This window comes from Spinacia oleracea, chromosome 2, assembly GCF_020520425.1.
Source record: "Spinacia oleracea cultivar Varoflay chromosome 2, BTI_SOV_V1, whole genome shotgun sequence".
Taxonomy (NCBI): domain Eukaryota; kingdom Viridiplantae; phylum Streptophyta; class Magnoliopsida; order Caryophyllales; family Amaranthaceae; genus Spinacia; species Spinacia oleracea.
This window is the reverse complement of record NC_079488.1, coordinates 30,673,857-30,793,201: the sequence shown is the minus strand read 5'-3', so window position 1 is coordinate 30,793,201 and position 119,345 is coordinate 30,673,857. Positions and strand designations below refer to the sequence as shown.

At 37.5% G+C, this 119,345-nt stretch overlaps 2 protein-coding genes and 1 pseudogene across 5 annotated transcripts; 1 reads left to right on the top strand and 2 right to left on the bottom strand.

Annotated features, from left to right (window-relative positions):
- The first annotated feature begins 32,379 nt into the window (after positions 1–32,379).
- Positions 32,380–42,762, top strand: LOC110805905 (gamma-glutamyl peptidase 3). The gene is made up of 3 exons (XM_022011524.2): positions 32,380–32,897; positions 41,770–42,108; positions 42,356–42,762. Exons 1-3 carry the CDS (start codon positions 32,556–32,558, stop codon positions 42,494–42,496), a joined length of 822 nt encoding a protein of 273 aa, XP_021867216.1. The 5' UTR covers positions 32,380–32,555; the 3' UTR covers positions 42,497–42,762.
- Positions 42,763–52,188: 9,426 nt separating this feature from the next.
- On the bottom strand, positions 52,189–80,095 carry LOC110805906 (mediator of RNA polymerase II transcription subunit 13). 4 transcript variants are annotated; one of them, XM_022011526.2, is made up of 23 exons: positions 79,929–80,095; positions 78,210–78,369; positions 78,045–78,121; positions 77,843–77,964; positions 77,679–77,765; positions 77,414–77,501; positions 77,219–77,302; positions 76,723–76,800; positions 76,532–76,611; positions 74,732–74,828; positions 74,277–74,600; positions 73,725–73,784; positions 73,203–73,449; positions 69,711–69,929; positions 67,534–68,898; positions 66,931–67,198; positions 63,959–64,091; positions 63,525–63,612; positions 63,304–63,382; positions 61,437–61,732; positions 59,440–60,523; positions 58,245–58,601; positions 52,189–53,272 (listed from the first exon to the last, which is right to left on the bottom strand). In XM_022011526.2, exons 2-23 carry the CDS (start codon positions 78,231–78,233, stop codon positions 52,677–52,679), a joined length of 5,853 nt encoding a protein of 1,950 aa, XP_021867218.1. In that variant the 5' UTR covers positions 78,234–78,369; positions 79,929–80,095; the 3' UTR covers positions 52,189–52,676. The 4 variants fall into 4 exon arrangements, with proteins under 4 accessions (XP_021867218.1, XP_021867217.1, XP_021867219.1 ...); XM_022011525.2 differs by having other exon boundaries at positions 78,210–78,314; XM_022011527.2 differs by having other exon boundaries at positions 63,959–64,088; positions 78,210–78,314.
- Positions 80,096–91,100: 11,005 nt separating this feature from the next.
- LOC110802234 (uncharacterized) lies at positions 91,101–92,675 on the bottom strand (annotated as a pseudogene).
- Between the last annotated feature and the right edge of the window lie 26,670 nt (positions 92,676–119,345).

The window sequence follows — 119,345 nt, the reverse complement described above, 5'->3', positions numbered from 1 at the left end:
ATCTACACCACTACCGCAGCTGCCAATCATGAGAGGCCGGCGGATAACAGGCCGTCATTGTCCCTGCGTCCCCCGAACGTCTGGACCAGGCAGACAGGTGAGGACGTCAGGAGGCAGCCACCATCAAATCAGACCCTATCTTACCTACCACGCCGACTGCCACAGCGGTTGGTCGGCGAAACGTCTCGAGGACGTGAGCAGCCACATGCAGAACAGGTACCTGATTCCGAATCTGAACTTTCTGATACCGGGTCGACTCCCGTCATGCCGGATAGACCTCTCCCTCACCCAACCTACACGCACTTGAGACAGACGCGTCCAGGGGCCACTCGTCCTACTCTACAGACTCGCCGTCGTGAGTCTTCTCGGCGGGAACCGTACTCAAGGTACCAGGATCCTGTGTATCACATTCAGGAGGGAGTGTCCAACATGGCACTAGGACATTCCACCCCTTTTGCAGATAACATCATGAGAGCACCAAGGGAACCCAAAGTTAAGCCGCCCAACATTGATGCCCATGATGGGACTACAGATCCAGACATGCATCTCTTAGTTTACCGGCATCACATGTACGTTCAAGGAACAACTGACTCAACTTGGTGCAAGTATTTTCCAGGTACACTCAAAGGAGTGGCATCTAAGTGGTTTGAGAGGCTTCTAGCTGGAACCATTCGCTCTTTTTTAGAGCTCGAGTTATTGTTTTCTACCCGGTTCATGGCCCACAAGGAAGAAAAGAAGACGAGCATGCATTTGAGTAGAATTCAACAGGGGAAAGACGAGTCTCTGAGGAGCTATGTGAAGAGATTCAATTTAGAGGCCGGGCAAATTCCAGATTTGCCGGATGGTGTTGCATTTGATAACTTCATTAGAGGGCTTAAGAAGGGCTCATTCAAGTTTGATCTGGTAAAGAAAAGCGCCCGAACCATGGCAGAAGTGCTAGATGAGGTTGAGGCCTTCATCCACGCAACAGAAATTTGCAGCGTCCCCAAAGATCCTAGAGGAAGTGATACCGCTGAGCCGGCAGCGAAAAAGGAAAAATTTGAGAAGAAGAGCCGGCCTAACGGGACGTGGGATATTGCAAAGGAGTCAGACAGGGTTCCCGGGGCGGCAGGCCAGAAGAGGTCCAGAACTTATGACCGGGAGCGATTTGAGTATAAAACTGACATGTACACAATTCTGATGGACGTTGGGTCCAAATATGAGATTGACCGACCATTTCCCATGAAGTCGCCACCAGAAAGCAGGGACCCCAAGCTGTATTGTCATTTTCATAGTGACATTGAACATGACACCAAAGAATGTAAGAGCCTAAAAAGGGCACTGGATGGCCTAGCCGCTAAGGGATTGCTAAAGAGTTATATCAGCAGAAACACGGGAGGTTCTGGAAAACCGTTCTACAAAAAGAACAAATCACCTCCCTCGGAAGAGGATGGGAACCGTACTGACCCAGAGTTTGTGGCCGTCATATCCGGAGGGTTGGCCGCTGGTGGTCCAACCATGAGGGGTCAGAAAGATTATGCCAAGCGGCTGGGGCAAGTGATGCTGTCAGGCAAGGCCACAGCCGACCCATTTCCGAAAGTAGAAATCGGCGAGGCCGACCGTGGGAAAATAGCCACCCCGCATGACGATCCGTTGGTAATTGAGTTGAAGGTCGCCAATCTGAGGGTTAGGCGTATCTTGCTTGACACAGGAAGCTCGTCAGATATAATTAGTCTAGAGTGCTTGAACCGGCTGCAACATGATTCCACAAAGATAGAGAAAATTCATTATACCATTATAGGCTTCGGAGGTAGTATCATCCATCCAGTCGGCATCATTTCTCTCCCTCTGCGGATGGGAAATAAAAAGGAATCTCGTCAAATGGACGTCCGTTTTCTCATTGTGAAAGATCTGACGGCATATAACATTATCTTGGGGCGTCCTACCTTGAACAGGGCAAAGGCCGTCATTGTGACTCACTTGATGCTCCTTAAGTTTGTTTGTGATGATGGGAGCGTCAGCACCATACATGGCAACCAGCAACAGGCTAGAGACTGCTATTTAACCACCTTGAGTCCGGATGCATGGGGGCCAGGTGAAGAGAAAGACACGTTTGGAAACAAACGAAAGTGTGGCGGCACACAATCCAAATCCCTGAAAGAGACACTAACTATCTCAGCGGCGCATATGGAAGAAAGACGACCGGAGCCTGTTGGGGTTCATTACAATGTGGTATTAAATATAGACAAACCAGAAAGAATAGTCCCCATCGGAATTCCCCCTGACGACCCGCTGGCGGCAGAGTTGGTCCACCTACTGAGAGAATTTGAAGATATCTTTGCTTTCAAAGTTGAAGAAATGCCGGGTATTGATCCTGCTGTGGCCGTCCATAAGCTGAATGTGGACCCAAATTTTAAACCGGTTCGTCAGAAGAAAAGGAACCATGGGGAAGACAGAAATCAGGCGGCAGCGGCGGAAATACAGAAGTTGATGGATGCAGGGTTTGTTCGGCCTAGTCAGTACCCCGACTGGGTTGCTAATGTGGTCCTTGTCAAGAAACCGAACGGCACCTGGAGGATGTGTGTTGATTACACCAACCTCAATAAGGCATGTCCAAAAGACAGTTTACCATTGCCAAAGATTGACCGGCTTGTCGACTCTACGGCGGGGCTTGCCATGATGAGCTTCATGGATGCATACTCAGGGTTTCATCAAATTCCCCTGTGGCCTGACGACCAGGAAAAGACGTCGTTTATTACTGAACAAGGTATATATTGCTACAAGGTAATGCCGTTTGGTTTAAAGAATGCGCCGGCCACCTTTCAGCGACTCATTAACACTGTGTTCACCAAGAAGCTCGGCAGAAACATTGAGGCTTACATTGATGATATGATTGTGAAAAGTAAGCAGCGAACGACACATATAGCTGATCTGAGGGAGACACTCGAAACTATTCGGGCTTACAACATGAGACTGAATCCCAAGAAGTGTGTGTTTGGGGTAACGTCGGGAAAATTCTTAGGTTTCTTGATTGATGAAAGAGGAATCGAAGCCAACCCGGACAAGATCCAGGCAGTGATTGATATGAGCTCACCAAAGACAGTAAAAGAAGTCCAGCGGCTCACAGGTTGTCTGGCTGCCCTGGGCAGATTCCTTTCCAGAGCCGGAGACAAGTGTCACTACTTTTTTAGAGCAGTCAGGAAAAAGGCTAAGTTTGAATGGTCGGATGAAGCAGAGGCGGCACTGGTAAAATTAAAAGATCATTTGCACACCCTACCTCGTCTTGTTAGCCCCTTGCAGGGAGAGACTTTATACATGTATCTTGCCGTATCTGAACACTCGCTGAGTGCCGTCCTACTGACAGAGAGGGAGGGAATACAGATGCCAGTGTACTTTGTCCATCATGTCCTTCAAAATGCTGAAATTAGATACCCTACAGTGGAGAAGTTTGGTTTAGCCTTGTTCATGGCCAGCAAAAAACTTCGTCCTTATTTCTTAGCCCACAGGATAGTGGTCTACACAGATCAATCGCTTAAAATGCCCTTTGTAGACGCCTACTTTTGTCCCCATTCCCGAAAGGGAAGGTTCGATGATGAGAACATAAATCTCCACTTGGCAACGCATCTCCTATAAAATAACGGATCTCAATCACCCTTTCATTTCAGCCAAAACTGCTATTTATATAAACCTGCTAAGAATAGTAACTGCAGTAAAAGGTAGTTGTTAAAAGTGGCAAAATCATAAAAGATAGAAACCTGTCAGAATTAGGTGTTGCACTCCAACATAAATCCTAAAAGAGATAGAATTTGCATTCTTGGTATAAATCGAAAATAAGAGTTACGTATTAATTAAATTCCTGACGAACCTAGAGTTCGTAATGGGCCCAGACGCATTCCGTCATAAGTTAAAACGCACTAAAAGACTCAGATAAATCTCAAAAGCTCTGCGTTCTAAGAGTCCAAATCTGACAAAGAACTCGGCCCAGATCCCATTTTCAACGCCTTGATCTGGGCGCCGAAATCTTCGGCGCCCAGCCCTAGGCGCTGAAAATGCCTGGGGCCGTTTTATCTCCGGAATTTTTTTGGATTCGTATCTTAAAAATCTATCTTTCACACACTCTTTTCCTATAAATACAGCCTAAAACCGACGTGAAAACAGATAATTCCATAATCTGAGTATTGACTCTAGCCTTAAGCCTAAGCCTCACGCTGCGAAATTGATCCAGCGTTCTGTCGCAATCGACCCAAAAGTCGAACAGAACGCATCCTGCCCCTTGCAGCTTGATGAATTAAGCCTAAATACTGGAACATTGCTTAGAAACCCGAGATTCGTTAAATAAAAGGAGAAATAGCAAAGCCAAGTGGTTAGTTTTCTGAGAACCACAACGCACCTCTCAAGGGTGTGTTGTAATGTGTCCCTCATATGATTTAATCGCTTTCATCACCCTTTTATAAAATTGTCAAACTATTAAATTGATTGATCTATCACGCCTAATAAGATAATACCTTGGACAATTGAATTACCATGCTAGGTACCTTAAATCAATCTAAATAAGATAATCACGATCGATTCAGTATTATGTGTTGCATATTGCTAAAATCAATTCAGAATAGTTTAATAGTTTAACGCATGTCCCTTCAATTATTTATGCTGAGCTAGTAAGGATAACCTGCCTCTGGAGTATTATCGATGAGCACTCCTCTCGGTAACTACAGTCTCCCGAACTCTCAATCTCTGCCCTGCGGGTGTACGTTGAGCGATCCCCACACCAGGGATCACAAGGGAACCTATGGCCGTCGTGGTCGAATATAATGGCACTCCCTTTATGTCACGATAACCGGGTTTTGTCAGTTTTTCTCATTGTCGTTAAAAACTGAATGGCGACTCCTATATTACTAGTCAATTGGGTGTAAACTCATAGGAAATCCAATTACACTTGATCTGACAACGTCACGCCCACGAGGGACGAGGTCACGCATTAGCCTTGTGCTTTTTCGACCCCCTCATAGTGGCGACTCCACTAGGGATGTTAATGAAATACTCGTGCTCGTAGGTAATCAAAATAGCCGAAGGGTGAAACGATCCTACCCCGCGTTTATTTCCCTATCAAGTTGGGACAACCTGAAAATCAGCATATTAATGTGAACGGACAGAACCGCATAACGCATCTTGGCTCCCTTGGCATGTTTCATCTCGGGAGTTGGGAATGAGGATACCCATCGCCACCCGGGGGGTGCATACGCTTCGAATGTTGTCCACTCGATACTTTCGCTAGTAGTACACCTATCCCAAACCCAATCGCTCGCCCACTAGGTCCCTCTCATTGGTGCATGTTAGGTTATGATACATATGAATAAACATAAATCATGCAGAAAAACCATAAGGCCAGGAAACATATTATTCACACATAATCATTTAGCATAATTCAGATGCAGACACTTTGTAGCGTGCCCTCCCTAGCTGCGCCCGAACCGAACAAGAACAAGTCTTTAGGACTCCAAGTGTCGTCCCTCCGTAGATAGTCCACAGCACGTCCGGGTCCGCCTTAAGCTTCACCAACTAGAATCGCCCTTAAGGTTACTAGGATTTTCGGCTAATATGGGTTGCAATTGTTTATCTGATTTTTGCTTGAAAATCTTACCTTTTGAATACTTCAAAATCTCGATATAAACTGTGAACCCAGGCCACATATTTATAGGGGTATGGAAAGAGAATTGGAATCCTACTAGGATACGAATTAATTAAATTAGAATCCTAGTAGAACTCTTATTTAATTAATTTATCTTTTAGGATTAGGAATTTAATCATATATCGAATCCTGATAGCTTTAGGATTCATATAGCACGCACACGAGCATCGCACGAGCACCGCACACTCGCGCAGGCCTTGCGGCCCACGCTGAGCGCACAGCGCCTCGGCCCATGCTTGTTGCCTGTGTCCGCGCGCGCGCCCAAGGCCTTGGCTGGGCCTGGCCTTGCGCTGGGCCTAGTCGAGGCTTGGCGTGTGTTGGTGATGCGTGTGGCTTGCTGGGCGATGGCCTCGCTTCGTGCTGGGCTTTCGTCTAGCGAGCCTCGTCCGATGCTAATTCGTACGATACGCTTCCGATTAAATTCCCGATTCCGGAATTCATTTCCGATACGAACAATATTTAATATTTCCGATTCCGGAATTAATTTCCGTTTCGAACAAATATTTAATATTTCCGTTTCCGGAATTATTTTCCGATTCCGATAAGATTTCCGATTCTGACAATATTTCCGTTTCCGGCAATATTTCCGATTCCGGCAGTATTTCCATTTCCGATAATATTTTCCGATACGTACCATGTTTCCGTTTCCGGAAACATCTACGACTTGGATAATATTTATATTTCCGATACGATCAATATTTCCGTTTCCGGCAATATCATCGTTTCCGGAGTATTCATTTCTTGCTTGTGACGATCTCAGCTCCCACTGAAACCAAGATCCTTCGATTCCGAATATCCATAGATGGAGTATTTAATTCCATTAAATACTTGATCCATTTACGTACTATTTGTGTGACCCTACAAGTTCAGTCAAGAGTAAGCTGTGGATTAATATAATTAATTCCACTTGAACTGAAGCGGCCTCTAGCTAGGCATTCAGCTCACTTGATCTCACTGAATTATTAACTTGTCAATTAATACTGAACCGCATTTATTAGACTTAATATTATATGCATACTTGGACCAAGGGCACTATTTCCTTCAGTCTCCCACTTGTCCTTAGGGACAAGTGTGCATCTCCTAATTCCTTTGTCGCTCGATGCTTGCTCTTGAACATAAGGTAAAAGTTGTCATCCTTATTATGTCCAGAGGTGTTTCTCGGTTTCAGAGTTCAACTGATCAAATAAACAGATAATCATAGCCTATGATTCATCCGAGCACGGCCATGCATTTTACAGTTTCTAGCTCTCCGAGTGGCCTTGTACAACTTTTAAGCATCTCATCCCGATTTATGGGAGGACAATCCCAATCTTGTGATCTTGAGATTAGACTTCGTTTGATAGGTGATTACCTGAGCGTTGCCTTTATAGCCTCCTTTACGGTGCGACGGTTGGTCAACGTCAAAGTAACCAGTTCTCAAACAAGTAATCTCAAATCACTCAGGTATTGAGGATTTAGTGTCTAATAATTTTAATGAAATTTACTTATGACAGATTTTCATCTCTTACAGTAAAGTTTCTGTTAGGTTATGATACATATGACAATTCATAAATCATGCGGAAAAACCATTAAGCCAGGAATACATATTATTTACACATAATCATTTAGCATAGTTTAGATGCATACTCTTTGTTGCGTGCCTTCCCTAGCTGCGCCCGAACCGAACAAGAACAAGTCTTTAGGACTCCAAGTGTCGTCCCTCCGTAGATAGTCCACAGCACGTCCGGATCCGCCTTAAGATTGACCAACTAGAATCGCCCTTAAGGTACTATTATTTTCGGCACTTTATAGGCAATTGTGTAATTGAATTTTGCTCTCAAAAACTCACTTTGAATACTTGAATGCTCGATGTAAATATGTGACCCTAGGCACTTATTTATAGAGTTTATGGAAAGGAATTATAATCCTATTAGAATACAAATCTATTTAATTATAATCCTACTAGGACTCTAATTAAACAAACTTTATCTATTAGGATTAGATTTAATCATATTACGAATCCCGGTAGCCTTAGGATTCGAGTAGCACACGAGTGGCGCACAAGCACCGCACACCCGCACGCAGGCCTTGCAGCCCACGCCGAGCGCACAGCGCAATGCCCACTGTCGCAGCCTTGTCCGCGCGCGCGCCCAAGCTTCGGCTGGGCCTGTTCGTATGCTTGGCGTGTGGTTGTTGCGCTTGGCTTGCTGGGCGATGGCCCGGCTTCGTGCTGGGCCTTCGTCTGGCAGGCCTCGTCCGATGCTAATTCGTACGATACGCTTCCGATTAAATTCTCTATTCCGGAATTCATTTCCGATACGAACAATATTTAATATTTCCGATTCCGGATTTAATTTTCGTTTCGAACAAATATTTAATATTTCCGTTTGCGGAATTATTTTTCGATTTCGATAATATTTCCAATTCTGACAATATTTCCGTTTCCGGTAATATTTCCGATTCCGGCAATATTTCCATTTCCAATAATATTTTCCGATACGTACCATGTTTCCGTTTCCGGCAACATCTACGACTTGGATAATATTTATATTTCCGATACGATCCATATTTTCGTTTCCGGCAATATCATCGTTTCCGGAGTATTCATTTCTTGCCTGTGACGATCTCAGCTCCCACTGAAACCAAGATCCGTCGTTTCCGAATATCCATAGATGGAGTATTTAATGCCATTAAATACTTGATCCGTTTACGTACTATTTGTGTGACCCTACGGGTTCAGTCAAGAGTAAGCTGTGGATTTAATATCATTAATTCCACTTGAACTGAAGCGGCCTCTAGCTAGGCATTCAGCTCACTTGATCTCACTGAATTATTAACTTGTTAATTAATACTGAACCGCATTTATTAGACTTAACATTGAATGCATACTTGGACCAAGGGCATTATTTCCTTCAGTCTCCCACTTGTACTTAGGGACAAGTGTGCATTTCCTAATTCCTTTGTCGCTCGATGCTTGCTCTTGAACATAAGGTAAGAGTTGTCATCCTTATTATGTCCAGAGGTGTTTCTCGGTTTCAGAGTTCAACTGATCAAATAAACAGATAATCATAGCCTATGATTCATCCGAGCACGGCCATGCATTTCACAGTTTCTAGCTCTCCGAGTGGCCTTGTACAACTTTTAAGCATCTCATCCCGATTTATGGGAGGACAATCCCAATCTTGCGATCTTGAGATTAGACTTCGTTTGATAGGTGATTACCTGAGCGTTGCCTTTATAGCCTCCTTTTACGGTGCGACGGTTGGTCAACGTCAAAGCAACCAGTTCTCAAACAAGTAATCTCAAATCACTCAGGTATTGAGGATTTAGTGTCTAATAATTTTAATGAAATTTACTTATGACAGATTTTCATCTCTTACAGTAAAGTTTCATAGGTCTTGTCCGATACTAGTCTTCCCAAAGTAAGTATCTATGCAAATGATTATGACATTGCCATGTCCACATAGTTCAAGAAACAGAACTACTAGTCATCTTGCATTCTAGTCGTCTAACGTTTTCTATGCGTCCAATTTTATAGAAAACTCCGACTAGGGACCATTTTCAACCTTTGACATTCAAGTTCACTTGATAGACATTTCTTAGTCACAGGACTGGTCCTGACAGTCTATCTTGAATATATCGTCAAATTGAAGGGACTCATCATTTAATAAACCACAAATTAAATGGAAAAATGAATTCTTTTCATTTATTGTGAATGATTAACCAATAATGTTTTACAAAGATTTAAAATCTAAAACTTTAAAACATTAAACAGGGTCATCAAAGCCATTCTCCAATATGCTTGATTCCCATAGCTGCAGTGTGCGAGTTGTGCTTCGCCTGCGGCAGAGGTTTAGTCAATGGATCTGATATGTTGTCATCAGTTCCAATTTTGCTTATCTCGACTTCTTTTCTTTCAACGAACTTTCGTAGAAGGTGAAATCTACGAAGTACATGCTTGACTCTCTGGTGGTGTCTAGGCTCCTTTGCCTGTGCAATAGCTCCGTTATTATCACAATACATGGCTATTGGTCCTTTAATGGAGGGGACTACACCAAGTTCACCTATGAACTTCCTTAGCCATATAGCTTCCTTTGCTGCTTCATGTGCAGCAATGTACTCCGCTTCAGTTGTAGAATCCGCAATGGTGCTTTGCTTAACACTTTTCCAGCTTACTGTACCTTCGTTGAGGCAGAAGACAAACCCAGACTGTGATCTGAAATCATCTTTGTCGGTTTGGAAACTTGCGTCCGTATAGCCTTTAACAATTAATTCATCATCTCCACCATAGACCAGGAAGTCATCTTTGTGCCTTTTCAGGTACTTCAGAATATTCTTGGCAGAGTCCAATGCGCCTCTCCTGGGTCTGACTGGTATCTGCTCGTAGCACTGAGTGCGTACGCAACATCCGGGCGTGTACATATCATAGCATACATTATTGAACCAATCAATGATGCATATGGAATCCCATTCATTTGTCTACGCTCATCAAGTGTTTTTGGGCACTGATTCTTGCTTAGAGTCATTCCATGAGACATGGGTAGGTAGCCTCGCTTGGAGTCCGCCATCTTGAACCTATCAAGCACCTTATTGATATAAGTGCTTTGACTAAGTCCAATCATCCTTTTAGATCTATCTCTGTAAATCTTGATGCCCAATATGTACTGTGCTTCTCCTAGATCTTTCATCGAAAAACATTTCCCAAGCCAAATCTTGACAGAGTTCAACATAGGAATGTCATTTCCGATAAGTAATATGTCGTCGACATATAATACTAGGAAAGCAATTTTGCTCCCACTGACCTTCTTGTATACACAAGATTCGTCTGCGTTCTTGATGAAACCAAAGTCACTGACTGCTTCATCAAAACGTATATTCCAGCTCCTGGATGCCTGCTTCAATCCGTAGATTGATTTCTTTAGCTTGCCTACCTTTTTAGCATTCTTTGGATCCTCAAAACCCTCAGGCTGTGTCATAAACACAATTTCTGTTAAAACGCCGTTTAAGAAAGCGGTTTTGCATCCATCTGCCATATTTCGTAATCGTAATATGCAGCGATTGCTAACATTATCCAAATAGACTTTAGCATTGCAACTGGTGAAAAGGTTTCATCGTAATCCACACCGTGGACTTGCCTGTAACCTTTTGCAACCAATCTAGCTTTGAAAACTTCTAGTTTCCCATCCTTGTCCTTTTTCAGTTTGAAAACCCATTTGCTTCCAATGGCTTGGTAGCCATCTGGAAAATCGACCAAATCCCATACTTGGTTTTCAGACATGGAGTCTAATTCAGATTGCATGGCTTTATGCCATTGCTTGGAGCTAGGGCTCGTCATAGCTTGTTTGTAAGTCGCAGGTTCATCACTTTCAAGTAATAGAACATCATAGCTCTCGTTCGTCAAAATACCTAAGTACCTTTCCGGTTGAGATCTATATCTATGCGATCTACGCGGGGTTACATTTCTAGATTGACCATGATTCTCACCAGAAACTTCTAAAGATCTCTGAGTTTCATCCTGCATGTCATCTTGAGCATTCTCTAGAGTTTGTTGTTCGACTCGAATTTCTTCGAGGTCTACTTTTCTCCCACTTGTCATTTTGGAAATGTGATCCTTTTCCAAAAAGATACCATCTCGAGCAACAAACACCTTGTTCTCAGATGTATTGTAGAAGTAATACCCCTTTGTTTCCTATGGATAGCCCACAAGGATACATTTGTCAGATTTTGGATGAAGTTTGTCTGAAATTAATCGTTTGACGTATACTTCACATCCCCAAATCTTAAGAAAAGACACTTTTAGAGGCTTTCCAAACCATAACTCATATGGAGTCTTTTCAACAGCTTTAGACGGAGCTCTATTTATAGTGAGTGCGGCTGTATTTAGTGTATGTCCCGAAAATTCTATTGGAAGTTCGGCCTGACCCATCATTGATCTAACCATGTCTAGCAAGGTTTTGTTCCTCCGTTCCGACACACCGTTCCATTGTAGTGTTCCAGGAGGAGTCAATTCTGATAGAATTCCACATTCTTTCAGATGGTAATCAAATTCATAGCTCAGATATTCACCGCCTCTATCAGACCGCAGTGCCTTAATCTTCTTGCCTAATTGATTCTCTACTTCACTCTGAAATTCCTTGAATTTGTCAAAGGATTCAGACTTATGCTTCATTAGGTAGACATAACCATATCTACTGAAGTCATCAGTGAAAGTGATAAAGTAGCTGAAACCACCCCTAGCATTTGTACTCATTGGTCCACATACATCTGTATGGATTAAACCCAATAGTTCAGTTGCTCTTTCTCCAACTTTAGAGAAAGGTTGCTTCGTCATTTTGCCAAGTAAACATGATTCGCACTTACCATAATCCTCTAAGTCAAATGGTTCTAGAATTCCTTCCTTTTGAAGTCTTTCCATGCGTTTCAAGTTAATATGGCCTAATCGACAATGCCACAGATAGGTGAGATCTGAATCATCCTTTTTGGCCTTTTTGGTATTTATGTTATATACTTGTTTGTCGTGATCTAATAAATAAAGTCCATTGACTAATCTAGCAGATCCATAAAACATCTCTTTAAAATAAAACGAATAACTATTGTCTTTTATTAAAAAGGAAAATCCCTTAGCATCTAAGCAAGAAACAGAAATGATGTTTTTAGTAAGACTTGGAACATGGAAACACTCTTCCAGTTCCAAAACTAGCCTAGAGGGCAACGACAAATAATAAGTTCCTACAGCTAATGCAGCAATCCGTGCTCCATTTCCCACTCGTAGGTCGACTTCACCCTTGCTTAACTTTCTACTTCTTCTTAGTCCCTGTGAATTGGAACATAAGTGTGAGCCACAACCTGTATCTAATACCCAAAAAGTTGAATTAGCAAGTATACAGTCTATAACGAAAATACCTGAAGATGGAACGACTGTTCCGTTCTTCTGATCTTCCTTTAGCTTCAAGCAATCTCTCTTCCAATGCCCTTTCTTCTTGCAATAGAAGCATTCGGATTCAGAAGTGGGTTGAATGACCTTCCTCTTTTCAGACTTGGCGCCAGTTTGCTTAGTTGGGCTGGCTTTCTTGCCACCTTTCTTAGCATTCCTCTTCTTTCCAGATTTCTTGAACTTGCCCCCACGCACCATAAGCACATCTTGCTTATCACTTTTGAGCGTCTTTTCAGCGGTCTTCAGCATACCGTGAAGCTCAGTGAGCGTTTTGTCCAGACTATTCATAATGTAGTTCAGTTTCAACTGATCATACCCGTTATGAAGAGAATGGAGGATGGTGTCTACAACCATTTCCTGAGAGAATTGCTGATCCAGCCGACTCATATTCTCAATGAATCCAATCATTTTGAGAACATGTGGACTTACGGGCTCGCCTTTCTTAAGCTTGGTCTCAAGAATTTGCCTATGAGTCTCGAATCTTTCGACTCGAGCCTGATCTTGGAACATGTTCTTTAACTCACTGATGATCGTGAAAGCATCTGAGTTGATGGACGTTTTCTGTAGATCTGCACTCATGGTTGCAAGCATTAGACATTTCACATCCTTGTTGGCATCAATCCAACGATTGAGGGCTGCCTGAGTGACCCCTTCACCTGCGGCTTCGGGCATCGCCTCTTCCAGGACATACTCCTTTTCTTCCCGCATAAGAACTATTTGCAAGTTCCTTTGCCAGTCAAGGAAGTTTTTCCTGCTCAACTTCTCCTTTTCGAGAATTGATCGAATGTTGAATGAATTGTTGTTTGCCATAATTAAAACTACAATTGAAAAAGAATAAACAAATAAATAATCATTCACAATTTCTCTTAATAAACTTAAATTCTAGCATACATGCATAATTCAATGTTCATTAAGCATTTTATTTATGTGTTCCGGCAGGTGTGAATAAAATGATTCCAAGATCCTAAAACCCATTGAAGAATTAAGCACATTATGTTTTTAGACTTAATTCTAAAATCTTTTAGGTAAGCAAAAGCCTTTTGCTAATAGTCTAGAAACTACTCTTGGTTGATAGGTACGTCTAAGGACTTATTAGGTAAACCTATCGATTTTGCCACGACATAAAAGGACTCCTTACTTATATCGTTGAGTTTCACCAAAACTAACATGTACTCACAATTATTTGTGTACCTTACCCCTTTAGTATCGATAAGTAACACCTCGCTATGGCGGAAAACTATTACTAAGATCGATGTAAAGGATATCCAAGTAAGTGTTATTTTGGCATGGCACCTTTTAACTCAATTTTTAAGTTTGGAACTTAAGGCTCTTACTATGTTGGTTAGATTTTAAGTGAACTAAAATCCTTAATCATGCAACATAATTAAGCTTTGATCTCATGCATATTTAAGACATATTTAATAGCAATAAATAACTTAAAGCATGCATAAGATAACTGTGATCTAGTATGGCCCGATTTCATATTGAAGCTTCAACTTCAAAGTCCGTCTTGAAAATGGATTGGAAACCCCGTCTTGAATTTCACCGTGGGATGCGCCATTTTCTTCAAGTAGGATAAGCTATAATTAAACTAATTACAACTATTTGATGGTACGCAGACCATATTTGAATTGAAAAACAAATTTGGTGCTTTAGACCAATTACATTCAAATTAATGGTACGCAGACCATATTTTCTATCCTATTTGGGCCATACTAGTCACTTCATAACCTGCAAAACAGTACATAAACAATATATACCATTCATCCATTCATTATCATGAATGGCCCACATAATTGGTTAGTTAAAACACATTGTATGCATCACTTAAATATTTGCAGCAATTAATTAAGGGCACCAATAATCTACCAATTATTCAGTCCTTATTAATTCTAATCAAGCTGTTTAACCTAAAAGGATTTGTAGACCTAATCAAGAGTTTATGACTAAAATTTCTCCCACTTAAACCAATAAATTCATATGCTTTACTAATTTTAAACATAAAAATGTATTTCTAGTCTAACCGGAAACATACAAATTTAATTAAAATTTAAAGCTCATATTAATTTATAATTGAATCCACTTATTTAATTTATTTCAGTTGAATATAACGAATTTAAATTAATTCAAGGTTTAATTTTAGTAAAATAATTAGTATAAATTAAAATTTATAATAATTATAATAATCAAAATTAAATCCCGAGAAAACAATTTAAATTATTAATTTTAAAATTAATTAAAATAACTCGAACTGAAAATCTCAAATTAAAATTTAAAACGCGACAATCGTAACACGACGAGCACTTGGGCTTGCGCCCAAGCCCCGTCGAGTGTTCGTGTATTAATACGCAAGCAGGCCACACGCAACGCAGCAGTGCAGGCCACGCTGCGCGCGCCCGCTCGCTCGTCGCGCATGCTTGCCTCGCGTCTGCTTGCTTGCTGGGCGTGGCAGCTCGCGCTGTGGCGCAACACGCTCGCTGCCCACACGCGTCTGCACGAAGGCTTGCGCCTTGGCCCTTCGCCCTTACCCACTCGCCCATATGCGCACAGCACTCGACACAGGGCAGCGTGCTGCCTTGTGCTCGTGTGCCATGGCTCTTGCTCGTTGCGACGTATCGCATGGGCGACGAGCTCCCTTGCTCGTCGTCGCATGCCCGCACTATACAACACCCCTTAAGGGTAACACGTAGCGTCCATTGCTTTGTGCGTGCAAGTTTTATGAGCGAATTGCATAAAAATTAAAACTTTTATTTCCAAAATTAATGACAAATTAATAAAACATATTAATTTCATAATTTTAGGGGGAAAAATCGAAAATTTATTAATCAATTAATTTCCGATTAACATGGATTCAAATCTAGGGCATAAAAAATTAAAAATTTAACATAAATTAACAATTTTTATGGTGGATTTTAATCATTGGTACCTAATTAAATTATTAATTAATCATGAAAATCAAATCAATTCTAAATTATTCGAATTTCAACAAATTAATCATAATTACAAATTAGGTTGTATAATTAACAAGTCTAGGCATTCATAATTGTTAAACATATACAGTAGGTCAATCAAAAACTCAAGATTTATCAACAAGAATCGCAAATACTTAATTTAACATCTTAAATTTACAAACTTTTGCGTTCAAAAAACTAAAAACCTCCGAAAAGTCATAGTTAGGCTTCGAATTTGGGAATTCTGGGTTCGGCATTGACACAAAAATCACTCGATTTGGATGAGTAACGAAGAAACTGTCGAAAAACTGCGTACATATAATTAAATAAACGCAATTTGCAATTAATTACGAAAATTAATCACCCCTTTAATTCTTTGCAAATTTGTAAAATTTAACCATGTTCATGCAATTTAGATTATGAAAATAATAAGGGGCTCGTGATACCACTGTTAGGTTATGATACATATGAATAAACATAAATCATGCGGAAAAACCATAAAGCCAGGAAACATATTATTTACACATAATCATTTAGCATAATTCAGATGCATACACTTTGTAGCGTGCCCTCCCTAGCTGCGCCCGAACCGAACAAGAACAAGTCTTTAGGACACCAAGTGTCGTCCCTCCGTAGATAGTCCACAGCATGTCCGGATCCGCCTTAAGCTTGACCAACTAGAATCTCCCTTAAGGTTACTAGGAATTTCGGCTATTTGGGTTGCAAGTGTTTGGATGATTTTTGCTTGAAAATCTTGCCTTTTGAATACTCCAAATCTCGATGTAAATATGTGACCCTAGGCACCTATTTATAGAGTTTATGGAAAGGAATTACAATCCTACTAGGATATGGATTTATTAATTAGAATCCTATTAGAGCACTAAATAATAAATTTAATCTTTTAGGATTAGGATTTAATCAATGCACGAATTCCGATAGGATTAGGATTCGTTACGAACACGAGCGTCGCACGACCACGAGGGAAGCACGCACCGCGCAGGCCTTGCAGCCCACACGTATGAGCGCTGCCTCGCAGCCCACGGGCACGAGCACGCTCAGCGCGTGCGCCAGCAGCCTTTCTGGGCCTGGCCTTGCGCTGGGCCTGGCAAGGCTTGTGGCCTTCGTGTTGGGCGCTCGGCTTGCTGGGCGTGGGCCTGGCTTCGTGCTGGGCCTTCGTCTGGCAAGCCTCGTCCGATGCTAATTCGTACGATGCGCTTCCGATTAAATTCCCGATTCTGGAATTCATTTCCGATACGACCAATATTTAATATTTCCGATTCCGAATTAATTTCCATTTTCGAACAAATATTTAATATTTCCGTTTCCGGAATTATTTTCCGATTCCGATAATATTTCCGATTTTGACAATATTTCCGTTTCCCGCAATATTTCCGATTCCGCCAGTATTTCCATTTCCGATAATATTTTCCGATACGTACCATGTTTCTGTTTCCGGCAATATCTACGACTTGGATAATATCTATATTTCCGATACGATCCATATTTCCGTTTCCGGCAATATCATCGTTTCCGGAGTATTCATTTCTTGCTTGTGACGATCTCAGCTCCCACTGAAACCAAGATCCGTCGATTCCGAATATCCATAGATGGAGTATTTAATTCCATTAAATACTTGATCCGTTTACGTACTATTTGTGTGACCCTACGGGTTCAGTCAAGAGTAAGCTGTGGATATAATTAATTCCACTTGAACTGAAGCAGCCTCTAGCTAGGCATTCAGCTCACTTGATCTCACTGAATTATTAACTTGTTAATTAATACTGAACCGCATTTATTAGACTTAATATTATATGCATACTTGGACCAAGGGCACTATTTCCTTCACATTCAGGTTGCAACTAAATCCGAGCATCCCTCGAAAAAATTCGCTCTTACAAGAATGAATAAAAAGAAATTCTCAAAAGAAATCACAAGAACAAATGAAATAGGGACTTGCCCATCTCAATTGGGCAAGATCGCGGCACGTACCACGCAAGTCCCAAATCGAAAAGACGAATTCAGGTTCGCTCACCTCCAGCGGGCGGGGCGTCCACCCTTAGCAGACAGGGCTCGCCCACCTTCAGCGGGCGGGGTCTGCGCCATTAACCGCGCAGGTCCTCAGTTTTCGAAAATGAAAAGGAAATAAAATCTTCAAAAACAAAAACAGGCTCGCCATCTTCAGCTGGCGGGGTCTGCGTCACAAACCGCGTAGGTCCTTATTTTCAAAACATCAAAACAGATTCGTCCACTTCTATCAGACGGGGCGTCCACCCTCAGCGGACTGGCTCGCCCACCTTCAGCGGGCGGGTCTGCGCCACTAACCGCGCAGGTCCTTAGTCGCTGCAGCGATAACATTTCCTGGTTTCCCTTTTCCAAAAATCAAAGGATGGTTTCCCTTTTCCAAAAATCAAAGGATGGTTTCCCTTTTCCAAAAATCAAGGGATGGTTTCCCTTTTCCAAAAATCAAAGGATTGGTTTTCCTCTTTTCCAAAAAAGAGCGATGTGCTGGATTTTCCTTCGTTTTACGTCCTATAAAAACAAGGGGGTTTTTTCTCGTTTAGCTAACCCTGAAAATGAGAATCTTTAACACGTTTTTACCTCGTGATTAGGCTTGGCCAGACCTAGTTTCACTTTATAGCTTTGATTTCGAAAACATCTTTAGATACTTCCAATGACAAAGTGAGGGAGTTTCTATACTACCAGTTAACAAATTCCAATGACGCGTGAGGAATGTGTTAACACTTCAAGTGATGACCCTTAAGTCAAATGTTATCACTCGGGGGCTCGTGAGACCCTCGCAAAACAGGTCACATACACCATGGCTTGTATGACGCACTCCGTCTAGTACTTTAACCATCGTCTCATCTCGAGACTAGGTCAAAGTGGCGGCTAACTGTAGACGCCTACTTTTGTCCCCATTCCCGAAAGGGAAGGTTCGATGATGAGAACATAAATCTCCACTTGGCAACGCATCTCCTATAAAATAACGGATCTCAATCACCCTTTCATTTCAGCCAAAACTGCTATTTATAGAAACCTGCTAAGAATAGTAACTGCCGTAAAAGGTAGTTGTTAAAAGTGGAAAAATCATAAAAGATAGAAACCTGTTAGAATTAGGTGTTGCACTCCAACATAAATCCTAAAAGAGATAGAATTTGCATTCTTGGTATAAATCGAAATTAAGAGTTACGTATTATAAAAATTCCTGACGAACCTAGAGTTCGTAATGGGCCCAGACGCATTCCGTCATAAGTTAATACGCACTAAAAGACTCAGATAAATCTCAAAAGCTCCGCGTTCTAAGAGTCCAAATCTGACAAAGAACTCGGCCCAGATCCCATTTTCAACGCCTGGATCTGGGCGCCGAAATCTTCTGCGCCTAGCCCTAGGCGCTGAAAATGCCTGGGGCCGTTTTATCTCCGGATTCTTTTTGGATTCGTATCTTAAAAATATATCTTTCCACACACTCTTTTCCTATAAATACAACCTAAAACCGACGTGAAAACAGACAATTCCATAATCTGAGTATTGACTCTAGCCTTAAGCCTAAGCCTCACGCTGCGAAATTGATCCAGCGTTCTGTCGCAATCGACCCAAAAGTCGAACAGAACGCATCCTGCCTCTTGTAGCTTGATGAATTAAGCCTAAATACTGGAACATTGCTTAGAAACCCGAGATTCGTTAAATAAAAAGAGAAATAGCAAAGCCAAGTGTTAGTTTTCTGAGAACCACAACGCACCCTCAAGGGTGTGTTGTAATGTGTCCCTCATGTGATTTAATCGCTTTCATCACCCTTTTATAAAATTGTCAAACTATTAAATTGATTGATCTATCACGCCTAATAAGATAATACCTTGGACAATTGAATTATCATGCTAGGTACCTTAAATCAATCTAAATAAGATAATCACGATCGATTTAGTATTATGTGTTGCATATTGCTAAAATCAATTCAGAATAGTTTAATAGTTTAACGCATGTCCCTTCAATTATTTATGCTGAGCTAGTATGGATAACCTGCCTCTGGAGTATTATCGATGAGCACTCCTCTCGGTAGCTACAGTCCCCTGAACTCTCAATCTCTGCCCTGCGGGTGTACGTTGAGCGATCCCCACACCAGGGATCACAAGGGAACCTATGGCCGTCGTGGTCGAACATAATGGCACTCCCTTTATGTCACGATAACCGGGTTTTGTCAGTTTTTCTCATTGTCGTTAAAAACTGAATGGTGACTCCTATATTACTAGTCGATTGGGTGTAAACTCACAGGAAATCCAATTACACTTAATCTGACAACGTCACGCCCACGAGGGACGAGGTCACGCATTAGCCTCGTGCTTTTTCGACCCCCTCACACCCTTCACGAAGCTAGAAGCGTCAGGAGGAATGCTGAATTGGGCTATAGAGCTGAATGCCTTTGATATCACCTATGAGCCTAGGAAGGCCGTCAAGGGGCAAGCTTGTGCCGACTTTATTGTTGAAATGACGAGGCCTGACTTTGCCAAGAATACAAAGACAGTGTGGACATTGTACGTAGATGGCTCGTCCACACAGAATGGATGTGGAGCTGGGATAATCTGTCAATCACCAGAAGGGGATACTTTTGAGTATGCTATGCGGTTTAACTTTCAGGCCCTGCTTTGTGGCATTAAAATGTGTAAAGCGGCAGGCGCCGAAGAAATCTTAGCACTATCTGACTCTCAACTGATTGTGAGCCAAGTCAATGGAACCTACGAGGCAAGGGAACCGACGATGGTTAAGTATATGCAGGACGTCCACCAAGAAGTGGAGCCACTGAGAAGCTTTGAAGTAAGGCAAGTCCCTCGCTCAGAAAATAACCAAGCCGATGCCTTGTTAAAATTGGCCAGTTTTGCGTCTTGTGATACCCCTCGTCACGTGTTCTGGGAGGTAAAGGAACATAAAAGCATCGAGCAAATGGAGGTAGTAACTCTGGACAGGACCTCCACATGGATGGATGACATAATTAACTTCAAAATGAATGGAGTCTTTCCAGAAGACTCAAGGTAAGCGGCAAAACTTCAAAAGAAATGCTCTTGGTTTGAGATGTGGAACGACACTCTTTACAAAAAGGCCTACTCCCGCCCTTTGTTGAGATGTGTGACGCCGGAAAAGGGGCAAGAAATTCTAGAAGACCTTCACCAGGGACTGTGTAGCTCTCATATTGGGGGAAGGGCTTTGGCAGAAAAGGCACTTCGAACTGGCTATTATTGGTCGACTCTTAAGGATGATGCAATCTCATTAGTCAAGAAGTGTGACAAATGTCAGCGCTTTTCTCACCTAATACATCGACCGACTCGAGTTCTGACGCCCATCACGAGTCCAATTCCGTTTTCCAAGTGGGGAATGGATCTCCTAGGCCCGTTTACTGCATGCCGCTCCTGGAGGGAGGCGTTATGTCATTGTTGCTGTAGATTTCTTCACCAAGTGGGTGGAGGCAGAAGCACTCAAGAATATAAAAACCAGTGATGTACGAGCGTTCATTTGGAAGAATATCATGACTCGTTTTGGACAGTCTATCGTCTTTGATAATGGGCCTCAGTTCGAGACGCCTAAGCTGAAAGAATGGCTAGCGGACCATGGCATACACAGCTGTTTTGCCTCTGTTGGACGTCCCCAAGCCAATGGCCAGGTTGAGGCGTTCAACAAAATAATCTCTGAAGGGATGAAAAAGAAGCTTGACGAAGCCAAGGGTCTGTGGGCTGATGAGTTGCCAAACGTCTTATGGTCATTCCGCACCACGGCAAAGAAATCCACCGGTGAAACCCCCTTCTTACTAGCTTATGGTGCCGAGGCCGTCCTACCCATAGAGATGTGTGAGCCAACCTTGAGAGTCATGCTATACGATGAAAATGCTAACTGGGAAATGATGAAAGTGGCCTTGGATCTCTTGTCTGAGGTTAGAGGAAATGCCGCCTTGAGACAACAGTTGTACAAGATAAGAATTGCGAGGGAATACAACAAGAAAGTTTCTAACAGAGTGCTCAAAGTGGGAGATTTTGTCCTCCAAAAATGGAATCCACAGGTCGAGCCAATGAACAGGGTAAGCTGACGCCCACCTGGGAAGGACCTTATGAGATCTATGATGAAGTCAGGGATGGAACTTATCGCATTCAAGACATGCAAGGCCGACCTATTCTGCGCACTTGGAATGCTGACAACCTCAAGAAATATTTCTTTTAGATGTGTGATAGCTTTGTCTTACATAGAAGGATATGTTGCTTAAGGGGCGGCCTCTGATGGTCCTAATAGGGTAGTAATCACTTTTGTAACCGGCTAAATTCGCCATGCAAAGTTATAAATAATACTACTCTACTTGTTTCATATCATTTATTACTCGCACATCGAATACCAAAGTCTAATTGAATGACGGCCTGAGAAGTGGCCCAGATTAGCACCTATACATAACAAGCCTAATTGTTTGAGGCCTAAGAAGTGGCCTAGATTAGCACTAAGTTGTAGGCTGATCACCTATTCAACTCTCACCTCAGCGGCACAACATGCCGTAGGATAACCCATGTGCAAAAGCGGGGTTCCTACCTGCTAACCGCCTAGCGGCACACTAGCATACATAATAAGTCCCTAACTTACGTACAGCATAATTAGTTTCCTACGGCAAAATTAACCTTGAAACAAAGGTGATTTGCTCAAAAGCCTTGCGGCAAAAGTAACCTTGAAACAAAGGTGGTTTGCTCAAAAGCCCTGCGGAAAAAGTAACCTTGTAACAAAGGAGGTTTGCTCAAAAGCCCTGCGGCAAAAGTAACCTGGAAACAAAGGTGGTTTGCTCAAAAGCCCTGCGGCAAAAGTAACCTTGTAACAAAGGTGGTTTGCTCAAAAGCTCTGCGACAAAAATGACCTTTGAAAAAGATTGTTATGTACCCTCTATTTGGTCGTCCAGCCCATTTGACAAGCACATAAGTGCCGAGCGCACACTCAGGTACCCGCGGCAGAAATAACCATGGGGTAAAAGTTGTTTGCCCAAATGTGCGGCGGCATGAACATCCTTGGAACTTAGGGTTTTTCGTACAAATTCCTTGGTCGTCCACTCCAATTGACGAGCATGTCTAGCGGCAATCATACCTATTGATTGACTCGCGTCAATCAATATCGTAGTAGACACGCTCGTCAAAGATAATGACGACCACATAAGGCCGAGCGCATACTCGGGTGCCCGCGGCAGAAATAACCATGGGGTAAAAGTTGTTTGCCCAAATGTGCGGCGGCATGAACATCCTTGGAACTAAGGGTTGTTCGTACAAATTCCTTGGTCGTCCACTCCATTTGACGAGCATGTCTAGCGGCAATCATACCTATTGATTGACTTGCGTCAATCAATATCGTAGTAGACACGCTCGTCAAAGATTGTGACGACCACATAAGTGCCTGGTGTATACTTAACGGTAGGCGGCAACATCTCATAACATTCATACCGTGGTCGCCATCTTTATCTGACGGGCAGGATACACCTTTTGATAAGTGTCAGATAAGGTGACGACGATAACTATTGATTGGTAGCACCATGGTTAAGAAATAATCAACGTACAAAAAACAAATAGACACGAGATAAAAGAAACAACAGAAGTAGCCTACTTATAGAACAACGCCCATGGTAAGGCGTGCAAAAGTAGCCAAAAATTGTTGTGTGCTCAGCAGGCACAATAGTACAGACGCCAGCGGCGCCAAAACATAACAAAAGGAAATTGTTTTTGCCCTAAGGCATAAGAACACTAAAATTAAAATTGTTACATAGCAAAGGACAGCAAATCAGGGGGCAGCAGCGTCGTCCTCGTCATCAGAAGGCACAAACTCCGGGGGCGGCTGCCCAAGACGCTCAGCAGCCAACACAGCAGCACTGTGTTCTAAGCGCCGCTGGAACCACGCGAGGTCGTATTCCTCCATGTGATGTTCCCAGGCATGCTTAACGGCGTCCTTCGCCGCCTGCTCCCCTTGGTCGTAGGACTCAAGAAGACGCTCGCGTAGGGCACGAACTTGCGACCTGGCAGTCTCTAACTCTCCCTGAAGTTGCTCAGCATGGTCAGCTGCTTCCTTCACTTGAGGGTACTCCCGCAGCTGGTCCTGCAGCTTGCGTATTTCCGCCGCTGCCTTCTTGGCCACCTCGACCATCGCTACCATGTCCGTGTCCTGCGCCAGGATCTTCTTAAGCAGCTCGGCCTTATCAGATCTTAACGAAGCCACCTCCTTTGCCTGAAGATCTATGGTCGTCTGCATTTGCAAGCGGACCTCCTCAATCGACTTAAATGCATAATTACCATGATGGACGGACTCGGCCACTCGAGCTTTGAGTTCCTCGGCAGTGTTGGTTTTCCAATTTTTGCAGAACTCCATGCGGAAGAACAACTGCAAAAGGGTCTAAATGTTAGTAAATCCTCCAAAAAACAAAAAACAAACATTCACATACAAGTAATTTATGAAGATAGACTCACGTCAAGTAGGCTGGCTTGGATGGCACCAAATTGAGCGTCTGTCCGACGACCAGGAAGAGAAGCGACGTACTCCGCTGGGACGGCCTTAAAAACTTTGCGGCATATAGCCGCCCTATCCCTTTACGAGTAGTGAGGAGTAGCGGGTATATTCTCGTCCTCTGCCACAGCTGCTCCCTTCCCTTTGTCTTTAGCTATAGGAAAAACAATGGCCTTAGGATGACGCGGAGAGTAAGAAGAACTGCTAGATGAGGCTCGATACGTCTGTACGACGTTCGAATAAAACTTACCACCCGATGACCTAGCTCGGCGGGCCACCTCTGCAGGGATTTGAGAGCGGACATTGGCCGGAATTCCAGCTAGAGGGTCCTCCGGCTCGGCGTGGTTCCCACCAGACTTCGATTTGGACACCAAGTCCACAATCGAGGAGGGCTTATCTACGACCTGCTCATCATCAGCAAGGTGATCCCCCTCGGCGGCCTGCGACTCATCCTTCTTAACCAGACGCCGGGGTTTGGGCTTTGGCTTCTTGAAGGTGCTCGGGGTCTCTGAGTCGGCAGGCGCCGACCTCTTTTTCAGCTGGGAAAGATTCGTCCCCTTCGTCCTAGCCGCCGCCTTAGCCGCGTCCTTCGCTTGCTGACCAAGAACACAAAGGAAAGTCAGAAAATTGATCACAAGCCACTCACTAAGTTGTGGCTCGTCATTAAAAAAGGACGCTCGTCTAAAAAGTGACGAGGCGTACCTTAGCAATCACAAGCCACTCACTAAGTTGTGGCTCGTCATTAAAAAAGGACGCCCATCTAAAAAGTGACGAGGCGTACCTTAGCAATCACAAGCCACTCACTAAGTTGTGGCTCGTCATTAAAAAGGACGCCCGTCTATAAAGTGACGAGGCGTACCTTAGCAATCACAAGCCACTCACTAAGTTGTGGCTCGTCATTAAAAAGGACGCCCGTCTAAATAAGTGACGAGGCGTACCTTTGCAATCACAAGCCACTCACTAAGTTGTGGCTCGTCATTAAAAAGGATGCCCGTCTAAAAAGTGACGAGGCGTACCTTAGCAATCACAAGCCACTCACTAAGTTGTGGCTCGTCATTAAAAAGGACGCGCGTCTAAAAAGGTGACGAGGCGTACTTTAGCAATCACAAGCCACCTACAAGATAGTGGCTCGTCAGTAAAAGGACGCCCGTCTAAAATAAGTGACGAGGCGTACCTTTGCAATCACAAGCCACTCACTAAGTTGTGGCTCGTCATTAAAAAGGACACCCGTCTAAAAAGTGACGAGGCGTACCTTAGCAATCACAAGCCACTCACTAAGTTGTGGCTCGTCAATAAAAAGGGCGCCCGTCTAAAAAGGTGACGAGGCGTACTTTAGCAATCACAAGCCACTCATTAAGATAGTGGCTCGTCATTAAAAAGGACGCCCGTCCAAAATAAAGTGACGAGGCTTACCTTAGCAATCACAAGCCACTCACTAAGATGGTGGCTCGTCATTAAAAGGAACGCCCGTCTAAAAGGGTGACGAGGTGTACCTTAGCAATCACAAACCACTCACTAAGATGGTGGCTCGTCATTAAAAAGGACACCCGTCTAAAAAGGTGATGAGGCGTACCTTAGCAATCACAAGTCACTCATTAAAATAGTGGCTCGTCATTAAAAAGGACGCCCGTCCAAAATAAAGTGACGAGGCGTACCTTAGCAATCACTAGCCATTCACTAAATTGCGGCTCATCATTAAAAAAGACGCTCGTCACCAATTCTGGACGAGTAAAGTTTAATTCATAAAGGACGAAATAAAAATGATACTCACCTTCTCCTCCAACTCGGCCTTGGCCTTCTTCATCTTGGCCTCATAAATGTCGGCCATCCAGTCAGTCATGTCGCCCTTGCCAATATCCGTTGCGGACAGTTTGCTCATCCCTTCCTCTACAAACAAAAGGAACAATAGTTAGAAAAGGATTAGAACAAAGTGGAGCGGCACATAATCTGACGTACTACCTCAGGTCATAGAATATCCTAAGCCAACGGCAGCTAGAAATGCCTTATCCCGAAACTAGCTTATGTGCGGCAACCACTCGGCCGGCACATGGAAGGTCTTGTCAACCGTCAAGTGATGGGTGTTAGCCTTGAACAAGACCATTATATGATCCCACTCCTCGGCAGTAAGGGGGGGGGGAGAGGCTCGTCGCGTTCCATATAATTTTCCGTGCGACTCCAACGGCTCATCCTATTATACATCTCCTGGTCGTTAGTATAAAATACGACCCATCTCTTCCTCCACATGTGCCACTTGCTGAGCTTACCCACCACAGTCTGGTACATACCACGACTGCTCAGATTGAACCACCCCTCGGCGGCATTGGGGGAACGGGAGATGGAAACCAGATGCAAGAATGCGTTGAACGACGGCTCCACATTGTTCAACGCACATTTGGCGATACAGCCAAATATATCTGCCCAGGAGTTGGGGGTCAGTTGAGCCATCCCAATATTAAAACCATCCAGAACCTCCACAACGAAGGGATGTGGAGGGAACCTCATGCCAAGCTTAATGTCCGTGGCATAAACTGGGAACTCTCCCTCAGCGAGCAAGCTGACTGTCGAGTCCAAACCGGCCGACACGCGCATCTGATATCCTTCCCCCACGCAGAGGTCGTCTCTCATCTTGGCCCCATGCCTATCTAGCCACCTCATCCAGCCAATGTCTAGGTGAATCTCCGAAGGAAGAAGATGAGCTTCTTCCCGGCCTCTTGGCCTAATGAGCAATAGAGCAACCTCTTGCTCTTCGGCAACCGACGGCAATGGAGCTATGCTCGACTCCCCCACTACCTGGCTCGCTGTACCCCCTGACGAGCTTGCGGTTTGTTCTTCCTCAACTTCGACATATTCGTCGATCTCTTGAAAGAGATCGGCATATTCTACGTCAACTGCCGAGGCGGTGGAAGAATATCTCTCCCTAGGAGGCGTGGATGCTTCCTCTCGCAAACGCAGGCGAGTAGGATTTGCCGTCTGCTTGGTTCTAGCCATGCCTTCTTCATAGTGAATGAAGCACGGCTTAGGGGTGACCAACAATGAAGAAAAAGACGTGATTGGGCGTCCGCCCCGACAAAAGACGAGCGGCGTAAAGATCTCATTTAAATCTAATAAGTCCTTACCTAGTACTAAGGTGCCGGCTACTAACGAGGATAAAAATGATGAGGAGATGACAAAAACAGGAAAGAAAGGTGAAAACTAACCTTGAAAGATCCGAGAAGTATTCGGTGAAGAACAGGATGAGTTTCGCGAAGAACAAGTTGAATTTGATGAAGAACAAGTTGAGTCCCACGGTGGCCGGAAATCGCCTGCTGGTGGTGGAAATACGTCGGAAATCGCCTGCCTTGAGCTCTGTGAAAATGAAATGTAAAAAATGAAATTTACCCCTCCCCTATATATAGGGAAGGGCAAAATGGAGAAAAAGTGACACTTGTCATTATCTCAACACTTGTCCCAAATAGGTACCTGCAAATCCAAGGTCAAGAAGTGATATCCGAAAGATCGTTTCCAGAAATGCCCTTCTTGAGGGGCAAATGTTATGGGCAAAATTACCGTGACATCGTGTACCAATGAAGATGTGACACGTGGCACATATTACGCCCCGTAAGCAAAAACCATACGATGTCTATTCTGGAGTATAAGTATCAGTCTACGTACCTGCAAAGTATGTGTATTTGTATTTATGTACGTATATAAATGTATATTTTGTATTTATACCTAAGGAGCATACGTAGCAAATACTCTATGATGGGCACAAAGGCCCAAACAACCCACTTCTGCCTAAAAGGGCCAGGAAACTATAAGAGGGAAGGACATGTGTCCTCCTCTCATACCTCAGCCAATCATGTAAAAGGAATGTTAGGTTATTCCAACAGTAACCTAGTACTATATATAGCCCCATTTCCCTTGAAAAAGGGGTCACAATCAGAATACAATCAAGAACATTTTACTGCTCTGCCTTCTCTCTACTTTCTCTCTCTAACAATACTCTTGTTTTAACATTGGCTACCGGAAACCTCCAAATCTAGTCTCCCGGAAAAACCCCACAACAGTTGTAGTTAGGGACTAGCTTGAAATTTATAAAAGTTTCAAGCTAATAGCTAGACCATTGGAGTGAAAATAATAAATTAGTTTGGCCAAGCAACAATTAGCTTTCAAAATTGCCAAATAATTAATTGACAATTGGACAAGTGGAACTTATTGATAAAGTATTTTGTTTCTGTTGTAAGTTGTTTAAATCTTCTACTAACTTAAGCTTGCTAGCAAATGACGGCTTAAGTGATTGGAAGTATTTTAGCCAAAGGCTCAAACAACATGAAAATAGTGCCGAGCATATAACTAATATGAATACTTGGAATGAATTGAGGATAAGATTAGACAAAAATCAAACAATTGATAAACACGTGCAAGAAGAAATTATGAAAGAAAAAGAGTGTTGGATACAAGTTTTATATAGATTATTTTCTATTGTGAAATTTCTTGCTAAGAATAATCTTGCCTTTCGAGGATCCAATGAAAAATTATATCAAGATAGCAATGGCATTTATCTTGGATCAGTTGAAATGATTGCAGATTTTGATTTGGTAATGCAAGATCATTTGAGACGAATTCAAAACAATGAAATCCATCATCATTATCTTAGACACAAAATTCAAAATGAATTTATTTCTCTTTGGTCTCAAAGTGTTAGGAAGTCTATCATTCAGATTGTTAAAGAGGAAAAATATTTTTCTATTATTCTTGATTGCACTCCTGATGTGAGCCATCAAGAACAAATGACTCTTTTAATTTAATTCGTTGTGTGAATATGTCAAATAATAAAATAAAAATTGAGGAGTTCTTTGTGGGGTTTTTGAATGTTGATGATACATCTGGATTAGGACTTTTTAATGAATTTCTAGCTGTTTTAAAGACTCTTGATCTTAATGTTCATGATGTGAGAGGCCAAGGTTATGATAATGGTTCCAATATGAAAGGAAAGCACCAAGGTGTTCAAAAGAGATTTCTTGAAATTAATCCTAAAGCATTACACATGCCATGTGCTTGTCATAGTCTTAATCTTACTCCTGGTGATATGGCACTTTCTGGTACTAAGGCTATTTTATTTTTTAGAATCATTAATTTGTATTCATTGTTTTCGGGATCTACCAAGAGATGGCAAATTTTGCTTGATAATGTTCCTGATTTCAATGTCCCTAAATAATGTTGGTTTTGAAAGAATTATTTGACTCTTGTGGTAAGGATGCACTGGCAAAAAGTGAAGCGGAGAGCTTGATCAAGGCCCTAAAAAGTTTTGAATTTTTGCTTGGTATGGTCATTTGGTATGATATATTATTTGCTATTAATGTTGTTTGCAAAAAGTTGCAATCTAAGTCTATGTGCCTTGATGCTACCATTAAACAATTGAAAAATGTGTCTTCATATTTTAAAAAGTATCGAGAGGAAGACTTTACAAAAAGTTTGGATCTTGCTAAAAGTGTTGCAATTGAAATGAATGTTGAGCCTGACTTTCCAACAAAACGCCGTGTTATTAAAAAAAAGACATTTTGGATAGAACAATGAGGATGAAGAAGAAAATCAGTCAGCAGAAGAATCATTTAGAGTCAATTATTTTCTTGTTGTTGTTGATATGGCAATTACTTCTTTGAAAAACAGATTTGAGGAACTTAAGGTATTTGAAGGTATTTTCGGATTTTTATATGATTCAAAACAGTTAAATTCATGTGATGATAATGAATTGAGAGCATGATGTGTTAAATTTCACTCTACCTTTTCTTTTAACAATTTATCGGATGTTGATGTTGATGATCTTTTCTCTGAATTAAAAGTGTTGCAGTTCACTTTGCCGAATGAAACAATGTCTGCCATTGAAATTCTGAAATTTATTAATTCGGCAGATTGTTATCCAAATGCAGCAATTGCTTACCGAATATTATTGACAGTGCCTGTGACCGTTGCATCAGCCGAAAGAAGTTTGTCAAAACCGAAGTTAATAAAGACCTACTTGCGGTCAACAATGTCACAAGACAGTCTAAATGGATTGGCAACTTTATCAATTGAGAAGGATATGTTGGAATTGACGTGATCATAACTGATTTTGCATCCCAAAATGCTCGAAGAAATCGGTTTCTATGTTATGATAAGAGTTGAATGAGGGGGGAAATGTGTAATTGTCATTTTTTGGAATAATAGTTTGTAAAACTAAGTTTATTTATCATGTAGTATTATGTTGATTGCGAAAAAAAAATCGTCTTTTTTATTAAGGGGGCCCTTTTTTCCAACTTCGCCTAGGGCCCTTAAATTCTCAGGACCGGGCCTGCAAACTAGTTGTTAGCCATTGGAGCACAAATTAGCTAGACAATAAAATATCTTGAAATCTTATGTGGCATAACAAGATAATTGTCAAATTAGCTTACCATTGGAGATGCTCTAATAGAAACAACTACTCTGTTAGTCTCCCTATGGCCCAACATTTGGCCATGGGCAATTGGGCGGTATATATGTGGACATCATTTAAGAAATTTGACAGGAGCATAATATGACTATGACTGGACTGAGTCGCTAGTCTATACACTTGTTTTTAACCAATTAACAAAAAAAATATATTAAATTAGTAAGGGGACATGTTAGCATGGGCCTCATTTAGGAAAGAGATGCACAAATTCGGGTCGACACGCGCACCTTTTTCATACATGACTCGTTCAAGGCAAGACACGTTGGGGCACGAGAGTCTGTCACACAGGCGTATAAGGACGGACATGTGTCCAACTCTATTTACATATATTTCCACTCATGTTCTCTTTATCGTAATACATCCACGATCTTACGCACATTCACCATTTTAGTGCGTACTTGTTTCAAAATCATCATTGACAGATACTCCGATGCCCGGCCGATTGGCAGATTATATGCATACTATATTTATAATACATCCACGATCTTACGCGTATTCACCATTTTAGTGAGTATTAGTTTCGAAATCATAATTGACATATACTCCGATATCGGATTATATGCATACTACTCCATATTTTTATTAAATTAGCTAGGATACTCGATATCCTTTTGTCTAACAAAAAGAAAGGAATATGACACAGTATATTCTGTTAATTATGCATTTGAATTTGAAATGGCTACCCACCTTCATGGCAGACTATTGAGTTGTGCATCCAGCCCAATATCACAGGGCCCCCAACTTTTTTAGGGCCCCAAAATCTGAAAAACAAGATATATATAGAATGCAACACATGTTTATTCACTTAAATGAAGATAGTTGAGTTGGTAGGAGGAAGGAAGGTAAGTTTGTTTGGCAAGGGAGGTCAGAGGTTCGACGAATAGTACCCTAAAAAACGTCTTTTTAAAAAAAATCTAGAGTTTTTAGTTTTTACTCGTATGTTTATTATTTGTTATTGACTTTACCAAACTTGCTTTGATATTGTTTTGTTCGTATATTACTTTTTTTTTTTTAAAAATGCGTGCAAATGTTATACTAATAGCACAGAGCCCCTAAAATGTTTAAGACGGCCCTGCCCACCTTTTATAGTTGGGAGCGGACATGACACAATACAACTAGGGATGGCAATGGGTCCAAGACCCGACCCAGACCCGGTTGGACCCGGTCCATTTATAAGGGTTTGGGTCCATAAAAATTAGACCATGTGGATCTAGGGCGGATCTGGATCTTTGTTCAATGGGGCGGGTCTGGGTCTGGGTCCAAGAATTAAAGATCCAGATCCGATCCAGATCCGACCCACAGACCCATATATATAATTTTTTTTTAAAATTAGTAAAATTTAAATATGATTCAATCTTTACATGCTAAACTTTATTCAGTTCTTATGATGCTAAACTATTTAAATATTGTTTGACGTGACATATAAATAATAATATTAGAAAATTTAAATACTGATTGTATTACAAGGCTAATATGATTTTTTCCTAAACAAAATTAACGAATATTCCATATTTAGTGGTTTTATTAACGCAACATTACGTTTACATAAAAGGGCGAAAAAATTATGTAATATAAGAAAAATGAGGGACAAATTTTGTTGGAAAACAAATACGCTTAGACCCGTTTAGGACCCAGATCCGACCCTAGACCCATTAGACTAAGTGGATCTGAGTCTGGATCTGATTTTTTTAGACCCAACGGATCTGGGTCGGATCTGAATCCACCTCTTAAAAAGCGGGTCTGGGTCTGGATCCTATCGAACCCGGTCCAGATCCGACCCATTTGCCATTGCCATCCTTAAATACAACATGTCAATATATTAGGTTCGAAAAAAATTACAAAGTGGGGTCATCATTATAGCATAAAGATATGTGCTAGCTACATATAAAGGTAACTTCAATTCTCCCATATCTTATTCTTGGCACCAAAAATTTACACACACTTTCACTTCACTTATATTCCTCATCTCCATTCTTTCTTCAAACCTAGCTAGCCTTTTCATCATATTTATCCCAACTTAATCATCATTAGCTAATAACAACTAATCCTCTTAATTAATTAATCAATTCCCAAAAGATGGATAATGATGATGAGAACAATAAGATGATGATGATCACAAAAAGATATGCCCTTCTACTAGCAGCACATGACTCAGAATATGTGAAGAAGGTGTATGGAGGATACTTCAATGTATTCGTGGCGGCGTTCGGGGAAGAAGGAGAAGTGTGGGATTTGTATAGAGTTGTGGAGGGTGAATTTCCAGATATGAATGAGTTAGAGATGTATGATGGTTTTGTAGTTAGTGGAAGCCCTTTTGATGCTTATGGGGATGAGTATTGGATTCTTGAGCTTTGCCTTCTCTTGCAAACTCTTGATGCCATGCAAAAAAAACTTCTTGGTATTTGCTTTGGTCATCAGGTAATTTATTTCAATTCCTCTATATACCAAAGTTAAGTATATATTGTACTAGTTAATGTAAATTATCTTCGGTCATTGCGCATGCGCATGTGCATGCTGTGTTAGGATTCTCTCAATTTCTTTTCATAATACTTCGTACTACGTATTTGATAACTTGAGATGATAAACACCTAAGCTAGTAAACATATATAATTATAAAAAATCCCTGTATTTTCTCAATTCATGCATTCACAAGCGTTGATTAAGACATGAGCCATCTATTCCTTCTATGAAATGAAGAGGATCTTATCTTTGAATAATCAACTGCATATAATAATGTTCACAAATTATAAGGTACACCCGATTATATGTAGTTATGCATGCAATCGAGTTAAAAAAGCAAAGCATTCACAATCGTTGATTAAGATATGAACCATCTATTTTTTCTATGAAATGAAGAGGATCTTATCTCTGGGTAATCAATTGCATACTCTGACATGAATATAATAATATTAATTAATTAAAATGACGAATAAATTATAAACTATGAAGATATAACATGTTTGGAAAAGAATCATATTCATTTGGAGTAGTGTTGGCAGCGAGGAAGTATTTGCGCATATCAGATATGTATGGGCAAATACATATCAGAATAAAAGACAAAATAGGAAAAATGACAAAAAAGAAATTAAATGGTACTTTTTTAAGCAAAAATGGTACTTTTCTTTTACAGAATGGTACTTCTTTTTACAGAATGGTACTTTTTTAAACATGAATGGTACTTCCTTTTTTGTCTTTTAGCTATTTGTCTTTTAACTGATATGTGTGTTGCCACACATATCTGATATGCGAAAAATCAACCTCTGTTGGCCGCTGGTATCGAGTATATACTTCCATAGTGATTAACTAGCTAGTTGGTATAGTACGTATGACTCTGTTTGGTTTAAATAAATTTGACTTAAACTAACATAAAATGTTTTGTCTAAAAATAATTTACTTGTGTTAAATGATTTAAAAGACATTTTATTTTGGCCAAATCAACTTAGCTGGACTTACTTTATTTTTACTTTTTTTTATATATAAAATAAATCAAAATAAATTAGTTCTTATGTATTGACATACCTTTTATTTTGTGAAAGAATATATTGACTTACCTCTATACTCTAGTGCATAAATGTGATGGGGAAATAATATTTTTATAGGGGATGTGATGGAAAATATAATCGCACTATTATGTTATAAATGTATAATAGTGGAATATATTACGATACATAATTTGGAATATACACTACAAGAAATTGTACTATTAACGACGGGAAATCCCGTCGTAAAAGGCCAATAATCGTTGATTAACGATGGGATTTCCTGTCACGAACCCGTCATAAAAGGGGGCCGTCGTTAATAGAAATCCCGTCGTAAATCCGTCGTAAACCCGTCGTAAAAGACATTTGCGACGGTTATTCCCGTCATTGTTTGGTTGTTAGCCCCGTCGCAAAAGGCTTTTGCGACGGGATTTTTAACCCGTCGTAATTAGATTGTCGTTAAAGATACAAATTCTTGTAGTGATATATTATATTAATAATTATAATATAATAATTATCCATCTCTTAGGGAATATATTATGATACCATGCATGATCCTTTATTTAGAAAAATAACTTCATAGGAATATCTTACCATATATTGCTAGTCCCGACTCCCATTAACGTATCATATCTTGATATTCACTAGAGTCATCACTGCGATCTTTTTATTGTCCACTTAGTTCTAAACCTAAATATAGGTGCATGCTACATGTTTGAAAAGACAATAATTTTAAACGAGTATATAAAATATACGGATATTTTAGGAATTTTGTTAGGTGGGCGCCAAATTACTCGATCAGGAGTTTAATACAATAGATATATAGGGGCTTACTATTTACCGCCCCATATTACTCAAAACCGCCCTAATATTTTACCCATATACCCCCTTTATTTACCCCCTCATTTTAGCATTTACCATTATCCTTTACCTTTTCCCTTTTTACCGCCCACCCTAAACATAATGTGAAATAATTTTTACATGGCCGAGACTACCGGTGGAACATCAAATTCACAAGAGGACTTTTTTCGGAAAAAAATATTCAGAAACTTATGCATTTCTAGTTTGTACCATGGTACAGACTTATGAAGTTTAAGCCTGTACCATGGTACAGACTTATGAGTTTTGAGCTCCGACCATGGTATAGACTTATGTAGTTTAAGCTCGTACCATGGAAGGAGCTTAAACCTCATAAGTGTATACCATGGTCGGAGCTCAAAACTCATAAGTCTATACTATTTAATGTTTTGATTTGTTGTTGAATTTGATGTAATTTGTTTCGGAGAAAATATTAAGAGACTTATGCATCTTAAGCTTGTACCATGGTACAGACTTATGAATTTTAAGCTCGTACCATGGCAGGAGCTTAAAATGCATAAGTCTATGCCATGGTGTGAGCTTAAAATGCATAAGTCTATGCCATGGTGTGAGCTTAAAATGCATAAGTCTCTACCATGGTGTAAACTTAAAATGCATAAGTTTGTGGAATCAAAATTAAATTAGTATTTTTTTAATTTATTGATTAATGTACTTATTGACAAATAAAATTGCTTGGTTTAAATAATTTTTTTTATGGGTGTATGGTGGTGGTTTGGATGAAGATACTTTCTCTCTACAAAATAGATGGGGTAATTAATTTGGGAGAAAAGTTTCATTATATAAGGATATTAAAGTAAAATAGTGGGGCGGTTTTGAGTAATGTGGGGCGGCTTTTAGCGCTTTGACTCCGTTCTATTCGACTTATTTTGTTTGAACATATATTATTTAAATTTAACTGAACTTATCTGAACTTATTTTATCTGAACATATTTTATCTAAAATAAACTTATTTGTGTGTTAAAATGTGTAGAAAAATTACTTTTTCTGAACTTATATTTTCTGAACTTAAATGAACTTATTTGAACTTATTTTGTGTAAAATAAGTCAAAATACGTCGAACAAAATATAACCCTATAGAGATAAACACGATTTGTTGTGATCATTTTATTGAGTTAATAAAGCATACGGAGTACTACGTAAGAGTTTTTCTAACAAGGATTTTTGGACGGAACTAGTTTTTATCCCGTGCATCTACAAGGTTTCTTGATTTACAAATTTGTTTGTATACACTACAAGAATTTGTATCATTAACGACAATCTAATTACGAGGGGTTAAAAATTCCGTCGCAAAAGCTTTTTGCGACGGGGCTAACAACCAAACAAAGACGGGAACAGCCGTCGTAAATGTCTTTTTACGACGGATTAACGACGAGATTTTACATTAACGACGGCCCCCCTTTTATGACGGTTTCGCGACAGGAAATCCCATCATTAATCAAAGATTATTGACTTTTAGTGACGGGATTTCCCGTCGTTAATGGTACAATTTTTTATAGTGATAGTACGTACGTAGCAGTATGGAATAAGAGATAGATGATATGACAAATATAAGATTAAGTTGTTGTCGTATTGATACTAACACAAAGAATATATATAGTACACAGTATTCCAGTTTCCTATAAACTCTAGGTAAAGAATACTAATGCTTACTGTAAGCGTCTAACACTAGGAACCATAGTCCTAGTCTAATTCTAACAATATATCAATCGTAATCCTAGTATGCTACTAACTAGGATTCTATCTGAACATTCTATCTTAACATCCCCCCTCAAGTTGGAGCATGAAGATCACGAATGCCCATCTTGCTAAGAAAAAACTCGAATTGTGCTTTTCCTAATGCTTTGGTGAAAATATCTGCTAATTGCACCTTTGTTGACACATATGACGGACGAATAACTCCTTCCTTAATTGCATCTCGTATAAAGTGACAATCTGCTTCAATATGTTTTGTCCGTTCATGAAATACCGGATTCTGTGCAATATGAAGGGCAGACTGACTATCGCAAAACACATTCATGCCATGCTTATGTTCTATGCCCAAATCTCCGAGCAACTGTTTTAACCACTTTAATTCACAAGTAATTGCTGCCATAGAACGATATTCTGCTTCGGCTGACGATCGCGATACTGTATGTTGTTTCTTAGTTTTCCAGGATACAAGAGAAAAACCTAGCAAAACAAACCATCCGGTTAAGGATCGGCGAGTTAACGGGCAACTAGCCCAGTCCGAGTCACACCACCCCTCTAGCCGCAAGGAACTATCAGAACGCAACAGTATACCTTGGCCCGGACACTTTTTCAAGTATCGTACTACTCGTAATGCTGCTTCCCAATGCTCCTCTTTTGGTGCCTGCATGAATTGAGATATAATGTGTACAGAATATGCCAAATCTGGCCTGGTAACTGCCAAGTAAATTAGACGTCCCACTAGGCGCCTATATTTCTCCCCATCCTCCATTTCCTTACCTTCTGCGAGTGCTAATTTGTGATTCTGCTCCATCGGAAAATCTGACGGTTTAGCACCCAATAGTCCTGTTTCCGAAATAATGTCCAGTGCATACTTTCTTTGACACACATAAAAACCACTTTTGCTACGTGCAACCTCTAGGCCTAGAAAATATTTCAGATGACCCAAATCCTTCATTTTAAAACACTGACTCAAATATGCTTTAAAACTATTTAACGCAAAGACATTATTTCCAGCAATAATCATATCATCAACGTAGATTAAGACACTCAATTGAACTCCTCCCTTCGACATAGTGAATAGTGAGTAATCGGAGTAGGATTGCTTAAATCCATACTTTTTCAGAGCGGTAGACAACTTTTCAAACCAACACCGGGGTGCCTGTTTCAAGCCATATAGTGATTTTTTCATCCTGCAAACCAAGTCAGCGTTATTTTTATGAAAACCAGGAGGAATTTTCATATAAATTTCTTCTTCTAAGTCACCATGTAGAAAGGCATTGTGTACATCCATTTGATGTACTTCCCAATTTTTCACAGCTGCGACTGCTAAAAATGTCCGTACTGTCGACATTTTAGCAACCGGTGCGAAAGTCTCATTATAATCCGTACCTTCTACCTGATGATTGCCTAAGCAGACCAACCTTGCCTTATTCCGAATCAAGTTTCCATCCTCATCTCGCTTTTCCGTATACACCCACTTGCTTCCAAGTGCTTTCTTTCCCGGAGGTAATTTCTCTAGGACCCATGTCCCTTGCCCTTCAAGAGCATCAATTTCTGCTCCCATAGCTTCTCTCCATGATTTGTACTTCATTGCTTCTTTAAAGGATTTTGGAACCTTGCCCTCCGTAATTGCTGCAAGAAAGTGTCTGTGTTTTGCAGAAAACTGTTCGTAATTAACAAAATATGTTATAGGATAGGGAGTACTTGAGGTAGGTGATGCCGAGGGTGAATTCGGAGATGGACTTTTATTTTTCCGTATAGTGTGTGTCACAAATTCTCGGAGTTTCGATGACTGAAATTTCTGTCTCTTCCCCCTACCGAACTCCTCTTCCTTACTCAAGGCAGTCTGCCCAGTGTTACTGCAAGTCTGCACTTCGTCACTGCTGCGTGGGTTAAGAGCTGCTATGTTGCTCGTGCCCTGCACAGTCTGCTGCTGCCGCTGCAGCGCCTCGCTCGCCCTGTGGTGCGCCTCGTGCAGCGCATCAGGCATCGCCTCGTTACGCGCCTCAACATGCGCATCAACATGTGCCTCATTATGCGCCTCAACACTAGGCAGCGCATCGTCCAAGGGCTGCAGCGCCTCCTGCGCATCGTGCTGCGCCTCCTGCGCCTCGCCCCTTACTGCAGGGCTGCGAGCATCAACTACCCTAGTCATGCCTTCAGTGCTACTGCCCAGCAGTGCTACTGCATCATCAGAGTCATAAATCACCATTGTTTCATCAGAATATGCAGAAATATCTTTGGAGTTATTGTAAGGGAACACCTTTTCATGAAAACGAACATCTCGAGAGACAAAAAATTCCCGTGTGTCTAGATCAAACAATTGCCACCCTTTTTTCCCGAAAGGATATCCTATAAGAATGCACTTTCTACTACGAGAATCAAACTTATCTCCTCTACTTCGTTGATTATGGGCATAGCAAAGGCATCCAAAAACCCGGATTAAATCATATGACGGTACTTTCTTGAACAACATTTCGAATGGAGTTTTATTTTCAAGCAAAGGAGTAGGTGTCCGATTAATTAAATAACATGCTGCCAATACGCACTCCCCCCAAAATTTCTTAGGCAAATTTGCTTGAAAACGCAATGCCCGTGCCACATTTAAAAGATGTTGGTGCTTTCGTTCTACTCGACCATTCTGTTGAGGGGTTCCAACACATGACGATTCAAATAAAATGCCAGACTTGAGAAAATACCCTTGCAGACAATTAAATTCCGTCCCATTATCACTTCATACAATTTTAATGTCTTGATTGAATTGCCGTTTACTCATTGCAACAAAATTCATAAACGTAAACCCAACCTCAGTTTTATCTCGAAGCAAATAAATCCATGTTCCTCTAGAAAAATCATCTACAATAGTTAAAAAATATCTAGCCCCACAAGACGAACGTGTCTTGTAAGGTCCCCATAAATCTAAATGTATTAATTCTAATATTCTACTTGCTTTATTTGTACTAACAGGAAAACTATTTCTAGTATGCTTAGCACGAGGACAAATATCGCATACTTTATTATTTTTTCTGACTGCACTACTAACAGGAGGAAGAAGCTTCACTATTTTTTCCGACGGATGTCCCATTCGTTGATGCCACAACTCGATCACACATTCTGTCTCGACTGCACACACTTTTCCAAACGGAATGCCCCGAAAAAAATAAAGTCCATCTTCTCTAACACCCAGGCCAATCATCTTCCTCGTCGTCCGGTCCTGTATAACACATATTTTGTTAGTAAATTGAGCAACACAGTTTAATTCATCACTCAATTGCGTTACAGAAATTAAATTGCAATTTAAACGAGGTACAAATAACACATTGTCTAACTCTAAACCGCCTTCCAATTTTACCGAACCACTTTGATTTGCAATGGTTGTCTGACCATCCGGGAGTCCGATGGGACAATTCGGAATTGTCCGAATATTCTTCAACAGTGAAAGATCAGATGTGTAGTGATTTGACGCTCCTGTATCAACTATCCAAAGTAAGTTAGTATTATTCTTACCCTGTAATCTCGGTTTTGCCTTGGATGTCAGAATGTCCAGAATTTGTTGAACTTGTGTGGCTGAAACTCCTGCGAGGCCATCACCAAGCCCATTATTATTTGTGGATGTTGGCTGTACATTATGGGCTTGGACTTTATTTGCCCTGCCACTGCTGTTATTGTTTCTGTTCGCTCCTCCAGAAGGCATACCACTGCCATAATTGCTACCCCGTGCTCCGCGGCCAGTTCTACCGCCTCTGCTTCCCGACCTCCCGGAGCCGCGACCTCCCCTCCGTTCAGACGGCCACCACTCCGGAAAACCGATTAATTGGAAGCACCCTTCTTCTTCGTGCCCTAGACGATTGCAATGTGTACATAATTTTTCGGTGTTATCATCATCACGGTTTCTTGAACGAGTTTCAACCTTGAACGCTACCACTGGTGCACGTCCCTCCTGATTCTCCTCTGTACGTAAGTCTTCAGTATTACAGACATTCTGGTATGCCTCTTCTACACTAGGTAAGGGGGATTGGGCGAGCAACTGTGCTCGAATAGCTTCATACGGAGTATCCAAACCAATCAGAAAGTAATGTAAATAATCCTCAGCCCGGATTTGTGTAATCTGGCCAGCAATGTCACACTTGCACGCCCCACATGAACACTTAGGCACACGAGCATAGGCAATGAATTCCTTCCACAGAGTCGAGAGTCGCCCATAGTAGGTTGCTACTGGTTCGTTGGTTTGTTGTTTACAATTTCCAAGTTTTTTCTTTATTTGACAGATTCGAGTACCACTTACCACACAAAATCGTGTCTTTAAATAGAGCCACATAACACCGGCATCATCAAAGTCTCCTACCGTTGATCGTAGGGATTCCTCTAGGGTGTGAGAAATCCATGAGACTAGCATTGAGTGTATTGTAATCCAATCTGCAAGCCTGTCAAGGTCCGTAGGTTCTTTAATTGTACCTTCAACAAAACCGAATTTCCTCTTGGATATGAGGGCTCGACGAACGGAAGCAGCCCACTCATCGTAATTTTTTGATCCACGCAATTTAATTGGCGTGATAATGTTTCCGGGTGCATCACTTGAACCCAGATAATATGCCTTAGCGAGCTCATCTCCTGGCTTGGATTTCGGTTCTTCATCATCCGTGCCCATAGCGTACGTGTGTTTGTTTAATATTGCGGAAAAATTTTCTCTAACCTTGCTCTGATACCATGACAAATATAAGATTAAGTTGTTGTCGTATTGATACTAACACAAAGAATATATATAGTACACAGTATTCCAGTTTCCTATAAACTCTAGGTAAAGAATACTAATGCTTACTGTAAGCGTCTAACACTAGGAACCATAGTCCTAGTCTAATTCTAACAATATATCAATCGTAATCCTAGTATGCTACTAACTAGGATTCTATCTGAACATTCTATCTTAACATGATACAAAAATTTCACGAAATTTTCAAATTGAAACATCATAAGATCATGGATTATTGGAGCATGATGAAATTAAAATTAGAGTGTGAAACAAATTAAATTAATTGTATGGGAAATGGTATAGGATTATTACATCTAAGGGGAGAAGAGGAAATGATAGTAAAGCGAAAAATTAATGATGGATTTTACAAAAATAAATATAATAAAAAGTTGACGCATGGCGTCGTGGTATATAAAACTTTATGTTTTAAAATATTAGTATATATAAATTCTACAGTTGCATGCATTTTAACTTTGACGCTTTGAATTTTTAGGTGTTATGCAGAGCATTGGGAGGAAAGGTGGGAAGATCTCCCACAGGATGGGATATAGGATTAAGAGAAATAAAAATAGAAAACAAGGAATTTTTGAGCTCTCAACTTAATTTGGAGGATGATGACAAAGTTCCACAATCCCTAACAATAATTGAATGCCATCAAGATGAAGTATTGGAGGTTCCAATTGATGCAGAAGTTGTAGCATTTTCTGATAAGACAAAGGTGGAAATCTTTACTATTGGCAACCACATTTTGGGCACTCAAGGTCATCCTGAATACACCAAAGACATTCTTTACAACCTTATCGACCGTCTTCTTACCAATTGCTCTATAAAGGTAACAAAGATTTTATTTCGATCTATAGTGTACGTACGTAGTATGTAGTATTTCGTATTACTTATCTGTTATTTGTTTTTCATTTTGCTTCGGAAAAAGAAAGAAAAAAAAGTCCCACTGTGCCTAATAATAACTTCAAGTTTGGGCCATCGATTTGCAACTATTGACGCGAACTTGACACTGTAAGAAAAACGTACAAAACATATGTCATAATCTTATTCAAAATCTATGTTATATATGTATGCAGGAAGAATTTGCTGAAGCAACGAGGTCGAAAATAGACAAGAGTGAGCCTGATAGAGAATACTGGGAGAAGATTTGCAAAAACTTTCTCAAGGGAAGACATACAATTCGTATGGATTTATTCAACTTTGGTGATCTAATGTAACAATTGGTTACGTACGTACTGTACATTATAAACTAGCTAAACATGCACAAAGTTGCCCTTACTTGTAATACGTAGTACAAGTTATATGCTTATCCTTTTTAATGTTACTATTACGTTTGTACCATTTACGTAGTACGGAAACCAACACAAGTTGGTGGAGTTGGTGGGGAATTCACCTTGTTACTTGGTAGTCACAGAGTGGAGTCCATCAACTGTAGAAAACAAAAACATGTGTAGATGGGCTGACTAATATCAGAATTCAGTAAGATCCTTTCTTCTTATCTAGTAAAAACAAAGTAAAAAAATAATTATCCAGTATGGAGTAGTTGTTTACAATATCCGGCCAGCCGTGTGCTACTAAAACTTACTCGTATATTTAAGGATAATAGTTAAACAAATTAAAACTAATTAATTATGGAGTAGTATGGACTATGGAGAACTAATACCTAAAAACAATTTATGTTAGTACGTAGTATATCAATTCGTAGGATAAGTTTTGGGTAAGATCATTTCATATTCATAAGACTGCTAATATTAGTATGATATCACTTAATTATTAATTAACAAAAAGAATATAACTATTAACATAAAAATCATAATTGTTAATACAAAACATGTAACTATTAACATGTACAAAATCATAACTATTAACCTGCATGAAACTATAACTGTTGTGGGAAAAATTACCAGATCGACCACATGGTACAATCAGGATGCCACACGTGGCCCCTATTTTATACGTTGATCATCCTTTCTTACGTGTCATTCTCCATAAGAAAAGAAAATCAGACATTTGGCAGAGAATCCTGGCCATACACGTGGTCTCAGGTGGGAGCGGAATTTTGGCATGGTGTGATGTACATCACAGGGCATTTTGTGTACCATTCATTAAAAAAGAAAGTACCATTTCGTTAAACGGAGTACCATTACGATAAAAACATGTACCATTACGATTAAAACATGTACCATTGAAATTCAATTTATTTACAGAAATGCCCTGTAATGTGTTTCAAAACGACTTCCTCGGTCTCAGGTCCTATAAAACTAGGAAAGCTTGATTGGGGCATTCTACCAAACTTATCATTATACATATTGGCCCAAAACAAGCCCACTTGTGTGGCCAATGTCATTATACATATTGACACATGTCCTCTACTCAAAGCTTAGCCAATCATAATGGAGAGATTCTAGGGTATTGCTTGGAAAACCTAGTACTCCCTCCGTTCCTAAATACGTGTCCAGTTCTCATTTATAGCGTTCCCTTTTATGTGTCCACTTTCCATTTTTGGACATAAAAACTTTACCAATATACCCCTTAAGTTCTAAACAATTACACACAATACCTAACTCTCCTAATTATTTGTGCCGAAATTTTTTTAAAATAATGAAAAAAAAAAATTAAAAAAAGAGGAAAAGTCAGGTTTGGGGAATCAAACTCACCTTACTCCACTCTCTCTCCTTTTATTTTTTGTTTCATCTCCTCTCTCCCTCTCTCTCTCTCTCTCTCTCTCTCTCTTTCTCCTTCATTTCTCTGTTTCATCTTCATCTTCTTCATCTCGTCCCTCCCTGTTTCTTTCTTCCTCCATCTTCGGCCTTTTCTGATTTATCTCCCATCACCTCTTTCGTCTCCCTCTCTCTCCAATTTCACCCACAAAATTCTAGGTTTTGTTTTAAATGGTGAAATTTGACCATGAAAATTTCAGATCTGAAGTTTTCATGGTCAAATTTGACCTTTTAAAACTCGAATATGGCTTGGGATTACTAGGTATTTTGAAATTTTGAATTTTTTTTAGTTTATTTTGGTTTAATGACGATTTCTGGGTTTGTTGGTGATTTATTTTTATTTCTGGTTTTGTTGATGATTTTTTGTGATTTAATGGGTATTTTTTTTTCTGGGTTTCTGGAAGATCTAGGGTTTCTAGGTTATTTGGGTAACTTTTGTGATGTGAGTTTTCAAAAAAGTGTTTGCATGTGCGTTTTTTTGGGTTTTGATTGAGTTTTTGGGTTTTTCTAGGTTGAAGATCTTGATTCTTTGGTTGAGTTTCTGGGTTTCTGGGATTTTTTGGTTGAAGATCTGGAAGATCTAGGGTTTCTGGGTTATTTGGGTAACTTTTGTGATCTGAGTTTTCAAAAAAGTGTTTGCATGTGCGTTTTTTTGGGTTTTGATTGAGTTTCTGGGTTTTTCTGGGTTGAAGATCTTGATTCTTTGGTTGAGTTTCTGGGTTTTTTTGGGTTTTTTTTTACTCTCCTTGAGTTCGGGTTTAGTTCCAATTTTTTGTTGTTCGAATTTTTTGATTATTTTAGTTTAGTTCGATTTTTTTTTAAAATTAATCTTAGTTTTGTTCGATTTTTTGATGTTTTGTTTTGATAATTATGGGTTTGGTAATATTTCTGGGGTTGATAATTATTTTTGATTTTTGATTTCTCTTTTTTTTTTTGTACTTTTAACATTAAACAATTATCTACTTTTTCCTTTCCCCCAAAAAACCTTTCCCAATCATTACCTCTTACACACCATTCAATTTTATTAATTACCGTGCAAATGTCCAAAGTGGACACATATTTAGAAACGGAGGGAGTACTATATAAGGCTCCAAGTCCCAAGGGTCAGGGACATTCAATTACACAACAACCACCTAAATTATTCTCTCTACTTTCTCTCTCTAAATTCCCTTAGTTAGGTATCAGAGGGAATATTACGAAAGGAATATTCCGAAAGGAATATTCTTGTTTTGCAGGTCGGACAGAGGTCGTGCCGTGTTGGACCGGATACCTCCTCGACATCAGCTCATCGGAAAAACCCCACAACATTTGGCGCCATATGCGGGGAGGTACAGTAACATGGAAGATCAACGGCGCCATATGAGAATGAAGTTGAGCGTTCAGTTCGGGAAGAACGTCCGCCCCGGAAAAGGGAGATGCCGTCTGAAAATCAGCAGACGCCCGTCTAGAGGGTCACGACTGAGGCCGCCCGAACTTTCGCATCAGGACATACTCCTCGGCATCCCCCTGACGTGGAGGTGTCCAGTGAAGAAGATGAGCAAGCAAACCAACCACCATCTGGCGGTCATTTATACCCATTAGCGAGGTTAATGACAGTTTTGTTTTAGGGCAGTTAGTTTTATAGGTATAGGTGAGTTACTTTTATAGTTTTAAGCCAAATACTTTTATAGTTTTAGTCAAGATATTTCTATTGCTTTATACTTTCAGGGAATGTACTTTTATAGTTTTAGGCCAGCTATTTTAATAGTTCTATTTCAGATACTTCTATTGTTTATAGTTTCATGTAAGGTACTTTTATAGTTTGAGGGAGGTACTTTTATAGTTTTAGTCAAGGTACTTCTATAATTTAATAGTTTTAGGGAATGTACTTTTCATAGTTGTAGTCAAGATACTTTGGTCAAGGTACTTCCATAGTTTATTTTTCAGGAAATATACTTTTATAGTTTTAGGGGAGGTACTTTTATAACATTAAGGGATATACTTTTATAGTTTTTTGGTCAGGTATTTTTATACAATGAACCTCGAACATAAATTCAAGAAACTGCAATAAAGCAAGAAAAGTAACAACAAATACAATATATAAGTAACACCAGCATAAGAAGTCAAGTAACATCCGTCAATAACCTTCTCCAAAGTAGTTGTGCGCGAGGGAGTTGCGCAAGTATGTCACATCATCAAGTTGATGGTGTGACTGGTCCCACAGGAGACGTGTTGTCCGACTTAAGGGTATATTTTGTTTATATTATTTTCACTTATTTCAGGAAAAAGAAGTCCATGCAAGTTCATATAATATCAGATAAGATAAGGTCAAGAAAAACAAAGGTTACCCAAGTACAATTTATAACTAAAATAAGTTTTGATAAGTCCTTATAAGTTCAATACGTCCAGATAAGATAAGTTCAGGAAAAATAAGTGAAGATCGTGTGCATGAATAGTACACACCCTTATTTTTCTGAAATTATTTAATCTGGAAAGAAACTTATTTTGTTTTGAATAAATTCATTTGTGTGTGAAAATATATGGAATTTTTATTTTTATTTTTTCTGAACTTATTTTAACCAAAATTAACCGAAATAATCTGAATTTACTTATCTGAGCTTATTTTGTTTGAAATAAGTTAAAATATAATAAGTCGAACAGAACTGAACCTAAAAGTAATTAGGACTATTGTTCTGTTGTAGGTCATAAATTTTAATGCCACATCAGGCACTGATTTAATGTGTTATGTGCCATACATAAGACGAGCTATAACAAGATATGTTTCAATCGAGAATATTGATATTGTATTTCTCGAGGGAGAAATTTCAAAACAATCCCCTTGATTGACATACCAAGTGGCATTCTCGTACTTATAATGAAAAAATATACAATGTAAAAATTGGGATGTACAATGATAGTTCAGTAGGAACACTGACAAGAGGGGGGTGAATTGTTTCGAGGAACTTAGTAAGTTTCTTGCGGAATTTAAACGTTAAAGGAACAACGATCAATAAACAAGAAGAATGTGAAAACGAGGAACCTTCTTGACACTGATCAAGAAGGAAAACCTCAACCTCTTTTATATATTGCAATGCCTCGAATACAATACACTCAACAACTCGAGTTCCTCTTGAACACGAGTTACTCACAGCAATCCCCGTTGATTACTGTGCTGCTCTTTTCACACTCTCTCACTGACTTAACTCTAAGTCACTTTAAGGATCAGTCAACCCTTAAACCCAAAACTCAAGGATCACCTAATCCTTACACTCAACACTCAAGGATCACTCAATCCTTGCACCCCACAACTCAAGAATCACTCGATCCTTAACCCCACAATTACAACTCGAATTATGAAAACTCTAGTATTTAATAAAGCTTATGTATAATAAAGGAACTTTGAGGAACATGCTCTTTTGTAAACTGACTTATGTAAAAGCTCTTACGCTCTTTAGAAATATTGTGCGTTGTCAGTTCTGATTTGAGAAATGAAAACACTTCTCCTTTTATAGAGGAGCTTCCCTAGGTTAGTTTCCCATGTTCCCCTCAACTTCCACTAACAGTTACTCGGAGTAGTAACGTGCACGTAACTTGAGAGAAACAAGAAGACTTCTTCAAACCACGTTTAACACGTTCATTTAGAGAAAATAGTGGGAGCAGTTTAGGAACAAGTAAAACTTTTTTCTTGAAAAACAAGGAATTCTAAAAAAAGAATTAACGTTTATTTTATTAAAATCGTTTTATTTATTTTCCAAAGGTTTTTCTCCATAAAAATTTATTTTATTTACAAATAATATTTTCTCAAAAACATATTAAATACAAGTGTTCCTTTTGTTCCGTATTATGCATAAACAGTATTAAAATGCTTGCATAATATCTAAACATAAACTCATATGTTGTAGCTTTCATGTTGGCACCTCTTGAAGCTTCGCTCGAACGCTTCTTTCATTGTTCCTTCCCCGGAATTTCAAGGATCCTCATAATATATGAGGAACTCGCTTAGTAACTTGCTTAGGATCTTGCTGATGATCTTCGTTGAGGATCACCCGTTTGATGATCAACCGTCTGAGGATCACCCTGTTGAGGATTGAGGATCAACCGTCTGAGGATCAACCTCTCGAGGATCAACCATTGATAACGTTTGCAAACAGATTAATTTTTTAGGAGCTCCTTTGCTTGGTGTTTGTTCCACATGCTTAGTTTGTCCAACTAAGGCACTCCCTAACTTAGCATTGTCCATCAAAGGATCTTGGGTCCTACTATAACACACTTACACAATATTCAGGAAGTTTGCATTGTCATCATCAAAATTCAGGATCAACATACAATATATTTGATATTTTAATAAAATAAAAATAAAATAAAATAATTTTAATATAAAAAGAGATTGCATATTTAAATATGTAGATTGTATATATATTTTGACCATTTATTTACGAAAATACCCCTTTATACATTTCACTCGCCAATCATGGAGATTGATTGGGCGGAGCTCCTCTTGAGATATGGAATCGAACCCCTCTCCATGATTGGCGAAGCTCCTCTTGAGATATGGAATCATACCCCTAAACACATAAGTCGAGCTAGTACAAGATTAGTATCAATCGAGAATATTGTATCTCTTGAGGTATGGAATCGAACCCCTAAAAATATTGTAGAATCTTATTCCCATTGTCGGAATGTAGTTCTAGTCCAAGCAACATCCAAATGTTATATGTATAAGCACAATATATGGTGGTGAATACATTAGGGGTTTTTCCCTTCTAAATGAAGTGGAGAATGAATCTTATCCAAATGCGGATAACGTTTGTTAAAGTCCTCGTGCTCAATTAAATCACCAAGGTATTTTTTACGGAGTATTAAAAATGGAGCGATTTCCTTCAATATTGTTTAAAGAACGTTAAATTTCCAAAATGCGCCACTTTTTAACTTAATTTCCACCATCCCGTCCACGTCAGCATTAAAATCGGTCTTTTTTTTTTTAACGAAGCGGCACTAAACCGCTATCTCAGATTATAATCACTATTTAAAATGGTAAAAAAAAATAGCGGTTTATAATCACTATTTAAAATGGTAAAAAAAAATGAGCGTGTCATCAGATAGGGGTCGAACCCAGGACCTTATGCTTAGGAAAGAGACGCTCTATCCATTGAGCTACAGACACTAATGTTGATATGTTAAATTTGGTAATGTTTATAATTAATATTAAGAAATGGTAAAAAAGAAATAAGCGCGCTAGGTAGGGATTAAACCTACGACCTTCTACTTAGAAGTAGACTCTATCTACCACTGAGCTACAGACACAATTGATGTCACAAGAGGTTACTTTTAAGTTATATTTCTATTTAAACTGTAATTCATGTTAAAAATAATTTACAAAGCAAACCGCCATCTGAGATAGCGGTTTTGTTTTAAAGCAAAACGCTATCTCAGATAGCGGTTTATAACATTGAACCGCCATCTTTGCTTTAAAACGAAACCGCTATCTCATATGGCGGTTCAATGCTGAACCGAAAAAAAAAAATTACTTTTCTTTCTCCCTTGCTTACGTGGACGGTATGGTAGGAAATAACTTAAAAAGTAACGTATTTAGGGAATTATTGGATCTTTATGCAATATTAAAGGAAATTGCTCACTAAAAATGAAGTAGCTTTTGCTCCGATCCTATCAAAAAAAAAAAAAAAAAGTAGCTTTTGCTCAAATTTTTTGGTAGTATCTCGTATGAGATGTACTTTCACTAATTTACTACAGTTAGGCTGTTAGGGTATGAATTTAATTAATATATCAAAATATTCTCTTTATGTCAAGTGTCAATCGAAGTAATGTTATTAGTTGTAAATTCGAAATTTTTGATATTTTATGTTCCAAGATGAGTATCATTGCTTATATAAAAAGTGGAAAGACTTTCAACATTTTGCGTTAACTTTTGTTCCTATTTTGCCCTTTCACTCAATTGCTTATTACAATCTCAATCCAGTTATTTCTTTTTTTGTTCTTTTTTTTTTCTGAAAACAAACTTTTTTTGTTGATTTCATTTTTTTTATGGCTGTCAAGTGCTCTCCGTATTTTTTCAGGAGTGACATGTTGATCGTCACAAGTATTAATGAATCATAGTTGAAATTGATATAATAATGATGCAAGTGAGGTAGTTGAAAAATAAAGAAATATAAAAAGATAAGTGGGGTGTAAAAATTATTAAAAATGGAATTATTTATGATTTAAGTGGGGTTATAGAAAAATAAAAAATAATTGGGGAGTGAGTGTAAAAGTTACCAAAGATGGAATTGTGACTCCGAAAGAAGTATTGACCGGAAATAGTAATGGTGACTCCTAAAAAAACAGGGAGGGGTATGATAGATTCTGAGATATCGTAATGGTGTAATCTGTATTAGATAAGAGTTCATCCAAAAAAGTTCATGACGTTGTAACTAATTAAGTATCAATGTAATGTAGGGAATTTTTAAGATAATTCTGAGGCATTATTTCAACCATGTTGCCTAATTAGCAAATTTAAATGAATTTTTAATCTTGATTATTTAGACATATGCTAATATGCATGTAGTGACAAATTTAGAAATTTCATTCAAGAAAGTTGTCTAATGCATTATAACAAGGTTTTTTATGTTATAGCATGTTGGTAGTGAAATTTATAAATGTACGTACGTCGGTCCAACACGTGAATGGCACGTGCTTCTCACTAGTTCTTGTAAAAGATTGTGTGATAATTAGTAAAGCATATGAACATATGTTACGTCATTCATCTCCTACCAAGTGTCATTTGTACAATTAACATGGTTTGACGGGTAAAGTCAGACAATCTGATAGAAGACTATGGTTTCTCTTTAAAGTACATATCCCTTCGGCCCTCTTTTCTCGCTCTCAAACCCTAGCCTTATTTATTTTTTTGAAGGGTTTCGATTTTTACCGGTCGAAAGCCCCAATCTTTGTTTTTTTGTTGCTTTTCCGTATGTTTTGTTTGTTTGTTTTTAGGTTAACAATAACACTTACTCTTTTGCCGGGATCTTTTCTCACTCTAAAGACTGAATTTTTCTTCTCCTCCCTTTGAGGGAGTCTTTTTCTTGTTTTTTCTTTTGTCCAAGATCGCAGATCGAATGGGTTACCGTGAAGTTGGTTTATTGGTATAGAATTATGCGGGATCGCAAAAGTTATCAATTTGACAAATGCAATCAGATGAAAACCACCCTCGCGACTGGAACAAATCGTTAGATCGTCCCTCTGAAAAAGTTGTATATTCCAGTGATATATGCGAGAGATGTCCCACAATGCAAGATCTACTCAACGGTTGTAGTTTTGATGAAAGAAACCTTTATTTGATTCCATTTGTTATTTATTTGTTAGATTCAAATTTATTTTGTAGATGTCGTACGATTTTTTATTAATGAATTACTTTTAGTATATATAAAAAAAGTACATATCCTTTGTTTTAAATTAGTTTTTACACTTTTTATAATCATTCCAATTATTTAGGCAAGACTTCATTATTATTTTAAAACGTATCGCTTTTCGTTGCTAAAAAATTAGGATATTAAATACTCTTATTTTCAATAAATAAATTTCCTACTACTTTCACAGTTTCTTAAGTTCAGTAAAAAAAATATCAAGTCGTGTTAGAGCTTTGAAGAACCAAAGTCCATCTACTGCTAACAACTCTTTGTTTTACATGATTAATATTGGTTCCAGGAGAAGTTCGTCATGCCTCGTAGAAGACAGTTGGTATCCCAGCAAAAAGAAGTTTAATGGCCCTACCCCAGTGTTTTAAAGTGTAATTTTATTAGTGATAACTTAGTTTTTGTTTTAAGTTGAATTGTACGTTTAAGCATATGTCAAAAAAGAAACAAAAGAATACTATCAACTTGGGTATTATCCAATTTACTTTCAACAAATTAGGATATCATAGCCTTTTATCACATCTATTTTTCCAATAAATAACACTTCTATTTATTGAATTCAGTTTATTTTATAAGCTACTCCGTAGTATTTTATTGGATTTTTTTTGTCAACTAGTATCTTAATATCATGTAAGTTTTAAAATCAACGTCTTAATTCTATTTTCCATCGGGAAATGGATTTTCTCACCGAAAAATAGAGTTAAGGTGTTAATTTTAATAGTTCACCAGATCAACGTACAAGTAGAAAAAAGAATCCAACACGGTATTAACTCAAACTCGATTTTAAGCAGAAACATGATCGAAACACGAAAAAGAAGACCCCGTTCCATTGAAACAATCTTTGTCATTTGATTAGAATTGTGTCCTAAATTTCGTATACTCTTTATACACCTCCCTTTCCTACGGCTAGTTTTCTTTGATTAATATTCTACATGATTATCTGCCAATGGGGAAATTCAATATTATCCCCAGGAGATAAATATACATAGACTTTACATGTCGAAGGATAATACAGAAAATACTGATTAGTCGAACAAGCCCTTCTGAAGATACTAGATTCACATTTCTATGCTAACATCTAGAAGGTGATCAAAATTCGGGCCGAACCGGGCTGTCACACTAACATTCATGCCCCAAACCCCGTAAATTTGGTGCGGGCTTTCGAGCCAGAATGGGTTTTTGGGCCCACCTTAGACTTTGGTCTAAAAATGCATATTTGAGACTGCCCAAACCCACATTTCTTGGGGCCGGCCCGAATTTAATAGTCACTTTGTCAAGAATTATACTAGTTACCTTTCTGGCTGATGCGAGATTTCCTTCTCAGCAAAATACAGCAGCCTTCTGAGTCTCAATACCATGTCACAGTGAAAGGGTAACGCAGTACGTCTCTCCAAATATGCCGGGCTCACAGTCATCCATGACAAGGCATGTAGTTCAGCCATAACAGATTCGAGAATTGAATGAATCTCAACCTCATACTCGGCATCAGAAACCACACCCCTTCCTGCCTGCTTAGGAAGTGCTCTTCCCATTTTATCAGTAGAAACACCACAACCACCATAGAAATCAACAAGACTAACTGAAATAACTGAAGGCCATTCTCCTTTCAGATTATTGGCAACTTTCTTAAGAGATGGAACAGCTTTGGAAACAACAAAACCTGTTGAAAGTGGAATCGCGTAGCCTTTACTGTGAAGCAGATGAGCTAGAGGGGGAGATTCGGAGGTAAGACATGTTGGGAGTTGAAGTGGGGAAGGAGTGAGAAAATGCATGCTTGGAGAAGGGATCAAAATGTAAGATGCTGGTGTAGAACCGAGAGACCTAACAGGGGTAAATCCTTCAAGGTAATTCAATGAACCCGTGATGCCATTACCTTGACTGCTACCTGCAACAAGTATATTTATTTTTATTACTGTATAAAATAAAGCAAGGCCAAACAATTGCATCAGAAACAAAAAGTTCCGATGCGGTAACAAAGAAAACTGACAACCTTAATGTAAACTTGGGAACACTAGACTTGGCTGGGGCAGCATGAAAAGGAAATGAGATGGAAGTACAGAGTTAAGTTGTCCTATATAATTTCATTACATTTGCTAAGAAATGTTACAGAGTCTTTATACTAGAAATGACGTACGAATGCCACTATTATTTACATAAAAGATCATGAAAATGCTACTAGTCTTGCGTACAAATACAATTCCAATTCCAATTTTCCAGTACTTAAAGAGCAGGCGATGACAAACTCCTACTATTTTCTGAATAACTGGGACATCAATGCTACCTAGGCATGCCATGTCACAACCAAAATAAGAAATTACGGAGTACTAGATTTTTTTTAAAATAGAGAAAAAACTTTAGGATTAGAGAGAAAAAAAAAAGTTTGATTTTCAAACAACCACTTGAGATAATCAAGTAAAGCAATTACAACATTTGATACACAATTCAAAAATTATAAATTATGTACCATTAGAATGTTTTTCTTTTGAAGCATTTAGAATAAGATCTATTTTATAAATATATTTACTAGTACTAAGGTAAACTTAGTTTATTCATAAATTTGTAACTAGTTAATTCATCCATTCCTCCTAAATTTATAAGTATAACTAATAAAACTTCTATACGTTTCAAAATATTCAATATTTTCTTAAAATTGCTGTTTACTTATGGACAAGAGCACGACTCATACCTATATGAAAAAAATAATTTCCAGTTTCAGAGCTAAATGTCATCACTAATATTAGGTATAGGCCTGGTTATTGGACAGGGTTGTCCAATGGGTAGCAGGGTCGGGCCAATATTTAAAGGGTCATGACCCTTTATCTCATTAATGGACAGGGCGGATATAGGGTCTTTGTGTATAGGGCTTTTATAGGGTATTGTTTATAAGCCCAATAACTTAAAATAAAAATAAAGGGTCAACACATGGCAAGTAAAATACACGTTATTTTTCTACCAAAAAAAAATATACGTTATTTTTTCTTTCTCTCTCCTCCCCCATACCTAATCGTAAAAAACAAATCGATTGAAAGTTTTCAGTCAGGCTCATTCTCTCTCCTCATTCTCGTCGATCCACCGGCCGAATTACAATTTTTTGACGAAATCGATCGAAATCTTGTCGCATCTCCAATAATCGAACTCAGAATCACTCATTTTTAAGGTAAATCTCCCCCAAAATTGCATCATCCATATTCAATTGTTTTTTCCCCTTTTATGTATTTGACCTAGATTTTCTTGTTTCAATCTGTATTCAATGTTTCACTTTTTGTACAATCTCAAAATAAAATTCAATTTACTAAGTGGGATGTTGTTGATTGGTGTTTTTATTGTCGCTTTTGGATTTGGGCATGCTTCTTTGTTTACCTCAAAAAAAAAAAAAAAAAAGTGGCATAGCTTTATCTTCATAATTTTGAAATTTTAAGGTAGTTAGACCGATGGAGGTAATTGTTAAGAAAGATGGAAGTATCAAGTAAGGTAGAATAGAATAGAATAGAAGAAAGTAGTATTTATAATTATAGTTTTGTATTGCGGTTATTATGAAATTAAATCCTAAACCTGGATGGAATAATTAACTAAAAGAATTCTAGATTAAATGAACTCCAGCAATAAGGAAACTTAATTTGTTGTAGATAAAATTTGACTTATTCTACCAAGTAAAAACAAATCAAAAATAAAAATCGAATTTAGCAGTAGTTTCTGTTTAGATAAAATTTGACTTATTTGCTTTGACTTAATTTGGCATGAACCTTTTTTTTTCAGTTAAACTGTTTCCTATTCTAGCCTTGACAATTAGCTTTACTTTTTGTAGTTATGGAAAATGATACTGCTCCACGGGATGACGGATTTACAGAGTATGTAATTCCCGAACGTAAGAGGAAGAAACGATCCAAAGTGTGGAAAGAACTTGTTGAAGGAAAAAATGATCAAGGTGAGAGAATTGCTAAGTGTATGCATTGTGGTTCATTATTGTCTGCAAATCGTGATTATGGGACTTCTCACTTGAAGCGTCACCTAGATAGATGTGTAGAAAGACCTAATGAACTTAGAAATGATGATGATAGTGATGAAGAGTATGTGTTTGATATGAATGAGCTTCGAAAAGATATTCTAAGCTTCATTGTTGATGGAGCTCATTCATTCACAATAGTTGAAGAAAAAGGATTTAAACGAATGATGGCACGTTCTAATCCTAAGTATATACCATTTGGTCGTGCCACTGCTAAAAGAGATACATTGTCCTTGTATGTCTTAGAGAGGGACAGAATGAAGGATATGTTGTCTAAAGTTTCTGGTCGAATTTGTTCAACAACCGACAATTGGAAATCAAATCATACTAGACAACATTATATTTGTGTCACTGCTCACTTTGTTGATGATACTTGGAAACTCAATAAAAGAATTCTTAGGTTTAGGGCCTTAGCTCCTCCATATGATGGAATAAGTATTGCTAATGAGATAAGTATGTTTCTTAATCAATGGAAGTTGGATGATAAAATTCTTTCTATCACGGTTGATAATGCTACTTATAACGATGTGATGGTGTCCACCTTGAAGAAACGTCTAGTTCCTAAAGGAGGGTTACTAGATGGTGAGGCTTTGTTTCATGTTCGTTGTTGTGCACATATTATTAATCTTATTGTGCAAAAAGGTTTGTCTTGCATTAGTGAAATATTGGACAAAATTCGTGCATTGACAAAGATGGTCACTAAATCTTCTCATAGGGGTGATGAGTTCTATGATTGTGCGGAGAAGATTTTTCACTTAGATGGAAAAAGGAAATTAAACTTTGATATGCAAGTGCGTTGGAATTCTACTTATAAAATGCTTGGCACTGTCCTTTATTATAAAGATGTTTTTCTTCATTTGAGTTCGGATCATGCACCATTTAAGGCATATACTCCTTCAGAGGATGAGTGGGAAAAAGTTAGTGTATTCACAACTTTTTGGAGTTATTTTATGAAGTTACTTGTATGTTTTCGGGCGTGAAATATCCTACTGCTAACTTGTATTTCAAAGGTGCATGGATGGTGCATCGTCGTTTGTTTGAAGCGGGAAATGGTCCTCATGTGTTTTTAAAGGAGATGGTTCAACCAATGCTTATAAAATTTGACAAGTATTGGTCCGAATACAACTTGTACTTGTCTTGTGCAGCCATTCTTGATCCAAGGTATAAGGTCAAATTTGTTGAATATTGTTTTAGTAAGTTATTTGGTAGTGACGAGGCTTTAAGACGATTAAATTTGGTGTTAGCGACTATGAACTCCTTGTTTATGGATTACAAATTACAATATGCTAGTAGTTCACCTACAATAGTCTCTCCTTCTCCTGCCACTACTTTAGGAAGTAAGAACTACTTTGATGATTATGACCATTTTGTCGGCACTAGTACAAGGTCTCAAGTAGGAAAGTCACAACTTGAGATGTACTTAGATGAGGATGCTCTTGATCTCAACTCAGAATTGGATGTTCTAGAGTTTTGGCATCAAAGTTCTGTGAGATATCCCGTGGTTTCAAAGATGGCACGGGATTTGTTAACTATTCCTGTGAGTACCATAGCTTCGGAGTCCGCCTTTAGTTTTGGTGGAAAGACCGTTTCGGCATCTCGTAGTTCCTTGGAAGTCCAAAACAATTCAAGCTTTAATTTGTTTGCAAGATTGGCATCGTGGAGATTTTGTTGAAGATCAAGAGCAGTTTGATCTTGAGTTTGATGACGAGATAGTCAGAGGAGAAGAAGAAGATGATGATGCAGACCCCTTATTCTAGGTAATGATGTTTCTTAATTAGCTATGTTGCATTTGTTGGCTGTTTCTTCTTGTTGGTTAGGCAGGGTTTACAGGTACCATTTTAATCTGCTTGAACTCTGATATATGTGGGGTTTTATGATAATCAAAATATATGCAATTTGGAAATTCTATGTGTATAATTTCAAATCTAGTTGTCCAGGTTTGTTCTATTTGGGTCTTATTTTTCTGATTAATGCGGACTTGCAGAGAGGATTCTGATGAAGAAGCTACTGTATTGGAGACTTCAGCTAAGGAATTGAAATTTGATGTTGGTTGTTGAAGGCAATGAGGATCTGATATTGCACTCCCTCAGTCCCAAACTTTTAAGCAACATTTGATTTAAGATCATTTGTCGAGGAACGTAGCTAATGTACTTAAACTATCCTTCTCTGTTTGAATTTTTACATTTGCACCATACCAATGGAATTTTGGGGGAATTTGTTTCTGGACAAACTTAATCAGAATTGTGGCCTAATATTTTGGAAATTCAATCTTCATTTAATTGTTCACTTGATATTGTAGTTCTACTGCCTTATTTCTTGTTTCCTGATGAACTGGTTAAGTTAATGAAGTGGTTTTTGAACCAGGTTCCTGAATTGTACCAACACACACTTTTAATAAAGTGGTTTAAGTTGGCTGTACTCCTGAGTCCTGATAAGAAGGCCAGGGAGATGTAGCAGATTGCTGTACTCTTAAACTTGTTGATACGTGAATGTAAAACAGAATTAAGATATGTATAAACACTGAAAATAATCTACAAGTAGCAGTGAGATTCTTTCACAAAGTCCCAGGTTTTGAAGATCAATAATCATCAACATGAACGGTCAAATTCAAACTAGGGCTAATTCATTAACTTGTCCGACCCGCTATTGACCCTATTAGCTTTTGGCTATGACCCTGACCCGACCTGACTCTTATGACCCTGACCCTGACCCTGACCTGATTGTATTTTACTCCACCCCGCAAATGACCCGCCCCGACCCGCCCAATAACCAGGCCTAATTAGGTATAGTAGCCACCAAGTGTACTTAAAAAAAAATAAGCGTAAAGAAATGCCAAGAGACGATGACTACTTACCTGTAGAAACATCAGCTTGAGAGACAAGATGCAAAGAATGATCCACAGATACTGAAACAAAGGTAATGCTCTGAACCCACTGCAGGGATCCCCTTGAGCCATCAACAACTGCTGGCCCACCAATAAGCTGTTTTCTAATAGTAGTTTGTCCTAAGCCTCCTTTCATAAAGCCAGAGGATTTTGAGTGGAGATTATACAATGGATTGGGTGAAGAAGGTAAGCTTCTCTCAACTTCCTGCTGTTGCAGGGAAGCTCCGTTACTGCTTGTTGGTATACCGTCTGGACTAGTTCGGCGTAGTTGCAATGGCCATTTCTTTACTTCTGATCCACCAATTGAATAGAGTGCCTTTTGCCATTCTGTTCAGAAATAAATCAACTTAGGACACTGTCTGAACAATTAATAGTAGTCGTGACTTCAACATGCTGAAGGGAGGACATCAAGAATCCACAAGCTAAATGGTCCCTTCACATAAAAACTATTCTACATGAGAAGTTTTTAAAAAAAATTCGTGCATAGAACCGCAGAAGGGGAGATTGAAGCATAAATTTATCAACTGGAGTAATAGAATATCGCCCTTAAATTTGGACAATCGGACCAGTTTTACCCGGTACTCAAGTACTAGATTGGGTACAACCGTACAAGTACATAATTCTCTACCTAGTATTGTTAAATTAGGCCAAAATATTTTGATTGTGGTTTGCGAGGGAATTAGGTAGCTATTAATTGGACTATTCAGCTACATTTTAATTAACCCTTCTCCTCCAACCTCTAAACACCACGTGATAGTCTGATGCCCTGAAATAAGAGCTCAGAGATGGAAACTTTCAGAAACTGCAGAAGAGGCAACAAGCATATCTTTTCAAAATTTACCACCAGACTGCAGTTCATACTCTTCAATAACCCACAAAAAGGTCTTTTGATCACACATTAAAAGGCATAAATATAAAGCTAACATATTTGAGATCAATTTAATTGTTTCTTTTGATGGAAAGAGAACAATTCATTATTTTGCTTGGTCAATTTGGGCTGGTTTTTTCCCTTCTGCTTCCATCTCTAATTATCTATACTGAGGCAATAATGCCACAATCTGTAAGAAGTTAACATCACTTTCACGAGGCAGCTTATTTAGAAATGACCATATGACGAGAGTATCTGAAATGACTAAACTTTCGCAAAAGATAATGGTAAGTATACCTTGGCATTCTAGCTCGTAAAAGCACCCAATCCGTGTAATTACAAAATCTCTTGCTCTTGCCGCACCATTATCAGGAGCTGTACAGGCCTGCAGAAGTTGGCAACCTTGTTGAAGAACTTGGACAAAGAGGTTTTGCATGCCCTTTGTATCTTGTCTACTACTGATTCCACCAAAAGGGAACGTGTGATTGTCCAGCAGTTCTCCCCTTGAATCAGTCCATATGCACACTAGCCAACGCCAATCTTCAGTCCAGCCATAGCAGCAATGCAGGCTTGGGGGCGATTTTTGTAAGCCAGATCCATAGCCATCTCCTTCAGTTCCATCAAGTTGGGAGCTGGGTCCTGTATCCCCACATAGCGTTGAACTCTGCACAAATCCTCCACTGCTATCATCTGTACCCACACCACCAATGGGCATAGGGGATACCCCATTCTCCACAGAGCCCGGTTCAGACAAAATAAAAAGTGGTTCAAACATGTAATGAGCCTCCTCTTGAAAGAAAGAATCTCCACTTCGGTTTGGGTCACAACTTAGCCCCCCGGCCCTTGTAGTTTGCCATGAATTATCCCAGTTTCCAGCTCTCATACCAGGATCAAGCTCCCCTTCTCTTGATAAGGACGGACCTGAGAAACGAGAACCAACACAGTCTTTCCACATACCCGGAATCGGATTAGCCATGTTCACCAGCATGGATGAAGATCTACCAGAAAAGGTCGATGATTGGATGAATTCATTGGAGGAGCCTCGTGATATACGCCTAGCTTTGTTGTAAACAGTAAAAGCTATTTCCTTGAGCAACACAAGTTCATTAAGACTTGGACTAGTAACTCGGAAAATGGCATCTACGGGAACAATTTGCAGAACTATCCTCGGAATACTAAAGCCAGAAAGCGCGGGAATATTAGATATGGAAGCTTCATCAACACCAGCTGCGTGGCTTAATGCTTTCCCAACCTGACTGCACAACATAGCTCTCTTACCATTCTCCGATGAGAAAATTACTGAAGAAACAGCAACTGAAGATTCAAGAATGGTCTTAAGAACAGCATTCGGATCAGGAAACGGGCACACGACATAGATCACCTGCTCCAAGAAACAGCGTAGAATAATGTCAAGTGGCCTAGCACACTCAAAAGGCATAAATGTTAAGGGGGAAAAGAATATAGCAACTTGTTTTAGCATACAAGAGAGGTGATTAGCACTGATGTGTACATGTGTCGGCTTAATTAATGGTAAGGTTAGGTGTGGTAGAGTTATAATGCCCCACGGTCATGGTTAACAAAGAAGTCTAAGTATATTTTTGGTAACTTAAGAGATATACCGTATTAGATTAATAAGCATCTCAAAAGCATGGTATAAAATTAACAGAAATTATCTAGAGCACACATTTAGAAAGCGAGATCTGTTGTTGTATACATATTACAGTCAGAAATAGTCAGGATCAGAATGACCAAGTATGAACAATAGGCAGAGTCCTAGAAAGACTATATTTGAGCTATGTTACTCAGACTCGGGTACGAGTGTCGGATACGGGTACGTGTCCAAGTGTCCGACACGGCTAAATTGTGGAAATTTTCCTTAATTTTAGACCAAAATGAAGTGTCGGAGTGTCCATACCCATGTCCAAGTGTCGAGGATTCGACACGGGTACTTGAGGTAAAACGAAGAGTCCGAGTAACATAGTATTTGAGTAGGCAACGTTACATTTAGCACTATCAAAAATGCTGATAGAAAGATTGTTTCCAAAGAACCTGCAGAAAAACATTAATACATGTTTTTCCCAATGATATGAAGACAATTAGTGAACTAATTTTCCAATGAAAAAATAGCAGGTATGGACCACAGGGCACAGGCAGGAGGACCATACATAAGCCTTGGACAATTTAGAGGGACATCAAGTTGTTTTCTACACCGAGTCTTGGTATTATCAGAGCCTAATGGGTAATAGCCAGATATAAAACTACTTGACAATGTTGATCTAGAAAATATCACTTACAGTACAAGGACAACTATTTCCTTCTTTTGCATTTGCAGCCAAGCTCGACCCAAGTTGTAAGGTTTTCAGAACCTTTGCAAGAGAACTGAGATAGCTTGCAAGATCCCAACCACTTGATAAAGAATGATAAAAGTCACTTATTGATCCCATACCAGTAGCTGTTGTACTTTCTACCTTCATTGATCGAGGGACATCGAGGAGAATGAAACCAGAAGTTGGACACTTCCCTGAATCTACATCCATTTGATTTCCAACAGTGTGCGGTGAATGGCTCCCCAATTTGCACGTCTCGTAAACTAGACAGAAAAGATTAATGATAAAAGGAGCAATACAATCGTCAAGCTAAATGGCAGAAAAATCAAGAAATACAGAATTGATGTTAAACAGATGTAAAGGGTATCAATGGGTTTAGAGGCAAGCCAAGAGAAGAAATTGTCACACATGACCATACCTAATACGAAAAGAACAAAGAAAGAAAATTAAGGAAGCAGGATCTTCCATTGACGACAAAGTACTTTTATTCTCAGTAGACTATAATCAGGGCAAATGTTGGTGTTTAACTGTTAATGCAGGATGCACGGTAAGGCTACATGCATCCACCCATCCCCGGCCAAAGACACAAACCTTTCTATAGGTAATGTCAATATTAATATTAACAAATTAGGGATAACTGCCGCCTCTGCCGCCTTTGCCGACAAGAAAAATGATTTCCGCATTTTCTGTTGTTTGTTTTGTTAAGGGATGGAAAACAATTTCCCCAAGGTGGAAAACATTTTCCTTCGTACGGAAGAATTCAATAATCTCCTGTCTTTTTCTCTCCTCCCATATATCCTGTGTTACTTGAACACGGATGACGGAAACAGGTACGTGTCCAAGTGTCCGACTCGGCTATTTTGTCAAAAAGTTAATGATTTTGGTCCAAAATGAAGAATCCTGTCCATATGTCCGAGTGTCGAAGACCCGACTCGGGTACTTTAGATAAAATGAAGAGTTCAAGTAACATAGCATCTATCCATACCCTCTCCTTTCCATTTCTGTTCCTTTTTCTCTAATACTTTTCTTGTAATGAAACAAACAAAAGAAAACTATTTTACAGCTATGTTTTCATTGAAAATAGTTTTCCATGGAATATCATTTTCACTGAAAACGTATTCTGTTGAAACAAACGGATCCTAAGTTGTAATTATTGTCAACTTGAGAGGTAATCAAGCAAACAATACCTGTATATGACAAATGTTATGTACCTAAATAATAAAACAATGCCCTTGGTAATTTCTTCCTTTTCCCACCATTAAATCTCCTTATGCATGCCTCTTATGAAGCCAGCAACAGAATAGCCTACACCTTTCTTTCAGCAGATAGAATATCAGGTTATCAAAACATGGATCTACCACATAAAAATATTCTGGCACAGTAATTACATCATACTCCCTCCGTTTTCTTTTGATGTACCCATTTACTGTCTTGTTTCTAGAAGAAGTGAACGGGTGTAAGAAAAAGGAGGATAAAGTAAGAGAGATGTAAGAAAAAGGTGGGTGGTGTAAGGGAAAAGGTGGGTAAAGTAAGAAAAATGGAGTGAAAAAATGTGTAAATATTGTGGGGTAGAGTAAGATGGTAAAATGCATTTATAAAAATAGAATAAAGTAGAAATAGAATCAAATAAAAACACCTCAAAATGGAAAGTGGGTACATCATAATAAAACAGAGAGTACAATTATCATATTATAATCTTGATGACGAATATGCCAATCAACAATTATTTCTCAAACGAAAACTCAACACACACAACAAGCAAAGGCATGAGTCAAACATTTTTGAACCGCATAAGTTGGAATCAGAAGATGAGTTACCAATCAATTTCACTCACCACTTCCAAGTTCTTGAAAAAAATCAGCAGCCCCCGAAGTAAGGGGATTGACATTTGGACAGACAACATAATAAGACACCTGCAATCCAATAAGGACATCAAAAAAATCAGATATAGATCAAGATTCGACTTTATGAAATTGATTTCCATAAAAGAGTAACACTGTTCTAAATTCTGTATAATACGGGAATGCCAATTCCCATTCGACAAATCGAACTTACGTGTTTTTGAAAAGCATATGGCTCAAGTGGAACCTTCTCCCATAGTTGTAAAGTGCTTGCTGATGTCTTAAGCCAATCATCTTGGTACCTAAAACACATATTTCGTGTTAACCTAACAATGAAGATAACTGGACTATTTTGCCACCACATCTTGATCGGTCACTTTAGGAATCATGCCATGCAATAAACGCAAGAGATGTACGGCACATTGATACGGAGTATAAATCATCAAAACTCTTGGTAATTGTTTGTAAAATAGAGTACAGAAAAAAGTACTTACACAAGACAGTAAAATTTCACACTATCCTGTACGAACATATTCACGTCTACGCAATAATAGAAAGTTTAAGTCCTTAACCAAGAAAAACAGGGCACCGGGCAGGGGAGGGATATATGAATGGAATGAGAACAAGAGTGAGCAGTTGATTATATACCCAACAAGGATAGAAGAAGATGGAATCACAAACAAGGAAGGCCTCCTCTGCAATCCAGACTGTAGCTCTGACTCTGACATGCGGAGCTCATGGCTTAACCTTCTTTGACAAGCATCCTCCACTTTGCTTCCTTCTGGTGAATAAGAAAGAATTGCTAAGAATTATCCTCATAACATGAAGTATAACCATCCTTCAACAGCTTATATTATTTTTATCAATTAAATCTACAGCTTTAGCTTTGTTCAATTCACCTTACAAAAGTAAATTCAGAAAAAGTTCAGATAAGGCTCAATAAATCCAGATATGGCATTTTACAATTAAATAATATAGGTATGTTCAAATAAATTTAGACAAGGGAAAATAAGTTCAGATAAAAAAAAAGTTCAAATCAAAACATAAAGGTCTACCTGCAGCAAGCATTGAAGACATGATTTATTATGTACCTATAGAAATTGCTGTTAAATGAATATGAGATGACAACTTGTTAAAAATCGTAGTTCCCTCCTCGAATATTATCCATCCCAAATGATGTGCCAATGAATCATGTTGCACAAAGAAACTCGCTAAATAATAGAAATAGATAAACCCAAAGCAAAGCCAACAACATAACAACTGCCACTACCAAAACCTGATTGTTAGGTTAGAAAGTGCCTTGCCGCTACCCAAACCTGTTTGTTAAGTTAGCGGAGGCAACTGATAACAAGATATAAACACATGATTCTAGACCATTTTGCTAAGGAACATTTTGCTCCAAGCCCGAGAACCCACCCCCCCACCCACCACCTTCTCAAAAAACAGTCCAAAAACATGCCAATAAGGTGCATTCCGTTTCAGAAGCCCATGTGTTAAGATACTAAACAGCCGAGTGTGATTTATTAGGAATAATCTTAATATGGGTAGCCAACAAGAAAGTACCCCAAGATGCTCATGAGTGAAATCGTCAGTGTTACTCCTAGAAGAAGTTTCTAGCTTTCTGGTAACTGAACACAAGCAATCTCATGGCCAACCGTCACTTCAAGAAGTTTCTAGCTTTCTGGTAACCAAACAGAAGTTATAAAGTTATCTCATGGCACATCGTCACTCCTAAAAGAAGTTTCTAGCTTTCTGGTAACTGAACAAAAGCAATCTCATGGCAAACCGTCACTGCTAAAAGAAGTTTTGAGCTTTCTGGTAACTGAACAAAAGCAATCTCATGACCAACCGTCACTCCTAGAAGTAACATAAATATTAAAACTGGAAGAAAACAGAAAGCGAAATCCGCATCCAAAAACACAGATCCGCAAGTATTAATCAACATATTAAAAACGACTCTCTCAGTACAGTGTAAGGGCAACGTTTTGATGTAGCACGCTTATCAAGAGATAGGGTAAAAAGTAGTGTGAGCACAACCAACTGTTGCTAAAAAGAGGGTACGTTGCAGTAATTTTGAGGCGTTCAAAAATAGGAAAACGTTGCACATGTTTAAGGACCGAGGGAGAAATTTTACAGTAAAATTAATTTTGAAAAAGTTATAAACATTTTAGCAAAAATAAAGTTCAAATCTCTCCCTCACTTATTCAATTTCTTTACTGGCTTCCAACCACCAAGCATTAAAAATTTATATTAAAATAAATCCCCCAAGCTTTAGCTCTTCTAATTTACATCCCAATTCCACTCAATCATACAACAACAAAGCCTTTGTCCCAAAATGTAAGGAGCCATCCGCGAAATGTGAAGCAAGAAAAGTAAAAGGCTATGTTAAAGTGAAGGTGAGGGTAATGAGATACAAAAAATAGGAAAAAAGAAAACAAGGTCTGTTTAAAACAGACAAAGATGTTATAAGAAAAATGTCATATTTAGTCGTCAGCATATATTATCTCCCTCCACTCCAACCTATCTAACGTCATATTTTCCCTAATCCCCAATAAACTCATATCACTCTCATTCGTCCTCTTCCAAGTTTGCTTTGGTGTTCCCCTACCCTTCACAATTCCATTAGTGTGCCACTCTTCGAGCCTTCTAACCGGCACATCATTTGGTCTCCGTCTTACATGGTCAAACCATCTTAGTCGATTACCTCTCAACTTGTTCTCAATCGGTGTGAACCCTACTTTCTTCCTAATTACCTATTCCTCATTCCTCAACCGATCCTTTCTTGTATGGCCACACATACAACGCAATATATGCATCAACATTTCGTACCTTGTACAGTTGTAGGGTAGAATTTTTCCCTTCAGTCTATGTGCATGACAGGATCTCATAGAAACTCCGTAACACTCTTCCACTTCAACCAACCTGATTTAATTAATTAATTCTACAGGAAACATCTCCATCCAACTCCCCATCCTTTTGGATAATAGATCCTAGATAGCGGAAGAAATCTGAACGATGCATCAATTTATTAATCAAGTTTTCTGGTGAGTAAATTCAAGTTGATTACCGTTAGTTCTGTAGAATTTTGACAACACCTGTCAATCAAAATCGCAATAGACTTCATTCAGCGGCTAAAATTTCATTCTGAACAATTCATTTAAAGTTCGACTCTGGGAAATGGCGCTCAGAACATTTCACCTACTTTTGATGTTTTGGATGCCCAAAATGTTTCTTACAGCAGGCGGAAGCCTTAGGTAGTCACTAGTCAGGTCGTCTCGTAACCATTTTTGAATTTTGAAACATTCAGCGTTTCCAGAACAGAAAAACAGGGAGTTAATATTTCCATGCTTCATAGAGGAAAGGTTACCATAAATGCATGCAGGTAAATTTACAAACATTTCTACGACTGGAAGCTAAAAAATTTCTAGAAGTCCTTTCTACCCCCACGAAAATAAACTAGACAACTTCTTAAGGTTGATTTTTATTCTCAAATTAAATTAGCAGAAGAACAAGATTAGTAGTACTTTGATATTGGATACTAGAAGCTACAATTGCTGAGCAGGTTGACTGTCTAAGGGTTCACATCATACGAAGTAGTAAGGAATTATTAGGAACTATACCTCTCAAACCAGATGGCATACTAGCAGAGGACTGTGACGGGCTTACTGGGGACCCCATAGATATTACTGTAGTGTTAGATGAATCCCTATATTCGCTTAAAGTGGACTCAGCAGATAATGCTTCAATCATAGTTCCTGCATCTGCTGAATGAGATCGGCCTTTGCACCAATCTGTGACAAATAAAGGACCATCTGCGTTACAAAAAGCAGATTTCAATGCTGTTTTGACATCGGATTGCAGCAAACTTATCACTGATGATGCCTGAACCTGAAAGGTAAGGGGGTGCATGTATCAGCAGGTATAGATAAACATAAAAAATAAAAATAAAACATATTCTCTCTAGAAGTCTAAATACACATGAAACAAGGCCAAGGAGAGAAAATTCTTCATGTCATACTCCATTTCATTTTGACTATCTTACTGTTTTAGTCCACTTCAAATTGAATTTCCTACTAGTCTAATATCGCTATGAATTTAATGCACAGTCTCAAAAATTCCTATTATTATATAGTCTTTTATATCTTTAAACTATTGTTATTATGAATGTAAAATTCGAATGAAAAAGAGGGAGCATATGTCAAGCAGATATGATCAAAGCTTACATCAGCTGAAACAGGATCAAGCAGATCCACGCCAGCAATATCAAAGGAATGGCAAGACGCTAAAACGCCACCACAACCAGCATGAGCCATATGTGGCCCGCAACAAAATCCCCGCCTCCACTGCTCTTGTAAAGCAAGCCAGCTGTACGGCCCGTCAACAAATTCACCATCAAATGCAACATCGACAAAAGAGGCAGCTTGTTGGACAAGCAATGGCATGGCATCAAGAAAATCTTGAAGTGGCTGTCTTTTTCGATATGAAATCATAGTTTCCTCGCTAAAGTTGTGCTGAGATGAAGAAGGAAAAACCTCAATAGTAGGTGTATTAGCAGGCTTTGCAGGTTTTGATGTTCCAACAGAGCGCCAAACCCCCATGGGTGCATCAAACGGGCTATCCAGCATCCCCCCATCAAAATCACCAGCGATTCTAACTGGTATGGATTCCTTCTTCCTCAGTTCAGATTTACAAGGAAAATTTTCTAGTGTGCTGCTTGGATCACCAGGAAGTTGTCCCATCCCTATGTTCCCTATTGATCTTTTCCAGGCAGTAGAAGCAGGGTTACAAAATGACAATAATGTATGTCTTATCCTGCACAGAAAAGCCTGGAACATAAGGCACTCAAGTTCGACGGAAGGGACTGTTTGTTGAGATAGAAGGAGGTGCTTGGCACTTTTAGCAACTTCAGTTATCATATTTTGAACGGATTTAGCAGAACTAGCAGAGTTGAACCCAGAATACAGAGACAATGATGCCCCTTCAGATGAAATTACTTTATTGTTATGCTTAAAAGACTTCGTATCAATTGGAGTTTGACCTCTCTCTATCTGAGTGTAAAATTTTTGGAGAACAGAACCAATATTGTGTTTCCCAGGATGTATTCTAGAGTCAGCAGTCAAGCAAGTATTTTCTTCACATGCATTAGTGCCAGGGGATGAAGGTGGCGTTGCCCCATAAATATAATTACTCCCACTTGAATTCAAACTCTCAGCTTTCTGAGATTTTGGTTGATATGGACTTCTAAAGACAGTTGAGGAGAGCTCACTTGAAGGGGCCTCAACTGCTCCATATTCAGGGGCAACAGTCAACAATGCTTCAGCTTTTATTACATGGTCAACTTCACCACTTGAAACTGCTGGTACAAAGTTCACAAGACCAGACGAAGTACATTTAGTGGCATCTTGGTCAGTACTAATACACTCCTCCATGCCTGTTGCGGGTGAATGAAAACTTTCAAACATCTGGAAACCTGCAGGTAAAAGCATCGCATCCTGAATATCCATTAGGGTACCCGAGGGACTGCCACCCCCATCTCCACAATCTTGCCCAGAAAACACAAGTGTCTGAGACTCTGCAGTTCCTGGGGGCTTCCCAACAAAAATAGGTAAAGATGAGTTTCATTTTATACTGTAAGTATGTTTACAACAAATGTTTGAACAAATATCAAGACAAGTAACTTTTTTTTTCTGATAAAATAGATTGGTAAGTGTAACAGCAATATACATGGATGTTGGGTTAAATGAGAAGGATACAAAGGGTATTACATGCATGTTTTGTAATTAAGGGTCATTTTCTCTTAATTAGAGGTGCAAGTTTTAGAGGTAAAATGCAGTGTGTGTATTTAACCTTAACTTTTGTGTATTAAAAATAATAATTCATGTCGAGAAACAAAGTTTGCACATTCTATAAAAAAAATTATGCATATTTAGTTCAAAAGAGTTGCACATCAGTCCTTCTCACCTTCCTCCTTTATTTTATTATTGCAACATTTTATTTATTTCGGTCTAACACAAAACCTTGGCCATTAATGATGAATACTACCTTCATTCCTTGATGTTCTTTACGTTTTCCCCAAACCCTTGACCAATCTCTGATGATGTGGTCATAATGATTATAAAACGTTAATATTTTGAATATACACATTTAAACAATAGTATCCCACAATTTAATGTTTTCTTGAATATTAATGAAAATATGGTCGAAGTTGATGAACTTTGACTTCAAAAAAAGCAAATCAAAGTATTCTGGAAGGAGGTATCTAATTCCTCCAAACCAAGACACGAGTCCATTAAGGGAGTAACACTCATAAGCGGAGAATGGTCACAAAAAAATACCAGACATGAGAATAAGTCCACATATACTATTGATGAATGACAAAGTGCAGATTAGAAAAGAGTACCTCTCCAAATGGCAAGGCATCATTTTCAAAGAAGTCACCAAAATCACCAAACTCAGAGAGAAGTGCTTGTATATCCATGCCCCCACCTCTTTCATCATCATCCCACTCCCACTCAGATCCAATTTGATCGTTTGTAACTCCCGTGATGCCTGAATTGCTGTAATCTTGTGTAGGAGCATTTACCACACTATCTGCTCCAGTGCGAGATCGTTTTGAACCCTGTTCCGAAAGTCCATCCATCATTTGCATGAAAATACAAAAAGACGGTATAACTCGCCAATGGCGCCTATTGAAATCATTCAACAAGTTACATTATACGAAGTACATCTTACACTAACTTACTTTGTCTTTATTTTGTAAATATCCACTAAAAATTTGCTTCAGAAAATTGTGAAGAGCTTGTGAGATGCCAGATCAAATTAAGATAGAAATAAGGTTGAATGAGTGACCTTCAATAAGGGCTAATAATGCACTATAAGTCTCAGTAATAACTAATAAAGTAATAAGACGAGAACAAACATGACGCTGGCTCTGTTGTCAGTCTTGTCACAAAAGCATCACAATAACCATATAAAGTACACAGACGTAACTTCAACTAGCATGAAAATCTCATCTAAATACATTCTCAAAAAAAGGCACCCAAAATTATTTGAGCATAAGACCTCATAAAAAAAATGAACAGCTGCGAGCTATAACATAAATTTAAAAGGCATTAATATTGTCAGCCAAAACATGAGCGCATTCATCTGTTAAACACTATTGAGAAATAAAAGAGAATAGCAACAATCAGTACCTGACATTCTTAGTACACAGATCAAATAGTAATAGTAGTAAGTAGTAAGACTAGTACAAGAAGAGGAATAAGTGAAGGGAAACTAAGTGAGTATTACAGAAGTACAAATTAAGAAGCAGGGGAAGCACAACCAGTGTCTTGAAAAGCATAAAGCAATAGAGATTAGAGATCCTAGAGTTTTTAACATAAGGTAGAGCCCTAGAGGCGAAAGGGCACACTCCAACAAGGCAAGGCACTATATTTTACCATCACATCATTTGAAAAAGAATCAGAATAAACAAGAGACACACATTATATACATATATATAGGGGAAGGCTCTTGTGAGAACACCTCCCTTACGTGAGAAAACTTTCTTATGTGAGAACATACCCTATGTTCTACAAATAGGAGTTATGTTCTAAAATTTTCTTTCTTCTCAAAAGGACTCCATTAAAGCTCCAAACTAATATTCAACCAAGTTATTCACGAATTTAACTAAACTCTTCATTCAATTTTCTGAAATTCGACTTGTGTGTGTTGAACTCATTAGGTACAAATTTAACTTTGTTTCTCTCTCCTCAAAAGTACCTATTTTTCCTCCTCGAGTAGACTCCATTGAAGCTACAAGGTCAAGCTCAACGAAGTTCTTCACAAATTCAACAAAATTATTCATCAAATTTTCTGAAATTCGACTTAAGGATGAATATCAATTATGTTTCTCTTTCCTCAAGAAGATCCACTTTCTCTAGCAAGAATTCCCATTCTCTCTTTCTTCAAAAAAGCTCCAGAGACTTCAAGGTCAAATCATAGATTAAAAATGCGGTAACCGTCACGGTCGCGGGATCGGTCGCGGAGTCTCGGTAACGGAAATGATGCGTTAGTCGCGGACCGTGTCGCGTTTGTCGCGTAGGAATTTGAAATTTGAAAAAGAAGCTCCATGTCAGCCCCACTCACTACCTACCCTAGTCCCCCTCCCCTAAACCGTACGCGTGACATAATCAAATGAATTCCTTTGTCTACCTTCTCTCTCCTCTCTTGTTTTAGATCTGAAAATGAAGTTCTCTCTCTATTTCAGTGGAGTTTCTCCATTTCTTTCCTTTTTCCCTTTCTTTTTGTCGAAAACATGGGAAATTCGGCCGAAAACCGAGTAGATGTGAGGTTAATAACGTTTAATGCGGCAAAATTTGTTCGTCGGTTGAACCGGCCGAGATCTCGCCGTTTTTTAAAACACCTTTACAACTCGGGTATCTCGTATCGTCGGCCTCCAAAACCTAGTTAACTCCGGCGATGAAATTCTTTAAAAATAATTCAACAAAGTTCTTTGTAACGTAATTCCTAACAAATTTAACGAAATTCTTCATGAAGTTTTTTGAAATTCAACTTATTTAGGTTGAACTTCATGTTCTAAACATTCGTATTTCATGTTTTGAATTGTGACAACTCATGTTCTAAAATCTCGTACTTCATGTTCTAAACTGTGACTATTCATGTTCTGAAATCTCGCACTTCTTGTTCTAAACTGTGACAATTCATGTTCTAAAATTTATTGAGTATTTGTTCATCAAGTTATAATTTAGATTCTTCTTTATTTTTTATTCCCCAATTATGTGAAATTTGAAGACCCGTTTTTTCTACTCAAGAATACCCATTCTCTCTCCTCAAATAGAATTAATGAAGCTTTAAGCTCACATTCAACAAAGTTCTTTACATTCCCCCATTTTTTTCCTACTAAAAAACACTCATTCCCTTCCTCAAATAGAATCCATTAAAGTTTTAAGCTCAAACTCAACAAAGTTCTTTAAATTCAACTAATCTTATCAGCACATCATAAACATGATTGAATCAACTGCTCTAATGATGGTGAAAGAAGAGAGAGAAGGAGGAGGAGATAGAAACATGAATGAATGTCTGTTTCTTTGAATTAAGATGAAAAAGGTTCGTTCTATTTCAAATGTAGAAGATTATACTCACTCCGTCCCTTAATACTTGACTTGTTTTCCTTATCGGGTCGTCCCTTAATACTTGACCTGTTTCTAAAAATGGAAATATTTAACAATATTATACTATTTCTCACTCCCCCCTATTAACCCACCTACCCCCTACTCCATATAAAAAATAATAAAAAATTCAACCCATACTCTACCCCTTTACACATTTCCCACTAACTACATTAAAATAATACCCCACTATCTATTAAACTAATAAGTCAATTCAAGTCCCTTAAACTCTGTGCCGGCCAAACCGGGTCGAGTATTAAGGGACGGAGGAAGTATGCAATATTACAACGAACTTTTAATAAATTTGAAGATTAAAGACGAATTCAATTAGAAGAAATGCGGGAAATTTGGAGAGAGAAAATGGAGGAAGTGGAGTTGAAGTTTATGTATGGTTTCTTTCACGTTCTGGAAAAACATACGTGTTCTAAAAACATACGACATGTTCTAACAAAATATACATCATGTTCAAACAAACCTACATCATGTTCTAAACGGACATACAACATGTTCTACTTGTATAAGAAAAATCTGTTTATTTACAATTTTGCCATTAACTAACGCAGCTAATCACGCGGTTAGATCCATCCTATTCCAATAGCCTAGATTCATCCTTATATAAGGTAAATTAATGCAAAGAAATAGCCGAGATTGCTAAATGCATGTGACTGACTACAGAATCACCTTTGTCCAGATAAATCATAAGCAGGATGATAATGTCTGACCTGTTTCAGGCCATTTGTCTCCATGGGGACAGAAGATAGGCCTGACTGTCTACCAGTTAATGAATCAGCATCACCTTCAAGGTCACCGGACGTTGCCTTAGCTCTACAGTCACTATCACTTGAGCTGTTACTTATGCTGCTGATGCTACTATTATTGCTGTTGCTGCTACTGTTTAAACCATGCTGCAAGCTATTCCCGTCAGATTCATACCAAGAATCATCCAAGTCATCTGTCTCAGAACCACAACTGCAAGAAAAAGAAATATGGAGATGACAATAAGGAAAACCACTAGAACCCCAAATAAATTAAAAAAGACATGAAATCAATAGACCTTTTAAAAATGCCAAGCAGCACGCTATGCAAAAAGAGGTATATTAGGTAAATGGTCCCTCAAACTAGTAGCAAGCAGAGTTTAATAAAATATTCCTATGAAGCCAGTCAATGAAGCAATTGAAGTTCGGAACAAAAGGTTAAATGAAAAGGGAACAGTATGTCAGAACTTAAAGGTGGAAAATACTAACCAATTTGTTAAGAGAGTAGAACCAGCCAACGACAGCCCAGTCCAATTTGGTAGCCAAAACCTGCAGAAAATGAAGGAAAATCAATGGTGAACGAATGTGACTATCAAGAAACATAAACAAAGAGACAAGACAGATGTTTGCCCAAAGTTCCTCATAATCACTAAGCTTACGCAATCACACAATCCTTCTGGATAAACTCCACGTGATCTTATCCATCAAGCTAAAACTACAAAAAAAATCTTACTTTTCTATCTTCTTCATAATCTACTTAAGCACTCTTAGTTCTTTGAGAGAGAGAACACAGTGAAAGCAGGAACTATCTGTGATAACCACTCAGCAGTACAGGCACCATCAACACATACAATAGGCTACAATCAATCATGAAGTGAAAATCTTACTTTTCTATCTTCTTCATAATCTACTTAAGCACTCTTAGTTCTTTGAGAGAGAGAACACAGTGAAAGCAGGAACTATCTGTGATAACCACTCAGCAGTACAGGCACCATCAACACATACAATAGGCTACAATCAATCGTGAAGTGATCAATGTACCTTTTTAAAGAAGATCTTGCATAAGAGGTTTGTAAAACTGGAACAAGAACCGCCTCAGAGGGATAGATGAAAGTTTTTTCACAAAAAGAAGCATCGCCTGTTGATACTTTCTGGTTGCCTTTCACAGAAGAGGGAGATCCAGATGTTGGTTGATTGGACTTGTTGGTGTTTGAAGTATGCAGATTCACCTTATCACTTCCAGAAGTACTGCAGCCAAGGGTAACTTCTAAGTAGTAATTCTGCCCCCGCAACTTGCCACCAGATGTGTGAGCAACAGGATTTGGTAAACCAACTAATCCAGTTGAAGTTCTTGAAGTGCCAGGACTAGTCACATAAACCAAAGCAGAGCAGTGGCAAAGATAAAGGATTAAATTAATTAGGTCTCAAACCATGTAATACAAACATGAACAAGAGCTGTGAAACCATGAAGTAGAAGAATAAGACATGTAGTTTACCCGACAAACACCTGCTTCACGAGATCACTTGGACAGCACCCAGTAACCTTGCCACGCATTCCATGTGGTGAGACTATGACTGCCATATCAAAATGTTCTGATATCAGCACAAAACAATAGGTCAATCAAGATTTGAGGAAAAAATATATCAGAGCGGAGTGATGCGCCACACATTGCATGATGACAATACATACACATAAAACAGAAATAGCAATTTTACAAAAGAAACTCATTTGAAAAGATTAGATAGCTTGGAAGGACCGACTTTATTTTTTAGAGGACGATGAAAATCACACAATTAGGTACAATGGGAAAGAGTTGGGTTGGAGTACAATCAACAACCATTAAAATGACCAACAAAATGTCGTGTATCTGCAAGTGCCACCCAATCGCCTACTGCTCTATTTCCTTGACAAAATATGCCTAGGAATAAAAAATTGGAATCTACCAAGCTGCGTCAGCATAAATGCATACCATTACCTCATTACTTGTCAAACTTCTAGACTTGGGAGAACTGGTCAACAAATACCCTTCTTCAAACGGCTATTGAGTATTGACCATTTGACCCACAGTTTCTTAATCCCTAATTGAGAAGGAACTTGTGAATTTCTTCTGGATGCCACACAAACCACTGAGCTGTAAAATTTACTCTCAAAGAGAAGCTACTTGAAATGTTATATCGATGATAACATACAGGGGTAATTTACTGAACACAATAGAGCCCTACGTAACTTCGACACTCTTGTTGACGGAGGGTGTCGGGTGTTGGATCCTCCGATCCTTCGACACGACATGACACCCAAATATATAGTGGCCTGTGGCCTTGTATGAAATTTATTACATCGAGAGTGTTAAAGGAGCCGTGGATCCTCCAATCCCTTGTCGGACAAGACACCCAAATAAGAGTTTGAGCAACATAATAGAGCCCTTTAGGCACATTGGGAGCCCTCCAATTCTTAGGGAATCAAAAACTGTTCTTCAAAATGATGGTGAAAATCTGCATGTGGAGGCTGTAGAAATCACTAAAGAAGCTCCCTTCCAAGAGAAGACCACAAAAATAAGAGGACAGGCTCTAAGAGGGGATGTTTCAGATTGAAATTTCTATACCGTATAGGATCGAGTAACCCCGACCTTACCCAACCCCGACCTTACCCAACCCCTTTCTCCCCTTCTTGATAGTGGTAGAAAGTGAGGTCGCCAGATGAGAAGAATGACTGCAAATCTCAACTAAAAGAATACAAGCCGGGAGGATGATAATCACACCAAAGGAGAGAAACAGAATTATCCTTAAATATTGTATAGGTTGAAAAGAAATTCAAAATTCCATCAAGCATATTGTACAAAAGATTTTTATTGCACACATGTGGATGACAGGATGCAGGTTGATTTATTTATAGGCGATAGACTACTAAATGAATAGAATTACTTGCCCCGTTGCAATCAGCTTACAAACGTCCAAGTCACAATGCCTATAGGGTGTTGCAAATCAGGCTTGAGTAGCACATGTGCTCTGTACGAAACTAGGTCAAGTGACAAGAGTAGAAGAATACAAGGATTTAATAATTCATACATTATTGTCACACGGCAGGTACGTGCAGCACAATTCAGTAACAGTGGCAATATGACATGAATTTCAGGTAACAAATATTGCAAATACCACAACAAGAGCAGGCATAAGGAACTTTCAAATTTAAAATACCCAGGTAAAGCAACTATAAGGTAAGCTGGAATATCAGATATAACCGATGCCGAGACTGTAATTTTTTTTTACTTCGGCTATCAGAAAAAAAGAGTAACTACCAGGAAGTCTCTGGCCAAGGCTACTTGAGGATAACTTCAACACTTTCTCCATATCACCACCAGAAAGCGTGCGTACATGCCTAGAAGGAATATGACAAAATCATAATGTTAGACACTACACACAACGGAAAAATCACTTAAGATCAACCAGGAAAACAAATCAGGAACCAGAAAAGTATAGTTAGACCAACTTCGCTGATAATATAGCGTGCACAAAGATGGCATCTTCACTAGCAGCAAAGACAAATTCAATAGTCGGTTGTCCTTTCCTACAACATGTAGAAACAAATTAATAAATCGAGTTATATTAGACAAGCATCACAACTTACAGGCTTATAGCACACATGTTCCAGACCAGAAAAGGGAAAATAAAAGGCTGTACATCTTCTGTTACTGCCCTTATTCCACGTTTGTGATCCTTAACCTATTTTCCCAGTGAACCAAATCACATCCTATCCCAATCAAACCCTCAAAAATTCATCCAGTTTCTTTGTTGAACCAACAACTCCGAAAATTGGAAAGAATGTATTAATACATCAGAAGAATAAAGCAGAGAAACAAAAGAGGGTAGTACTCTGCAGGGTCAAGTCCTGATCACATAGCAGCTAACTCGTTTCTATAAATAATGGATCACTTAATTTGCGCGCTAACAAGAATTACCACTTTCACCCAAAAGTCACCACAAACCTGAAGAGTTCTTCACTTTGTGAAAAGGGTCGATATCTTGAAAACACATCACCGTATCTTACGTACGAGAGACCAATAAGTGCTCTGAAACAATAGTAGAAAAACAAAGGATAAGCAAACAGCATTTAAAACCAAAAGCATGACCCTACTATGAAATGTAGAATTCAAAAGGAGTATAAAGGCGAGCATGCAAACCTCTCAATCCGATTTTTCAGAGCCTGTGACAAAGCAGTTGTGACCTCTTCGGAATCGCCGGGAGAAATCCAGAGTCCAGAGGCAACAACTTCAACAAGAAACATTAAATCAATATATTGTAAGACAAGCATAATAAATTACTCCGTACGATAAACATCAAAGCAGAGAATACATTCGAGAAAAACAAAGACAATCCAAGCATGACCAAGACTGGCTATTGCAACAAAAAAGATAGTAAACAAACAGATCAAGAGTGTTCAAGTACCTCTTAATCTAGATACTGCAGCTTGAGCAGTTTCAGAAACGGAGGAATGGCGGCCAGGAAGAAAAAGCCAGAGCTTAATTTTCTCATCTGGTGCACATCAGAGGATAGAAATAAATGAAAATAAATATAGACATGAGAGAGAAGGTGAGGTACGCAGTAGTTACCGGGGTTATGAGTTCCCTGAGAAGGATCCCAAGGACCCACAAAGGAGTTAGTCCAAGTGCTGAGAAATCCATCCTTCTGCAGCTGAAGATGTGAGGAGAGAAGTTCAAATGCCGCACCATCCCTAAAAAAAACGTCATTTAGCCATAACTAAGTATTATAACTGAGTATTCTAAAAGAAAAGCCCAGCAGTTTCAACCAGACCTTTTATCAGGTAAAGACGAGGTTACATCTGATTCATTTGGAAGAAACTGGAACCATGATAATTGTTGAAGCCCTCCCTTGAGAATTAATTAATAACAACAAAGTTAGATCAAATGATACAGAAATCAAGGATTCATAAAAGAAGAATAAGGCAGAAATGCATACGATTCTGAAAATATTGGTCCACATTTCTTTTGAGGCGCGGTAATTGATCTTAGGAATGCCAAATTAACTGAATCTTCAAACTTCTTTGTTCTCCCATAATAATAACTGCAACCGGTGGCGGACCCAGGAATTTAGCAATTATAGGGAACCTTTGACCCGTCTGAATACATAACATAAAAAAAATACAAACTAAAATAAAACATAAAAGTTTCATTCTAAAAGTCACAACATTTCTATTACAACTTAATAATACTTAAATTTTACTACAATTGTTCTCGACGAGATTTCATGGTTTGGTATCGTTCTACGGTATCATTCATGCTAACAGTCAAAAAGAAATCTTTGTCAAGATAAGTAACAAAACAGTTAGCTGTTTTTAGGGAATTTCAGTTCAGCATTTTATCTAATCAGACAGGAAAAGGAGGGAGGATACACATCTTAGAATCATTATTGGAGACAGGGATGTAAAGAAGTTTTTATTCTGGAATTTCTGTTCAATAAATCTTATAATCAGTCACCAAATGACAGGGATATAACTTCATCAAGTACTTCATCATAGTATCCTTACTATCGATTGTGCTTGTTTAGGCAGAAAGAAATTCTCTTAAAGTTTACTCAAAATATTTATGTTAAACATTTCAGATTATTAACAAGTACATTTCAGTCGAAGGTTTACAATGAGGCCTAATACATTAAAGGATTCTGTATATTAATGGCCTGTAAACTTTCCCCTTGACAAGTGAAAGTATGTCCTGCAACGCGTAAACAAATAATTATGCTTTCTATATCGATGAAACATCAAAGAATAAGTTAATGAAGGGGCTTAACCTATTGCTTGGAGAAGCTAAAACTTAATTCAGAACATAAACCACACATTTTGCAAGAAAAGTTTCTTATATTTAATCCTCCAAGTTATCCATCCCCACCGACAATGATCACTCCTTCAATTACTCAATAAAATCACCAATAAACAAAATGAGTACAAAAAATATACAAAATTGAAATACATTTAACACCTAATTTGCAAAAGACATCAAGAAAAAAATGATAAAACTTTAAAAATTAATGAACACCCAATTAACATTAGAACGATCCAGGCACGTCCCTGAGGCATGGCAGGAGGGGCAATATTTTGAACGTGAAGGAGATAATGCATAGAATCCAGCATTCTCGAGAGTAAAGCTTTTTAGCAATGCACATTGCACAATACTCTAGAAAGTGAAACTGAAACTGAAACCGAAACTGAAACCATATGCTCTGTACTACCTCGACATCCACAATTCGAATTATAAAAAATAAAATAAAAAAAATCAACCCCCATAAGATAGTATTTAATCAAAACCAAATTGAGAAAAGAACAATACGGAGTATGATTTTATGAAGTAGGTATAGACTAATCAGGCCCGTCCCTGAGCCCGGGAATCACTATATTCCATGAGCGGTGATTGTTAGAAAAATCGAATCATACAAAAAGGGATTACACGAATTTCAAGTAGAATTTCTCATGAAAAACACCAAAACAAACCCAACAGAATTACATTTAACAATTTGAAACCCATCATATCAGAAAAATCGAATCATAGCAAAAAAGTATAATACGAATGAGCTAAAATAAACTCAATAGAACATATTTAACAATTAACAATTTAGAAAATTACATGTTTGAATCAATCAAAAATACAAATAAAATCAACAGAAAAATCAATTGTACATAATTACCGAGAATAGCAGCAGAGACGGAGAGTTGGTGGGCACAGGTGCCTCCGACTACAACTACAAGCATAAGATGCTGCTTTTCTGGGAGGGTTTTGAGAAGAGGAACTGAGGAAGGAGATGCAGAGCACGGATTTGGAGTTTGAGGAAAAGAGGAAATTAGTATGACATCCGCATTTATTTTCTGCTTAGGTAAATGGACAGATTTTTTAAAAAACACTTCCTCCATTTTTTTTTAATTGCACCCTCTGTGATTTCACGCTTGTCAATGCACTATTTTAACCACTAATATCTCTCATTATACATTTTAAAAAGTTATAAAAATTTGATAATTTGAAAGTATATTTCGAGACGAATCTAACAAGATCCCACATGAATATATTTTTCCTTACATATAAATCACAAAAAATAACTATATAAGAATATGTGAATAGTGCTAAAACCAAGATGGTGCAATTATTAAAAAATGGAGGAAGTATGAATTAAAAAAAAAAAAAATCAAAATCCCTCTCGTACAATGCATCTTTTGTTCTTTACGTTTTTTCTTTACGGGTGTCCAAAATATTCTTTATACTAGACTTTAGCCCGTGCGATGCACGGTTTCTATTAAATTGTTACTTTAAAATAAAACTCCTACATATATCAACTTCTATATTTTATATATTAGATTAAATTGATTTTTTTTAATTTTGGATTGAATTTAATTTTAGATTTTTTTTTTAATTATTATAGTGTTTGATTTTGGATGAAATTGTATATTTCCTCCATTTTTTAATAATTGCACCATCTTGTTTTAGCACTATTCACATATACTTATTTTTTGTGATTTATATGTAAGGAAAAATATTCATGTGGGATCTTGTTAGATTCGTCTCAAAATATACTTTCAAGTTATCAAATTTTTATAATTTTTTAAAGTGTATAATGCGATATATTAGTGGTTAAAATAGTGCATTGGCAAGCGTGAAATCCCAGATGGTGCAATAAAAAAATGGAGGAAGTATAAGAAATCTAATATATATATATATATATATATATATATATATATATATATATATATATATAGGAGGTATATTTGCTGAATTATTAGAGCGCCACATAGGATTACTAATGGTTTCGTCCAATGAAAAATAAGATTTTTAATTTATTTTTGAATTAAAAAAATCCATTGCCACGTAGATAATTAATTAGATGTCATGTAGATATTTTAATTAATTAGTTACTAATATATACAACTTCATCAAAAATCAAACACTATAATAATTAAAAAAAAATCTAAAATAAAATTTATCCAAAATCAAACATTAATCTAAAATAAAATAAATAAAAATCAATTTAAAATCAAACATTAATCCAATAGGCATATTTGCTGAATTGTTAGAGTGCCACGTAGAATTACTAATGGTTTCGGCCAATGAAAAATAAAATTCCTAATTTATTTTTGAATTAAAAAAAATCGATTGCCACGTATATAATTAATTAGGTGCCACATAGATATTTTAATTAATTATTTATTAATAGTAAATAAAATTCAATTTAAAATCAAACATTAATCTAATAGGCATATTTGCTGAATTGTTAGAGTGCCACGTAGGATTACTAATGGTTTCGGCCAATGAAAAATAAAATTCCTAATTAATTTTTGAATTAAAAAAAATCGATTGTCACGTATATAATTAATTAGGTGCCACATAGATATTTTAATTAATTAATTACTAATATATACAACTCCATATAAAATCAAACACTCTAATAATTAAAAAATAAATCTAAAATAAAATTCAACCAAAATCAAACACTAATCTGAAATAAAATAAATAAAAATCAATTTAAAATCAAACATTAATCCAATATTAGAGCGCCACGTAGGAAATCTAATGGTTTGGGCCAATGAAAAATGAGATTTCAAAATTAATTTTGAATTTAAAAAGTCGAGTTCCACGTAGATAAATAATTAAGTGCCACGTCGATATTTTTATTAAATTAATTATTAATATTACGCATATACAATTTCATCTAAAAAACAATACTCTCATAATTTAAAAAAATAAATCTAAAATAAAATTCACTGCAAAATCAAAAAATAATCTAATCTAATACGAAGTATATAAAATTGGTTTATATAGGAGCTTTATTTAAACTTAACAATTTAATAGAATCCGTGCATCGCCCGAATAATTATTTAATAAAAATATTTACGTGGCACCTAATTATTTATCTACGTGGCATTCGACTTTTTAATTCAAAAATAATTTTGAAGTCTTATTTTTCATTGGCTGAAACCATTAGATTTCCTACGTGGCGCTCTAATATTGGATTAATGTTTGATTTTGGATTGAATTTTATTTTAGATTAGTGTTTGATTTTGGATGAATTTTATTTTAGATTTATTTTTTAATTATTAGAGCGTTTGATTTTGGATGGAATTGTATATATTAGTAATTAATTAATTAATTTAAATATCTACGTGGCACCTAATTAATTATCTACGTAACAATCGATTTTTTTAATTCAAAAATTAATTAGAAATCTTATTTTTCATTGGCCGAAACCATTAGTAATCCTAGGTGGCGCTCTAATAGTCCAGCAAATATGCCTCCTTTATATATGTATATTAGATTTCATTATATGACTGGATTTAAAGCCCGTGCATCTTAAATTCATTTTTTTATGATTTTTTTTCAACTTTAAGGGATAGTTATAATAGTGACTAGTTTGAAGCCCGTGCGATGCACGGGTTAATTTAATTTATTTTTTATGGTTTATATATATTACTAGTTTAAAGCCCGTGCACGATTTGGTATTAATATTTTGTGATTAATAAAGAGTCATGTTTAATTACAGATTCACAGTCACACAGCTAACAGACTTGTATCTAAATACCAATACGCTAATCACAGTCACACCGCCTAACAGGACTCCATAGTTCAATCCTAGGATCAAAAAAGCTAATGCTACAAAATTAAGAACGTAAGTCATAATCATGCTTAAAAAAATAAGAATGTAAGTCATAATCATGTTTGTTGTAACTGCAAGGAACCGAACCACTGATCATACTCCTCATCGAAATATTGGTTCAATTGTAACCATAATATTCTTATAAATAATATGTATAGCCTCTCTAAATTTCTCAACACTCTTCATTCCCCAGTGAAGTCAAAGTTTGACCAAATACATTGCCTGGTTAGTCAGATTGCTTGAGGAAATCTGAGTAACGTACAAATTTGAAATTAACCTCTAACTCATGCTAATATGCAATATCTTGATGTTTTTTTGGCTCTCTTTGTCAACATTGACGTCGTAGTCATTGTGGTATGCTAGTAAGGTCGAATATATTTGAACTTGTATTTATTATTTGTATGGTTAGACATTGCGGACGGCTCGATTGCGGCGTTAAAGGCTTGTTCCACTCCATTATAACTTCATGAAATGATTAAAAGTAAGATCAACAAAGCATGCATCATCAATATACAAATTCCTGGAGAAACAAAATTGACAGTGACCCTTGATGGAGGAGGAAAGCAGGGGAGGGTTGAACATACTCTCTATGCCGTATATAACCCTGTAAAAGAGGACATCATGTATTGGAATGAAGATATCATTTAAACTAACATAGGACATCATGTAAATATATAACCATACGATATCGTAATTCGAATATAGGATATCAATAGTTGAATGGAGGATATCATATAACAAATAAATGATACATGTATGATATTACAAACTTGTATTCGTTAGATGATATCAATTGTACCCTCTTTTTTTTTTTTGACATGGCTCAAACTTACAAATATAAAAGTCTTACAAACCTACACTACATACTAATAACACTAAGATCTTATAGACCATTACAAATTCTAAACTACAAACAGTATTAATAAATAACGCAAGGGCTTTGTGCTTTTCTTGATTCAGCCCGTTATTGTTGGAAATGCCTTGCTCACGCCACTTACACGACGTTATCTTGCAAAGGCAATTTGCAGCTATGTTTCCTTTATAGTAGATGGTGCTGATGTTAGGTCCTTTACCATTAGAAGTATTCTGAAAGCACCTGCAAAACTGGGGGAACAAGGAGAGGAAGAGAACCAATGTGACAGGCTAGATTAATAGACCTTGTGTATTCCACACAAGCGTCTAAACACAACTTGTATAGCATGCTATGAACCCCCATCAAATGGGGAGCAGCGCTCAAATAAATATTTTTGAAAGCGCTAAGAGACACCCTCAACGCTAACCTAAAAGGAGAAATAACACAAGTTATCCTCCACAACCAACTGACAACCCAACCCCAAGGACACTGAACCTTCCTATTAATCATTACTCCTTCAATACCCAAACAACTAACACTATTACCCCCAAGCCAACTCAAAACAGATAACTTCCATTCTTCTAACATCAACATCAGAGATGGAGAGACTGACTTTACCACACAATAACTCCCCATACCTTCCAACAAACCCCTCATTTGATTGACAAAGGGGTTAAACCACCTACAATCTGAATAACTCCAAAAGAAGTACCCATACAACACCAAAAAACACAGAAGACATTCTGAACCAACAATCTTTAACAGGCTATTCTTAGAAAAAAAAAACAAGAAAAAACCAACACATAATACCCAAAAACGCATCATTAACACTAAACATCTTGATAAACTAACCTAGAGACTACAGCAAAGCAAAACGAAGGAGAACGGGCACACACAAATGGCAATTTAATCCCAACAACCTGAAATCCTAAACTAACCTTTACCTTTATCGTCAAGGTCGGGGTAAGTCGACACTACAAGACGGCGGTGACTACCTTTACCGTCAAGATCGGGGTGGTCCGACACAAAACAAGACGACGTCGATTAGAAGGAATGGGAAAAAAAAACCAACAAACCACAAAGGGTACTACCCAAAACCTACAAACAAAAACAACCCAAAACAAATGATTCCAATTCCAACAACAAAACCTAACCCTAGCAAAAATTACCTCACCGACAAAAGAGACGGCGGCGCAAGATAGGGATGGAAGAGGCGGCGGCTAGGTTGAATCTCTGACCCGATTAGATAACCTCCAAACCCAAAATCAATTGCTTTTCTTTATAACTCCGGTTACCCGAACAAGAATCCGGCGAGAAGGATGACGAACCAAGAGGAGGAATAAGCGAACGCTTGGCTCCTCTTTCACCTTCACCACCGACGACGATCTACAACTCAACTACTATTATTAGACGAAAGGAGGTGTTGGCCGGCGACCCGAGTTGAGCGGTGAACTCAGGCCGCCGAAAAATACCTAGATCTAGGGTTTTGGTTGAGAGTTTTGTAGAGAGAGGAGAGAGCTTTTTTTAAAGGGTAAATATAAGGGGAATGAATGTAGAAACTAAAGAGTATGTATTAGGAGTTTAGCACATATCATATCAATTGTACTTAATCACCGAAAATTAATCAAAAGTTCCTGAAAAGATGTGGGAAAAAAGAACGCTCGTTCAACATTTGAAAAATACAAAAACATATCTAGTTAAAAAACAAACAAAAGCTTAAATTCTAACAACCTAATTTTGTTCTACCAGATCACAAAAACAAAATTAAAATTAATCGCAATGCTTGAAAATTAAGCAACAACAATCATAATTAACAATTTAATTAACACAAAATTAGAACAACAAATCAGAAGAATCAAGCAAAGTAGAACAAACGATAACAAAAAAAATAAAAGGATCGTAAGTTTTACCTAGTAAGTAAGTTTTCCTAATGAGTTTTCATAGGACAATATAATTGAAACTTTTTTTTTTAATCTTTTTTATTTAGATTAAATTCACCTTGGTTTTATCTTTTCTGTTTAGATTAAATTTACTTTAACTTTATATATAAAGAATAGTATATCTTTTTATTTTTCCTATATGATAGCCGTCAGATTTTTATTCTTTTAAAATGATAAATATGTATCTTATCTTATCATTAGATAATAAGTTTATCTTTCAATTAAACATATGGGTTATCTTATATATTTTTTAATTAATTTAAAATATATTAATATGATTTTGTGACTGGACAATCCTATGTGGACGCCCTCAATACTCTTGAAAAAACTCCCCTTTATATATATATATATATATATATATATATATATATATATATATATATATATATATATATATATATATATATATATATATATATATATATATATATATATATATATATGGTCCCCCTCCAATGAGAAGATCACTAAAATGAGAAGAATGAGAAGCGATCTATACCGTCCAAACAAAAAAAATCCAACGGCGCGCGATCTGTCTGACTAAATGAAACATTAATGGCAAATTAGTAATTTCGCCGCGTTGAATGACCTTCCCTCACAACGTGATTTTTCGGAATTCTTTCTCTCCCATCTTTCAGTTTTCTCTCTCCTCTCTTAAAACCTCTCCTGTGTTTCTTCGTGTTCTTCAAATTTGGAAATTCTCCTTGCAAATCTCGAGGTTTTTGGTGATCCTCGTCTTCTTCAGGTACGTATTTGATTTTTTTGATATTTTTCAGTTTTTGCTACTTTAATTTCTCTCTTTTCGTTCAATTACTCGATAGTTGTTCTTCATTTTCTTCAACTTACTTGATTCTCCTTGCATATCTCTTTAGCTTCTTTGCGATCTTCTTTCAATTCTCCAGGGTACGTTTTTTATTTTTTGTTTTTCTTAGTTTTTGTTGCTTTAATTTTTCTCTCTTCATTCAATTAGTCTGTAGCTTTTTTTCGATTTTTCTGATTATTTTGCTGTTGTTTTCGAAATTACAAATTGATTGCGAAATTGACTTGATTAGTAAATTTTGATTTCGAAATATATTGAATTGATTAGTAAATTCTTACTGCGAAATTATGTCAATTATTAACACCTTTTTTACGTTTGATTTGCTCATATTTTTTGTTGGGGGTTTGATTTGCTCATGTGCAAGTTTCTGGACATCAGTCATATCACAAATCGATTTAGTTCACCCTTAATTTTTTTTAGCAATGGATAGAAGAAAATAAATATTATTGTGTTGGGGCTTCTGTTTTTTTAGCATTGGCGTATTATAGGATGAAGGGGAGAGATTTCAGTGCTTGTATAGAACATCTGGTGTTTATCTCTGGAGTCAATTATAGTGCTGTTGTATGTGATAATGTTATGCTGAGCTGCTGAAAATATGTGTTCATAATGAAGGTTCAGTTGGTTTGTATCAGAACAATCCACAAATAATGGAAATTTATCAAACTTTAATCAAAGAAAGCTGGGATTTTTCATATGTAGTTGATGTGGTGGTGGAATGAAGTCTTCATATGAGGGACTTTGAGATGGAAAGCAAAACATGGTGTTTGCAGGGTTATGTCTTGGAACCTTCAGTGTTTGACACGCTAGAGAAGTACGGCAAGCATATGCCATGGGAGAAGTCAGATAGACAACTCTTAATTAACTGCTTAAACTCAGGGCTTCTGGACATTTTCAAACCTTCAGTTGGCTTAAATACATGGAAACAATCTGTAACAAAAAGATTAAGTTAAAGGCAAAAATGTCAGGAGGGCATCGAGGAAGAATTATGGTCGTTGCTGGTGAACCAGCAACAGGAATTCAAGAGGGACTCATTTGAATATTTGATAAACTGTATATAAAGGAGATTGGATGGTTAGACTTAGAAGAAGATACAGATTTTATAGTACAAGAAATACAGAGTTTGCTGTTAGCCGAGTTTCTAGATGAGTTTGCGTGTGAGGTAATATCTTTTTGTTGAAAGCGTGAGGTGTAGATAGGTGAAGTCAGTGAATTTGTACAAAAGAACTAAATAAGAGATGTTTTTCTCTTCCCTATTCATGTCCTGTATTGTTTTCAATATTTTATTTATCACCAAAGGCCATGTAACTAACCTTCATGTTGTTGCTGCATCTCTGAGCTACTCAAGGTCTGGATCTCGGGAAGTGTTCTTTACCAGAGAAGTATTTGAAAGTGGTCATTTCTAGTACAACCAAATTGAGATTGATCTGATGGTTTGTATTGCTGATATCCTCGTGTCTCTTTGGAGTTCGGAGTACTTAAAATGGAGTTAAAGTGTGTAACTGTAGTATTAGACAATTTTTTCAACAAACCAAGCATAAGTGTCAGGGTATGTATATAATAACCTTGGAATCTTGATTTGATTTTCTGGTTGCTGCTACTTCTAAGCGTTTCTGAAAAAAATTATGTTTAGACAAAACATCAAAAGTTCGTATTGTGTTGGTACCAACATGAAGTAATGCCTATTAGCTCAATTGGTAGAGCTTTGTGCCATTGCACAATGATGTAGGTTCGAATCCTACATAGGCAACTCTTGTCTTTTGTTTATGATATTAGTTCTCCTACCGGACTATCCTACCTCCACGTTGTTCACTATGCCAGTGATTCCAGTTCTCTGAGCTTCTTTGTTGAGTTCAACTCCTCTCTCAATACCCGACATAAGCTTTTGTGCATAAAAGGGGCTAACAATTACAACACGGTCTGATTCCAGAATACCCGCCTTCATCCAGTTAATTTTCCTACCCTTTACAGGTTTATCATACCTGATAAAAATCCTTTGACATTATATTAATTCTTGAACTACTACTTAATTAATCCATGGAATGCAATATTAATAAGATACTAACTTACATTACCCATCAACGAAATCAAAAGCTAGTTTCAATTCCTCAGGCAGATTAAGATGCGATAATCTTCCAAGGCAAATCTTCCTTGATATACAATATTGTGAATGCATAAAGCAACCTGTAGAAGTATCAATCAAAAATATTTGCTCATTTGTGTAAAGTACAAGAAATGAGCAAAAATATTTGCTCATTTGTGTAAACGATAAAAAATGAGCAAAAATATTTGCTCATTTGTGTAAACGATAAAAAATGAGCAAATTTTTGGAATGTTAAGTAATCTGAGATTTTAAAATATTTGCTCATTTAGGCACGATGAGCAAAAGTTTTGAATATTAACAAACCCGAACTTTAAAATTTTATAAATGAGCAAAAAAAATTTGCTCATTTGTGTAAACTATAAGAAATGAGCAAAAATATTTGCTCATTTGTGTAATCGATAAAAATAAGCAAAAATATTTGCTCATTTGTGTAAAGTATAAGAAATGAGCAAAATAATTTGCTCATTTGTGTAAACTATAAGAAATGAGCAAAAATATTTGCTCATTTGTGTAAACGATAAAAAATGAGCAAAAATATTTGCTCATTTGTGTAAAGTATAAGAAATGAGCAAAAAAATTTGCTCATTTATGTAAACGATAAAAAATGAGCAAAAATATTTGCTCATTTGTGTAAACGATAAAAAATGAGCAAAAATATTTGCTCATTTATGTAAAATATAAAACATGAACAAATTTTTTGAATAATAAGTAATATGAGATTTTAAAATATTTGCTCATTTAGACACAATGAACCAAAGTTTTGAATATTAACAAACCCGAACTTTAAAATTTTAAAAATGGGCAAAAATATTTGCTCATTTGTGTAAACTTATTAAAAATGAGAAAAAGTATTTGCTCACTTGTCTAATTTTTTTAAAAAAATGAGCAAATTTTTGAATGTTAAGTAATCGGAGATTTTAAAATATTTGCTCATTTAGACACAATGAGCAAAAGTTTTGAATATTAACAAACACGAATTTTAAAATTTTAAAAATGAGCAAAAATATTTGCTCATTTGTGTGAACTATATAAAATGAGCAAAAATAGTTTTGCTCATTCTGTCTAAATGAGCAAATATTAAAGTTCGGATTTAAAAGTTTTTGCTCATTTTATCTAAATGAGCAAATATTAAAATACGAACTTTAAACTTTTGCTCATTGTGTCTAAATAAGCAAATATTATAATTTCAATTTTAAATTTTTGCTAGCTCATTGTTTTTAAATGAGTAAATATTAAAGTTCGGATTTTAAACATTTTCTCATTGGGTCTAAATGAGAAAATATTAAAATTCGGATTTTAAACTTTTGTTCATTATATCTAAATGAGCAAATATTATAGTTTCTATTTGAAATTTTTGCTCATTGAGTCTAAATGAGCAAATATTAAAGTTCGAATGTTAAAATTTTGCTCATTGTGTCTAAATGAGCAAATATTAAAATTCAAACTTTAAACTTTTGCTCATTGTGTCTAAATGAGCAAATATTATAGTTTCAATTTGAAATTTTTGTTCATTGAGTCTAAATGAGCAAATATTAATGTTCGGATGTTAAAATTTTGCTCATTGTGTATAAATGAGCAAATATTAAAATCCGAACTTTAAACTTTTGCTCATTGTGTCTAAATGAGCAAACATTATAGTTTCCATTTAAATTTTTTGCTCATTGGGTCTAAATGAGCAAATATTAAAGTTCGAATTTTAAAATTTTGCTCATTGTTTCGAAATGAGCAAATATTAAAGTTCGGATTTAAAATTTTTTGCTCATTGTGTCTACATGAGTAAATATTAAAGTTCGGATTTTAAACATTTACTCGATGTTTTTAAATGAGCAAATATTATAGTTTCGATTAAATGAGCAAATATTAAAGTTCGGATTTAAAACTTTTGTTCATTATATCTAAATGAGCAAATATTATAGTTTCGATTTGAAAATTTTGCTCATTGAGTCTAAATGAGCAAATATTATAGTTCGGATGTTAAATTTTTTGCTCATTGTGTATAATTGAGCAAATATTAAAATCCGAACTTTAAACTTTTGCTCATTGTGTCTAAATGAGCAAATATTACAGTTTCCATTTAAAATTTTTGCTCATTGAGTCTAAATGAGCAAATATTAAAGTTCGGATTTTAAAATTTTGCTCATTGTTTCTAAATGAGAAAATATTGGTATACCTGAATGCTTTGTAGAGTACTTCCTCTGTTTCTTTAGTTCTTCCATATTGAATTAGCATGTTTGCCACCTTGTGAGTTATGGTATGGTATATTGGTATACCTGTTGTATAAGAAACTGTCAAGTTAAGCTAGCAAATAACAGGTTGTTGGGTTAACTTCCTCTGGAGAACTTGTATTGCTTCGATCACTTTCTCTGGAGAACTTGTACTGCTTCACTTGCTGTTTGCGTGCTACTGAAAGTGCGCCATATGCTCCATGTAGATGAATGCCCTTGGTGTAATACCGCATCTGAATTCTGTCATGCCCTATTTCAATTCCCTGCTGCAGTAACTCCCCTTAACTCCAGGAAGAATCGTCCAGACTATCGGTGGATAGATTTCTTAAAATCCTTGCTGCATTTAGACGAACAAGTGGAATTTCTAGTGCTTTGACAAGCTTCTGTAGCGCGCCTAGTTTCAAGATACAGTTACAGTTTTGCTTGCTCTCCAATGCGAGCATGAATAATGCTTCACCAGCTGCAGTTCTAACATGTACCTGAGCTATAGGCATCCCATCTTTGAAGAATATATTGAGCAACTCCTTAAGAATTCGTCATGTGCCTCCGATCCTTTCTATCGCGTCATCTTCCATTGCTAAACTTGTTAGTATTTCAATCCCGAGGTTTTGCAGATCAAGATACTTCTCTCCATGCCTTAGTATGTCTCTAATGTTGTTGAATGTGAAAACAATCTCTGAAATTTCTTTACGAAGCTGTTTCCCTGTGCTACCTGTTGTACTCGCTAGCATTTTTATAACTTGCAGGGACCTCTTTATTGTTTGAATTTGAGATGTTGCGACATGATCATCCTTCAATAACCTCCCTTCATCACATGTGAAGTCTATGATTTTCGGTAAGAGACCTCTTGTATTCCCTATTTTCCCGCACTTGCCATGGTCTCGAGCAAGCTTCTTGAGAAGTAGTAATCCTAGATGATTGAATGTCCAGAAACCATAATGCTCATGATCAGCAATAATACATTTCTCACCAGCTTCATCGAGTGCTGAATTTGAGGTCTTGCTAACATAAAGAAGGGATGAAATCGATTCCAAAGCACCAGGAATTCCTGCAACTCGAATGGAATTTTGTTTTTCCTGCTAGTTTTGACAAGATTTCTGCTGCCGACTGTCTGATATCCTCTTCTTCATAGTCCTTCCAGTTCAACATCTCTACTAATCTTTCAACTGCTGAGGAAGTGATTCCTATTTTCTGTAGTGTCATCAGAAAACCGCTTATTCCATGCAAAGCTTCGAAGGATCCGAGCTCCCATAAGCTGCTCTTCTAGTGAATTTGAAGCCTGAAGTTCCATGGAAAAAGACACCATATCCATCTTCAACCCATTGAAAACATTCAAAAGTATTTGCTCATTTGTGTAAATTAAAAAAAAATGAGCAAATTTTTTGAATGTTAAGTAATCTGAAATTTTAAAATATTTGCTCATTTAGACACAATGAGCAAAAGTTTTGAACATTAACAAACACAAATTTTAAAATTTTAAAAATGAGCAAAAATATTTGCTCATTTGGGTAAACTATAAAAAAATGAGCAAATTTATTTGCTCATTCAGACACGATGAGCAAAAGTTTTCAATTTTAACAAATCCGAACTTTAAAATTTTAAAAATGAGCAAAAAGTAAAGATTAACCTACGTGGGATTCGAACCCACATCTTTTGTGCATTTGCACAATGCTCTACCTATTGAGATAGTAGGCTAGTGTTTTTAAATAGAATCAACAAAAGTAAAACAAAAACCAAAAAAAGTAAATCAAAATAATTCGAAAACTTACAGCAACAACAACATAAGAACCAACAAGGCCAGAAGTCAATGCTGGTCCAAGTTGACAAAAACAGTAGCAAGGTATACCTGAGATCATGGCTGCCAATCTTTCATGCCCTTCTGCGATGACATGAAAGGGTGTGGTTATCACTCATCAGTCCATGCATCTACAGGAAAATTTTGGATCCCACTCACTAGATTCTCCTGTTGCAACTATTGTACCATTAATTACCATGTCTAGTTATCAATGCACCTAAGCTCAAGTACTTGTCCGGCCATCTCTAGAACGTTTCAGTCTCTCTGTCTCAATGGTTCTGAAAGTCTCCTGTCAGTTTCAATCTTTTTAGCCAAACTGGTTCAGAATCCTAATAAGACAAGGACACAAGAGTTGATCCAATTTCTTGCAACTCCTTGTAAACTTGAATATCTTTGTTTTACAAGGTACTTTATCAAGGTCAGTTCAGATATCCTTTCTTGCTCGTTTCCATTTGTATATGTTTTATTTCAACTTTAATGAAAACATTCAATCTTGATTCGATCTGCATTGTGGATCAAAGATGTTGGTTGCAGGTGGTGTATCAACAATTCTTCCTGTGACCACCTTTACACATGTCACGAATTTGTGGCTAACAGCTCTTCACTCCTGGAAGGAACTGTCCTGTGTTGTTGCCATAATTCGAAGTTGTCCTAACGTTGAAAAACTACATATATCAGTAAGTATCATTATCAGGATTATTTGAGTTACTCTTACATGTTTCTGTTCTACTAAAACATGTGATTATTTGGCTAGCAAGTCGTATTTTTAAGGCATCACAAAAAATGTTGTTCAGCTTGACAGCTTCGTCTTTTGGTTAAAAGAGAAAAATGTTGCTACACATTTTGTCTAAGAAAAAATCTACATAATCTAAAATTTTCTGCCTGTGTGGATTAATCTAATGGTGGAGGGTATGACGGAATCTCTGCTTGTCATGTAAAAGAGTATTATAGCTAAAACCCTTTCTGAGCAACTGTAAAAAGTAGTTCTCAAGTTTATAATTTCTTACTGATTTCATCAACGATAAGTATAGTAGGAACCATGACAGTGTAGTCTATCAATAACAAACTAACAATACTAACAGTGTAGCACTGAAAAAGATTCTAGTAACTAATACATTCATCTGATCTGTCAATCCAAAGATTCTAGTAACCGATGCATTCATCTTGTAAAATTTCAAACAAAAGATTCCAGTAACAAAAATGTCAAACAAAATCTCCTTGTAAAATTAAGCAACTGTGTGAAGTGTCTAAGAACCACTCAAAGGATCCATGTGTATATATATAAGCTAATAAGAAGAAAGAATCCCAATCAAATATTACCTGCTGCAAAATACTTCCAGCTTAAATTCTCTGAGGAATTGGTCTCCTGCTCAGGTCCTTCCTTTCTCGAATTATTCTGCAATCCCATGAACTGTGACCAATAAAATTGAACTGAATAAGAAATCATAAATCTTCATAGTCATAAACACATAAAAAAACTTTTAATTTACTATCCAATTTGAGTTAATTGCACCAAAATTCGACATACTGCAAAAATCAATCACAACACTACTTAATTACACCAAAATTCGACCTAAATTAACAATTAGAGAAAGAAAGAACAATTTAACCAATAAATCATGAAGTAAACATTAAATCTCAACAAAATTGTAATAAAACTCAAAATATAACCCTACAATTTCATAAATTAGCAAAGAATCACTCACCAATTGCAATAAAGGAGACGAAGCATAGATGATGGCAGCGTAGAGATGGTGGCGGCGGTGTGGTTGCAGCAGGTGAGGACACGGTGACTGTGGCGGTGGCGAGAGAGAATCACGAAGGGAGAGTGAAAATGGAGGAGAGAGAATCACGAAGGAGATGGAGAGCGAAAATGGAGGAGCTCCTGAAAGTGAAGCACGAGGAGAGAGAAAATGGAGCACATTTCTGGAAATCGGGAGAGCGGAATTTATTTGTTCATATTTCTTTCCAATATTACGATCTTGCCATTACTAAAACGCGAAAATCAGAGATTAGAGCTGTCAGATCTAATTACATTGAACGCATAAGATTGCTTCTCATTCTTCTCATTTTAAGCTCCCTTCTCATTTGAGTGCAAATCTATATATATATATATATATATATATATATATATATATATATATATATATATATATATATATATATATATATATATATATATATATATATATATATATATATATATATATATATATATTAGATTGCAGTCCAATTTTTTTATTGGCTGATTTGAAGCCCAATATTATAAGGTTTGTATTTATAAAATATCAAATTCAAATAGTACAGGATAAGGGTTAATCTATGTTACTCCCTCCGTCCCAGAATAGTTGTTACACTTTCATGGGCACACAGTTTAATGCGATAAATAGTAGTGTGGTTATCAATTGTTATTTTATTGAAAAAGTAGATGTGATTGGAGTTAGTGGGGTATTTTTTTAATTGAATGAGAGAAAGTGTGGGGATAAAAAAAAAATTTAGTGGGAAGAGAGAGACAATATAATAAATGTGGGGTCATTCCTAATTTAGAAGTGTAACAACTAATCTGGGACGGACGAAAAAGGAAAGTGTAACAACTAATCTGGGACGGAGGGAGTATGTTTTATTATTTGATTCTTCATACTTTTCTCAGTCCATCAACTTAATTTATATATGATTTTATTTTTAGCAAAAAATAAAAAAGATATTTATCATATTATATCTTTTACATATTCGTTTAATCTTATCTTTTCATCCTAACATATTAATTAAGAATATGTTTATATAAAGATTTACTGAACTAAGCAATTAGCACACTTTCGAGATTTAGAATCTCGGTTATACCTAGCTTTTTCGTCTTTCAAGTATTATTTTTTTCTTAGTTTGCCGCATATTTTGACGGGTCTTTTTTTTTTGGATTATCAAATTTTTTGAGGGCTACAAGTCTATAACATTATCTTAAAGTTTCAAGTTTGGTTAATTTTCTAGGTTTGAAATTCGTTTTCACTTGGTTACCTTAAGATTTATATAAATGTTCACTTTCAAGAGATATAATAAACTTCTAATTCTTGTTTGTTAAAGAGACAATTAACCTAAAATTAATTAATACAAAACATTATTACCCCAAAACTCACGAATAATTATATTTTAAAAAATGGTTCTATATTTTATGTGTGATTTTCTTTTACGTTGTTTATAGTGGATTGTAATTCTATCATTTCTAAATGTTTTATCCTCTTGATTATCTTAGTATGAATCCAATTTTATCTCATTATTTTTTCGTTTCAAAATAAAATTTATATTTGATTATGTGACTGGACTATCCTACGTGGACGGTCTAAATGCTAGTTTTTAATTTTTTTAAATCTTCAAATAATAAATTTTATCTGTCAAATGGTTGTACTCCTATTTAGAAAATGTCAAATTTTAATAAAAATTAAGACGATGATTGATGGGGATTTAGAATTTAGATAATTGTAACATTCAATATATATCATGATAATTGATAAATTATATCATTGTGTTCATTATATTCGGGATTATATTATTGAACATATTTTTTCCGCGCACCTTTTAAATGGATGCACTTCGTATGATTTTTTCTAAACCTTTATCTGGCTTTATCTTCTAAGCCTTAATGAATAAATAGTACGCAATACTACGTTTAAGGGCGAAAAATACTCGACAATTCCTCTTTAATCATTCTTAAAGTTCCTTATCCGGTAATAACCTACGCAATATACACAAATTAATAAATTGGAAAAAGGAGTAATACAACTTATTACTTAACCAAGCAAAACAAATAACAAAGCAAAACGATCAACAAAACATACTCTAAAAGACTGCAAAAAACGTTGGGTGGGGGTGGGGGTGAGGGTGGAAGGTGCTTGGGTGTGTGGTTGATAATTACTCCGTAGGTAGATTTGTGGAGTAAATAAATCTCTCTGACCTTCGAAATGCAAGTTTATTATCTTATGATTTACAATTATATAAAAACAAAACTTACGATCACATATATAGTACAATTTATCTACTAAAATATGTGTCATTTATCTGTAAATATTGTTTTTGACTAATGAGAATAAAGTTATTCTATACCGTGTCAAACTGATAAACTATGTTCAATAATTTACCAGATGTGTTGTTCACTTTGTGTAGGGATACGCGACGTTACATTAAAAAAATATATAATATATAAGGAAAAATTACTTTAAATAATCCAACCTTTTGACGGTTTTCCATTAATAATCCAACCTATCGATTATTATCTAATAATCTAACCTTTATACCTCATTCGCTTTTATTGCCCCAAACAACCCGTAACCGGGAGAACAAGTCACCAACTTATTATTCTATTTTTTAAAATGAAAAACCCACCCTTCCTTTTTCCATCTTCCCGAACCCCCTTCTCCCCCTTCCTCATTTTCAAGCTTCCATCAATGGCTACTCTCCTCTCCACTTCCTCGGTCCCACTCATCCTTAAAAAATTACTTTCTTGAAGAAATATGTAGTTTCCTTTCTTCATCTCCCAATGAGGCAACCCCAAAAATCGAACCCACCTCTGGGAATCTGAAGCCGCCGCCGACGATTTGATGCATATCGGAGTGAGAGTTGAAGTGAATAGATCAATTAAGAGAAAAATATTGATTATGGTGAACTTGATTGATGCGTGTGATTTTTTTGTGTATTCAGATTATTCAATGGGTTTTTAATTATCACATTTTTTGGGTTTTGGGATGATGATTTAGTGTTGAAAATTTTAGGGTTTTGGATTTTGGTGGGTGGAGATCAGAAAACGAAAAAGGAGAAATGATGAGTTGTGAGTTTCTGGATTTTGGTCTGGGTGGTTGGTGCTCGGTGTCGGAGGGTGGTTGGTGGTTTTAGGTGCAAGGAGAATAGATGTAGGTGATATATTCAGAATGAAGGAGAGGAGAAGAAAGGGTTGGAGGTCAGATGCGGTGGTTTCGGGTTGGAGGTCAGGTGGTGGTAGAGTTGGCTGTCGGAGGTAGGAGAAATGAGGGACAAATATTTACTCCGTACAAAGAAATGGCTTAAAATTTTCCAAAAAAATAATTTACCCAACCCTTTGTAAATAAGTTCTTCTGATTCATTCAATTGTAATATTGTGGCATTACTATAATTCTATGAAACAAGAGGAGTAAAATTTTAAGTATGGCATTACTATCATTCAATATTGCTTAGACACCATTGTTAATGAACTTGGAAGAAGAAGGTGATTTAGATTAATAAACTGGAATTACATAGAAGAAAGAACATTCATAACCGAAGGGAGCTACTACTGATTCCATAAACTAATGGAAGCAATTGGAGAAAACAAAAGACAGATTGGAGAGGAAGTGGAAAAAAGAGAGAGAAATATTTTTTAAAAGAAATTATGACGAATGGTTGCTTGACACGTGTATTGGTAACCTTTTGTATTGGGTTGGTGACCTGTTGGGTGCAATAAAAGTTAATGGGATGCAAAGGTTGGATTATTAGATAATAATCCAAATGTTGGATTATTGACGGAAAATCGTCAAAAGGTTGGATTATTTATAGTAATTTTTCCTATATATAATAACATCTAACTATCCAAGTTTCTTGACGCATTTTCTTGTTTCTGGATGCATTTTCTTCGATAAGTATCCCGATCCTTAATCTTGGCAACTATCCCATGATCACAAGTAGCCATAACAACAGTCATCTCAGGAATCCCCAAAGTAATAGCTTCGCCCTTAGTTGTCATCAAAACAATCTCTTCCCCAACTTCAATATCATTCTCAAATCTAAGGAACCCATGAATTAGCAAATTTGCTCTGTAACAGATCGATAAGCAGAATTACGTAATTGAAAAATGAACGTAAAGTTCAGATGTATATACAAAAAGGGTTAATGGAAATAAGATAAATTTTTGTTGGAATCTATCTTTATCATATTATTGTATATATATACAAAAAGTTTAATGGAAATAAGATAAATTTTTGTTGGAATCTGTCTTTATCATATTATCTACCAATTTAGACTCTAATTTTTTTTTAATAAACCTAAAATATTTTATATGTGATGACATGGAAATCCTACATGGAAACCTAAAATATATATATTAGATTGTTTTTATAATCAACTAGTTTTTGGGCCCGGGCGATGCCCCGGGTTACTACATTAATGATATTCACATTTTTTTTTTGTGCAATGATAACATGAACACATGTAATAGCTTAATGGTAAAGGCTTTATTGTTTAAACTCAAGGTCAAGGGTTCAAATCTTATGCAAACCCCATGTTTGATAATTTTTTTTAATGTATATGAAGATTACATGGAGCAAACCACCCATAAGAAGAGCGCCACGTGTCACATAAACTTTTTTTAAACGCCTTTTAATATATAGTATAGATGAGTATGACATTTTTAACGGGTATTTATTTATCTATTAAAAACTTTCAAAATTTATCTCTTAATATCTTTTACCGGGTTTTTATTTATCTATTTGTATTTTTCTCTTAAATTTTACTAAGTTTTATTTATCTTTTTTATTTCTTAGCAAAATTTATCTTTTATTATCTTTTACCGGATCTTTATTTATTTATTAAATCAACAGACCCACACACACGTGACCCGATGCTCGGTATCTTTGGGTTTTGGTTTTGTTGGTTTAAGTTTAAAGATAAAAAAAAAAAAAAAAAAAAAAAAAAAAAAACAATCTAGAGCTTCTTAAATAAAATAATAAATGCCTTTCAAATCAAACTGAAATTGGAAAAATCAAGAAGTTATCATACTAAAAAAAAACATAAGCCAAAGAGTCCTATAGCTCTACAAGTACGGAGAGGTAACAATACATGCACTTCCTATATATTCCGTTAGAGGATTATATTCAAGAGTCCTATAACCATAAGTACCGAGTAGTATGCTTTCTAATTGGATGGAGTAGTTTGTGATAAGATATTTATTCAAACCAATATAGAGTTGGCTCAAGTGGTAAGCAGCTTGATGCCGCTTAAGGGAGGTCTCGGGTTCGAGCCTCGCCGTATGCAGAAACTCTTGTTGGGAGACTCACCCACCACAAGCAAGGTGTGCGACCCGGGTCGGATCCGGATGTAGTCGGAGCTAAGCTCCGGTGAACCGGGGTGTGCTATGCGTAAAAAAAAAAAGATATTTATTCAAATGTTTACCTATTTTACGAAGTACTATATTATTTTATCATGGACTCATTTATATATTATTTTAATTTAAATAGAATGAAGAATTGTATAGAATGATAACTACTACTTCCTCCGTTCCACAACAGATGTATCGTTTCTATCTTATTATTTAAAAGGGGATAATTGTATCATTTTCTGTGTTTTATCTATTTTTCTTCTTTGACTATTGTATCCACTCCATGGTATTTAAAAGTGATAATTGTATATTTTCTTTTGACAATAAAAAATCTTTGAGAAGTAAATTTGAATATCCGATGGGTTAGTACGGCACCGAAGTAATTCATATATGATACTCCTTATCCATTCTCATTACCTTTGGTTGCAAACTTACAGTTATAGAGTTTATCTTTTACCGGATCTTTATTTATCTATTAAATCAACAGACCCACACCCACGTGATCCGATGCTTGGTGTCTTTGGGTTTTGGTTTTGTTGGTTTAAGTTTAAAGATAATCTAGAGCTTCTTAAATAAATAATAATGCCTTTCAAATCAAACTGAAATTATATGTTACAGATAAAAGAAGGAAAGAAATTTATAAATGTGATTATGCAAAATCGCAAAGTTGTACAAAAAAAAGAGGAGAACAAAAAGTGGATGGAATTCTTATTATTAAGATAATTGAAATTATCATAACTACTTTTAAAAAAAAATATAATATCTAATAATATATTACTACCCATGATATTGGGGCAATCTTCGGGCTGATTTCACACCTAAATTGTAGTTTTTTGTGCCGGGCAAAATCAATCTCCGTCTTTGATGAATTAAAGTTTGTGCTTTGCGCTGAAACAAAGTGAAGAAGTAATATATGTGAATAACTTAAGCAAGATGAAGTCAAACACAATCAAGCACAACAAAAACTTAAATACAAATATATCAATATCCAGTATCTTGAGATTGTTTAACCGCCGATAGTAGGGATGATAAGAGGAGGCATAAAAGTTGATAGTAAGGTGGTACTGAGTATTTGTTAATTACCACAATTATCTGGCGAGGTTTTGGCCATAGGTATATTATTTGGTGAGGTTTTGTTGAACATAAACAATGAAGGCCGTAGGTTAGCTACGAAATATATTATTTGGTTAGGGTTGAGATTTTTAATGTGAGGGTTGAGATATATGTACAAAAAGGTGAAAGAAGTTTGTGGCAAGACTCTAATATTATTTATTTAATTAGTTAATAACTTAATTATACGTGATGACGTGGAGATCCTATGTGGACGCTCTAAATGATCTCCAATATATATATATATATATATATATATATATATATATATATATATATATATATATATATATATATATATATATATAGGGGAGGGATCCGGTGAGAACACCTCCTTACGTGAGAACACTTCTTATGGTGAGAACACTTTTACACTCTCTATGTTCTATATTTGTTCAACAATGTTCTAAATTTTCAAACTCATGTTCTAAATTTATTCAACCATGTTCTAAATTTATTCAAGCATGTTTTAATTTTATTCAACCATGTTCTAAATTTTTAACCTCATGTTCTAGATTAATTCAAGCATGTTCTAAAATTATTCAACCATGTTCTAAATTTTTAACCTCATGTTCTAGATTAATTCAAGCATGTTCTAAAATTATTCAACCATGTTCTAAATTTGTAAGCTCGTGTTCTAAATTTATTTAAGCATGTTCTAAATTTATTCAAGCATGTTCTAAATTTATTCAAACATGTTCTAAATTTATTCAACGATGTTCTAAATTTTCAAACTCATGTTCTAAATTTATTCAACCATGTTCTAAATTTTCAAACTCATGTTCTAAATTTATTCAACCATGTTCTAAACTTATTCAACCATGTTCTAAACTTATTTAACCATGTTCTAAATTTATTCAACCATGTTCTAAATTTTCAAACTCATGTTCTAAATTTTTAACCTCATGTTCTAGATTAATTCAAGCATGTTCTAAAATTATTCAACCATGTTCTAAATTTGTAAGCTCATGTTCTAAATTTATTCAAGCATGTTCTAAATTTATTCAACGTGTTCTAAATTTGTTCAACCATGTTCTAAATTTGTAAGCTCATGTTCTAAATTTATTCAAGCATGTTCTAAATTTATTCAAGCATGTTCGAAATTTATTCAACGATGTTCTAAATTTGTTCAACCATGTTCTAAATTTGTTCAACCATGTTCTAAATTTGTAAGCTCATGTTCTAAAATTATTTAATCATGTTCTAAATTTTTAAGCTCATGTTCTAAATTTATTCAAGCATGTTCTAAATTTATTCAAGCATGTTCTAAATTTATTCAACCATGTTCTAAATTTGTTCAACCATGTTCTAAATTTATAAGCTCATGTTCTAAAATTATTTAATCATGTTCTAAATTTTTAAGCTCATGTTCTAAATTTATTCAAGCATGTTCTAAATTTATTCAACGATGTTCTAAATTTGTTCAACCATGTTCTAAATTTATTCAAGCATGTTCTAAGTTTATTCAAACATGTTATAAATTTATTATATGCTTTCCTAGCACAACATAAGCGGTATAAGTTAATTATCAAGAGGTTCAATCAAATTATAATGCGAATTGAAAAAGTAAATTAACCATATAAATCACTAAAATAAGTTATTAAAATTACAAAATTGATTACTAAAATCAAAATTCGTAATAATACATTTGAAACAAATCTAAGAAGATATTACAAAATTAAAATCAACCAAAATCTTTAAAATCTGTCCTCTTGAATTAATTCGGTCCATCTCCGCCGTCGCCTCTTAGTCTCTCTCCACCAGAAATCACAAGCACATCACCACAACCACAGATATATTACGCAGCCACCAAATTGAACTCGGTTTTAATTTTTGGAATTGAGAAATCAATTGAAATCGATTTTAATTGTTGAATTCAGATTTCGATAATCGATTGAGAATGCCGATTAAAATTCGATTTTGAAACCTCCTAACAATCAATTGAGATGTCAATTGAAAAATCGATTTCGAAAAATTAACAAATTGAATGAAACTGATTTTGAAATCGATTTTAACGAAGAATCGAATGAGAATTGCTGAATTGGAATTGTGTTTACCTGATTCGTACCTGATTCGCGAAACACAACCAGCGGCACCAGCATTTTTGGTTCGAGTTCAGGTTTCGCGACCGGCGATTTTGTTCGAACATCGGCGAACATCATCGAGCAACCACCGCCGGATGCTTCTGAGGTCGCCAGATAATTGATCGGAGGAAGGAGGAGGGACATCGACGGATGTTGGTGGCGGCACCGTTGAGAAGAAGCGGCGGCGAGAAGAGAGAAGCAACGACGAGAGGAGAGCGCAATCGGCGGCGAGAAGAGAGCAGAAGCAACGATGAGAGGTAAGCAGCGGCGGCGGTGACCGGATATCTACGACCGGCGGCGATTGAATTCAACGATTTAATTGTTGCGACTGGCGGCCGCGAAAGGAGAACATCGGCGGTGGAGAGAGGCAAGCAGTGGCGAGAGGAGAGAAGAATCGGCGACGAGAGGAGAGCAGCGACGGAGGCTAGCGGCGGCGGCGACGATCAGCAAGGAAGATCGTCGGTGGTGTTCGAATAGGAGAGAGAAAGGAATTGAAGAGAGAGAAGGGTGCCCGAAATAATGAAAAAAAAACGTGAAAAATAATTAAATTGGTTTATTTGTTTATAAAAATTACGAAAATGCCATTATAGAAAGTGTTCTCACCGTAAGGAAGTGTTCTCACGAGAGCCTTCCTCTCTCTCTCTCTCTCTCTCTCTCTCTCTCTCTCTCTCTCTCTCTCTCTCTCTCTCTCTCTATATATATATATATATATATATATATATATATATATATATATATATATTAGATTATAAGAGTTAAGTATAAAATTGAGACCCATCTTTTGGTATAAATAACCAATCAGGACCTATGTTTTTTTAGTCACCGATTGGGACCCGAAATAAGAACTCTGATACATGTTAACCAAATGTGAGTTAAAGTGGGCCTCTACGCTACAATGAAGTCGTTACTTGGTGCCTGTCACAAGCATTGGGAAGATAACATTGCCTTCCCAAAACAAGACGTTGCGTTTCATTTTTTTCGAAGAAAAATAACTAGTATGCAATTCATCTTCTCCTAGCTTATTCCGGCTCAATTCACCTTCCTCGACATATCTTTAACTTTCCCTCAAAAAAAACATATCTTTAACTCGAAATTTCTCCATTGTCAAAGAACAAGCGGGCTTCAAGAGCTACAATACGAGAAAATCGCAGAAAAATCACACGAATTATTTGATGTGGCCTAATTTGAGAATTCCATTCTGAACCTACCAAAGCACAACATGTGGCCCTCACATGCTAGGCAGGCATACATCCATTTAACGAACTCTTCCCGAAAAGAAACAAGAGAAGCCCAAAATTACCTATAGCAGGCCCAAAACAAAAAGGCACACTAAGCCCTTACACCCAATAAGGACACATGTCCTCATCTCTGAGGCCAACCAATCATATAGCTAGGGTTTGTGACCAATTCCCAAAAATCCTAGCCCTAAATAGTTTAGATCCCAAGGTAAAAGGGGGCGTTCAATTCATGCCCACCTACCTTAAACTATTCTACACTGCCTTCTCTCTACAAATTACTTCTCTCTCTAGCCAATACTTACTTAGGCATCAGAGAGAATATTCCTACGGGGATATTCTTGTTTTGCAGGTTGCAGGAAGATCGTGCCAGCGCATACTTGATACCTCCGAGGAAAGGGTGACACGACATCACCAACAAAGTTTCCACAACATTTGGCGTCGTCTGTGGGGAGGTATAGTATCATGGCGGAATTGCAATCTGACGGTGAGGGGCATAACGACAACTCGGGAGAAAGGCGTCCACGTGAAAGGAGTCAACACCATATGGAAGAAGCAAACCAAATTGCCAATGGCGGGAACACACCCCGCCGAGTCCAGGAAGCCGAAGTAATCGCCGAGGAGGAGTCGGACGTCGAGGCACCCCCTCCTGGTGGACATCTTAGTCCCAGTGTAAAGGATACCGTACTGGATAAAAACCTGGACCTGCCAGTTTCAGTAGGGATGCTGCGAGAAATCCTAGCTGGATTCCTGCAACAGATGAATCAGACCTGTTAGTTTCACGGAGTTCTACAAGAGGGGGGGGGGGGGTGAATTGAAGTTTTACAATTTTATCAATCATAAGCAATAAGGAACATAAAACTGTAAATAGTGCAAGCAAGGTTTAGCGTGGAAAACTCTCTAGGCCCAATAGAGAGGAAAAAACCACGGCCCCGTAGGGACTTAAACGCTTTTACTAATTAGGAAAAAGCAACTCAATTTAACAATCCTAATCTACTCGGGCCACAATCTGCAAATCTACTCTGATTTCAGATGACTAGGAACAACCCCTTGTTGTTCCCTTTCCCAAAGAAACAGTCCCTCAACTGTTTCAACTCACAGATTGATGAGTGACATTTATGTCACTCATAGGGTAGTAATTTAGGCATTATATGAGTCGATTTTATTCTATTTTTAGCATTTTTAGTCTTTATTTTCCTTAATCTCTTATTTTGGTTATTTATAGCTTAGTCTAGTGTTTTTAGCTATTTTTGTTAGTTTTTAGATCTTATTTTCGTAATTTATTTATTTTATTGGTTTTATAATTTTATAGTTTAATTATTTAGTTTTTGTTATTAATTTTCTATAAATATTTATTATTATTATTATTATTATTATTATTATTATGAGAAACCACCAAAACGTTACAAGCTTAACAAGCTACAAAGATCAAGTAAACTACAAGAAGTTGGTGGGGAGCCGAGATACAATCTGGGCCCCCACTCCTCTAGCTATGGCGAACCCGATCCTGCTGAAAATGTGGGCAGCTGCCCGTGCCCCTATGTCTTGAGCCCTGGAGTACGTCTGGACCCGCTTCAGCAACGAAACAGCCCCTTTCTCCAACTCCCCAAAAGAAGAGAAGGAAAAAGGAAAGAAACCGTAACCCAAAGCCCTACAACGTGCCGCATACTTAACCTGCTTCCGCTGCGCAGCAACCGCCACAACCCGACCCGGAACGAAGTCTGACAACCCAGATTGCGTCATAGGTGAAGACCCAGTCAAGTCAACACACACATCTACACCGCCATCCCAAGAATAAAGCAATATATCTGCAGGACGAAGAGCTCCATCACTCTCACTAGTCAGCCCAACATCAACCTCCTTTCGAGCAGAAATCCCCGACCGATAGCAAATATCCAAAAGGGTATCACGAACAACATTATGTCGATGTTTGATACCCACGATCCCAGCACAAGACACAGCATGATCCCCATAAATATCCCCATCGAAAACCCGAGAGCAAGCAGAACACGGCGTCGAATCAGAGAACAACGGAATACCCAACCGATAGCAAAGAACCGAACGATAAGTCTTACCGTTCATAGTCTGGCCTAAACCCGAGATGGGGACTGCCCGCAACCAAGCTGAGGAGTGATCCCCCTGCTGGGATTTCCAAAGGGCAACATGACGCGAAGATAAGGAGTAGGCGGATACCGCATCAGCAGTAACCTTCGTGAAATATATGTCTGCCAATTTCTTCATGAGAGTGGGGGCAGCGATTTCACTAGGGCTACTCATAAGGTCGCTCTCCACGGTCCTATTGAAAAGACCAAGAGCATCATCAAAGGCCGACCCCGGACCATCAACACCTGAAAGCCGAAGAAGCGAATCCTGCAAACCAGAAGACTGCAAACGGGATGCAAGAAAAGCATAATGCCGAACATCACCAGCTGAATAAACACCCAATCCTCCATACGAATAAGGCAAGGTAGCAAGACGCCATTGCCAGTCACCGAACCCAGGTCCCGAAGCAGTCACGATACGCTCTAAAGAAGCCCGAAGAGCCACATCAAAAGATACTTGGGCCGCTTCAAAAAGATGAGGTGGACAAGTGCGCATAGCAAAATAGAGTTTAGAAACTCCAGTGCACGCACGAAGAAGCAACAACTCACACTGGGGATCATTAAGCTTAGCTACAGCATCCATCAACACAACAGTCTTCGACACCCGCCGCGAAACCAACTCCTTACAAAAAGAGGAATCCGTACTGACTGGACCACCAAGCAACTTAACACCAAGCGCGGGACGAGCAATACCAGTAGGAAAGACACCCTCTAGACGACTGCGTGGGTCCTCCGAAGGCCAGAAAACCTCTGTCTTCTCAACATTAACATGGAGACCTAAATGAGGACCCTCCTCCAAAATCAACTCCAAGACCTTTCCAACCACCAAACTGTCACCAACGATAGTGCCATCATCCAAGTACCACGCCTGCAGAGATAGATCAAAAGAGTCCCTGATTCGACACACCAATGGATGTAGAACCAAAGAAAATAGCAAAGGGCCGAGAGGATCCCCTTGCTGCACACCTTGACAAGACCACAAGGTATGCTCCCCATAATACAACCGTGCTGGAGAAGAGTAGCAGAATTCAACCCAACGCGAAAGAGCAGGACAATGTAGCCGAACCTCACGCAACAAAGCCGAACGATCAACCAAATTGAATGCATTCTGAAAATCCACCAATAACATAGAGAGGCCAACATCGGCCCCACGAGCCTCAACCAAACGATTGACAGCATGGAGAATAGCCTCACCACCTGCTGGAACCCCAACTCCAAACTGAAGCCCCCCAAAGTAGTTCCCTAAACGCAGACCAATCATAGCAGCCCCAACCTTAGAAACAAGACGCCTCCAAATAGTGCCCACAGCAATAGGCCGAATACCACCACCCGGCTTAACAAGTGGCGTAAGAGGAGCACTAGCAATATATCCACCAAGCTCAGCAGGACACTTTCCAGCAAGAAAGAGATTAACTACCTGAGTGATAGAGTCCACCAACTCATCAGAAACAGCTACAGCAGCACCACCCAAGCAATCCAAAAGGTGTTGAGCACGCAAGCCATCTCTACCGCACGAAGTACCACGCGGAAAGCCCCTAATCTGCTCCAACACAACAGCGGAGGAAGCAGTAAGGTGATGATCAACTGGGATATCCGGAAAGGTAGGTTCTGGAACTGAAGGGTGCTTTGCTTGCAAATCAGCAAGAGTAGCATCATTGTAAGGGGCAAGACCTGAGGACGAAAGAACTCTAACGGCAGCCGTGTAGTGACCGTCAGAAATTTTTCTCTTGCATTGCTTAATATTACGCTCCGCCAAATCATGGTCGTCGTCAACATCCAATAGAGGGGGAGACACGCTAGCCAATGTGTCCATAACAAGCTGCTCAGAACCACCAGGCACACCCCAAGAACGAATAGCAGCGGTGATACTCTCTTCCTGACGACGACGCCTAACACCGGATGAACACTCACGATTACTCCGCGGAGAAAAAGTCGTGAGGACACAAAGAGGTAACACGAGCAACTGAACCCAACAAGCGATGTCATCTGATCTGCAAATCACCTTATCAAGCGCCCCTTTCAGAACCCGCGAAAAACCCAAACGACATTTGGGAGGGATGGATTTCACAGAACGCAACCGCTTAGACAACAAAGAGTCTAGAAGAGCAACATCAAAAGAAAAATGATGTTCCCGAGGCGCATCAGAAGAAGGCAGCTCGGAAGTAGGAGCTAGGGGTTTTTGAATACCATAGAGAATAAAACGGGGAATACCATCCCCAGAATCAGGAGGGTCCACAAAAACAGTACTAGAACCACTGCCATGTCGACACCTAGTACGATGAGTATGAGTCTTGAAACAATCTCCACATAGCCAAATTCCCATACGACGAAAGGTCACCTCAGCCGAAGTAAAAACCTGCAAATTGGTAGTAAGGGAATGACGGGTAGCATCCCGCACACCAAAGCAACAGTGACGATCCCGTAAGTGAGTGAGCAGAGAACTCCTCACCAAACCACGCCCACCTCCATCCTGGCACCCGCTAAGTCCCACAAAAGGGCAATGAAACTTCTCCACGGAAGCCGCCATATCACGTGGAAAGGTTATCCTAAATAAATAAGTCAACCAAAGGCAATGGAGAACACAACGAACTGCCCCAAACAGCACACTGCAACACAAACCACACGCAAACCAAACAACCGAAATGACCGACAAACCACTGCAACACACACTGCAACAATCCCACGCCGCCGGCGAACCAACGAACAAAACGATCCCTATAAACTGCCTTAAAGCACACTTGAAACCGCCGACCAGAGACCAACAAAAACACCGGAAACCAAACAAAAGCACGCCTGAATAACACTGTCGTCGCAACAATCACTGTCGGCGACCAAAAGCGATCAATAACACCAGAAAAGTTATACCGCCGGACAAAAAACTCTGAGCCCTACCCAAAAACCGCCGTAGAATTCGCCTGAAACTGCACCGGAAAACACCCAAAACTGCACCGAAAACTGTGGAAAACGCCTGGAAAACCGCCCAAAACTGCAACGAACACGCCTGGAAAACGCAATGGAACTGCACCCGCAAATTGCACCTGAAATTCGCACAAACCACCTGATTATGACCTGAAAATGACGCCTGAAAATGCTGTGCCCACAACAACCTGATGCCGCCGTGAACTGCCTGAATTTAGGCCGGAAAAGCCACCGGATTATACACGCAGGCGGTGCCCTAAACACCCACCCATTATCGCCTAATTTGAGAGGATTATTATTATTATTATTATTATTATTATTTATTTTTGTTTTTGTTTTGTTTTATTACACTTTCTCGTTTCTCCCCTCGTGTTCTATTTCTTATGTGCAGGTGATTCGGAGCATGCATTTTAAGGTCCGGGTAAAATTTACGAGCCAAAATCAAGTCCTTATGTCTTCTTGGTATTTTGGGCCCAAGCTTGCCAAAGATCAAACCAAAGCCCAAACATCTCCTTGTTAGCTCCTTCCTCTCCTCTCCACCTTAGCCTACACTCCACATTCCTTATCCTTCACCACCCATTTTATGCCCACAACATCACCTCACCTGCTACCCATCTCACAGCATCTCCCCTACACCATACGCACCACCCTCTCAACCACGAACCCAACTCGTGCCTGGCATCAATGCAGCAACACCATTGCAGCTCGCCCATCACCACACTGCCACCAGATACGTAACACACAACCAACAATAACAACACCAATTAGCGCACAAATCAACCAAAATCGAACCCAGAAAATAGAGCAAAAACAGAGTAATTGGTTCGTGCGAACCAGTAATTTGGTTCGACCGAACATGAAATTTAGAGTTCCTGATTGTATGAGGTTCGGTCGAACCTCAATGTGTTCGCCCAAACCGAACTCGGGTTCGCCCGAACCTCCATTAGTGTTCGTCCGAACCTATTTAGCACACAAATTGGTACGAAACTAATGAAAGCTCGTGGATGTCACGTGGTTGTTGCCTTGGTGGTTCGTTGTTGGTGGCTTGGATTTCCGTCGTACACCATCAATTGAAAGGGCTGCGATTTCAAGGTTTCGATCAACGGTTGATGATCGATGATGGTAGATGTTGGACGGTGCTGATGATGACGATTAATGATGGACGGTGATGATGATGATCGGTCTTGATGATGATTGACGGTCTGGATGATGGTGGCTAATGAGAGGAATGAGCGAAGAATAGGAACAACGAAGACGAAGGGAATACGAAGACGATGGAAATTGGGGGTCTGACCTTTCCAATTGTTTTGGGGGACTTTTCCTCTTTTTCTTTATCTTTCTCCTTTTCTTTTTCTTTATCTTTTTCCTTTTCTTCTCTTTTATTTTTGGAAAATTTGGTAATATTAATCCAATCTTTGGGCGATTTTCTTTTATTAATTCCACCTACGACATATTTTTTAATAATCCCACCTTTACTACCCAACCACTTTTATTGGGCTTAAGTGACCGATAACTGGTGAAAAAGTCAACAAGATGGTGATGAATTGATGATGATGACTGGATATATCGAGTGAGAGTACTACCACGTAGGGATATATTACCGCCTACAACAGGTTTATGACCTTTTAGGCTCAATAAAAGTCGTCGGGTAGCAAAGGTGAGATTATTAAAAAATATGTCATAAGTGGGCTTAATAAAGGAAAATCGGACAAAGGTTGGATTAATATTACCAAATTTTCCTTTATTTTTTTGTTTTATCTCTTTTGTTTTCTTTTTCTATCTTTTTTACAAAAGGTCTTGCATGCACAAGGTGTACAATAAATTTATTGTACACCAATATAATTTTACCCGATTTTCTTTAACTTTTATCCAATTTTCTCTAACTTTTATATTATTAAAAAAGAAGTTGATCGATAAACATTTTAAAAGGCTAAATGATGAATTCTATACATTATTAGTGATTTTGAAGAAATATTTTTTATTAAAATGAAAAATTTATCAGTAAAAAATAGATAACTTTTACGTATATAAGGGTAACTTTTAAACATTTTACGTTAACTTTAACTTCGGTGCACAGTATTTATCGTACAACCCATGTAAATAAGAATTTGTGTTTCTTTTACTTTCTCTTTTTATTTGTTAGATAGTATATATACACTAGTATTCTCATTTTGGAAGGGGAGGTTAAGAACAATGTACATAATTAGGCTTTTCTCTCAATTTTTAGGGTTTTTAGTTTAGTTTTTTTGGAGAGAGAGAAAGTGAGGAAAATCAATGGAAAAATTGGGGCTTTGCAATTTCAAGTGTGGCAATTTGTATTGAGCAACCAACAATCAATCAATGAGAAATTTCTTACTCTCTCTCCTCATTTATTTCTTTATTTATTGTTTTCATTTATTTGTTTAATTAGTTTAATGGTTTTTGTTTAGTTTAATGATTCATGTTTAGATTAGTTGTTATTAATGTTTAGAATCATGTTTTTAGTTGTTAATTTCGTTAAATTTCATTTTTTTTAGGATTATGGAGTAGTTTATTGATTAGGGTTTGGTGAAAACTCAACATTGATTGGTTTGGTTGTTTGTGATTGGAAATTAGGGATTTTCATGATTAAATTATTACATGTTTAAGCATTTCCAATACATGTTGCATTTAACTTGATCAATTAAGTGTTTCATGATTGCTTGGATTAGTCTATTTGGGTTGGAAGGGGATTAAAGACCTAAACTTGACTATTTGGTTGAATTGGGACTTTGATTTACCCCGGGTATGATAGGGTAGAACGGGAGTTCATCCTTGATGCTTAGGAAAACTGCTCGTATGTCGGGAGATGGTTGGAGCTATTTGTGAATTCAACGCTTATCATGTAGTGCTTGTGAATCTTCCCCGTTTTCAATTCTCTTAGGTTCAATCCATGATTTGTTGTTGTTTGACCCATTCCCTAATCTCGTTTACTTTTGATTTCTTAGTTTAGTTTAATTAGTTTTATTCGATTAGTGACTTTCCAAAACCCCGTTCCGACCTAACTTATCGATTGATTAGCATAAATTAACGCACCTTAGTCCTTGTGGATTCTGACCCTTGCTTACCGCTTTACTTGTATTTAGTGGTTAGTTTAGGTAATTTGTTTGATTAGGTGAGACTAGTAACGACCTAGTTTTTACCTTGATCAAAATGGCGCCGTTGCCGGGGACTTCGGTTTGCATTAGTTTGTGTTAGTTAGATAGGTCTTTGTGCATAGTTATTTGTTTTGTTCGTTTAATTTTGAAAATTTCATAAAACATGGCAACTATTCATATCCCTCAAAATGATGAATCGAGCACACTTGATGATTTCACGTCTCTCCACCATGAGCTTTTCCACAATGATTTTCTTAATGCTTTGCAATCCGAGTCGGTCATTTCTTTGTCCGAGTTTCGCATTTTTATAACTCATTTGGATTGTTAAGAAGATTTTAAAAGGGATTCGTTTATTAAGGAATTTGAGATTGCTTCCCAAACTTTTGCAAAAGGCATGGGAGATGTTTCTAGCCTTCTAAATGAATCCATTCGGGATGCTTCATGTAGAAGAGATGAATTTGAGGCTAATTTGCCACCTATGATGCATGACATTGAGCAATTGAGTATTGGGGATTATATTCCTACTCATTTCTCCTTGAATGAGTGCATCGATGATGGTGATGAAGAGCTTTTTGCTCCATTTTGTTTTCAAGTGCAAAAATCGATTCTAATTGAGGGCGAGAGTAAATTTGCCAACCAAAAATATTTTCGAGGAGAGTTTGCCTATTCCTTTTTCATTTCCTTATTTTGATTCTTCTTTTTCTTCTTTTCTTGTTTTTTCTTTCGATCCTTCCTCTTTTAGGCATCCCTCTCCTTATTGGCATCGAGTTCTATCATACTCTATGCATGCATTGCGTCTTGTCATTGCGTATGATCTATCTAATGAAATGTGTGCTAGTGCATATGATAAACTCTTGAGATCATTGACTTGGTATTTACTAGAAAGGTCATGCTTAGGACCTTAAACAAGCCTTTCTCGGGAAGTAACCCGTGTTTTATTGCTTTCATTTTCTTATTTCATTTGAATTTTACTTATTTTTTCTTTTCAATTCATGATTTTGTTTTAGGTACTTAAGCGGAACAAACGTTCATTCTCGATAGCATATGGAAACAAAGCACGATATTGGAGAAAGTTGATTTCAAATGGAGAAACCGGATCATTTGCGGGTATTTACACCCACCTACTATCCGGTAGTGTCCTTCCTCTCCCTCTTTTTATTACTCCATAGGTTGATTGGGCATATGAATTGATGAGGCATGAGGTTGGATGGTTGAAAATGTTGATTTGGTTGCCTCCATTTCTCTTTCTCTAATGTGTTGTGATTTGCGGAACTATGTATATTGGTTGAATTCGTGTTTTCTTTCCCCCCCCTCCCTTCCTTTGAGTGTTTGTTCGTTTCAAGCATTGAGGACAATGCTTGATTCTAGCTTGGGGGGATAGCTTTTCGCTAGCTTGGGGGGAGGATTCATTCTTTTCGTTTCTTTATTTTCTTTTTCTTTATAAAATTTAAAATCCAAAAATATTTTCTTTATTTTTATTTCTTTTATTTATCTTTTCTTTCAAAATTTTGTTAAATAATGACAAAAAAAAATCGAAAAAAGTTTTGAAAATCCAAAAAAAGTCTCAAGTTATTGAATAAAAGCACTAAAAATGATTTTCTTGTCCAAAGAAAGAATCTCGATGATTTTTAATGTGGATTACCTTGCTTGTCATTTGGACAATTGAGTAGATGTATTTCCGTCGGATTTTTGCATGTGTGAGTTAGGGCGATTAGGGATTGCTTAATCTTTGTTGCTTGAGTCTCTACTTGAAAAAGTTTCCGATAATTCTAAATGATGAGCTTTAGGTTGAAAAGAGTCTATTTTGTTCTCTTTTGGAAATTCATTGCTACCTTAATTCCCTTTGGTGCACACTTCATTCCCTTAGGTAAGACCAATGCTAGAGTTAATTGGATTATAAAACAAAAAGATTGTGATTCATGTTTCGAGTCAAATAAGTGGAGCCAATGAGCCCACAAGGCGAAAGCCAAAGTGTCAAGTCCGAGTCAATAAGTGGCGCCAATGAGCCCACAAGGCTTAATAAGCCTATTAAAGTTTACAAAAAGAAAAAAAAAAGTCAATAAGTGGTAAATACCACAAGTCCTTGAGAAAGTGGGTTAGTTTAGATGATTGAGTGGGAGCTTGAAGATTTATTAAGTAAAGTTTTCCATAGTGATGATGAATGTCATTGCGGCTCAAAAATCGAGACTTTAGACCCATTACTCAAATATATTAATCTTGCAATCCAAGATTCTCTTAGCAAAAGTCAAGTTTGGGGGAATCAATGTGCATTTTAGGTGGTCGTGATCGTTTTTATCCATTTGAGAACAATTTATAACTTTTCGATGCCTTAGTGAAACTAATTGATGATTCGAAGCTTTGATTGTGTTTCTCTTGTACCTTAGATTAGTCTATCCCTTATATTCCTAATTTATGGATGCATTTTGATGATGGTTATGCTTTGAAAGTTTGTTTGAATCGACCATGTTTGGTGAAACATGCTTGATGAGATGACTTTGGGTGAAATGTCTTGATTGTGCTAAATAAGAGTTATGGGTTAATCTTGTGGGAAACCCTTGCGAGATCTAACTCGCCCTCTAGAGCGATTTAGGGGTTTAAAGAGCTTATTGCATGTGCTTAAATGCAATCGTGATTCCTACGACAGTGAGTTAGTGTATATTCTATCTCAATTCCTATTTTCTATGTTGATTAGCTTCTTAATAACTCGTTTTGCTCAAATTTTCAATCCTATTTCCCTTTGTGTTTCATTGTTTTGCTCGTGGACAAGCAAAAGCTCAAGTTTGGGGGCATTTGATGAGTGACATTTATGTCACTCATAGGGTAGTAATTTAGGCATTATTTGAGTCGATTTTATTCTATTTTTAGCATTTTTAGTCTTTATTTTCCTTAATCTCTTATTTTGGTTATTTATAGCTTAGTCTAGTGTTTTTAGCTATTTTTTTGTTAGTTTTTAGATCTTAATTTCGTAATTTATTTATTTTATTGGTTTTATAATTTTATAGTTTAATTATTTAGTTTTTGTTATTAATTTTCTATAAATATTTATTATTATTATTATTATTATTATTATTATTTATTATTATTATTATTATTATTATTTATTTTTGTTTTTGTTTTGTTTTATTATACTTTCTCGTTTCTCCCCTCGTGTTCTATTTCTTATGTGCAGGTGATTCGGAGCATGCATTTTAAGGTCCGGGTAAAATTTACGAGCCAAAATCAAGTCCTTATGTCTTCTTGGTATTTTGGGCCCAAGCTTGCCAAAGATCAAACCAAAGCCCAAACATCTCCTTGTTAGCTCCTTCCTCTCCTCTCCACCTTAGCCTACACTCCACATTCCTTATCCTTCACCACCCATTTTATGCCCACAACATCACCTCACCTGCTACCCATCTCACAGCATCTCCCCTACACCATACGCACCACCCTCTCAACCATGAACCCAACTCGTGCCTGGCATCAATGCAGCAACACCATTGCAGCTCGCCCACCACCTGAAGGAAATAATGCCCTTGGTCCAAGTATGCATTCAATGTTAAGTCTAATAAATGCGGTTCAGTATTAATTAACACGTTAATAATTCAGTGAGATCAAGTGAGCTGAATGCCTAGCTAGAGGCCGCTTCAGTTCAAGTGGAATTAATGATATTAATCCACAACTTACTCTTGACTGAACCCGTAGGGTCACACAAATAGTACGTAAACGGATCAAGTATTTAATGGCATTAAATACTCTATCTATGGATATTCGGAATCGACGGATCTTGGTTTCGGTGGGAGCTGAGATCGTCACAAGCAAGAAATGAATACTCCGGAAACGATGATATTGCCGGAAACGGAAATATGGATCGTATCGGAAATATAAATATTATCCAAGTCGTAGATGTTGCCGGAAACGGAAACATGGTACGTATCGGAAAATATTATCGGAAATGGAAATATTGCCGGAATCGGAAATATTGCCGGAAACGGAAATATTGTCAGAATCGGAAATATTATCGGAATCGGAAAATAATTCCGGAAACGGAAATATTAAATATTTGTTCGAAACGGAAATTGATTCCGGAATAGGAAATATTAAATATTGTTCGTATCGGAAATGAATTCCGGAACCGGGAATTTAATCGGAAGCGTATCGTACGAATAAGCATCGGACGAGGCCTGCCGGACGAAGGCCCAGCACGAAGCCAGGCCATCGCCCAGCAAGCAAGGACGCGCGCACGCCCAACCCAAGGCAGCGCCAGGCCCACCGCAAGGCTGGCCCAGCGCGCCAAGGCAAGACTGCCCAGCGTGGGCTACGTGGGCCGAGCGCACGCGTGCGGGCGCCCTCGTGGCTCCGCGCGTGTGTGTGCTTGTGTCCATGGACAATTCCTAAATCTATTAGGATTTGGTGTGTGATTAAATTCCTATTCCTATTAGGATTATTTAATTAGAGTCCTTGTAGGATTCTAAGTTTAATTAAATCGTATCCTACTAGGATTCCAATTCCCTTTCCAAACCTCTATAAATAAAGTCCTAGGGTCATAATTTATACGTACGATTGAAGTATTCAAAGGGTAAGTTTTTGAAAGAAAATTCAGCCACTCTCTTGCACTAATAGCCGAAAATTCCTAAGCACCTTAAGGGCGATTCTAGTTGGTCAATCTCGAGGCGGATCCGGACGTACTGTGGACTATCTACGGAGGGGCGACACTTGGAGTCCTAAAGACTTGTTCTTGTTCGGTTCGGGCGCAACTAGGGAAGGCACGCTACAAAGTGTATGCATCTATACTATGCTAAATGATTATGTGTAAATAATATGCTTTCCTGGCTTTATGGTTTTTCCGCATGATTTATGTATTGTCATATGTATCATAACCTAACAGTGGTATCAGAGCCTCTTATTATTTTCATAATCTAAATTGCATAAACATTGTTAAATATTACAAATTTGCAAGAATTACAAGGGGTGATTAATTTTCGTAATTGTTAATTAATTGCAAATTGCGTTTATTTAATTATATGTACGCAGTTTTTCGGCAGTTTCTTCGTTAGTCATCCAAATCGAGTGATTTTTGTGTCAATTCCGCATGTAAAAGGCATTCTAAATTTTTGACAAAAAGAGTATTTTTCGGCCGAACCCAGAATTCTCAATTTCGAAGCCTAACTATGACTTTTCGGAGGTTTTAGTTTTTCGAACGCAAAATTTCGTAAATTTAACATGTTAAATTAAATATTTGCGATTCTTGTTGATAAATCTTGAATTTTTGATTGACCTACTGTATATGTTTAACAAGTTTGAATGCCTAGCCTTGTTAATTATGCAATCTAATTTGTAATTATGATTAATTTGTTGAAAATTGGAATAATTTAGAATTAATTTGATTTTCATAATTAGGTAATAATTTAATTAGATACCTATGATTAAAAACCACCATAAAAATTGTAAATTTGTGTTAAATTTTAAATTTTTATGACCTAGACTTGAATCCATGTTAATCGGAAATCAATTAATTAATAAATTTTCGATTTTTCGCCCTAAAATTATGAAATTAATATGATTTATTAATTTGTCATTAATTTTGAAAATAAAATTTTAATTTTTATGCAATCGCTCATAAAACTTGCACGCACAAAGCAATGGACGCTACCCTTAAGGGGTGTTGTATAGTGCGGGCGTGCGACGACGAGCAAGGGAGCTCGTCGCCCACGCGGTACGAATGCAGCGAGCAAGGCGATGGCGCGCGAGCACAAGGCAGCAGCCCTGCCTTGTGTCGAACGCTGTGCGCGATGGGCGCGCGAGCGAGCGAGAGCTGGTCGCCCAGCGATCGCTGCTCTGCGCACCACAACGCGTGGCCTCGAGCGAGCGAGCGAGGAGCATCGTAGCTGCTGCGATGCTATGGGCAGGCAGGCTTCGCGCAAGCGTGGCTTGCCTTGCTGCCTTGCGCGTGGCTGCTGCGACGTTGTGCCATGGACATCGATGGGTCGTGCACTCGACGGGGCTTGGGCGCAAGCCCAAGTGCTCGTCATGTCACGATTGTCGAGTTTTAAAATTTTAATTTGAAATTTTCAGTTTACGTAATTTTAATTAATTTTAAAATTAATAATTTAAATTGTTTTCTTGGATTTTAATTTTGAATATTATAATTATAATAAATTTCATTTATTTTAATTATTTTACTAATATTAAAATCATGAATTAATTTAAATACGACTGAAAAATAAATTAAATAAGCGGATTCAATTATAAATTTATATGAGCTTTAAATTTTAATTAAATTTGTATGTTTCCGGTTAGACTAGAAATACATTTTTATGTTTAAAATTAGTAAAGCATATGAATTTATTGGTTTAAGTGGGAGCCCTTTTAGTCATAAACTCTTGATTAGGTCTACAAATACTTAAGGTTAAAACAACTTGATTAGAATTAATAAGGACTGAATAATTTGTAGATTATTGGTGCCCTTGATTAATTGCTGCAAATGTTTATGTGATGCATAATGTGTTTTACTAACCAGCTATGTGGGCCATTCATGATAATGAATGGGTGAATGGTATATATTGTATATGTACTGTTTTGCAGGTTATGAAGTGACTAGTATGGCCCAAATAGGATAGAAAATATGGTCTGTGTACCATTAATTTGAATGTAATTGGTCTAAAGTACCAAAATTGTTTTTCAATTCAAATATGGTCTGCGTACCATCAAATAGTTGTAATTAGTTTAATTATAGCATATCCTATTTGAAGAAAATGGTGCCTCCCACGGAGATTTTCGAGACGGACTTTGAAGTTGAATCTTCAAGATGAAGTCGGGCCATACTAGATCACATTTATCTTATGCATGCTTTAAGTTATTTATTGCTTTAAATATGTCTTAATTATGCATGAGATTGCGGCTTGATTATGTTGCATGATTAAGGATTTTAGTTCACTTAAAATCTAACCAACATAGTAAGAGCCTTAAGTTCCAAACTTAAAAATTGAGTTAAAAGGTGCCATGCCAAAATATACACTTGCTTGGATATCCTTTACATCAAGCTAGTAATAGTTTTCGCTCAGCGAGGTGTTACTTATTGGTCCTAAAGGGGTAA

Bases quoted from the DNA above. Each gene is read 5' to 3' on its own strand.
- LOC110805905 (XM_022011524.2), top strand. From the start codon at position 32,556: ATGGATAATGATGATGAGAACAATAAGATGATGATGATCACAAAAAGA. The intron at 32,898-41,769 runs GTAATTTATTTC...TTGAATTTTTAG, and splicing joins GTATTTGCTTTGGTCATCAG to GTGTTATGCAGAGCATTGGG. The intron at 42,109-42,355 runs GTAACAAAGATT...ATATGTATGCAG, and splicing joins TTACCAATTGCTCTATAAAG to GAAGAATTTGCTGAAGCAAC.
- LOC110805906 (XM_022011526.2), bottom strand. From the start codon at position 78,233: ATGTGGACCAATATTTTCAGAATC. The intron at 77,502-77,678 runs GTACTTGAACAC...TTCTTGTTGAAG, and splicing joins TGCAGTATCTAGATTAAGAG to TTGTTGCCTCTGGACTCTGG. The intron at 74,601-74,731 runs GTAAACTACATG...TTATGTGACTAG, and splicing joins GTGAAGCAGGTGTTTGTCGG to TCCTGGCACTTCAAGAACTT.